Source organism: Schistocerca gregaria, chromosome 4 (genome assembly GCF_023897955.1).
Source record: "Schistocerca gregaria isolate iqSchGreg1 chromosome 4, iqSchGreg1.2, whole genome shotgun sequence".
Taxonomy (NCBI): domain Eukaryota; kingdom Metazoa; phylum Arthropoda; class Insecta; order Orthoptera; family Acrididae; genus Schistocerca; species Schistocerca gregaria.
In genome coordinates, this window is record NC_064923.1 from 481,287,959 (window position 1) to 481,432,137 (window position 144,179).

The 144,179-nt window shown below is 43.3% G+C and overlaps 1 non-coding gene across 1 annotated transcript; it reads left to right on the top strand.

Annotated features, from left to right (window-relative positions):
• The first annotated feature begins 111,470 nt into the window (after positions 1-111,470).
• Trnat-ugu (transfer RNA threonine (anticodon UGU)) lies at positions 111,471-111,545 on the top strand. Its single transcript has one exon. It is a non-coding gene; the product is annotated as a tRNA-Thr (tRNA).
• Positions 111,546-144,179: the final 32,634 nt, after the last annotated feature.

Sequence of the window (144,179 nt, forward strand, 5' to 3'; positions counted from 1 at the left end):
AATATGCGACACTCATCGCTGAAGATAAAGTGATGGCAATCCTGAGCTATCAATGTGGCATGTTGTTGGACCCATCTGTACCGCGCTGCATGGTGCCATGGTTGCAAAGATGGGGTTCGCCATGGACGTCGAGAGTGAAGTTGCGCCTCATGCAGCCTGTTGCGCACAGTTTGAGTCGTAACATGTCCCATGGCTGTACGAATAGTATTGTTCAACATGGTAGCGTTTCTGTCAGGGTTCCTCCGAGCCATAATCTGTACGTAATGGTCATCCACTGCAGCAGTAGGCCTCGGGCGGCCTCAACGAGGAATGCCATCGACAGTGCTTGACTCTCTGTCTCTATGCCAGAACAATATCGCTTTGGTTCAGTCCAAGACGCCCGGACGCTTCCCTTGTTGAGAGCCGTTCCTGGTGCAAAGTAACAATGCGGACGTGATCGAACCGCTGTATTACCGTCTAGGCGTTGTTGAAGTACAGAGTACACGAGCCGTGTACGTCCTGCCTGGTGGAATTACTGGAACTGATTGGCTGTTGGATCCCTCCATCTAATAGACGCTGCTCATGCATGGTTGTTTACATCTTTGATCGGACTTAGTAACATCTCTGAACAGTCAAAAGGACTGTGTTTGTGGTACAATATCCACAATCAACGCCTATCTTCAGGAGTTCTGGTAACCGGGGTGATGCAAAACTTTTTTAAATCTTGGAAGAGTTAGAGTTCAAATGGTTCATATGGCTCTGAGCACTATGGGACTTAACTAATGAGGTCATCAGTCCCCTAGAACTTAGAACTACTTAAAACTAGCTAACGTAAGGACATCACACACACCCAGGCCCGAGGCAGGATTCGAACCTGCGACAGTAAGCGGTCGCGCGGTTCCAGACTCTAGCGCCTAGAACCGCTCGGCCACAGTGACCGGCAGGAAAGGGTTGGAGATATTTATAGGAAGAAACGTGGACATGGGTAAGGTGGTTAGGTTGCATGACTCAGTAAGATGTGTAGGGAGAAACAAGGACAGGAGTAAGGTGTCACGAGACACCGACAAGACACAGTGGCGCAACCTCAGCCTGTCCTCCTCCGCGGCTGCCACTGCCTCGGCGGCGCGCGGCAAGTCTTTCCGGCTGACTGACACCATTAATTGGCGTCCCTTCTCATCTGCATAGCTGCGGGCTGACGCGAATTAGATCCGCGTGTCGCCAATTAGAAGCGCCGCGCCTCGTCACGCCGAGTCTGCCGTCGCGAGCAACACAGACTACTTGTGGCCGGGCCGCCTTATTAAATAAAACAAGTGAGGCGCCGCAACGCGCGACGCCACGCCGTGCCGCCTTACTACGACACAATTAACGTCGCTCCCGCACTTTGCGCCGGAGCAGCGGCGCAGCGCGCGCTGAAGAGGCGGAGGGAGCCGAGCTGGAGGCGGAGGCAGTCCCGACCCGCCTGTCTGGAAGACGTCTCGCGGCAGATGCGAGGTGGCGGCGGTGGAGCGCGAGTGACGGGCGCCCCCAGGAAAGCGGAAAATATGTCCCGCGCCGGCTTTGTCAGCAGTTTGTCAGAAACTGTGCCCGCCCGCGCGCTGAATGTCGCGCCGAATCACGGATTCCCTCTGCGTGCTCGCGCCGAATGACGGGAACGTGTGCCTCGCCGTGCCGGGCCGTCCTCCCCGCTCAGACAGCCTTCAGGCGCGGCTGTCGCTTCGCTCTGTGCCGGATTCTGGCGGCTGCCGTCTCTGGCACAGCTGCTGACAGACAGCCGGATAGCGGCGCGCGCTCCACGGCCCAGCCTGGCAGAGGTCCCACTGGAGACACACTATCTTCTGCGGCAATTGTTTGCTGCAACGTGGCAATCTACTTTCGTGCCACCTGGTCGCCAAGAGCACGATCTCCTCTCAAAAGCAAATGATTATCTAACACTCCCTCAAAAAAAATTTTTTTGTGCTTAAAATTACAAAACTCGCACATAAAATATACAGTTTATATGAGTAGCCCAGACGCAAAAGCAGCTAAATACATTTTTTGTCGATGTTAAGTTGAGCACATTACCGTACGGATTGTTTCAGCGCCTACGTGATGTAATAGGTTTCAGGGTGCAAAACTCGCTATGCTGTTGTCATTGTGGTCTTCAGTCCAGAGACTGCTTTGATGCAGCTCTCCATGCTACTTTATCCTGTGCAAGCTTCTTTATCTCCCAGTACCTACTGCAACCAACATCCTTCTGAATCTGTTTAGTGTATTCGTCTCTTGGTCTTCCTCTACGATTTTTAGCCTCCACGCTGCCGTCCAATGCTAAATTGGTGATCCCTTGGTGTCTCACAATTTGTCCTAGCAACCGGTTCCTTCTTCTAGTCAAGTTGTGCCACAAATTTCTCTTTTCCCCAATTCTAGTCGCAGGCCGGGGTGGCCGAGCGGTTCTAGGCTCTACAGTCCGGAACCGCGCGACCACCACGGTCGCAGGTTCGAATCCTGCCTGGGACATGGATCTGTGTGATGTCCTTAGGTTAGTTAGGTTTAAGTAGTTCTAAGTTCTAGGGGACTGATTGCCTCAGAAGTTAAGTCCCATAGTGCTTAGAGCCATTTGAACCATTTTGAACCCAATTCTATTTAATACATACATAGTTATGTGATCTTCCCATCGAATCTTCAGCATTCTTCTGTAGCACCACATTTCGTAAGCTTCTATTCTCTTCTTGTCTAAACTATTTATCGTTCACGTTTCACTTCCATACATGGCTACACTCCGTACAAATACTTTCAGAAATGACCTACTGACAAATCCATACTCAATGTTAGCAAATATCTCTTCTTCAGAAACGCTTTCCTTGCCATTTCCAGTCTACATTTTATATCCTCTCTACTTCGACCATCATCAGTTATTTTGCTCCCCAAATAGCGAAACTCATTTACTACTTTAAGTGTCTCATTTCCTAATCTAATTCCCTCAGCATCACACGATTTAATTCGACTACATTCCATTATCCTCATTTTCCTTTTGTTGATGTTCATCTTATATCCTCCTTTCAAGACACTATCCATTCCGTTCAGCTGCTCTTCCCGGTCCTTTGCTGTCTTTGACAGAATTACAATGTCATTGGTGAACCACAAAGTTTTTATTTCTTCTCCATGGATTTTAATTCCTACTCCGAATTTTTCTTTTGTTTCCTTTACTGCTTGCTCAAAATACACATTAAATAACATCGGGAATAGGCTACAACCCTGTCTCACTCCCTTCCCAACCACTGAAGCCCTTTCATGCCCCTCGACTCTTATAACTGCCATCTGGTTTCGGTACAAGTTGTAAATACCCTTTCGCTCCCTGTATTTTACTCCTGCCACCTTCAGAATTTGAAAAAGAGTACTCCTGTCAACTTTGTCAAAAGCATCCTATAAGTCTACAAATGCTAGAAACGCAGGGTTGCCTTTCCTAAATCTATCTTCTAAGAAAAGTCGTAGGTTATTGCCTTACGTGTTACAACATTTTTACGGAATCCAAACTGATCTTCCCCGAGGTCGGCTTCTACCAGTTTTTCCATTCGTCTTTAAAGAATTCGTGGTAGTATTTTGCAGCCGTGGCTTATTAATCTTATAGTTCGCTATTTTTCACATCTTTCAACACCTGCTTTCTTAGGGATTAAACCTTTGAAATTCGGTGTAGAAAATCGTGTTTGCTTGCAAAAGTCGCTCACAGCACGATGGCTTCGGGTGCAAAGCCTGCTAAATGTCCAACGTTTGCAAAACCCGCCAGCTTTAACAACCATGGCGGTCAGCGCATCATTTCTGGATGCAAAGCACGCCAACTGTCATCAGACTTGCCAATTTAAAGCTACCTTTCGGTTTTTTCCGATTAGAAGAGATACTTTTCTTATTCGGCGTAAGGTTGGCTGCGCTGTGGTGAACGCGTAAGCAGCAAAGAAGCTCTCGCTGCCGATGAAGTGTCGAAATATACGTCGGTGAGCAACAGTCCAGCTCATCAGCAGGATGTCTGTTGACGTATTTGCGGTAGTATCCGAAGAAAGTAAGTAATTTGGTGGGTGGTTTAAATGCAAAAGATGGTACAAATGCAGTGGGAGTAATTGAAATAGAATGAATTCAGCAAGAAATCGAACCCATCGTTGTGGTTGTAAATGAGCTGAACGAGACCGAGGGCAACGGCCCCTTCTAGGAAAGGAAGAGGGGTCGTGATCAGTGGAAATGTTTCCAAAACAGGAAGATGACATCATGAAAATTATTATTAAAGCAATATTATGCAATGGAAACTCTGTTGAGGCTATTTCTTATGATATACGTGGAATGATTAGTGATAATTCCTGGGAAATGGCATTTCAGCTGCAAAATGCAAAATGTCTTTACGAAAAGCAAAAACAAAAAGCTTTGTCTTGTTCGTTGAGAGCCCTTCTGCAACTCTGAAGCTGGAGAGAGGAAGAGCATCCTGAAGAAGCGAAAAAATTTCAGCAATGGAAACAGCCCAACACCAATCACAGCTGGTGTAGAAGTTTCAGAAGTCAAACTCGGAGACGAGGAAAGCTTTGGCAGGTCCACTTTGGTTGGTTCAAATGGTTCAAATGGCTCTGAGCACTATGGGACTTAACATCTGAGGTCATCAGTCCCCTAGAACTTAGAACTAATTAAACCTAACTAACCTAAGAACAGCACACACATCCGTGCCCGAGGCAGGATTCGAAACTGCGACCGTAGCGGTCGCGCGGTTCCAGACTGTAGCGCCTAGAACCGCTCGGCCACCCGGGCCGGCTTCCCTTTGGTGAAGACTGGGCGACGGCGACAAACTCAAATTCTACACTGAGGTGTTAGAGGAGCAGGAAGACACTCCTAGAGCCGCTCCTGCCGCTGGCAACCACCAGAAGAAGCCGGAAGCGCTTTTGAGTTCATGGGCAGAGTTGTGGTCGATGTCAGTTACAAGAAGCTTTCAGCTAATTTCATTTTATAGAATTTTTGTCGCTGTTTTAATTAAGATGCAAGATGAATTTTTGAGCTTTTTCTATTTTCTACAATATTTTGTGTTGTCAAAAACGCGATAACGAATTTTTTGAAAATATCTGAAGTTGCACATTCATATTTGTTTTCTTTTTGACGTTAAGTAAGTCAGTTTTCCTGGTTAAATAACGTCACATACGTCTTTATATGTCAATTTTGTATAACTTTCAGACTTATGTTTGAAATAAAACGTATTCTGTTTACATTCGAAATAGTTAAAATCTACCATTCTGTCATTCCTAACATGTCACCGAATAGCGGATTTTGCAACAGAATGTCTGCTTCGTAATTGGATCTATACGTTTGTAAGAACCGATAACTATCGGGTGCCAAAACCCCTAATTGAATATTTCACTTAAAATTTTATCGTATAAAACATAACCGCAGACTTCAGCCATTAATACCGATTGATTAATTATTTTTTGCCTATTTTCAGTAAAGAAATGAAGCCTTCAACTTTTATAGTTCGGATGAGACGAGTTTTCGCGATTATCTCAGTTTCGCTTATCATGCAGTTAGCGGCTTTTGCATGTGGGATAGTCGCATGAATGTGTGGTGTCTGTTATTTCAGACATACATGAAAGAACCGAGGGCATACATTCCTATAATGACTCTTCTCGATGGGCAAGGAATCTGCAAGCTTCAGTGCGGATGCACGTTAACATTCGACCTCCACTAGGACTCTAAAATTAGGGACCATGGGAGGTCATTGAAAGAGGACTCCAAGTAGGCGCCTCTAGGAGGGAGTTTGGGTCAGCCGGAGAGCATGCTGAGATAGTCCACGCATTGCGATGAGCACTGTGTCCAGGTGGCACAGTGGTGTAGTAAGCAGGAGATCCTGGGTTCGAGTCCCAGTCTGGCACATATTCTCAGTCGTCGCCGCTGATACCGCATACTCCCATTGAAGTTGATATCATTCATTCCTTTCCTTTCCTGTTAAGTTGACACAGGTGGTGGTTGCACAGAAATTAAGAAACACGGGTATGCGGATTTTGGTCTCATCCAGAGACTGCACTGTCTCAAAGTTGGCAGCGCATATCGATATCACGGACCTTAAAAGGTCTCGCTGTAATCCGCAACGATGAACGGAAGGCACTCTTGAAGACCACTCTTCTGTCTTTCAACACTGTAGAGCCCTCGCATGGAGGTCAATATCGAGCCGAGCGTGGAAACGCTGTGTCCATTTCGTGACGTCAGTTGGTGTAGTCGACATCATCGAGTAGGACTAAAGCGTTATTCAAGTTTCAGACGAAACTGTACTTTTGTAAATACTGAACATCGCACTTCAGCAGAACAGCTTGTTAATTAGAGCATCAAGTGATGCTTCGACAGTCAATTATAGTCGTAAGTTAAACAGCACTCCTCTGACAAAGGATTGTATCAACTTAAGTAAATCTTTTTATCCGTTCCTCTAATAAAGACGATTAATATTTCAGATATTGTATTTACAAAGATCCATCTCCCAGAGCAATCACAGAATTAGCAGTTGAAACCTGACAACTGTACTTTCGTCTGCTCGTAACAAGATGACACTATGATATCTGCAACAGACGAACATCAGCTGGAAACCATCATTATAAGGTGGGCCTAACTAAGCCGGTAATATGATTTGAAATCAGTATCGCAAGACCAAAGTGATGACTGTAGATCGCCCTAGTGATAAAACATCTGATATCAGAATGTCTGATGTCGATCGGTTCGAGTACTTAAGATGTGTTGTCACTGATACTGGAGACTGCGAGTCTTAGACCTGTACGCACATACCAACTGAAAGAAATACTACAACAAAACCGCGCGGACACCCCTCTTACTGCCGAGACAAAGCTCAACCTCATCAGAACTCACTATCGTGACCTATGCAGCAGAAACGTGGACGATGAAGACATCGGATCGTCGCAGGATTGCTTTCTGAATATGTTGTATCATAGAAGACTATTTAGAACTAATGAATAGATGCCGAGGCTGTTCGGTATCAGATCAAGAGAGTCGACTCTTGTCAACCAAAATCAGTTGAAGTTATTCGGTCAGATTGCCAGAAGGAAAGAGACAATGGAAGCAACAATCATAGAGGGAAAAGTCAAAGAGTGAAGACCTACAGACATACACCACATGGATGGACCGTATTAAGAGCCTGGCTTAATTTTAACATACACACACACACACTATATATATATATATATATATATATATATATATATATATATATATATATATATATATATATGTATGTATGTATGTGTGTGTGTGTGTCTGTGTGGTGTCACCGCCAGACACCACACTTGCTAGGTGGTAGCCTTTAAATCGGCCGCGGTCCGGTAGTATACGTCGGACCAGCGTGTCGCCACTATCAGTGATTGCTGACCGAGCGCCGCCACACGGCAGGTCTAGAGAGACTTCCTAGCACTCGCCCCAGTTGTACAGCCGACTTTGCTAGCGATGGTTCACTGACAAAATACGCTCTCATTTGCCGAGACGATAGTTAGTATAGCCTTCAGCTACGTTATTTGCTACGACCTAGCAAGGCGCCATTATCAGTTATTATTGATATTATGAATCATGTACTGTCACGAGCGATGTTAATCAATAATGGATTAAAGTTAAGTATTCCACCAGCTATGTCCGTTTTTCTGAAGTCTAATTTCCTTGTCCTGTTGCAGACATCACGCCAGCCTGCGTGAGCTAAAACGCTGCCTTTCGGCCTCCTCTAGTAACACGGTATTGGCTCTCCTACCAACCACAACATTGGCGACGAGGCAAAATCACGTTCGTATCGATATTGCCCTGATTTACTTGTGTAACGGCTTCGCCACAATCTCCAGATGTACTGTCCGAATTTTATCGCTTACAGAATAAGCAATAGCAGGCCTTACTGGATGCCCTTGGACAGCTGGTCCAGGGTCAACGTGCGATGCAAAACGATGCGGCAGCAGCCGCTTCACCGCTAACGCAGCCACAACACGCTGTTGCACCAACTTTTCGACCTTTTGATGCTGCAGTGGAAAGCTGGACGGAGTGGTCACGCCAATTTGGATTCCATCTCGCCGCCTACAGAATTCAAGGTAACGAACGGCAGCCTTTTCTCCTTTCATCCGTCGGGGTACAAACGTACCGTGTGATAGTCAAATTATTTCCCCGACACGACGTATCAACTCTGTCCTAAGAAGAAATTTTGTCTGCATTAGATGCATATCTCAAAGAATCAGTCAATGTAATTGCTAAAAGGTATACCTTCTTTTGTAGAAAACGTACGGCAGGTCAGATTAATCTGGAGTGGGCTGCAACTTTGCAAGGCCTTACTAGGGATTGTGCTTTTGAGTGTCAATGTGGGCTCCCTTATTCAGATACTATGGTACGTGATGCAATTGCACAGAACGTTTCTGATGTTCGTATAAAGGAACAGATTTTGAAACTAGTCAATCCCTCCCTTCAACAAGTGATGGACATATTGGATCGGCAGCACACACTTGACTTTGCTCGGGAATCATTTGAAACTTTGCCAGCAGTGTGTCAGGTTAACCGGCCCGCCGGGCGAGCTGCCCGGAGCAGTAAACAGCCCTCACGCCCGGCCGCGCCGCTGCCGCCAGGCTCTCAGCCACATGTGCCGAGACGGCAAGCAAATGCAGTGATCAAATCATGCCCGCGATGTGCTACTAAACATTCGCGTGACAATTGCCCGTCACGCCAAGATATTTGCTTTTATTGTAATAAAAAAGGACATGTTCAGAGTTTGCCACAAAAAGCTCAGATCGGAAGCTCAAAACCGTTCCAGGCCCTTTGCTTCGCGCCGGAATCGGAATCGGACCAAGGATATTCAGGCTCGCGAAACTTCGCCCATGGAAATTCATGTAGTTCATTCCACACCGCGCAGTGCCACTCTCTCTAACAGTGACTGTGTTCGTCCCAAAAATAGTGTGCGTCGACATCGTCGGAACTCCCGCCAAGTGATTATGTACTAGTGTCAGTTCACGTTGCATGAGACAGTCTCTCTTGTCGTCAGCAGGACAATAAACTTTTTGTAGACTTAGACATTAACGGCAAAGTGTTACCATTCCAGCTCGATACCGGAGCTGCAGTTTCACTGATCAATCAAGACACAAACTGCTGGGCACACCTCCGTTGCGTGCCACAAATGTTAAGTTAACTAGCTATTCAGGTCAAGACATCCCTGTGTTAGGACAGTGCAGCCTTCTTGCAACCTACAGAGGACAAACAAAACTTGTGTCATTTTACGTCCTTCGTTCTTCTTCTGCAGTGAACTTGTTTGATTTCGATTTATTTCAGTTGTTTAACTTGTCTATAGTAAATCAGGTCCTATCAGTGAACCAGACTGTGCCTTCAGACAGTGTTTCTCGTCTATGTGAAGAATTTCCAGACATTTTTGCACCGGGCCTCGGTTGCGCTAAGAACTATAAAGCACATTTGGAATTGAAAGTAAACGAGCAACCGAAAGTTTTCAGAGCTCGCAATGTTCCCCACGCATTGCGTGATGTGTTCGCAAAAACATTACACGATTTAGAATCACAAGGTGTAATTGAACGTATGCACGCTTCTCTCTGGGCATCAAACTTAGTAATTTTGCCAAAACCTTCCGGAAAGTTGAGACTTTGTGTGGACTTCAAGGCAACAGTGAATTTACAACTAGTGATTGCAACTTTTCCTTTACCCCGCCCGGAAGATCTTTTTGACCAACTGCGCCCGGGTAAATATTTTCCGAAGTTGGACCTCGCAGATGCGTACTTGCTAATACCGGTGGACAAGGAATCCCAACGCGTTTTGGTGGTTAACACGCATCTTGGTTTGTATCGATTCAAACGATTGCCATTCGGGTGTGCATCCGTCCCTGCATTGTTTCAGCAATATCTACAAACTGTTTGTGCATCGGTCCCTACTGCAGCAAATTATCTGGACGATATTATGATCTCCGGAAAGACGGAAGAAGAACATTTGGCCAATCTCCGAACATTATTTCAGGTCTTGCGACAAAATGGTCTTCGCTTGCGGAAGGACAAATGTGTGTTTCTTGCTCGGGACTTGCCATACTTGGGACATGTACTCAATGCCCAAGGCTTACATCCCAGTCCAACGCACCTCCGTGCCACACAAGACTTGCCTTCGCCGCAGAATTTGAAGCAGCTACAGAGTGTGCTGGGAAAAATCAATTACTACCACCGCTATATGCCGCATGCCTCTTCCATTTTAGCTCCGCTTCATCGCTTACGCCGTAAGGGTGTTCTGTTCGTCTGGACGACGGAATGCGAACGCGCCTTTCGCCAGTTGAAATCAGCGTTGCTTTCCAATACTTGACTTACGCCATTTGATCCCCAGAAGCCCCTTTTGTTGATGGTGGATGCATCGGATTTTGGGATCGGTGCTGTGCTTGCGCACAAAGATGGATCGCACGACCGCCCTATTGCCTTTGCGTCCAAACTGCTGTCGTATGTACAAAGAAATTATTCACAGATCGAGAAAGAAGCATTGATTCTTGTATTTGAGCTACAAAGTTTCATGATTTCTTGTATGGTCGTCACTTTACCATAATCACAGACCACAAATCTTTGACATCGCTTTTTCATCCGACCAAGCCTGTACCTCCACGTACAGCGCAGAAATTCATTCGCTGGTCTATTTTCCTCTCGCAGTACCGCTACGATATCTTGTATCGGTCCACTGCTAAGCACGGAAACGCCGATGCGTTGTCCCGCTTACCAGTTGCTGAGGATAGCGCATTCGATTCCTCCGAACTTGCTTGCTTGTTCATTGATGCGGAAACCGATGACGTAGTCGAATCGTTTCCGATTGATTTTCGTCATGTAGCTACAGCCACAGCTGCCGACCCTGTCCTTGCTCCCGTTCTGCGTTTTGTTGCTACGCAATGGCCCTTGTCCAAGTCACGGACCGGGGACCCGTTGGTTCGCCGATTGTTTGCTCATAAGGAGAGACTTTTTGTACGACGTGGTGTTTTGCTGTTGCGTTCTGATAATGATCAGTCCAGGGCCGTGGTACCACGTTCGTTACAGTCCTCTGTCTTACAGCTTCTCCACCAAGGACATTGGGGTATAGTGAGAAAGAAACAACTTGCTCGTCAGCACTGTACTTGGTTCGGAATCGATGCCGCGATTACGAATATGTGCTCTTCTTGCATGGTGTGTGCCGAACAACAATCAGCACCACCGCGGAAATTCTTTGTATGGCCAAAAGCCACTTCCCCTTGGCAACGCCTACACATCGATTTTGCTGGTCCATTCTGGAATGCTCGATGGTTGGTAGTGGTACATTCATTCAGCAATTTTCCTTTTGTTGTCCGGATGTCTTCCACGACGTCATCTGCCACCGTCCAAGCGTTATCCGCTATCTTTTGCATTGTAGGTCTTCCACAGACTATTGTTTCCGACAATGGCACACAATTCATGTCCGCAGCATTTCAGTCATTCTGCAAGGCCAATGGTATTCAACATCTGACGTCCGCGCCGTTTTCGCCACAGTCAAACGGTGCTGCTGAACGATTGGTCAGGATTTTCAAGCCACAGATGTTGAAGTTGGAAGAGTCGCATTCTCGGGAGGACGCGTTATTGCTCTTTTTGTCCTCGTATCGCTCTCAGCCCCGAGATAGTCGCTCGCCGGCTGAGTTGCTCCACGGTCGCCCTCATCGCACCTTCATGTCTTTGCTACACCCTCCGCATCAGGTTCCTGTGCAGCGGCAGACACCTGCTTTTGCTCCAGGCGACGTTGTCTACTATCGCCACTACCGAGGTTCACGTCGTTGGCTCGAAGGGCGCATTCTTCGCTGCCTCGGCAGCGCTATGTATCTGGTTTTGTGGGCCTCTGGTGAGGTGCGTCGGTATCTAAATAAGCTGTGCTTCTGTCGTCGCACGGGATCTGCCGCTCGCCGTCTGCTTTCAGCGACGGTGCCGTCCGATCAGTGCCCCGGAGACCGATCTACTGGCTCGCTTCAGCCCCATGTGTTGCCGACGCTACCTTCCATTTTGCCCCATGGCGATGCGCCGCCGCCGACGCCTGTTCTCCCGCCGGCGACGTCCGCAGTGGACGCGTCGCTGCAACCGCCTGGCGCCTCCCTGGGTCACGCGCCACCGATCGCTTCCCGTGACCAGTTGTCCTTCGACATGGAACTCTTGCCCGCTCCGGACCATATGTCGTCTTCGCCCGTCGGGTGCCCCGGCCCGATGGAGGTCGATCCTTCGGCCCCTCCTGTCTCTCTACGGGCGCATACACCGCATGTTGGCGTGCACCCCTGGAGCAGGTTTTCAGGCGTTTCCTAGGTCCCCGCGTTCCGAATGGCAGGGTGCGGGTGGCACAGCCTCGCCTGTTGTTAGGCTCCCCACCTCGTAGGATAGGTCAACATGGGGTCTTCCCCACTGCGAGCGGAAGCCTTATGCCACAACCGTACGCTGATTTGCGGGGGAGGAATGTGGTGTCACCGTCAGACACCACACTTGCTAGGTGGTAACCTTTAAATCGGCCGCGGTCCGGTAGTATACGTCGGACCTGCGTGTTGCCACTATCAGTGATGGCAGACCGAGCGCCGCCACACGGCAGGTCTAGAGAGACTTCCTAACACTCGCCCTAGTTGTACAGTCGACTTTGCTAGCTATGGTTCACTGACAAAATACGCTCTCATTTGCCTAGACGATAGTTAGCATAACCTTCAGCTACGTTATTTGCTACGACCTAGCAAGGCGCCATTATCAGTTATTATTGATATTATGAATCATGTACTGTCACGAGCGACGTTAATCATTAATGGATTAAAGTTAAGTATTCCACCAGCTACGTCCGTTGTTTCTAAATTCTAATTTCCTTGTCCTGTTGCAGACCTCACTCAGCCTGCGTGAGCTAAAACGCGTGCCTTTCGGCCCCCTCTATTAACACGGTGTTGACTCTCCTGCCAACCACAACAATATATATATATATATATATATATATATATATATATATATATATATATATATATATATATATATATATGGTCGGGAAAAACTGTGTCACGAAATTTTAACTCTGGATGGCTGATGCCAGTAGGAACCAAAACCACTAATGTTGTGTAATTCGACTACCGAAACTTGGCGCCACGCACTCAAATTGGCCGAGGGATCACGTTGGAGCAGTGGTGGGGCGAGGGACGTTTGTACGTGTGAACCGACAACCATAGCGGCCCGTCAGCCGACGAACGGCAACAGGGAAATTTCACGGCCAATCGGAGCGCGTATCGCCAAGTTTCTGTAGTTTAAAAATGGTGCGTTGTCGACCTAAATAACATTAGCAATTTTGATTCCTACCGGCATCAGCTATGCAGGGTTAAAATCTCGTGACTCAAATTTTCTTCACGCTGCGACCAGATGAAAATTACAAAATGTTTCAAGAAAATGTTCTTTAGCCGTCAGATGGACATCAATCAGCATGACTGCCTTCGTTGTAGCTTTGTTTTTTACATAGATATGGACAGCGGTATGACTCTTTGAAATGGCATCCTGTATTTTTTATTCGGTAATTCATTTCCTCTCCTAAAGACCTATTCAAAAATTTATCACAGTGTATCATTCACTGAAACACAACGTTATTAATTACTAACACAACATTGACTTTGATCCCGCTATCATAAACTCGTCCACTTGCTGGAGTTGTCAGAAACAAATGAAAACCAAGTAAAAGCAGTCTGTAAGCTTACGCACTACTTAACCTAAATTATCCTAAGGACAAACACACACAACCATGCCCGAGGGAGGACTCGAACCTCCACCGGGACCAGTCGCACAGTCCATGGCTGCAGCGCCTTAGTTGAGTGTGCATATGGTGCCCTTGATGAGGGCTATGTCTAAAACGTCGGGACTGAGCAGTTAGGTACGTGGGAACGTCCGGCCCAAGTATATTGTAGTTTCGGCTTAATGCATGTTTGAATAGTTTCTTGCTGTTGGAGGTACGTATTGGTGACTTCCAGTCGGGGAGTTTTGCGTTTAGATCTCCAGCGGCGATTACCCGCGGTGCTATGCTCAGAACTGTGCTGATATCGTTTGTTACCATTTTTTTATGAGGGTTGTGCAGCAATACCAGTGCGGTCTTGGCTCCGTTGACAGCCGTGGCCTCCAGTCTTTCAAGCGCAGGGAGCTCGATGTTCGTGTGTTGTACGTCCTTTTGTATGATGATGGCTGTGCCACCGCCCCTTCCTGCCGTCCGCTCGGTCGGTACGATAAACGCAATAACCTGGGATGTATAGCTGTTTGTGAGGCGTAAGCAGTGTTTCGTCCGTTAGGGCGATTCAGATACCCTTTCGCTCCATGAACGCAACCATTTCTGCTTTTTTTGTTTCCAATCCCCTTTGCATTCCAAAACAGAACCTGCGAGTTTGTGTTGGCGTTGCGGAGCTGGTGTGGCGTGTTATCCATGAATTGGTGTAAACAGTGGTGTATTCTAGTCCAGTGCAGTCCTGTCCAGCTCCTCGTATGCCACATATTTCTACAGTCGGAGCTAAGTCACTCTTGAGGTGGTGTAAAGAGTGACGTCACTAGACAGTAGAGGACTGCAAACGAGTGATTTGAGGAATCATGCCGTCTTTGTGTACGTCTTTCTTCTGCTCTTTATCCCATGTCTTCTTTCGGCTGGCACGTTAATTACTGTATTTAGTAACGTTAGTTGTAAGGGTGACCGAATGCACATCCTCTGGGTACCTGTTCCTCCAATTTGAGGAAGAATGATCGGACATTCCTTGACAGGCATTCAGACATCTTGATAAGTAATTGAAACTCTCAGCTGCCGACAGGTGTTGTTGATATACCACGATGGGGACAGCTGAAAATGTGTGCCCCGACCGGGACTCGAATTCGGGATTTCCTGCTTATATGTCAGACGCTCGATCCACATGAGCCACCGAGGACACACGTAGATGAGTGGATGGGCAAATATCTATTACGAACATTACGTATGTAGATCGTCGACAATTGAGAATGTGGGTCTCACGGGAAGCATGCAAGGGATAAGTTGCTGCAGTCGCGCTGTTCATCTGTGTCCTCGATGGCTCAGATGTACAGAGCGTCTGCCATGTAAGCAGGAGATCCCGAGTTCGAGTCCCAGCCGAAGCACACATTTTCAGCTGTCCCCATAGTGGTACATCAACAACACCTGTCGGCAGCTGAGAGTTTCAATTACTTATCATTTATTCTAGAGAAGCTCCACGGTCATCAATGGTATCTGTTCTTTCGAGAACAGTTACTGTCACTGAAGGTGTCCCAGCTGTGTTCAATCTGTCGTAAAGGCGAAAGGTGTGGAAACGTTTGATGTGGTTGTGTAGTGGGTAGAAAAATTTAACACGTTATACGAAAAAAAGGAAACTTATGACTCAACAACAGTCACTCAACGATTTGTTCGATGAACACCTCTATGACGCTCCCACTCTGGGTAAGAAAACCAGTGATAAACCGTACAGCAGAAGCGTTTAGGTTAACCACGGAAAATTTGTGTTAGACTGGCTGGACGAAAGTCAGACGATCTCTCCTCCCATATGGAAGACTCTGGCCACCAAGCTGGATCATTCCTTCCGTTTCTCGACTAAGTCACCATCGCCACTTTCTCCTGGAGGCGGCAAGTCGCTACAGCCGCGCCGGGCGCGAATGGAGACGGTGTGCGGGAGGCAGTGACTGCGGCATCGCAGCGGACCACCTCGTAGGGAACCCCGTAAACAAGCGGTGACAAACACGGCGCCGCCCTGGGAGCCTGAGCTGCTGGAGCCGGCTGAAGCTGGCTGGAGCGGCGCGCTCTCGCTTTTACTGTGGCTGCCGCCTGCTGACTGCGGCTTTCGGCGACTCGCAGCGCCCGGAATTTACGCGGAGCGGCGGTAATCCAGAGCGGGCTCGTTTTACTGCTGCCGGGATCCACTTTATTCCCAGCGCGGCCTCTACTGTGCCCCAGCCCCGCTCCTTCCCTCTGCCACGCCTACCTACTCGGACCGCGCACAGTCGACCAAACACGGACCGCCTTAAAAGCCGGGTGGAGAGTGTGTTTCTTGCTATTTGCTTATCGAGCAGAATTGCGTTAACGTGATTGCGGTTCCCGCAGTTTGCCCGGCTCGCTTCTCGGAAGATGGTTACCGTAGTCTCCGACGTTCCAGAGAATGAAACGCACGTAACAAAGTCGTTAACAAAGTTCGATGCCATTTGGGAGGAACTCGCTGTATGTTAGAGCTTTCAGTCCTACAAACACAGCCTGATAGCGCACAATATTAAGTAACAGGCACACTATCCGCTGTGAATCGTCACTGGATGTGATCACCCAGAATGAAAGACCAAAGTTTAGAAGAAAAGGTCCATTTATTACGTTTGAACTCCCCGTGATCTCATATAATGTATGCCGGCTCAGTGTACTATTAATTAGGTTAACGTACATTTAGGCTTCTCATGAGAAATCTGCATTGACGTAAGTTCACGGAATTACCAATAACGACGCAGTTAAAGATAAAGAAAAGTTTTATTGATTGGCGACTCCATGGGGTGTTGTGTGCACCACAACCAAATAGTGGATAGGATTGGAAGGAAAATCAGCAATGGCCGTATTTTGTTGCTTTATTGTCAGCAAAATCGATTTTCGGTCACTTAGTGACCATCCTCAGTTCTGTAATATGCAATTAAAATTGGTAGGCACTGGTATCAAGCTATAGCCACAAGCTTAGAGCTCTAAGCTGACATAAATCGTATAAGACGTATAACAGACTCCAGGCGTTCGCAAAGGGAGTGTTATAAGACCCATACCTTTCAGAATGAAAGACCTGAGTCGAAACAAGGCCCCCGCAGTAGACAACATTCCATTAGAACTACTGACGGCCTTGGGAGAGCCAGTCATGACAAAACTATACCATCTGGCAAGCAAGATATATGAGACTGGCGAAATGCCCTCAGACTTCAAGAAGAATATAGTAATTCCAATCCCAAAGAAAGCAGGTGTTGACAGATGTGAAAATTACCGAACTGTCAGTTTAATAAGTCACAGCTGCAAAATACTAACGCGAATTCTTTACAGACGAATGGAAAAACTGGTAGAAGCCGTCCTCGGGGATGATCAGTTTGGATTCCATAGAACTGTTTGAACACGTGAGGCAATAGTGACCTTACACCTTATCTTAGAAGAAAGATTAAGGAAAGGGAAATCTACTTTTCTAGCATTTCTGGACTTAGACAAAGCTTTTGACAATATTGACTGGAATACTCTCTTTCAAATTCTAAAGGTGGCAGGGGTAAAATACAAGGAGCAAAAGGCTATTTACAATTTGTACAGGAACCAGATGGCAGTTATAAGAGTCGAGGGGCATGAAAGGGAAGCAGTGATTGGGAAGGAAGTGAGACAGAGTTGTAGCCTCTCCCCGAAGTCATTCAATCTGTATATTGAGCAAGCGATAAAGGAAACAAAAGAAAAATTCGGAGTAGGTATTAAAATCCATGGAGAAAAATAAAATCTTCTAGGTTCGCCTATGACATTGTAATTCCGTCAGAAACAGCAAAGGACTTGGAAGAGCAGTTGAACGGAATGGACAGTGTCTTGAAAGGAGGATATAAGATGAACATCAACAAAAGCAAAACGAGGATAATGGAATGTAGTCAAATTAAGTCGGGTGATGTTGAGGGAATTAGAATAAGAAATGAGACGCTTAAAGTAGTAAATGAGTTTTGCTATTTGGGGAGCAAAATAACTGATGATGGTCGAAGTAGAGAGGATATAAAATGTAGACCGGCAACGGCAACGAAAGCGTTTCTGAAGAAGAGGAATTTGTTCACATCGAGTATAGATGTGTCAGGAACTCGTTTCTGCAAGTTTTTGTATGGAGTGTAGCCATGTATGGAAGTGAAACATGGACGATAAATAGTTTAGACAGGTAGAAAATAGAAGCTTACGAAATGTGGTGCTATAGAAGAATGCTGAAGATTAGATGGGTAGATCACGTAACTAATGAGGAGGTATTGAATAGAATAGGGGAGAAGAGGAGTTTGTGGCGCAATGTGACAAGAAGAAGGGACCGGTTGGTAGGGCATGTTCTGAGGCATCAAGGGATCACAAATTTAGCATTGGAGGGTAGCGTGGAGAATAAAAATAGTAGAGGGAGCCCAAGAGATGAATACATTAAGCAGATTCAGAAGGACGTAGGTTGCAGTAAGTACTGGGAGATGAAGAAGCTTGCACAGGATAGAGTAGCATGGAGAGCTGCATCAAACCAGTCTCAGGACTGAAGACCACAACAACAACAACAACGACCTTTCAGAATATATACAGGGCGGCAAGAAACTGTTTGAAAAGCTTGAAATTGTGTTGAACGGCAGATTTTGCTCAGAAATAATTGTTAACAAAAAAGTGTTCAATAGTACTGCAGTTAACCAGTCAGGTTGTTGCGCACCCAAATTCAAGTGGCCCGCGGGAGCTCGCTGACTTACTGCTGCTGGTGATGGATACAGTGGACACTCGAAGTCTGGAAACACTTTTCCATGCTATTCCACTCCAGCATGTCGGGAGCTGCATCTGAGAGCTTGTATGCGTGCTGATTTGATTTCTATTGCTTAAATATGTGCTTGACTTTTACTCCAAAGTGTTGGGAGCTGCACGAGGGAGTGTGTCTGCACACTGCTTGATCTTCTGCTGTCGCCGCACCTCAGACATATCAGACATTGCATCGTCTACGTTGTTGAATACAATAATATCCTAGACGATTTCAGTTTCATTTCTGTTTCGCGATCCGTTATCTCAATATCTGCCATATCGAAGTTCGTACGATTGAAAAGAGGGATAGTATTACGATATTACGCAATAAAACAATTTCGGAAGACCGAATTCTCTATTTCGTCCATCCCTATGTTATTTTCCGTTTTGGTACCAGTTTGGTCACTGAGTGATGATGACGGTGAACCATTTACTTATTTTACGTAACACTATGATCTGTTAGGCTTTTTAGTCAGATCGACTGACAAATTTTACTTTCCACTTCATTGAACGCTTCTCTCATTGCTCTCCTTGCGCTCATTTCGCTTCTTTCAGTTTTTGTTTGTCAGCTGGGTTTTGATTTTTCTTGAAGCTGTGAGGAAGCTGTCTTTGTTTACTTAGCATTTTCCTAACACAGCTATTAATCCACGGTGGGTCTTTCCAATCCCTTAAGATTTTACTCGTTACACACTCCTGTAAGGCATATTGAACGATGCTTTTGAAGTTTTTCCACGGTGGGTCTTTCCAGGCCCTTAAGATCTTACTCGTAACACACTCCTGTAAGGCATATTGAACGATGCTTTTGAAGTTTTTCCATTTGTTCTCCTTGTCTTCTTCCTCAGCAGTCTATACCTGATGTTAACCACGCACATACCCTGAAATTTGTTTTCTGTCACTCTCATTAAGCAAAAATATTTTACTACCTTTCGTGAAATTATAATTGCGTAGGCTTCCACTGCCAGAGTCAGTCGACATAAAAGTTTTCTGGTTATGGTATCGCGTCATATTGTTGTATACAATATCACGCGGTACCATACCCAGAAAACTTTTATGTAGACTTTCCTCATATTCATTGTAATACCTGTATTGATAATTGCTATCAGTGGCTTATGGTTACTGATACCTTTCTCTACGTTAACTGATTCCGTAAGTGATCTAAGACGTTACTTCACGACTTGGTTCTCTGATTATCTGCTCGGTGAAACTTCCGGACAAAACACTTACAATAATATGACACATATTCCTGTCTCGGGCAATAGTTTTCATCGCATGTTTCTTGGTTAAAAACGTTTCATTCTAGGGTACAAAATGGTGTAATACAGACGAAGAATGGCATAACAGTTCACATATTCCATAAATATTTTCCAAAACATATCTATTTTATGTTTTAAAAACATATACATTCTGTAACTTAAGAAGTAACAATGTCATCCAAATACCTTTCATATATTAAACAAGCCTTAAGCGTGTAGAAGTCAAAATATTTACAAATGCTGCACACAACAAAACCTCGTGTCTCAAAGAATGAAGTACCCTCGAGGACACATAATGCCTTCCTAGGTACACTGTCCTGGTTGTACAACACTCTGCCCTCCTTGACATATGACACTGACATGAAAAATTTGCTGCATATTGGAAAACTGTTGTGGTGATGTGGCAAGTAAATGTAAGACAGAAAGTTTCAATGGGTGTCGTTCAACTGTGTACGTCATTAAATATTTCTTTAGTGAGTTCCTTGACATCTAAAATGATAGCCAAATTAATTTACAATATAGATATGTCTGTTATTTATCTATGAAATTTACTAGTATATTTATGTAGTAACAGAATGTGATGCAAGTAAACACTCACTTTTTTGAAATGTTTATTTAACTGATAAAATAATTGCACGACATTACTGGTGTAGGCTGTCACACCATCAAACTACAGACCAAATTACCGTAAAGGTTGCATAGAGAGACTGTCCACGCTGCACCACCAGCAATAGAGGGTGAAGCTTTGGCAATGCCAGCCAGTCGTGCTGACAAAACCTCAGAAAACAAATGTCGTCCGATGAACCCGAGGCAGAGGCCACCAGTTTTTCAACAAGTGGCCATGAAACCTTTAATAGTTTTGTCGATCTGGCTTTGGTCCATAGGTAGTAGACGGTGATGGTATTCCTTTATTTCTTTAATCAAGTTTTGATTTCATATGGAACTGGTGTGCTCAACGAAAGTGTTTACTACAACTGAGAAATGTATAACAGTCAGTCGCTAATAATCTGTTGATTGCAGCAACAAAAGGATTTTTAGCGACAGATTGTTGCACATTTCCCAGTTCTACTGATCTTTTCTATAATTTATGGAACATGGAGCTCTTCTCTTGTCCCACTGTTCATTTTATGAACCAGCTTCTATCCTGCCGGAGGACTTAAAAGTCTGATTTTCGTCGCCTCAATTCCCCATAACAGTTTGGTCGATTAAGTTCATGCTTCGGATCCTCGGAGCAATAAAAGCAGAATCATAGTATTGCAACTGTGTCTTCCCTGGTTTTGTTGAGCAGTACTGACTTAATCGCACCTGCCACGTATAAGTACTCTTGCAGTTTGCACATCAGGTAATAGAATCTACGGACTTATTCCAGTATGTTGTTCTCGATTATGATTTACACTCTAAGATGTTGTTTTAACAAAAGGCCATAACTTTAGATTTCTTTGTGGATATGGCTAAATTATTATAGTTTTTTGTATTATGAATGAAACACACACAACAATGATGTAATATTCTACAATATTTATTACTTGTTTCGCGAACATGATTTCGGCTGTTACACCCATACAGATGATTGCAGGTGGTCTTCCGTAATCAGCAGTATAAGATAGTCACCTCAACACTTAATGCAGATGATCAGGTTATACTAACGCATACCGACGACAACACTTGTATCACATCTGTCTTACAGTCTTTCATATCAGCCACCCATGGAAAACTCTTGGTTTCTTCTCGACCCTGACGGTATTAAGTCCCGGTGGTCGAGGGTGTCTTCCATTTCCATTTTGTGGTCTTTACTAGGATATCTAAAGGTGGCAGTCACACAACCCAGCTGCCCCAAACTAAAGGTCGGTGACTTGAAACATATAAAAAATATCATTTACTTTTTATGACCAAGTAAATAAAAAAACCTACTGACAATAAGAAGACGACCAGGAGATTAGGTTAAACAGAACAGAAAACGACAGAAGTATTGCATAAGAAACGGAACTAGTCGCCGTCTGGTATATGTGATCTCGGTTGATGTCGTGGCAGGCGAGATTTTAACAAATCGACTGCCGGATATCAAGTTTTATTTACATTCAAACAGCCGTCCCTGTTTGTTATGTTTCCTGACTTCTTTATTTAGACAGACTCATTAATTATGCTGTTGGAGGAAGAGGGGGTTTGCGCTACAACTGGTCTCATCATATTTCATTTCGTCACTATATTCTAGGAGACAGCTCACTTGCTTGGTTGATTCTCTCGTGTGTGTCGCTTTGTGCATCTCTCCTCAACCATTTTGATAATCTTCCCCACTCAATACATGCCGCATTCGCAAGAAATGCAGCACACGCCTGGCTACATTATCATTAACATTACTCAGGGTACTTTTTATTTTAGTTCAGGGGAGCGAAATAGGCTGGATACCATGTTTTCGTATAAGGCTACAGATCTTTTGTATATTGGGCCAGCATTAGGTTGTTGTTGTTATTGTGGTCTTCAGTCCAGAGACTGGATTGATGCTGCTCTCCATGCGACTCTATCCTGTGTAAGCTTCTTCATTTCCAATTAACTACTCCACGCTACATCCTCCTGAATCTGATTAGTGTATTCATCTCTTGATCTACCTCCACGGTTTTTACCATCCACGCTGCCCTCCAGTTCTAAACTGGTGATCCCTTGAAGCCTCAGAACATGTCCTATCAACCGATCCCTTCTTCTAATTAAGTTGTGCCACAAATTTCTCTTCTTTTCAATCCTGTTCAGTACCTCCTCATTAGATGCATGATCTACCCATCTAATATTCAGCATTCTTCTGTAGCACCACATTTCGAAAGCTACTATTCTGTTCTTGTCAAAACTATTTATTGTCCATGTTTCACTTCCATACACGGCTACACATCACAGAAATACTTTCAGAAAAGACTTTCTGACACTTAAATCTATATTCGCTGTCAACTAGTTTCTCTTCTTCAGAAACGCTTTCCTTGCCATTGCCAGTCTACATTTTTACATTTTATATCGTCTCTACTTCGACCGTCATCAGTTATTTTGCTCCCAAATAGCAAAACTCATTTATTGCTTTAAGTGTCTCATTACCTAATCTAATTCCCTCAGCATCACCTGATTTAATTTGACTACATATCATCATCCTCGTTTTGCTTTTGCTCATGTTCATCATATATGCTCCTTTCAAGTCACTGTCCATTCAGTTCAACTGCTCTTTCAGGTCCCTTGCTGTCTCCGACAGAATTACAAAGCGATCAGCAAACGTCAAAGTTTTTATTTCTTCTCCGTGGATTTTAATTCCTACAAAAATGTTTCTTTTGTTTCCTTTAATGTTTGCTCAATATACAGAGTGAATAACATCGGGCATGGGCTACAACCCCGTCTCACCCCCTTCCCCACCACTGCCACCTTCATAATTTGAAAAAGAGTATTCCACTAAACATTGTCAAAAGCTTTCTCTAAGTCTACAAATGCTAGAAACGTGGGTTTAATCTATCCTTTGAGATAATTCGTAGCGTCGTGTTCCAACAATTCTATGGAATCCAAACTGCTCTTTCCCGAGGTCAGCTTCTACAAGTTTTTCCATTCGTCTGTAAAGAATTCGTGTTAGTATTTTGCAACCGTGAAAATTTCGGTAATTTTCACACCTGTAACATTTGCTTTTTTGGGACTGTAATCATTATATTCTTCTTGAAGTCTGAGGGTATTTCGCATGTTTCATTCATCTTGCACACCAGATGGTAGAGTTTTGTCAGGGCTGGCTCTCCCAAGGCTACCAGTAGCTCTAATGGAATGTTGTTCACTCCCGGAGCCTTGTTTCGACTTAAGTCTTTCAGAGCTCTGTCAAATTCTTCACGCAGTATCATATCTCCCATTTCATCTTCATCTACGTTCTCTTCCATTTCCATAATAATGCCCTCAAGTACATCGCTCTTGTTTTTTTTTTTTTTTTTTTTTTTTGTTTAACACTGTGGTCTGCGACCCTTTCTGCTGAAGAGACAATAATGACATTGTGGGTGGGGGAACTTCAGGCGACATTTTTTTATTATTTTTTTTTTTTTTTTTGTCTACTGACTGGTCTACTGACTGGTTTGATGCGGCCCGCCACGAATTCCTTTCCTGTGCTAACCTCTTCATCTCAGAGTAGCACTTGCAACCTACGTCCTCAATTATTTGCTTGACGTATTCCAATCTCTGTCTTCCTCTACAGTTTTTGCCCTCTACAGCTCCCTCTAGTACCATGGAAGTCATTCCCTCATATCTTAGCAGATGTCCTATCATCCTGTCCCTTCTCCTTATCAGTGTTTTCCACATATTCCTTTCCTCTCCGATTCTGCGTAGAACCTCCTCATACCTTACCTTATCAGTCCACCTAATTTTCAACATTCGTCTATAGCACCACATCTCAAATGCTTCGATTCTCTTCCTTTCCGGTTTTCCCACAGTCCATGTTTCACTACCATACAATGCTGTACTCCAGACGTACATCCTCAGAAATTTCTTCCTTAAATTAAGGCCGGTAGACTTCTCTTGGCCAGAAATGCCTTTTTTGCCATAGCGAGTCTGCTTTTGATGTCTTCCTTGCTCCGTCCGTCATTGGCTATTTTACTGTCTAGGTAACAGAATTCCTTAACTTCATTGACTTCGTGACAATCAATCCTGATGTTAAGTTTCTCGCTATTCTCATTTCTACTACTTCTCATTACCTTCGTCTTTCTCCGATTTACTCTCAAACCATACTGTGCACTCATTAGATTGTTCATTCCGTTCAGCAGATCATTTAATTCTACTTCACTTTCACTCAGGATAGCAATGTCGTCAGCTAATCATATAATTGATATCCTTTCACCTTTTATTTTAATTCCACTCCTGAACCTTTATTTTATTTCCATCATTGCTTCCTCGATGTACAGATTGAAGAGTAGGGGCGAAAGGCTACAGCCTTTTCTTACACCCTTCTTAATACGAGCACTTCGTTCTTGATCGTCCACTCTTATTATTCCCTCTTGGTTGTTGTACATATTGCATATGACCCGTCTCTCCCTATAGCTTACCCCTACTTTTTTCAGTATCTCTAACAGCTTGCACCATTTTATATTGTTGAACGCTTTTTCCAGGTCGACAAATCCTATGAATGTGTCTTGATCTTTCTTTAGCCTTGCTTCCATTATTAGCCGTAACGTCAGAATTGCCTCTCTCGTGCCTTTACTTTTGCTAAAGCCAAACTGATCGTCACCTAGCGCATTCTCAATTTTCTTTTCCATTCTTCTGTATATTATTCTTGAAAGCAGCTTCGATGCATGAGCTGTTAAGCTGATTGTGCGATAATTCTCACACTTGTCAGCTCTTGCCGTCTTTGTAATTGTGTGGATGATGCTTTTCCGTAAGTCAGATGGTATGTCGCAAGACTCCTATATTCTACACACCAACGTGAATAGTCGTTTTGTTGCCACTGGCCCTAAAGATTTCAGAAATTCTGACGGAATGTTATCTATCCCTTCTGCCTTATTTGACCGTAAGTCCTCCAAAGCTCTTTTAAATTCCGATTCTAATACTGGATCCCCTATCTCTCCTAAATCGACTCCTGTTTCTTCTTCTATCATATCAGACAAATCTTCACTCTCATAGAGGCTTTCAATGTATTCTTTCCGCCTATCTGCTCTCTCCTCTGCATTTAACAGTGGAATTCCCGTTGCACTCTTAATGTTACAGCCGTTGCTTTTTTTTAATGTCACCAAAGGTTGTGTTGACTTTGCTGTATGTTTAGTCTGTCCTTCCGACAATCATATCTTTTTCGATGTCTTCACATTTTTCCTGCAGCCATTTCGTCTTAGCGTCCCTGCACTTCCTATTTATTTCATTCCTCAGTGACTTGTATTTCTGTATTCCTGATTTTCCCGGAACATGTTTGTACTTCCTCCTTTCATCAATCAACTGAAGTATTTCCTCTGTTACCTATGGTTTCTTCGCAGCTACCTTCTTTGTACCTATGTTTTCCTTCCCAGCTTCTGTGATGGCCCTTTTTAGAGAGGTCCATTCCTCTTCAACTGTGTTGCCTACAGTGCTATTCCTTATTGCTGTATCTATAGAGTTAGAGAACTTCAAACGTATCTCGTCATTCCTTAGAACTTCCGTATCCCACTTCTTAGCGTATTGATTTTTCCTGACTAATGTCTTGAACTTCAGCCTACTCTTCATCACTATTATATTGTGATATGAGTCTATATCTGCTCCTGGGTACGCCTTACAATCCAGTATCTGATTTCGGAATCTCTGTCTGACCATGATGTAATCTAATTGAAATCCTCCCGTATCCCCCGGCCTTTTCCAAGTATACCTCCTCCTCTTGTGATTCTTGAACAGGGTATTCGCTATTACTAGCTGAAACTTGTTACAGAACTCAATTAGTCTTTCTCCCCTTTAATTCCTTGTCCTAAGCCCATATTCTCCTGTAACCTTTTCTTCTACTCCTTCCCCTACAACTGCATTCCAGTCGCCTATGACTATTAGATTTTTGTCCCCCTTTACATATTGCATTACCCTTTCAATATCCTCATACACTTTCTCTATCTGTTCATCTTCAGCTTGCGACGTCGGCATGTATACCTGAACTATCGTTGTCGGTGTTGGTTTGCTGTCGATTCTGATTAGAACAACCCGGTCACTGAACTGTTCACAGTAACACACCCTCTGCCCTACCTTCCTATTTATAACGAATCCTACACCTGTTACACCATTTTCTGCTGCTGTTGATATTACTCGATACTCATCTGACCAGAAATCCTTGTCTTCCTTCCACTTCACTTCACTGACTCCTACTATATCTAGATTGAGCCTTTGCATTTCCCTTTTCAGATTTTCTAGTTTCCCTACCACGTTCAAGCTTCTGACATTCCACGTCCCGACTCGTAGAACGTTATCCTTTCGTTGATTATTCAATCTTTTTCTCATGGTAACCTCCCCCTTGGCAGTCCCCTCCCGGAGATCCGAATGGGTGACTATTCCGGAATCTTTTGCCAATGGAGAGATCATCATGACACTTCTTCAACTACAGGCCCCATGTCCTGTGGATACACGTTACGTGTCTTTAATGCAGTGGTTTCTATTGCCTTCTGCATCCTCATGTCGTTGATCATTGCTGATTCTTCCTCCTTTAGGGGCAATTTCCCACCCCTAGGACAAGAGAGTGCCCTGAACCTCTATCCACTCCTCCGCGCTCTTTGACAAGGCCGTTGGAAGAATGAGGCTGACTTCTTATGCCGGAAGTCTTCGGCCGCCAATGCTGATTATTTATCAAAATTTAGGCAGTGGCGGGGATCGAACCCGGGACCGAAAACGTTTTGATTATGAATCAAAGACGCTATCCCTAGACCCCTGGACCCCTAGACCACGGGTACACATCGCTCTTGTATAGAACCTCTATATACTCCTTCCACCTTTCAGCTTTCCCTCCTTTGCTTAGAACTAGTTTTCCCTCTGAGCACTTCATATCCATACAAGTGGCCCTCCTTTCTCCAAAGATCTCTTTAATTTTCCTGTAGACAGTATCTATCTACCCGTAGTGACACACGCCTCTACATCCTTACATTTGTCGTTTAGCCATCCCTGCTTAGTCATTTTGCACTTCCTTTCGATCTCATTTTTCAGACGTTTGTATTCCTTTTGTCTGCTTACTTTACTGCATTTTTATATTCTTTTCTTTCATCAATTAAAATCATTATCTCTTCTGTTACCCAAGGATTTCTACCAGCCCTTGTCTTTTACTTACTGGATCCTCTGCTGCCTTCCTTATGTCATCTTTCACAGCCACCCGTTCTTCCTCCACTGTATTTCCTTCCCGCGTTTTTGCCAATCGTTCCCTAACGCCCTCTCTGAAACTCTCTACAACCTCCGGTGCTTTCTGTTTATCTAGGTCCCATCTCCTCAAATTCTCACCTTTAGGCAGTTTCCTCAGTTTTAATGTACAGTTTACAACCACTAAATTGTGGTCAGAGTCCACATCTGCCGCTGGAAATGTCTTACAATTTAAAATCTGATTCCTAAATCTCTGTCTTACCATTATACACTCCATCTGAAACCTTCAAGTGTCTCCAGGTCTCTTCCACGTATACAACCTCCTTTCATGAATCTTAAACCAAGTGTTAGCTATGATTCAGTTACTCTCTGTGCAGAATTTTATCAGGCGGCTTCCTCTTTCATTCCTTGTACCCATTCCGTATTCACCTACTATGTTTCATTCTCTTCCTTTTCCGACTGTCGAATTCCAGTCCCCCATCACTATTAAATTTTCGTCGCCCTTCAGTATCTGAATAATTTATTTTATCTCATCATACGTTTCTTCAATCTCTTCGTCATCTGCGGAGCTAGTTGGCATATATATATTTGTACTACTGTGGTAGGCGTGAGCTTCGTGTCTATCTTTGCTTCAGTAATGCGTTCTCTATGCTGTTTGTAGAAGCTTATCCGCGCTCCTATTTTTTTTATTCCTTATTACCCCTACTTTATTTTGTATTTGTATTCCTGTATTCACTTGACCAGAAGTCTTGTTTCCCCTGCCACTGCACTTCACTAATTCCCACTGTATCTAAGTTTAACCTATCCATTTCCCTTTTTAAATCTTCTAGTCAACTCACTCGATTAATGGATCTGACTTTTCACGATCCGTTCCGCAGAACGCCAGTTTTGTTTCTCCTGTTAACGACGTCCTCCTGAGTAGTCCCCGCCCGAAGATGCGAATGGGGGACTATTTTACCCCCGAAATATTTTTCCCAAGAGGACGCCATCATCCTTCAATCACACAGTAAAGCTGATTGGCCTCGGGAAAAATTACGGTTTTAGTTTCCTCTTGTTTTCAGCCGCTCGCAGTACCAGAACAGCGAGGCTGTTTTGATTAACGTTACAACGCCAGATCAGTCAGTCATCCAGACTTTTGCCCCAGAAACTACTGAAGAAGCTGTTTCCCGTCTTCAGGAACAACACGTTTGTCTTTCAGGAACAACACGTTTGTCTGGCCTCCCAACAACACCCCTCTGGCTATCTGTATCGCTGAGGCACACAAGCCTCCACAACGTGGTTCATGGGTTGGGGGGGGGGGGGGGGGGGGAGGGGAGTGGAACGTAAGGTTTAAATGTGATTTTTGGCTTCCTTCCTTGGTCTCAGTCTCAACATCTTTTCAGGCATTCTTGATTTGGACTGGAAAACCCGTTCAATTTGATGATCTGAGTACACACTCGTTTGTGACACAATGTTTAGGTGTTGTAGTTCTTCCGTGAGGCTCTCCTGGTCTGAAAGTGTTCGAGCACTGTGTACCAGCGTCTTCAACACCCAACTTCTGTATGACGGATGCTGATGGCTCAATGCGTGAAGGAAGAGGTCAGTGTGTATTGCTTTTATGTATGCTCGTACACATTCACCCAAGGATCTGTCTGTTCCTCACTTAAACACTGAATGTCAATGGTTTCTGCCTCAAACGTAACCACCGTTTAATTAATTTTGGTTTGAGGTATCGGTGCCTTTCGCATGAAACCTCCGATAATATTGCAAGGCAGAGATATTTAGTGGTACAATGGGGTACTTCTACGAATATAATGCATTGTGTAATTCACTTATAGCGTCAGATTGCGCAGCTTGATTGTAGGAGATTGTGACAAGAGTTTTTTATAGTAGTCATATTGAGGAGATCATTGACACTGAAATTAAGTATATCAAAAGTTACTGTAATGCAAATTTGAGTTTGTACTACGGATTATCTGAGTGGTTTCGAAATGCTGGTGCTGGGGCACTATGAGTTTTGATATGAATTTATTAATTTTAGCTCTTTTCTCTTGTTATTTATGACTACACTTTGTTTTAGGCATAATGAGTGCATGGATGTTTCGAGATGTGGAATTATATCTAGGATGAATGTGAAATTGCCTTCAAAGATGTCCCATGAAATGATGAGTGGCTGAAAAGTATGCGTCCAAGTGGTTCCAAAGTGAAATGACCTTCTTAATATAACAGTTTGTTTACATTTCGCCAACTTGTTCATGTATTAGTTGCTTACAACGATAACAGAGGTTACTTTTCCGAAAAGTTTTAGAGTCATATGTTTTTCATAGTGTCGGAACTTAAAGGGTTAACTAAGACGTCAGGAGACAGCCGTCTTGTACAAGCTGCGCAGAGAATTTTATATTACAATGGATGGATTTTAAATTTTCCACGAGCTCTTGACGCTTTTCCACTCCATGGACACAACTTGTCGTCTATGTGCCTAAGGAAACATTTTGGTTTAAACTTGGTGGATTATAGCCTATTTGATTCAGAATGTTCAATATATAGGTTTGCCACGACAGTGATAACGAACTTCCCATTGACACTCCATCGGTTTGTTCATAATATTTGCCGTCGAACAGGAAACAAGATGTTACAAATTGCCTAATAAGTTTTTTGATCAACTATCGAGTTTCTCACGATAATTTCCAAGAAACCAGAAAGAGGGCTTATTGTAAAGCGGAAGATAAAGTCGAAACTGACCATGACGTTGACTGAGGTGGTGTACAAAGTCAGAGGATTTGCGGATGCGGTGTTTTCTGGAGAACGCGTTTCAGGTATTTTGCCAGCTGGTGTGTAGGTGCGCAAGAAAAAAAAGAAAAAAAAGGCTCTGAGCTCTATAGGACTTAACATCTGAAGTCATCAGTCCCATAGACTTACAACTACTTAAACCTAACTAACCTAAGGACATCACACACATCCATGTCCGAGGGAGGATTCGAACCTGCGACCGTAGCAGCCGCATGGCTCCGGACTGACGCGCCTAGAACCTCTCGGTCACCGTGGCCGGCTATGTGCGCAAGTGTTGCAAATTATGGGCCTTAGAGGAATTCGCTCCTTATGTGTTTTAGGAAGGCAATATAGTCATGGTGACACTGCTGGACGTATTCACAGTCTAGTTGGAGTCCAGGCAGCGAATACAAAAAACAGCAAATCTTGGAGAAGCTGAAGAAGATCACTGGCTCGGTCTTCGCAATTTTGTGCACAAAACGGAAACAAAAACTTGGCAGAACAATCGGAAGGACACTATTAAACGTCTGATTGCATGGGAAAACTTCGATAGAAGATAAATCGGTGAACGACGTCTGAATTGAATGTGGATGCTACTTAAGTTCCGAACTGTTTTCGGATCCACTTTGTGTGACTTAAAATACGACAAAACGACACAGCGAGCATATGCCGAGCGATTCCGTGACGATGTTATAAATTTTCATGGATGTTGGACAATTTTGGCCATACATTTTAGGTAATGATCTCTGGTTCATAAACGACGTAGTAGAAAGTTATCAGTAAAAAATTTTCTGATACCTCTTACAGTGGAAATCTTCTACTGCGACCTATTTGCTATCCATATTTTGAGAGGTGGTAGGGTGGACCAAATCGAGAAATAAGGTCCTGTAAATATTTACTGAAGCGATAAACTTCATGTGATTTCTCCAACTATCAGGTAGGACCTCGTTTTGTCCGGCGTACTGTGGCATGAACAAAAGTTGTTGGGAGTCTTCTGCACAAACAATGAGCCATGCTGCATCTACAATTGTCCATAATTTCGAAAGTATTGCCTGTGCAGGATCTCGTGCGGGAACTGACCTCTTGATTATGTCATATAAATGTTCTATGGGATTCATGTAGGGTGGTTTGGGTGACCAGATCATTCGCTCGAATTACCTAGAATGTTCTTCTAACCAATCGCGAACCTTTTTGGCCCGGTGACATGGCGCATTGTCATCCACAAAAATTCCATCATTGTTTGGGAACATGAAGTTCATGAATGGCTTTAAAATGATCTGCAAGTAGCCAGACGTAACCATTTCCAGTCAATGATAGATTCGGTTGAACCAGAGGACCTAGTCCATTCTGTATGAACACAGACCGCACTATTACGGAGCCACCACCAGCTTCCACAGTGCCATGCTGACAATTTGGGTCGATGTTGTGCTGTTAGCAAAGGCATTCTCGTTGGTTGTCTGCCGCCATAGCTCTTTACCACCACATTTCGCCACGCTCTCCTACCGTGGTGCGTCACACACTGATTCCTGCGTTTATTTTACCCGATGTAGTTTTTTCTGTTAGCACTGACACCTCTACCCAAACGCTGCTGCTCTCGGTCATTAAGTGAAGGCCGTCTGCCACAGCTCTGTCCGTGGTGTGAGGGAATCCCTGATATTTGGTATTCTCGGCAAGCTCTTAACAATGTAGTTCTGGGAATACTGAAATCCCTAACGGCTTCCGAAAAGGAATGTCCCACGCTTCTAGCTACAACTATCATTTCGCGTTGAAAGTCTGTTAACAATCGTCGTGCGGCGATAATCATGTAGGAAACTTTTCACAACAGTCACCTGATTTGAAATAAGGGCTTTTCGAATGCACTGCCCTTTTATACCTTGTGTACGCGATACAACCGCCAGCTGGATATGTGCCAAATCGCTATCTCCTGTCTTTTGTCGCCTCAGCGTATGTGCATTAAGCGAACGACACCGGCAACGTACACTGAATGATTCCGCGGCGATGATACCAGTTTTTAAGACTGATAGACAGGTGTGAATATATTATTCTGAAACAAGGAAAGGTGGTCCGGAAACGACCAAGTAGAAAGTTAAAAGCAGAAATCTTTGTGATAGTCTGACAGTGGATCCCTTCTACTGCGAGCTATTTTTTTTCATATTTTGACAGGTGATAGTACGGGCCAAAATAAGAAAGAAATGCCATTTTAACAATTACTCTAAAGTGCATACATTAAGAGCTATAAGCACTTGCTCATATTCGCAAAATACATCTGCCTGAAACACATCTGTTGAAGTGGACAAATGCTCCTAGCTCTTGAGGTATGCATTTCAGAGCCCATGTTTACTGGGCATTTTTTTCTTATTTCGGTACACACTGCTGCTGTTGTTGTGGTCTTTAGTTCAAAGACCGGTTTTGATCCCCCACGGTTGCCTCTGGTATTCCCTCGAGGCGTCAGAATGTGTCCTGTCAACTTATCCCTCCTTCCGGGCGAGTCATGCCACAAACTTTTTATCTCCCCAGTTCCATTCCGTAACTCCTCGGTAGTTACGTGACATACCTATCCAATCTTCAGCATCCTTCTTTAGCATCCTATTAAACAGTTTTTACTGTCTACAAAACTGTTAAAGATTTCTTGGCCACTTGTTGATAGAGTGCCTGTTGGCGTCTATCTCGGGTTTCTCGGCCGACGTTCGTCTGATGATTTTGAAAGTTCTTTAAATAATAAAAATAATGGTTTGAAAGTTACCTAAATAAATAATAATATGACTGTAGTACTCTGTTTCTGATTGTAAGCTCTGAACTGTAATAATAAATGAAGTGTCGCATTGTGAAAGCAAACCTGCACTGTAATAATAATTAATTGTCGTAATGAAAAGGGAAGTATTTCATACTGCAAAAGTTATCAATCACACTCCAAGAATTTTGAACAGTATGCACCGCCTGAATAATTAATTTTGACATGAAACCCACAGTAATTGTTTTTGCAAAATTGATCACAAAAACTGTCTGTGAACAATTTAAGTTGGTCCCGACTGAACAAATAAAAAAAATCAAAAGATTTTCTCCTTACCTCTATTCTGCGCAAATGTGGATAATAAGCTGCAGTACTGCTCTGTCTGCATTTTATATCCTCCTTACTTCGGCCATCAGCAGTTATTTCACTACCAAAATAGGAAAACTTGAAATGTCCCCTTTGGAAAATTATAAATTACTGTGCTGGTAAACCCCTTACGTTATTTGATTTTCAAACACCTGAGTAAAACTGAACGTACTCAGACATTTCTCTCATTACTTATTCTGATCATCACTAAACTGACACAGAATAGTTTTAGCGCAACCAATTTGACTTTCAATAATCCCTACTAAAGAATGGCCGTGACGAATAATAACCTATACCTTTCATGAATCACTTACCTCACAAAAATCTTCGTTACTCGAACTACTGCCATACAGCGAGTGCCAATACTACCAGGTAAATAAAAGATTCGAACTACCGAAGGCACTAGCTACTGATAGGCACAGTTAGCAAATGAAAGATTTTGTTAGAAAAAAAACAATGTATTTACCTTAATAGTGTTCAAAAGTCATAATATAAATATCAGTTCATGACATCCAGCCTCACAAATTTCGTTTTTCTGACGGACACACGTCTAGATCGTCCACTCTCAAAACTGCGCAACGCTACGCGCTGTTCACATCCAACTGCCCAACACTAAAATAGCGAATATTCCAACAATGCCAATCAGCCACAGACTGCACACAGTACAGCCAGTGATTTTCATACAGAGCGCTACGTGGTGTTACCAACATAAAAAAGTAAACAGAATACTTACAAACTCGACTACTTCTTTAGATGTCTGGTTTCCTAATTTAATATCTTCAGCATCACCTGATGTAATTGGACTACTCTCCATTGTCCTTGTCTTGCTCCTGTTGATATTCATCTGATATCCTCCTTTGAAGACACTTTCCATTCCGCTCAACTGCTCTTCCAAGTCTTTTGTTGTATATGACAGAATTACAATGCCATCGGCAAGCCTCAAAGATTTTACTTATTCTTCCTGAACTTTAATTTCTACTCCACATTTTTCTCAGTGTTCCCTTACTGCTTGCTCAGTGTACAGATAACATGGGGAATAGGCTACATTCCTGCCTCACTCCCTTCGCAATGTAACACCCACGAGATAAATTTTAGCTACAGCGCGAGGAGAGAAAATTAAAATTATGCCTCTAAACATTATCTATTCGACATATGAAAAAGCAGTGTAAACCATGATAAATATTAATTATTTATATAACATTTTATGATGAAATTGGACATATCGATGTGTATCATCCAAAGACAATGATAACTGTAAAATCATATTATGATCTGCGTTTGTCTTCCTTTGTTTTTACCTTTTGTAGGTTGCGGCCGCAAGACGTATATCAAACTGAGGTCTGTTAAGAAATTGTAATTATTTGTTAATTATTACTTGAGAATAGAGCTTATTATTATTATAAATATGAGTGAATAATTATTTGTAACTTTAACTCCACTCTCAATAAGCATTATCTGTATTAATTATTTCTTTCCGCTGCAAAGAACACAGCCATTGATGATAGCGATTTGTATCGCGTTTTTATCTGTGTTTCAAAGGTTTGCTTGATGAAAACTTGCCTGAATAGTGCACAATATGAAAGTAAAGTTTAATAAGCTTTTCAAATACTAATCCTGTTAAATTTGCTCTAACAATAGAAGGTCTCTATCAATTGTCTGCCGCCATCTTAATAATTGTCTCAGCGGCAAATTCAAATTACGCAACTCTGCAGACATAAATGCCGAAGGTAACAAAATTGTGTAAAAATAAATGTGCAACGGTGGTGCCGAGCTCATTTTAATGAAAATAATTCGAATCAGATTGGTTCTTTAAAAACAGTGCTCATAGTACGATCCATACAACTTTCTTGCTGATGTATGGAGCCGAAATTAATAACGCACGACTTGCGAAGAATATTGTTTCAGGTAACAAACGTCAGTGTGAATTTTAAAATTTTCCCGGCGAATTGACTGTTCGAACAAATTTCGGGGCTTGCAGCCGGTCGTCGTTCAATACTTAGCACGATATTTCAACTGGGCACCTGCCAGTTATCTTCAGGTGAGCCGTCGCAGACTGGCGAAAACGTCCTTCGTTTCGCAATATATAGCGTACTGTAACCTTTCTGCGCATGCGTCAAAAACTTGATAGCTGAATCACACTGCCCGCCCGCTCTCGCTGGTGGAATAGCGGAAATCAGTCGCCCTCTGCGTTGCTGTTCGCCGCGGCCGCCGACGCACGCTGTCGGCTTCGATTAGAGCAAATCGTGGAGATGATAGGATTCCATGCACTGTCCAGCTGGTAGCCACTGTCACGGTTTAACAGATTTTCCTCTTTAATAATGGAGTCCCAGAAAGACGTTGCTGTGGACAAAATCATTGTTTTCTCATACTCCATTGAATGTCCAGTAGAAATACAACGTTCAGCAATAGCGGACTTGCTTGGCTGCAAAAGGCGGGTGTGATGTTCAGTGCAGCGTTCTTTCACGGTGCGTGTGGTTTGACCTATGTAAGCCATACCAGATTGGCACTGTATCTTGTAAATTCCGGCGTTTCGCAGTAACGGATTGTGCTTAACTGATCCCACAAGATCCGCAATCTTCGGTGGTGGGCGGAATTACCTGAAACTTTCAAAGGATTCTTCCCATTTTAAACGACGTGCTGCCAACGAAAGGAATAAAAGTTAAAGATTGTTCCGGCATGTTCTCTTTATTCGCTTCCTGCTTCTTGGTTTTAACAGTTAATGCCCTGTTAATCTGTCGGATGCAATACCCATTTTCGCTGATTACTGTCTTTAGATGGTCGAGTTTTTGAGGTAAGCTATCTAGGAACGGAGGATGTTTTCGCCAGTCTGCGACGGCTCACCTGAAGATGACTGGCAGGTGCCCAGTTGAAATATCGCGCGAAGTATTGAACGACGGCCGGCTGCAAGCCCGATATTCTTTTTAAACAACATACGTCAGTGTTGTGTTACGGCTGATATTCGGCGGTTTTAATGATCATTTTGTTGAAGACAAGTGTTTCCATCATAATCAATAGTTGTGTAGAATCTGTTGTATGAAGCGTGATTTAGTGACACTTAGACAAGTTACAGACAACACTTTAACACAACGTTACCTCGGAGTTCTTTAGCAAATTAACCAAATCTTTAGCTTGGAGAAAAATTATTTGGTAATTACTTAATGTAATAAAATAAGATTATCATCTTCATTTACAAATTAGTTAAATACCAAACCACTGAATAACACAGCGAACGCCACAGCAACCTCTGTCATTTCCCTCGACACTTACAACTGCGGCATGGTTTCTATCGACCCTAACTAGCATCTCTTAAAATATGGAAACCGCAGATTCATTCGGCACAGTTCAGAGAGTAAGAAGGCGTTCCCGGGAACAAACGTCCTCGCGGACAGCGGCCTGGCACACGGGCGACGGCTCTTGGTGTAGCGGCCGTCGCTGGGGAAGGGCGCGCCCGCGCTAAACGGCGATTACGGAAGAGGACGCGCCGTGTCGCGCCGCTGTACGTGCGCCCATTACCTCCGCCGGCCTCCTCCTCCGCCACAGATTGGACACGTTCTCCCAAGGTCTCCTCCAACCGTCACTTAGCCGAGGTTAAGAAACTTTGCTCTCTCGCTCCCAACGACCAGTTTGTTTATTACCAAATAGGCCCGCAGCCTCATTTAACAATTATCAATTTTACGCCGGGCCCGAGATTTATTTTTACGGCGATCGGCATTTCTACTCCTTTATTATTATCATTTAAGTTTCTTTTTTTTTTTACTTCTTCTTCTTTCCTTCTCCCCTCGCCGCCTGGTCCCCTCCACCCGATAATAGTTTATTGGTTCTGACAGGGCTAACGGCGCCTGGAGGGCCCCTAAACACGGGGTCCGGCGGCGGCCGACGAGTGTAATTTGGACGCGCGTTAACGCGGGGCCGGCGCGAATAACGGCGCCCTAAGTAAGACGGAGCGGCGACAAGCACGCTGATCGCCAGCCGTAATAGGGGCTGCTGGCCGGCCCTGCCCGGCTCTGGTTGGTGCACGGCGGTTTCCCGTACAGGTCTCCCCCCCCCCCCCCTCCCCCCATCCTACCGCGGAAGTCCCTTCGTGACTTGCACACTACTGAGGGGCAGCGTAAGGTACGCTTGGTCACCCCGCATGAATACACTGGTTCTGAGTTCACTGTAAGACAAAAAAATGCTTAACAAGCTGAAACAGTATGCTGCGATTACATGTTATGTTTCTTGTGGTCTGGAGGTTCTTACAGGTTCCTGATATCCACTGACGGAGAACAAAATCGCAGCACTAAAAAAAAAAAAAAATCACTCCGTCTTCAGGCCACCAGTGGCCTACCGGGACCATCCGACCGCCGTGTCATCCTAAGTTGAGGATGCGGATAGGAGGGGCGTGGGGTCAACACAGCGCTCTCCCGGTCGTTATGATGGTATTCTTGACCGAAGCCAGTACTATTCGGCCGAGTAGGTCCGCAATTGGCATCATGAGGCTGAGTGCACCCCGAAAAATGGCAACAGTGCACGGCGGCCTGGATGGTCACCCATCAAAGTGCCGACCACACCTGACAGCGCCTAAAGTCGGTGATCTCACGGGAACCGGTGTATCCACTGCGGCAAGGCCGTTGCCAGCACTAAAAAAGAAGATTAATAAAATTTCGGGAATAAATTTGTCTACGTAATACAAATCTGTGATTAACATTGCAAGATCACAACTTAAAGAAAGCGCGAGATAAGCCACTGCAAATGTGGAATGCTGGTACATTAATGACCGGTGTAACCGACAGAATGTTGAGTGTACAGATGGAAACGTGCACGGTTTGTGCTGTACAGGGCCGGATGTCTTTTTGTGGAATGGTGTTACATACCTGTTGCTCTTGGCCGGTCAATACAGGAGGGGCGGATAATGCTTGTGGATGACGTTGCAGTTGTCATCCTGTCATGCCTCATATGTGCTCGGCTGGAGACAGCATCAAAACCGATATAGGGATTAGTGAAAACAGGGTTGTCGTAGCGACACTGAAATCCTTGAAAAATAAGCGAAAAATATACCTATTCAGAAGAGCAGATAAAAATTCACTTGACGCCTTCCAAATTAATAATGTAAGTGTAGACCAGATGTGGCTTCAATTCCAAGAAATAGTATCGGCAGCAATTGAGAGCTTTATACCAAATAAACTAACAAATGACGGAGCTGATCCTCCTTGGTACACAAAACGACGAGTTAGAACACTGTTGCAGAAACAACGAAACAAACATGTCAAATTTAAACAGACGCAAAATCCCCAAGATTGGTGGACCTATACAGAAGCTAGAAATTTAGCGCGGAGTTCAATCCGAGGCGCCTATAAGAGTTTCCACAGTGAAACTTTGTCTCGAAACCTGGCAGAAAATCCAAATAGATTCTGGTCGTATGTCAAGTATGTTAGCGGCTAGAAACAATCCATGCCTTATCTGCGCGATAACAATGGAGATACTATCGAAGACAGTGCGGCCAAAGCAGATTTACTAAACACAGCCTTACGAAATGCCTTCACAAAAGAAGGCGAAGTAAATATTCCAGAATTCGAATCGAGAACAGCTGCCAACATGAGTAACGTAGAAGTAAATATCCTCCGAGTAGGGAAGCAACTCAAATCACTTAATAAAAGCAAGTCTTCTGGTCCAGACTGTATACCAATTAGGTTTCTTTCGGAGTATGCTGATGCATTAGCCCCATACTTAACAATCATATACAACAGTTCGCTCGACGGAAGATTCGTACCCAAAGACTGGAAAGTTGCACAGGTCACACCAGTATTCAAGGAAGGCAGTAGGAGTAATCACTAAATTACACGCTCATATCGTTAACGTCGTTATGCAGCAGGATTTTAGAACATATATTGTGTTCGAACATTATGACTTACCTCGAAGAAAACTGTCTCTTGACACACAGTCAACACGGGTTTAGAAAACATCGTTCCTGTGAAACACAACTAGCTCTTTATTCACATGAAGTGCTGAGTGCTATTGACAAGGGATTTCATATCGATTCCGTATTCCTGGATTTTCAGAACGCTTTTGCCACTGTACCACACAAGCGGCTCGTAGTAAAATTGCATGCTTATGGAATATCGTCTCAGTTATGAGACTGGATTTGCGATTTCCTGTCAGAGAGGTCACAGTTCGTAGTAATTGACAGAAATTCATCGAGTAAAACAGAAATGATTTCAGGCGTTCCCAAAGGTAGTGTTAAAAGCTTTTTGCTGTTCCTTATCTATATAAACGAATTTGGAGACAATCTGAGCAGCCGTCTTCGGTTGTTTGCAGATGACGCTGCCGATTGTAGAATAATAAAGTCATCAGAAGAACAAACAAACTGCAAAACGATTTAGAAAAGATGTCTGAATGGTACGACAAGTGAGGCAGTTGACCTTAAATAACGAAAAGTGTGAGGTCATCCACATGATTAATAAAAGGAACTCGTTAAACTTCGGTTTCACGATAAATCAGTCTAATCTAAAAGCCGTAAATTCAACTAAATACCTAGGTATTACAGTTACGAACAACTTAAATTGGAAAGAACACATAGAACATGTTTTGGGGAAGGCTAACCAAAGACTGCGTTTTATTGGCTGGACGCTTAGAAAATGTAACAGACCTATTAAGGAGACTGCCTACACTACGCTTGTACGTCCTCTTTTAGAATACTCCTGCGCGGTGTGGGATCCTTATCAGATAGGACTGACGGAGTACATCAAAAAAGTTCAAAGAAAGGCAGCACGTTTTGTATTACCGCGAAATATGGGAGAGAGTGTCACAGAAATGATACAGGATTTGGGTGGAAATCATTAAAAGAAAGGCGTTTTTCGTTGCGATGGAATCTTCTCACGAAATTCCTATCACCAACTTTCTTCTCCGAATGCGAAAATATTTTTTTGACACCGACCTACAAAGGATGGAACGATCACCAAGATAAAATAAGGGAAATCAGAGCTCGTACAGAAAGATATAGGTGTTCGAGATTGGAATTATAGAGAATTGTGAAGGTGGTTTGATGAACTCTCTGCCAGGCACTTAAGTGTGATTTGCAGAGTATTCACGTAGATGTAGATGGTGATCGAGCAAGCCAAGGAAAATATGTCTACACTCTGTAGAGGACGTTAGGTTACAAAAGCGATATGTGGGCGAGCGTTAACCTGCTGGAAAACGCCCTCTGGAATGATTTCCATGAATGCAGCACAACAGGTCGAATCACCAGACTTATGCAAAATTTTGCTTTCAGGGTGCGTGTAATCACCACGAGAGGGCTCCTGCTGCCATACGAAACAGCACCCCAGCCCATAACTCCAGCTGTAGGTGCAGTGCGTCCAGCACGCAGATAAGTTGGTTGCTGGTCCTGAACTGGCCCGCTCCTAACCAACATATGGCCATCACTGGCATCGAAGCACAACCAGCTTCCATCAGAAAACACAACAGACATGCGCCCTGCCCTTCGACTAGCTTTCACTTGACACCACTGTAGTTGAAAATGGCTGTTGTTTGGCAACATGGGAATGCACACTGCATGGCGTTTGGATCGGAGTTGTCCTTGAAGTAACCGGTTTGGAACAGTCCATTGTGTCATTCTAGTGTCCACTTATACTCAAACCGCTGTTGCAGATGCAGTAAGATGCACCACAACCATATTCCGAGCGCGATGCTCTTCGCTCCCTGTAGTTCCATGTGGCTGTCTGGAATCCGGACTCGTTGCGACCGTATTTTCTTGTGACCACCGCTGCCTGCAATCATGTGCAGTGGCTACATTTCTGCCAAGTCTTTCTGCAATATCGTCATCGCTGAAGGAATATCCAGTTTCTCGTAGCCCTATTATACGACCTCGTTCGCACTGAGCTGCTGATAACGTACTTTTTACGATATTGAAGTGCCTGTGTTATTCTGATTACGATTCAAAGTTCCTTTGGACATGCATTCATGTCCGAAGGAACAGGCACTGTGGCGACCACAGCCGTTACGAAACACATCAAATGAAGTCGCAATTGCGAATCAGGACTACCATCGTCTGTAGTATGGAATGACGACAATGAAGATTTGTGACGCGAAATGAGTCGAATCGTCTGACGACGTACTTGAAAGTCGCTTGCCCACTGTCGATAGGTCTGTACGTCTGATCCGTACGGGAATATACATAATGGATTGACAGATCATAGACGCTAGGTTGGTGACGTATGAAATTTTGGATCTGCCAGTGAGTCGTGCATGGATAACCAAATGGTAAGGCGAACGCTCGCAAAGAGCGGGAAATCCGGGTTCACGTCTCGGCCCGGCACAAATTTTCATTGTAGCCGTTCCATTCTACAGCCGATGGAAGTCCTGATTCGCAATTTCGAATTCATTTCAGTCTTAAGGGTAACTAGACGGTTACAGCGTGTGTTTAGGGCAAATCTAATTTGCATCCTTATAAGTGCACTGCTAGCGCCGCACACTAAATTTGGTTACATTGGTTAACAGTGTCACATAGAACGTGATTTACACGGAAATGTACATTCATTGAGGATTGATATTAGCAGTTCTCGACATCAATGTCACATGAACGTATGTCCTGTTCGTAACAGTTTCTGAGAACACTACTGAAAACAATGGAGAATAGGATATACGAAGGTGATAGTAGATGAAACGTTGTGATCGAATTATTTGTTTAATAGTGTACATTTCCTCACAAAAGACGTTAAAACTGTAATTCTTCTAGATACCTACTGTCTTGCTGATCTTGGCTCATTCGTACGGTTCTTTACTTGAGAAGTTCCTCCTTTATGTCCGATCTGCACTTATCGACTTCGCTCCCAAGCTAAGTCCATAAACAGAGATCCAATAGAGTAAGTCCGGGTAACCTCGGTGGCAAATAAATGACTGCAGGGTGACCGATCCAACGCCCAAGACACATTACTATGACATACCGTGTCACTGGCCGTACGAAATGTGCAGGAGCTCCATCGTACTGAAAATACGTACCACATTGAGTTGCCAAAGAAATGTCCTCCAAGTACTATGGTAAGACATTTAGCAGGAAATCAAGATGCCATACTCCAGTAAGACGGTTATCTAAAATAACTGGATGGATGAGGTGGTCACCAGTAACATTACACTACTGAAATGGTCAGTAAAGGAAAACAATATGTAGCCTAATTTGGCTTTGGTTGTATTCGCACATGAGTGCTGGTGAAGGGCATGCGACTGACATGCGTGATTTTCTAACAACAGTATGTTGGATATGATTAATAAAAGCGCCAATAAGTTAACATCTTTTGATCAAAATGTCTCTGAAGGTGCCACATAAGTCAGAAGCTAGTTCCCTTCTTTTGAATCCCTACCCCCGCCCAGGACTTATTCATCTTTTTTGTGCTACAATACAAGCATTTTTCAAGCTGGTTACCAAATTTAACACTACCGTAATTTTGGCAGTAGATCAGTGGTAGTCAAAGTGGGGTCTGATACATTTATTCACGTTTTCCGCAGTTCTTAGACGTATTATTTGTGTACCACAGCCAGCCGGTTGGAGCAATAGTTCACTTTAACTTGGTTTTGACACCGACTATGGGTGACTTCTTCAGGAAATTTGACTCCGAGAAAAACTAAGAATCGATGATATTACACGGAACAGATTTGTGAACATATTATACTCATATCTGGTATGAGATGAACAGATTTAAGAGCAAATGTTCAGGTCATATAAAATACTTCATAACAAGCTATATTTAAGCCACGTAAAATTACATACATTGGAACTGTCAGTAAAATTATAGTTACATTGCGTAGCACACTATACGCCGCTAATGGCATTAAGAGTAAACAGGCGCATATTACAACAAACTGCTTTTAGCAATTAACAGCCGAATTGTAAAAGGTCAGCTTGCGTTATGATCGTGCTAACAGTGTATTATTCATGCTTATTAAAAAACAGATATATTGGGTTGGTGCGTAAGTTCGTAGCGTTTCTCCATACGTTTATGAAACACAACAGATACTCATAACAGAGACTTTAGTCATCAATATTATTTTCTCCTTCACTACTTATAACAGTCTGCCAGCGCTGGAGTAACTTTTCGATTCAAAAACGGTTCAAATGCCTGAGAGCACTACGGGACTAAACATCTATGGTCATCAGTGCCCTAGAACTTAGAACTACTTAAACCTAACTAACCTAAGGACAGCACACAACACCCAGCCATCACGAGGCAGAGAAAATCCCTGACCCCGCCGGGAATCGAACCCGGGCACCCGGGCGTGGGAAGCGAGAACGCTACCGCACGACCACGAGATGATGGCTAAACTTTTCGATTCAGTGACTGTAGAATTGAAGTGGATTTGAGTTGAAGAACTCTCAGAGGAAACGTTCGGAACGCATTTTCAATCAAAAATTAAATTCTTTGAAGGATTTTTGATAGAGAGCGGAAAAGGTGATAATAGGAGGGCACAAGATCAAGTGAAAAAGTTGGGTGCGGCATGACTTCCCAACGCATCTCCTATATAGCGTTCTTTGTCAGTCTAGCGGAATAAGGCGGGCGATATCGTGGAGTAACATCACTTCAAGAGGTTTCCTGGTTATTGTTCTTCGATTACGTCTGCAGAACGTCACAGTTGTTGACAGTGAATGTCATCATTGATGATCTCACCTCAGGGAAGCAACTGATAGTAAACTACACCGTCGTTGTTCAACCAGATGCCTAATTATATTTCTGTTGGATGCACACATGTCTTTGAAGAAGAGTTGCTGCTTCGTTTGCGCTCAGCCATTTCTTTCTTTTCCCTACTTTAGCATAAAGACAGCATTTTTCGTTACCAGTGATGTTATAGGATAGAAATGGACCATGTTGTTCACGAGCCAATTGCTGACGAGGAAGCAGAGATGCATATATACCCGCTCCCTCACTGGTTTTTGTGACTCTGACTTAACAATGCATACGAATTCTAAACCTTTCCCATTGCATGCAAATGTCTTATGATCGTGGAATAATCATAGTTCATCACATTTGCCAGTTATCGACTACACCGACGTGGATCATGGTGGGTTAGTGCGTTTACACGATCTTCATCAAACCCTGAAGGTATTCCTGAACGTGGAGAGTCTCTAATGTCAAAACGACCCACTTTAAAACGAGAAAACCATTTTGTAGTCGTGTCATGTCCAACGGGATTATCCCCATACTCGGCGCAAATATTCCTGGCTGCGTCCGCTGCTGCTACCCCTCTACTGAACGCAAATAGAAGAATATTTCGGAAATGTAGCGATTTCTCCACTTGACACTCCGTTCTATACCCACCACAGCTCCACTCACTGCCTCCAGATAACAAAATGACAACAAATGGCTCTGAGCACTATGGGACTTAACATCTGAGGTCATCAGTCCCCAAAATGACAACATGTGGAATCAAATAGCAACAGTGAACTACAAATAACAAACGACAGTCGATCGATAGACCCATAGGAACCAGAATACTAACATGCGAAACAAAATCTCTACGAACTTATGCAACCACCTAATACTTACAGAGACATAAATATCTTCAGATGCTCTTTACTGCAATTACGGTTGTGAATTCACCATGAGCTATGTTAAGCGCTTACTTCAGGGTCATAAGGGGAAGTATGGTCATCGAGAGGTTAGAATATGCGAGGTAGGAAATGTTTTTCTGTCTGCTTCCAGTACTGGCAGCACACCGACATGCTTGATTAGCTTCAATCAGTAGCTTTGGTATTACGCATTAGTGAACGTGCGTTATAGAGATTGTCATCTTCAAATACGGTACATGTTTATAGTGAGGGATAAGAAATTAGGTTAAAGCTGTTTTAATACAACGCAGTGAGTAGAAGAAAAATGACATTCAAAATACTTAGAAAAAAATCTGTGATCCGTCTCCAGTTGCACTATGAATTTAAATATAAGTTAAATCTCTGTTATTCAAATATGGCTCTGAGCGCTATGGGACTGAACGTCTGAGGTCATCAGTCCTCTAGAACTTAACTACTTAAACCTAACTAACCTAATAACATAACACACATCCATGCCCGAGGCAGGAGTCGAACGTGCGACCACAGCGGCCGCTAGGTTCCAGACTTTAGCGCCTAGAACCGCTCGGCCACACTGTCCGGCTTCTGTTATTAATCAGTTAATTATTCGCTCACACAGACAAAACAAAAACACTTCGTCCGGCCATTACAGTGTCACATTTTTGGAGCCGTTGACGGTGGCAACAATCAGATACAGAGAATAGTCGAAGTGTTCCAAATGGTGCCAACATTCGAACATCGGTACTTGGGAGCCAGCGGCAAACTAATCGCGTCCTTGCTGTAGCTAGTCAGAAGCTCGTAGCATGCTAAATTATGTAGGTTAACAATTACTTATAGCCGCGCAGAGTGACCGCGCGTTTGGGGCACCATGTCATGGATTGCGTGGGCACTTTCGCCGAAGGTTCGAGTCCTCCTTCGAGCGTAGGTGTGTCTGTTGTTCTTATGATAAGTCCATTTAAGTAGTGTGTAGGTCTAGGGACCGATGACCTCAGCAGTTTTGGCCCTTAGGAATTCACACACATTCGGACATTTGAATGATTAATACACTGTTCTGTAAAACTTTGGGACGAGGGAGTTAAGGTAAGGTAACATACTAAAAACTCGGTAGAAATGAGTGAAAGCGCAACGGTGTGTGGCGGAGGGCACTTTACGTGCCAGTGTCATTTCTTCTATTTTCTGTTCCAGTCGCGTATGGTTCGCGGGAAGAACGACTGCCGGAAAGCCTCCGTGTGCGCTCGAATCTCTCTAATTTTACATTCGTGATCTCCTTGGGAGGTATAAGCAGGGGGAAGCAATACATTCCATACCTCATCCTCAAACACATTCTCTCGGAACCTGGACAGCAAGCTACACCGTGATGCAGAGCGCCTCTCTTGCATAGTCTGCCACTTGAATTTACTAAACATCTCCGTAACGCTATCACGCTTATCAAATAACCCTGTGACGAAACGTGCCGCTCTTCTTTGGATCTTTTCTATCTCCTCTGCCAACCCTACCTGGCACGGATCCCACACTGATGAACAATACTCAAGTATAGGTCGAATGAGTGTTTTGTAAGCCATCTCCTTTGTTGATGGACTACATTTTCTGAGGACTCTTCCAATGAATCTCAACCTGGCACCAGCTTACCAACAATTAATTTTATATGATCATTCCACCTCAAATCGTTCCGTACGGATACTCCCAGATATTTTACAGAAGTAACTGCTACCAGTGTTTGATCAGCTATCATATAACCATACAACAAAGCATCCTTCTTTCTATGTATTCGCATTACATTACATTTGTCTATGTTAAAGGTTAGTTCCCACTCCCTGCACCAAGTGCCTATTCGCTGCAGATCTTCCTGCATTTCGCTGTAATTTTCTATCAACTAGGTCATTTATATATATTGTGAAAAGCAATGGTCCCATAACACTCCCCTGTGGCACGTCAGAGGTTACTCCATTAAGAACAGCTTGCTATATTCTGTTTGATAAAAACCCTTCAATCCAGCCACACAGATGGTCTGATATTCCGTAGGCTCCTACTTTGTTTATCAAATGACAGTGTGGAACTGTATCGAACACCTAGCGCCAAATGAGGCTGGCCGCGCAACACGAGACAATTGTAGCAACGGGAAAAAGACAGTGTGTGACAGTCAGCGAGCATTTATGGTGTACCGCAGTTGTGTTCTTCATTACAAAATGGACTGGAGATCTCATCTGGACGACGTCATATGGGGTAGAATCACCGGGAGACCGGAATAACGGTGAAGTGTGAATAGTGTAGCGCACTAGCTCGGTACTGCTTACAGCATTGTTTCAAGTCCATTGGAGGCGTTCCGTACCAGAGGCGCACTACACGAAGTAGATGAAGTCGATGAAGTGGTCCACGACGGTGAACTACAGCTGCAAATGGCTGCTACATTGTGCAACAGGCAAAAGGAATCCAAGTCAGACAGCGAGTGCAATTGCAACCACTATTAACAAGACTGCACCCGGGTTCGATTCCCAGCGGGGTTGGGGATTTTCTCTGCCTTGTGATGGCTGGGTGGTATGTGATGCGCTTAGGTCAGTTAGATTTAAGTAGTTCTAAGTTGTATGGGAATGATGACTATCGATGTTAAGTCCCATAGTGCTCAGAGCCATTTGAACCACTTTGAACAAGACTGCAAAACATGCATTTTCGCACTTCACAGTGGCGCAGGGACTCTTTGTTCGACGACCAATGCGTTGCGTTTCGCTGATACCAGCATATCGGAGACACCGTTTGCGATGGACTGGAACAGTGAGGAGTGTGTTCGCGTGCTCTGCTGGTTTAGCAGATTCAGTCTGAGTTGCAAGGAGGGAAGTGGGAACACTTAATACACCTAGAAATGCTGTCTCACGTGATAGTTTCGATGGTCCAGGCGGTATGGTGTGTGTGTGTGTGGTGGTGGGAGGGGGGGGGGGGGGGAGAGGGGCGTAGTGTTGCATGGACGTATTGACCTAAAGATCTTTGACCACGGTGCACTTACGGTTCAACTTTAATAGGAAACTGTACTCCTTTACCGTGTTGGTCTTTTCACCAGTGCATTTGGTCCTTACTTCGTTGTTATGGATGACAATACGCCACTGCATCGAACAGAGCAGGTGGAGTAGCTCTTGGAACTAGACGAAACTGGACGAACTGGCTGCCCTGTTGTTTTCCCCTAACTTCAATCGTTCGAGCACGTGTGGAATGCGTTGTGGAGAGGTTCTGCAGCATGTCCATATGCACCAAGGACCATTCACCTGCTGTCAACCGCACTGGTGGTGGAACGGAGCGTCCTATGACAGTAACTCCTTACTCATTTTGTGGTCAGCTTGTAAGCACGTTGCAGAATACGCATTGCAATCCGTGACGATCGCACACCGCTTTTAGAACTATGTCCCAATTTTTGCAGTGTCCAAGGGACCATCATAAATCGTGGTGACTTCAGTGTAATTACTGTCTTTTTAGCGTCGTTTCTGTTCTCCACGCTGAATATTTATTTCAGTTACCTCCTGTACTGTTTTGTAGCAGTTCATGTTTCGCACCTATGGCCCTGGCTTGAACGACCAATGTTTCTTGGCAGAGACACATATGCGAAAGCTACTTTAGTCGTTAAGTTTCACACACGAAAGTAATATTGGTATGTATGTGGCCATGACGCCCATGGTCTAGGGGTAGCGTCTTTGAATCATAATCAAAACGTTTTCGTTCGCGGGTTCGATCCCCGCCACTGCCTAAATTTTGATAAGTAATTGGAACTGGCGGCCGAAGACTTCCGGCATAAGAAGTCAGCCTCATTCTGCCAACGGGCTAGTCAAAGAGGGCGGAGGAGTGGATAGAGGTTCAGGGCACTCTCTTGTCCTAGGGGTGGGCAATTGCCCCTTAAGGAGGAAGAATCAGCAATGATCAACGACATGAGGATGCAGAAGGCAATGGAAACCACTGCATTAAAGAGACGTAACGTGTATCCACAGGACATGAGGCCTGTAGTTGAAGAAGTGTCATGATGATCTCTCCATTGGCAAAAGATTCCGGAATAGTCCCCCATTCGGATCTCCGGGAGGGGACTGCCAAGGGGGAGGTTACCATGAGAAAAAGATTGAATAGTCAACGAAAGGATAATGTTCTACGAATCGGGACGTGGAATGTCAGAAGCTTGAACGTGGTAGGGAAACAAGAAAATCTGAAAAGGGAAACGCAGAGGCTCAATCTAGATATAGTATGGGTCAGTGAAGTGAAGTGAAAGGAAGACAAGGACGCTAAGACGAAATGGCTGCAGGAAAAATGTGAAGACATCGAAAAAGATATGATTGTCGGAAGGACAGACTAAGCATACAGCAAAGTCAACACAACCTTTGGTGACATTAAAAAAAGCAACAGTTGTAACATTAAGAGTGCAACGGGAATTCCACTGTTAAATGCAGAGGAGAGAGCAGATAGGCGGAAAGAATACATTGAAAGCCTCTATGAGGGTGAAGATTTGTCTGAGGTGATAGAAGAAGAAACAGGGGTCGATTTAGGAGAAATAGGGGATCCAGTTTTAGAATCGGAATTTAAAAGAGCTTTGGAGGACTTACGGTCAAATAAGGCAGAAGGGATAGATAACATTCCATCAGAATTTACGAAATCTTTAGGGCAAGTGGCAACAAAACGACTATTCACGTTGGTGTGTAGAATATATGAGTCTGGCGACATACCATCTGACTTTCGGAAAAGCATCATCCACACAATTCCGAAGACAGCAAGAGCTGACAAGTGCGAGAATAATCGCACAATCAGCTTAACAGCTCATGCATCGAAGCTGCTTACAAGAATTATATACAGAAGAATGGAAAAGAAAATTGAGAATGCGCTAGGTGACGATCAGTTTGGCTTTAGCAAAAGTAAAGGCACGTTATTCTGACGTTACGGCTAATAATGGAAGCAAGGCTAAAGAAAGATCAAGGAACATTCATAGGATTTGTCGACCTGGAAAAAGCGTTCGATAATATAAAATGGTGCAAGCTGTTCGAGATACTGAAAAAAGTAGGGGTAAGCTATAGGGAGAGACGGGTCATATGCAATATGTACAACAACCAAGAGGGAATAATAAGAGTGGACGATCAAGAACGAAGTGCTCGTATTAAGAAGGGTGTAAGAAATGGCTGTAGCCTTTCGCCCCTACTCTTCAATCTGTACATCGAGGAAGCAATGATGGAAATAAAAGAAAGGTTCAGGAGTGGAATTAAAATACAAGGTGAAAGGATATCAATGATACGATTCGCTGATGACATTGCTATCCTGAGTGAAAGTGAAGAAGAATTAAATTATCTGCTGAACGGAATGAACAGTCTAATGAGTACACAGTATGGTTTGAGAGTAAATCGGAGAAAGACGAAGGTAATGAGAAGTAGTAGAAATGAGAACAGCGAGAAACTTAAAATCAGGATTGATGGTCACGAAGTCAATGAAGTTAAGTTATTCTGATACCTAGGCAGTAAAATAGCCAATGACGGACGGAGCAAGGAGGACATCAAAAGCAAACTCGCTATGGCAAAAAAGGCATTTCTGGCCAAGAGAAGTCTACTAATATCAAATACCGGCCTTAATTTGAGGAAGAAATTTTTGAGGATGTACGTCTGGAGTGAAACATGGACTGTGGGAATACCGGAAAGGAAGAGAATCGAAGCATTTGAGATGTGGTGCTATAGACGAATGTTGAAAATTAGGTGGACTTATAAGGTAATTAATGAGGAGGTTCTACGCAGAATCGGAGAGGAAAGGAATATGTGGAAAACACTGATAAGGAGAAGGGACAGGATGATAGGACATCTGCTAAGACATGAGGGAATGACTTCCATGGTACTAGAGGGAGCTGTAGAGGGCAAAAACTGTATAGGAAGACAGAGATTGGAATACGTCAAGCAAATAATTGAGAACGTAGGTTGCTAGCGCTACTCTGAGATGAAGAGGTTAGCACAGGAAAGGAATTCGTGGCGGGCCGCATCAAACCACTCAGTAGACTGACGAAAAAAAAAAAAAAAAAGTGGCCTGAAGTGCCCCCACCCACAATGTCAGTATTGTCTCTTCAGAAGAAAGGGTCACAGACCACAGTGTTAAACCACTAGAACTTGTAAGTTGTGTAGATTTTTGTGGACTATCGTACGGCTGATCCGGTATAAGTTTTTTTTATTGTGTTTCGAAACATATTGCTTATATCGCTGCAATGGATAAAGCATTTACAAAACAACGGCAAGACCATGAATTACAGGTATTTGTCTTCATTTTTTCAAAATTTGAACCGACTCACACAAGTCTGAAACGTAGAAGTGGCGCGCGTAAATAAACTCACAAAACTTCTTTTTTTTTACGTAAAATCCGAATGAAGGTATATGTCAGAAAAAAAAGTTTTCAATTTTATCATAAGAATTCAATTTTTATTTATTTGATTCATTTTAAACCGTTGCCACCCATTCGATTCACGAAATATCGAATTCTACGTGCTGCATTTAGCTCGAATTTAAACCATCGTATCGCCAGAAAGATTATTCAATAAAAAGAATTTAGTTTTGACTTTATCCACGACTATTGGGGCAAAAATTTCGTTTTCACTTTATCTGTTACCTACCTTAGTGCTAAGTTTGATATATTTCGTATAAGTTTGAGATGTAGAACTGGCGCGCTCGAAAACGTCTCATATAAAAGTCATTTTTACACGTAAAATCCAAACGAAGCAAGATTTTTCAGACGGTTAAAACTTATCTTAGACTAAGATCCGATACACTGATGGACGAAATTTGAATCATCAGTCTCGCTCCACTCCGGAGATGTTTGGGGATGGCTTGTTTTGCACGTAAAATACGACCAGCGCACCTACAAATGGTGCTTTAATTTCAGTCCAATTAAAAGATTTTACAAAAGGAATTAATCTATTTGCAAAATTTGCCTGGGTGCCAGCTCCGGTTTGTCATTGAAACCTTCCTTAATGTACTGTAACATAACTTCAGCAAGAAAGATGTTCGAATGGCTATACAAATGGCCGCTGGTCCGAGCCAAACCAAAAACTTTTCATCCCATTTTCCTAGTTCAAGTAGGAATCGAGCTTCAAGAGACCCTCCCCACAAACTGCGATTCTGCGCACGGCCTTTTCCGAAATACATCCCATCATCATCTGCCATCTCCATAACTTGGTAATATGGTCTGTCTAAGTCGCCGTGCAGGTACCTCGATTTCTGTCTATCTTAAGCATCATGTCAACAATTCAATCCAACTGCCTTTCTTAAGTCTCCGTACCATTTGTCCGGTGATCGTCCTCTTTGCCATTTCCAATAAACTGGGCTCCAATCTTGTTCTTTTTTTAAATACCTACCATCCTTGTTTCGAGCGACATGAGAAGCCGACTACCATTTCATGTATTCACTCTTATCATTACGACATTGATCTTTGTTGTCCGTCGGATACCAACTGCTTTCTTTGTGTCTTTGTTTATGTTGCCAAACATTAATCTTTTTATACCTCTTCAGGCTATTATTAGTTTTCTAACGCTGTATAATTTAATGTCCTTTCTTACAGCCATAAGTTATTACTAGCAATGTTCAATGGTCAAAAACTGTTTTCTTTACCTCATTCGACATCGTAAGGATTAAAAACTGGAGATTATATCTTCCATATGGTTTCCAGCCTAATTTAATTCGTCGTGGTGTTTCTGGCTTTAGCTCTCCTTTCAGATTCACAATTTGATCCAGATAGATATATGCCACGATCCTTTGAAGATGTGTACTTCCAATAGATATACTTCCCTCCAGTGTCCATTCATTCATCATGATTATGGTCGTATCATGGATCATTTGTAGACCATCTTGAAGGCAGTTTAACACATGTTCCCTAACCAATATTTGAAGTTCTTCAATAGAATGGAAAAAAGAACAATATCATCAGCAATCCTCAGGTTATTTAATCTTTTTGCGGAATTTGGCTTCCGTCTGTTTTCCAGTCAAATTTAGATACTGTTTTTTTTTATGATAGCTGAAAATGGGTTTGAGGTAAGGTGACCTTATTTTACACCCTTTTTAAAGGGGAATTCATTGGTTTCTTCAATAACACTCAAAAACGTTGTGGTAGTTTAATATATGTTATATAAAATTGTAATATAGATCTGTTCTATTCCTTGTTCTGTAAGAGCCTCAAACATAGCTAGGTGAATGCGTTTTCAAAATCCTATGAAGGCAAGAGAAAGAGGTAGATGGTACTCATTTGTTGTACTAATTGAAGTGAGGATATGATCATTTGTTCTAAATAATGCGCAGAATGCAGCTTACTAAGAGGGTTCAGCCGTTTCAAGTTTAGTGGTCAAGCTGGTAGTCAAAATTCTGGTAACAACTTTGTACAATATGGACTGAACGCTGATGGGGATATATACACTGTGACAAAACTGATGAAATACCTCGTAATATCTTGCTGGACCTCCTTTTGCCCGGAAGAGTGCAGCATCTCGACATAGCATGCACTCAAAAAGTCGTTGGAAGTCCCCTGAAGAAATATTGAGCCATGCTGCCTCTACAGCCGTCACTAAATGCAAAAGTGCAGCCGGTGCAGGATTTTGTGCACGAACTGAACACCCGATTATGTCCCATAAATGTTCTATGGGATTCGCGTCATGCGATCTAGGTAGCCAGATCATTCGCTCGAATCATCCAGAATGTTCTTCAAACAAATCGCGAACAAATGTGGCCCAGTGTCATAACGCACTATCACCCATAAAAATTCCATCACTGTTTGGGAATATGAAGTGTATGAATGCCTGTAAATGGTCGCCAGGTAACCGAATGTAACTATTTTTAGCCAATGAGCGGTTCAGTTGGACCAGAGAACTGAGTCTATCCTATGTAAGCACAGCCCCCACCATCACGCACAGTGCCTAATTGACAACCTGGGTCCACGGCTTCGTGGGGTCTGCATCACATTCGAAGCCTACCCTCAGGTCTTACCCTCTGAAATTCGGACTCATCTGACAAGGTCACGGTTTTCCAGCCGTCTGGTGCCCAAACGATGTGGCCAAGCTGAGGAGAGGCTCTGTAGGCCATGTCGTGCTGTTAGCAAAGGTATTCGCGTGGTTCTTCTGTTGCCACAGCCCTTTAACAACAAAATTCGCCGCACTGTCCTCACGGATACGTTCGTGGTACGTTCCACATTGGTATCTGCGGTTATTTCACGCGGCGTTGATTGCCTGTTACCAGCGACAACTATACACAAACGTCGCTGCTCTCGGTCGTTAAGTGAAAGCCATCGGCTATACGTTGTCCGTGGTAAGAAGTAATGCCTGAAACTGTTGATATCGGAATATTGAATTACCTAACGATTTCCGAAATGGAATGACCCGTGCCGCTAGCTCCAACTATCAGTCCTCCATCAAAGTCTGTTAACCTTTTCACATGAATCACCTGAGTATAACTGACAGCTCCACCAATGCGCTGCCTTGTACACAATAATACCGCCATCTGTATATGTGCATATTGCTATCTCATGACTTTTGTCACCAAGTTGTGTATATGAGCAGTTGTCAACATTACGTTAACAGTTTAAACAAACACTTAACTACACTACATATATTAAAACTGATACACAAGTTCTTAAACGACGATTTCGCCACTATGGAAGAGGAGCTTTCATCTCCTCAGGTCTTCTAGAGGAGGACTCAGTCGCACTAGCCGTGCAAGCACTCACATATCTACATATTATGGAGTAAGCAAATACAATTTGTTTTATATGCAGGATAAAAAGTTAAGCTGATGTAAAACAGTACACAATAGTGCTTTACCTCATTAAAAACTTGTCAAGACTTATAATAACCATTTAAAAATTATCAATCAATTAAAAAAGTGTCACCATCCACGTGACAGACTTCCACCAGTGGAATGTAATCAGCTGACGCAGTTTGAAAGGTGGTGATGCTGCATCAGAGGACAGTGATGTATTTTGACGAATTTAGCTGGCTTCGACTAATCGCAGCAGGCATCATATCTATGCTGGTTGGGTGGTATAGCGTTGTTAAGTGATGCCAGCGTCAGCGACGTCTTTTGATGTTCCAGACGGTGAAGCTACACTGTGTGATCAAAAGTACCCCGACATCCCCAAGAACATATAATCCTCATATTAGGTGCTTTGTGCTGCCGCCTACTGGCAGGTACATCATATCAGCGACCTCAGTAGTAATTAGACATCGTGAGAGAGCAGAATGCGGCGCACCACGGAACTCACGGACTTCGAACGTTTATAGGTGGTTGGGTGTCACTTGTGACATACGTTTGTACGAGAGATTTCCACACTCCTAAACATCCCTAGGTCCACTGATTCCGATGTCATAGTGTAGTGGAAATGTGAAGAGACACGTACAGCACAAAAGCGTACAGGCCGACCTCAACTATTGACTGACAGAGACCGCCGACAGTTGAAGAGGGTCGTAATGTCTAATAGGCAGACATCTTTCCAGACCATCATACAGAAATTCCAAACTGCATCAGGATCCACTGCAAGTACTATGACAGTTAGGCGGGAAGTAAGAAAACTTGGATTTCATGGGCGGGCGGCTGCTGCCACACATCACGCCAGTAAATGCTAAACGACGCCTCGCTTGGTGTAAGGAGCGTAAACATTGGACAATTGAACAATGGTAAAACGTTGAGTGGGGTCACGAATCTCGGTACACAATGTGACGATCCGATGACAGGGTGTGGGTATGGCGAATACCCGGTGAACGTCATCCGCCACAGTGCTTAGTGCCAACAGTAAAACTCGGAGGCGGTGGTGTTATGGTGTGGCCGTGTTTTTCAAGGAGGGGGCTTGCACCCCAAGTTGTTTTGCTTCTCACTATCACAGCACAGGCCTACATTGATGTTTTAAGCACCTTCTTGTTTCCCACTGTTGAAAAGCAGTTCGAGGATGGCGATTGCATCTTTCGACACTATCGGGCACCTGTTCATAATGCACGGCCTGTGGCGGAGTGGTTGCACGACAATAACATCCCTGTAATGGACTGGCCTGCACAGAGTCCTGACCTGAATCCTCCAGAGCACCTTTGGGAAGTTTTAGAACGCCGACTTCGTGCCAGACCTCACCTACCGATACCTGTCGTCAGTGCGGCACTCCGTGAAGAATGGGCTGCCATTCCACAAGAAACCTTCCAGTATCTGACTGAACGAATGCCTGCGAGAGTGGAAGCTGCCATCAAGGCTAAGGGTGGGCCAACACAATACTGCATTCCAGCATTACCGTCGGAGGACGCCACGCACTTGTGTCATTTTCAGCCACATGTCCGGATACTTTTGATCACATAGTTTATGTTTCCTAGGGTCGCGCACCATAGTGTACCTTGAGATGAAAGACCCTCTATCATGGAACACGTGATATTGGCAAATGAACTGAGTTCCTTTAATATATCAAAAGTTTTTCCTGCCTTAAAAACGGAAACTTCTGTTAGCTGCCATTATCTTCTATTTCAAAACTTTTTCCCTTGCAACTGATTCTTGACAATACTTTTTCTTAATCATAGTACTGACTAATTTTCCTCGATTATAACAATTTTCAATTTGAGTAGAATGTATTTTCCTAAGAACATGATCATGTTTTACCTTGGAACTATTTTTCACTTTTGGAAATAAACTTTGCTAGAGGAGATTTTGTAAGTTCAGGAAAAGCTGGGAGCGCGTATAATGGGAATGCTATCATATCAAAACGGAATCAAAACTTACTTTAAACTTCTATTACACCGCTGGCTAGAGGAGTAAGTCCAAAAACCTCTCCACGGTACAACACTCTTCCCTGTGAGGGCGGTGTATTTACTATGAAGCAGAAAGCTGCTGCTTAATTATATGAAACGGGTTTTGGAAGATTTACCATATCACTTTGCCTTCAAGACAAGAGGGAGAACGCTGCTTTTATAATCGAACATATGTGTATGACATATATGAAACGGTTTTCCAAAAATCACTTAAGGTTCTTGGCCGATTTACTTCAGATTTCTACACATCTCCTAATGAAAAATATAAACAATACAAAGACGAAATGGTGTTACTAAAGATATCGGAAACTACTTGACCGATTTACTTCAAAATTCTTGGCCTGTTTACCTCAGATTTCTACATCCAGATGAAACAATGAAGAAAATTAATGAAACATTAAATCTCTACCAAACGAACTGTATTGTGGTAATTCCTTACGCGAGAATGAATTACACCGGCAATACCCATCTTGTATATAGCAGCAACAGCCGTCACTATATAGCAGCCGAGCTTTACTCAAGAATTTATAATTATAATTGGCACAGAAACATGATTTCAGACTTATTTAGTGATTAGCAGCGTTCTTATCTATGACACATACATTAGAAGATATTTTAGTTCGTGTCTCTCAGTTATTTTTGTTATTGAAATACACAGTGCCATACAAATGGAAAGACAGTTCGTGGGTATAGTACCACAAAACTCACTAGATCGCGGGCCGATCAAAAGCTCGAACACAATACGAGGTTTCACGAACTGACGTAAACTGTTCGAACCCTTCGACTCGTACTCAAACATGGGCCTAACTGAGTTGAAGCAATAGAAAACGAAATCTCCAGAAACTTAATGAGATACTGAAAGCAAAATATGATAACAGATGGCGAAACTAATTATATTTTCAGACAGGTGAAGACGAATACTTCATAAGTAGACTGTTTAGGTTTTTGTGTTGATAACTCCACGTAGCGCTTTATAAGAAAATCACTGACTGTGCTATGTGAAGTCTGTGGCTGGTTTGCATTGTTGGAATATTTGCTATTGTAGTGTTGGGCTGTTGGCTGTGAACAGTGCGTATCGTTGCGCAGTTGGAGGTGAGTCGCCAGCAGTGGTGTATGTGGGGAGAGAGATGGCAGAATTTTGAGAGCGGACGATCTGGACGTGTGTGCATCAGAAAGAGTAAATTTGTAATACTGTATATCATGATGATTTGAATATTATTAATGTAAAATACATTGTTTGTTCTCTATCAAAATCATTTGCTAAATATGCCTATCAGTAGTTAGTGCCTTCAGTAGTTAAAGTCTTTTATTAGTTGGCGTATAGGTTATTATTAGTCAGTGCCATTCTTTTGTAGGGATGATTGAAAGTCAGATTCCGTTGTGCTAAAAATATTGTGTGTCAGTTTAGTGTTGATCAGAATAAGTAAAGAGAGAAATGTCTGAGTACACTCTGTTCTGCTCAGCTGTTTGAAAATCAAACGACGTAAGAGGTTCAACAGCACTGTAATTCATAATTTTTTCGAAGGGGACGTTTCATATGGCGACCTTAGCCGAGAATACCTCACTGGAATCTTCAGATTTTTTTCTTGTAGTTTGTGTAATTAGTGTAGCTATTGTTTATTGCTAGCGCGTAATTGTAGAGATAATCTCCTTTGTAGTCGTAGTCTTTCACTATTGTACAGTAAAAAAGTTGTGGCATGCATGTAGATTTGCATCAAGTATTTCGCAGCTGCGCTTGCAATTAGATAGATATTATTTTCAGTGCTTTGTTCATGTGTTTTCTTATTTTACTCTTCAAATTTTGCTTTCATGTGTCATCGTGTGAAATATTGTGACAATTACGGCGCGTGAAAAACGTAACAATAGGCTCCAAAGTAAATTGAGGAATGATAGTGACGACGAGCGTAGCTTATCAGCACGACCGTGTAATGAATTAACAGACATTCAAAGTAGTAATTTGGTAATGGTGCATAGGGAAAAAAGAGGACTGTCAGCATTTGGACGTGTGTTAATAGTTCTACAAGGAACTAGTTAACTGCACTGCTGGTTCCAAGGACATTCCAAAAAGTTTGTGAGTGCACAAGTGGTGGTTTATGGACTTGCTATATTTTGTCAGCAAGACACTTTGATGGTGATTGTCCACCCACACAGTCGCAACAGATAGCTGCTGCCCATCTCTACAAGGACTACTGTGGGCCTGCACATTTGATGGCTCACCAATACCATTATCTCTACAAGGGCTGCAGTGGGTCTGCTCTGTGATAACGTACCTACCAATATTCTTCAAAACTTCGATTGTCTCTGTTGTGGCTTTGCTCTGTTGTGCCCATTACCTGTCTGCCTGTCAAAAGAAAGCACAGTCTTTCCGTTGGAAGGACATCACTACTTCTGCAAGACTGCATGGAAATCCACTACTTCCGTGTGCATTTTCTTTTACTGCTCAGACTTCGAGAAAAAAAGGAAAACTGTCATTACTATTGTGATGAATGATCAGGACTGTCATTATGAGAACAATTTTTGATTTCGAGCATCATTGCATCAATAAATACGTGCATTTGATGTGTTTGTTATTGTAATTATGAAAAACTGTATCAAATCATTATTGGCCGCTACCAAAAACAATTTGTAAAATTTTTTGTGTGGAGAATGGGGGCTATGTAAGTAGGCTGTTTAGGTTTTTATGTTGGTAACGCCACGTAGCGCTCTATATGAAAATCACTGACTGTGCTGTGTGAAGTCTGTGGCTGGTTTGCATTGTTGGAATATTTGCTATTGTAGCGTTGGGCAGTTGGATGTGAACAGTGCGTAGGGTTGTGCAGTTGGAGGTGAGGCGCCATCAGTAGTGGATGTGGGAAGAGAGATGGCAGAATTATGAGAGCGGACGGTCTGGACGTGTGTCCATCAGAAAGAGTAAATTTGTAAGAATGGATGTCATGAACCGCTATATATATATATTATGACTTTTGAACACAATTAAGGTAAATACATTGTTTACTCTATAAAAATCTTTCATTTGCTAACTATGCCTATCAGTAGTTAGTGCCTACAGTAGTTTGAATCTTTTATTTCGCTGGCAGTAGTGCGCTCGCTGTATTGCAGTAGTTCGAGTAACGAAGGTTTATGTGAGGTAAGTGATTCATGAAAGGGATAGGTTATTGTTAGTCAGAGCCATTGTTTTGTAGGGATTATTGAAAGTCAGATTCGGTTGCTCTAAAAATATTGTGTGTCAGTTTAGTGTTGATCAGAATAAGTAAACAGAGAAATGTCTGGGTACGTTCAGTTCTGCTCCGCTGTTTGAAAATCAAATAACATACGAGCTTTACCAGCACAGCCATTCACTAATTTTTCTAAGGGGACGTTTCAACATTAATCGCATTCCGTTGGCTCCCAGCGATTCAGATATGGCCTTCGGTCAATATTGTTTGGAGATTCCCATACCGCTTTCATTCGCTGTATCAACAACGCACAGGGTCATTAACTTTGTGTAGCAATATTAAATATCCTGGGCAACGGTGGGCGCTGCAGCTGATAGATAAAAGTCGTGCGTAACAGCCTTCTAAAACTATTTAATTTCACTTTATTGTTTCAGTGGGTCCTTAGAATGTGCCAAAACGGGAAGTAAGCCTCGCAAACAAGCAGTCGCCCTGAGCTCCTAAATTCCCTCACCAACCCAAGTACCCACGAGACATGCAGGACAGACATTCAGACGTAATAAACTGCTGTAGACGACGAGACAGGAGGTTAGTAGTGGAAACTACAGAACGTCGAAGCTATAGTACATGTCAGAATGTGTGTAAAAATTACACCTGCGAAATTTAGAGCACCAAGAATACAGCGCCTCTATTTTGCAAAATTTCTCCTTTGTTCAGTGTGTATATATCTTAGGCTTTAGTAAAGTGTCACTCCATTCATTCTCAAGAGCGAGAAAGAAAATTACGACCAGCTCATTATGGCGGAAGCACTGTTTCTCTCTTAGTGATTACCTTGTGATTTGTTGTCAGTTAACATACGAAGTATCTGAAATGTGCCGCTTTCAGAATAATTAACTCTTAAATGTTTATTAATCACGTGTTGGCGTCATTAGCTCAATAATATTGTGGCAGATCAGCTTTTTCATAAAAGGCGAATACTCGTAAGAGGGAATACGAGAAAGAGTGTGTTAAACAGGAGAAAAGCTGACTTTTAGTTACCGATAGAAGAAAATGAGTGTATTCATTTTATGTGGTAAGATATGAAACGACACATACAAAGCACCGCACGCATGGTTGTTAGACATAAACTTCTGTTAATAAAATAGTTTACTATCACTAAAGCTGCAACTATACTCCTTGTCAAGTACAGCACAAGGTGTCTGGTTGTTATTTTACTTGAGGAAAGTTGCAGTATTTTCTTCAAGGAAACAGTAACATAAAACGGTGGCTGTACAATTTGATGATAGTCTTATAAAGGCTTATTGGTTGTTATGGGAGAATATCTGTGTTAGTCTTAAGGACTTTTTTATGCGAAGCAGACTGGCAACTTTTTGGTACTTGCCAAGTACCAAAGAAATGTGGTCGAGTAGCGAAATATCGGGATTCTATCGTTCGGACTGTTGGGTTACTTTCAAAATATTTGAGAAAAACTGAAGTCTAAGCTTCCAGTTGTATGTACACGCATGTATGCAACTACATTTATGCAGTATATTCGTAACAAGGATACATAACGCACTCATACCAACATTGACAACGATTTATCAGTGGTGGATATCTTCCGCTCTACTCCAAGCGTCTGGGGGAGATGTCAGTATGCCCTTTCATACTGAGTCTTCTGATGTACCCCTCGCTTTAGTACTTACGTGTACCCGACAATGAAGAGATGTTATCTACCAATGAGGTTTTCAACTACCAGGTATGCTACAACCTAACTAAACGATATATATTACAATACGGAAACGCTATCGGCTTCACCAGTCACTCACCAGTATCATGAGCTATGAAAATCCCAGAATACGTATGATTCTGTAAAAAGAGTGCATAAGGGGTCTACGTTGATCTGACTACAATACAATATACTGAGCATTGTGTCTTGATGCTCCCGCGCGTCATTGTTATTCTGACTATAAATATAATGTCTAATAACGCGGCACTCGCCAAGTTCGCGAACTCTGGTAGCTAACTCAGTTGATTATATCGATATTTAAGCCTTTATAGGATTGAGGTCAAGTGATAGAGATACTCCACAAATCCTCCTAAAGTGTTCTGACGTAATATGGGAGCGATGGATTATGTATTGGTTTGCTGGAGGCAAATGTCGCTGGTAGAGTACAATAAGCGAACAAACGGGTATTGTGGCGGGAGAAAAGAGAAGTGACGATGGAGAGGCAGAAGGGACTACGGAAATAGAAGACAGAAAGAAGGAGGGATACAGATGACTGAGAATGGAAAAGGATGATGAGGGGTGGAGAAGGGCGGATGGAGATAGGGATGACGGTGATCAGAGGTTAGAGAGGGAACGTTAGTGGTGGGAGAAAGGAGATGGAGATGATGGAGGATGAAGATGGAAATGGATACTGTAAGACGTGCCTCTGACTCTTATTTGTAGCAGGCTAACGTCACCGTGTTGACCCTATGTTCCGTCGGCCTACATTGCCATGTTGCACAGGTGTTCAGTAAGTAACCTCAAAAAATCTCCATCTTGATCACTACAATGATTCCCTTGACGAAACCACCAATTTAAAATTATAATGGACATCATATATTAATTTATTCCTAAATATTTGATTTAAAATGGACAATTATATTAGTAATAAGGTGGATGATTAATGAAGACGTCCGTTGTAGCATACGCACAGCGAAGAAAGTATTAGAATAAGTTAAGTGAAAGAACAAATAATTCGAAAGACACTGTTTTTTTTTTTTTAAAGAGATTTTCTTCTAATCTCCTGATGTTGTATACTTGGACGATACGCAAAGTAGTGTCACGCAAAATGTAAATGAACACGGAGATTCTTCTGAGTAGAAGGACTCAGAGCATAAAATAGCGAGGAGGTGGTGAGTCGGAGTCCTCGGATGGCGAGGCAGTATTCCGGGCCTCGTACCCTGCCTGAGTGCTGCAGACGGTCGCGTCGGCGGCTATCTCTTTTTATCTTCCACCCACGCCCTCTCTCCAGAAATCACAGCCCCACCGTCGAGCGCAGAGAATCACTGCCATTCTCCCGGTGGGGCCGTTTTCCGGAATCAGAACTTGGGGCTTCCTGGCGGACCTCGGCTGTCGTCGGGGACCCACCTGAAGAAATAACAGCCCGGCTGTTGCGGCTGAGGTATTTTTTTTTTTTTTTAGATTGGATGCTTGGCTCTGTGCTGTGGCTTCGCTCTCTGTGGCCGTAACGGGTGACGATCCCGCTCCCCTATCGCCACCGCGAGGCGGCCACCTTCCGATTTATACGGGCAGCGAAAGCGATAGCCACCGTCTCTCTTAGAACGTGCGTTCTTCTTCTACGACGAGCCCGTCTCCCTCCTCTTCTGCTTCATTTACTTATTTCCATTCCACTCTATTATTCTGCCCAAACCACCTGCTATTTAATAAACAAATGCTGAAGGCACAAATAGTATCGTGTCCATCGTGAAAATAATCGAATCGACCTTCTGGTAAAGCCTATACACTTGTCTCTTGACCTGAGGAAAGAGGAGGATATCGCTGGGTGCAGTGTTAGGAATATAACTGGATAAGAAGAAAATTTGATAGCACAATAGTAGTAGGATCGTTCTGCAGTGGGTTGCAAATGCTGGTTCTCTAAGACTTTCTCCACAGTGTATCGAGAAAATAACTTGTCCTACACTCCTGACATTCCACTTTGAGTTCACTTAGCTTAGCATGTTCGTAGTACTGTCCTATTGATCGAACATACCGGTAACAAATTCTGCAGTGCACCTCTGAATCAATTCCGTGTTTTCCTATAATCCGATCTGGAAGGGATCCCAAATACTAGAAGAGTAATTAAGAATGGTTTGCAAAAGCATTCTGTACGCAATCTTCTTTATAGATGAGAAAGTGAACAAGTGGTTCAGCATATAGAAAAGTCAAAACAACCTTCACTGACCTTATGAGAGCAGTGTGTTCAACGCAGTGGAGAGAGCGGATGAGTAGAAGCAGTACACTGAATGCATCTATGAGGGGGAGGACATGTCCGATAACTTGACAGAAGAAAAAACGGATTGGTAAGTAAGATATATGGGATACAGTATTAGAGTGAATATTTAAAGAAGTTTTGCTACTAGCAGAAAGCCACATTTAGACACAACAAGTAAGGGCCAACTGCGGCATGCATATACTGTTCCAGTTTGCCGTGAAAAGCAGAAGCACTGAAGCTCATATAGTTATAGATACGGAAAGATGGCTAAAGCCGGAAATAAGTTCATCCGAATTTTTTTCAAACGACCTAACAGTGCTCAGAAAGGATAGATTGAACACAGTTGGTGGTGGAGTATTTATTGCTGTCAGAGGTAGTTAAACTTTTAGTGAAATTGAATAAGATAGTTCCTGCGAAATAGTTTGGGGACAGGTTATACATGAAAATCGGACTAAACTATTAATTGGATAGTTTTACCCTCACCCCGACTCAGAAGATCTAGTTGCCGACCAGTTCAAAGAAAACCTGAGTCTCATTTCAAATAGGTACCCAACTCATACAAATACAGTCGGTGGTGACTTCAATCTACCATCGATATGCTGCAAAAATTGTACGTTTAAAGCCTGCGGTACCCATAAAAAGTCATCCGAAATTGTATTAAACGCTTTCTCAGAAAATTATTTTGAACAATTACTTCACGAGCCCACTCGAAGCGTAAATGGTTGTGAAAGCATACTTGACCTCTTAGCAACAAATAATCCTGGACAAATAGCGAGCATCATGACGAACATAGGTATTAGTGACCACAAGGCACTTGTTACTAGGCTGAATACCGTAACATGCACAACCACCAAAAAGAAACGAAACATGCATCATTTAAAAAAGCTGATAAAAAAATGCTCTTAACGCCAATTTAAGAGACACTCCTTCAGATTTGATCACGTAAGCGTAGAGAAGAATTTGAAATGATTTCAAAAAGATAGTACTGACGGCAATTGAGATATATATATACCACATAATTTAATAAGTTATGCTAGTGATACCCCATGGTACACAAACGGGGTCAGATCGCTGTTGCAGAAGCAACGAAAAAAGCATGCCATATTTAAAGGAACGCAAAATTCTCAAGATTGGCAAATTTTTGCAGAAGTTCGAAATACAGCGCGTACTTCAATGCGATATGCTTTTAATAATTTCCACAGCGAAACTCTGTCTCGGAATCCGGCAGAAACCAGAAAAACATTCTGGTCACACATAAAGCACACCAGTGGCAAGACTCAACCAATACCTTCACTGCGCGATACCAACGGTGAAGTCGATTATGACAGTGCCACTGAACCTGAGTTATTAAGCACGGTTTTCCGAAACTCCTTCACGAAAGAAGGCGAAGTAAATATTCCTGAATTCCAATCATAAACAACTGCGAAGATGAGAAACATAGAAGTAGATATCCTCGGTGTAGCAAAGCAGCATAAATCACTTAATAAAAAAAATGGCTTTGAGCACTATGGGACTCAACATCTTGGTCATAAGTCCCCTAGAACTTAGAACTACTTAAACCTAACTGAACTAAGGACATCACACACACCCATGCCCGAGGCAGGATTCGAACCTGCGACCGTAGCAGTCCCGCGGTTCCGGACTGCAGCGCCAGAACCGCACGGCCACCGCGGCCGGCTCACTTAATAAAGGCAAAGCCTCCTGTCCAGATTGTATACCTTTCAGGTTCCTCTGAGTACATGCTGATGCGATAGCTCCACATTTAGCAATTATATACAACCGCTCGCTCACAGAAAGTTCCGTACGTGAAGATTGGAAAGTCAGACCAATACAAAAAGGGAAATAGGAGTAATCCGCTGAATTAGAGGCCCATGTCACTAATGTCGATTTGCAGTAGGGTTTTGGAAAATACACTGTATTCGAACATTGTGAAATACCTCGACGAAAACGATATATTGACAAATAGTCAGCACGGGTTCAGGAAACATCGTCCTTTTGAAACACAACTAGCCCTTTATACTCATGAAGTAATGAGTGCTATCGATAGGGGATGTCAAATTGATTCCATATTTTTAGATTTCCACAAGGCTTTCGACATCGTTCCTCACAAGCGTCTTCTAACCAAACTGCGTGGCTATGGATTATTAGCTCAGTTGTGTTACTGGATTCGTGATTTCCTGTCAGATAGGTCACAGTTCGTAGTAGTAGACGCGTCTTGTAAAGTTATCAAATGACCAAAACGAATTGCAAAATGATTTAAATAAGGTATCTCTGTGGTGCAAAAAGTTGCAAATGACCCTGAATAAAGAAATGTGTGAAGTTATTCAAATGAATACTAAGAGAAATAAGCGAGATTTCGATTACGTGATAAGTCACACAAATTTCAAGGCCGTAAATTCAACTAAATACTTGTTGTTGTTGTTGTGGACTTCAGTCCTGAGACTGGTTTGATGCAGCTCTCCATGCTACTCTATCCTGTGCAAGCTCCTTCATCTCCCAGTACCTACTGCAACCTACATCCTTCTGAATCTGCTTAGTGTATTCATCTCTTGGTCTCCCTCTACGATTTTTACCCTCCACGCTGCCCTCCAATACTAAATTGGTGATCCCTTGATGCCTCAGAACATGTCGAACCAACCGATCCTTTGTGCTGGCCAAGTTGTGCCACAAACTTCTCTTCTCCCCAATGCTATTCAATACTTCCTCATTAGTTATGTGATCTACCCATCTAATCTTCAGCATTCTTCTGTAGCACCACATTTCGATAGCTTCTATTCTCTTCTTGTCCAAACTATTTATCATGTTTCACTTCCATACATGGCTACACTCCATACAAATACTTTCAGAAATGACTTCCTGACACTTAAATCTATACTCGATGTTAACAATATTCTCTTCTTCAGAAACGCTTTCCTTGCCATTGCCAGTCAACATTTTATGTCCTCTCCACTTCGACCATCATCAGTTATTTTGCTCCCCAAATACTTAGGGATTACAATTATAAGTAAAATAAAGTGGAACGATCACATAAATAATGTTGTGGGTAGAGCAAATCAAAGACTGCGATTCATTGGTGGAACATTTAGAATGTGCAACAGATCTACAAAAAAGAGACTGCTTACATCACACTTGTCCGCCCTATTTTGGAGTACTGACGGATGCCATCGAAAAAGTTCAAATAAGGGCGGCTCGTTTATATTATCTCGAAATACAGGAATTAGTACCACAGACGTGATATTTGAATTGGAGTGGCAATCATTGAAACAAAGGCGTGTTTCGTTGCGACGGGATCTTCTTATAAAATTTCGATCACCAGTGTTCTCCTCCGATTCAGAAAACATTCTGTTGGCACCCACCTACATAGGGAGAAATGATCATCACGATAAAATAAGAGATATCAGGCTAGGACAGAGTGGAACAGCTTGAAGGTGGTTCATTGAAACCTCTGCCAGATACTTAATTGTGAATAGCAGGGTAATCACGTAAATGTAGATGTAAAGAGGAACTTATTTTGATGTTTGTGGGTTGTATAAATCTGTTCTTTTAAGAAATTGCTGATTAAAGTTGTCAGTTTGTGATTGATTAAATGCAAGAGACGTGGGAAAGTCCGGGTTTAATACTGATATGAGATTGGCTGTTCTGTTCCTCAGCCAGAGCACAGAACGTTGGCGCGTATTTCATGAGCTGAAGAGTTGCTTTGTAACGTCTACGCTCATAGCTCAGTGATCACGATGTTCGGATACGGGCGTAAGCAGCTGTAATAATTTTGCAGAATAATGAGTAAAACTTGACCGTGAAGTACCGCAAAGTTATTGAGAACGAATGAGACAGACGCACTCGTAAAATTCTGTTTTTTTTTTTTGTTGTTGTGCAAACTGTGATTTTTGAATTAGCTAAAATCCGCGTGGCATGTTGTGTAGGTCAGGCCCGAGAAAAGAGCGTTCAAAGGGACAGGATGTGGAGTATTTCAACATGTATTCTGTTCACAGACAGTCCGTTTTGTATACCTCCCGGTAATAGGGTTCGATAAATACCATCAACTGGCTGTTACCAGTGTCTGTGCTTGCGTGTGAGTGCAGAAACTGTGACTTAGGACTAGCACGATCTTGGTGGTGTTTTCGTAAAACCCCATTGGCAATAAATTGAAGTTTTACCTTACAAACTATGTCTTCTTTAACAGCTCAGTTAGTCTGAAACTAGAATAACTTGATTCACCCTTCGATACAGTTAATGCGACTAGTTCTACTAGAGCTCACCAGTCGAGAGACGATATCCGTTTTGTAACAGGGCAGACGTATACAGGGTGAAAAGTATTTAAACCGACAAACTCTGGGAGGTTGTAGGGGCCATCAAAACAAATATTTTTCCCCGATGTCTTTTTTTCCTACGAGGATTATATAAACCGTTGGAGGCCGTATTACGCTCCTCCGTTGATAGATGCCGTATTAGGACATTCAGTAGTTAGAGGGCGTATTACACTCTTCAGTTGTAGGCAACTGCTGTCCACCAGTGTAGTAGTGCATTGTCTCTGTTTACTAATGGAGCGATACACCTGGAGTGAGTACGCTGATATGGTTGGTGCGTACTACATAGCGTACCACAACGGACGAGCTGCACAGCGGGTTTATCAACAACAGTATCCTAATCGCCGTGTCCAGCATCATACGACATTTGATGCTGTGTACCAACGTCTGCGTGAGACCGGGTCATTTAGCAGTTTACCTGGACAGGGATGCCGTCGCACGGTAAGAACGCTGCAATTTGAGGAATCTGTCTTGCAGCACGTGGAGAGGGATCCTTCAATCAGCACTCGTGCAATTGCACGTCACATGGGGACGAATCAGACGACTGTAAGAACAGTCCTCCGAGAGAAATTGTTACGTCCATTTCACTTACAGCGCGTCCACAACCTGGAACCAGTTGATTATCCACCCAGAGCATAGTATTGGCAGTGGTACCTGGAACATTGTGAAATGCATCCTACATCTCCATCCTCTATGTTGTTTACCGATGAAGCAACGTTCGGGCCTGATGGAGTCTTCAACATGCACAATTCGCATGTTTGGAGTGAGTATAACCCACATGCCACATTTACTAGCGCTCATCAAGTGCGGTTCTTCGTTAATGTGTGGGTCGGTGTTGTTGGAGACTGTTTAATTGGGCCTTATCAGCTACCTAGTTGTTGTCTCTTGGTCATAAAAAAATGGAAAAGAGTCTGTTGGTTTAATTACGAGGGCTATCCACAAATTACATTACGTTTTGGAATTAAAAATAAATAAAGTACTGGAATTTTTTTATTATATACAGATGAAAGCCACACTTAAATACTACTTTTCTACATAGTTGCCATTTAAATTACGGCACTTATCGTAGCGATGGACGAGCTTGGGAATACCATCGTCGTAAAATTTGGCCGCCTGCGCCTACAACCACATGGTTACCTCCCAGAGTTTGTCGGTTTAAATACTTTCCACCCTGTGGATTGGACTGCAGAAGGTGAACGGACATTTCGGTAGCACGAACGCTATTTATTGCGTCATTGCAGGCCGTTATGGTTCTCAGCGCCTCAGTTACTGTGTGCTGGGATTCGATGTAGCTTGGGTGTCGTGAATATTTTATCGAGTCGAGCTGTAATTTATCTGCCTATCAAAAATGTAGACTTTCACGGTCGGAAATATCATGTCCATTATAATTATCCGGGCTGTTATGCCGTGGTAGGTTGATGAATTTTGTCTCAATTCCCATTAACGTTTCGTCTGCGACTACGGGATACATCTTCAAGGGGGTCCGTAGGTAGATGGCAGGTCCAACACACCCACTGGCTCGCTACTGACTGCCGCTAAATTCCGTGGCGGCGCGCTCCTGCGCCTCGGTGTAACGTCACGTGTTTTGAAAACGTCAGTGCAATTGGCCGCTGTCCGTCGCCGTCGATCGCCGTTGCCATCACCCAGTAGTGGACGGGTGGTACACATCTTCTTTAACACCGGCATCCATATACCGTTTAATTTCACGCCCTCCTCCTTTCGGTTGATATTATTGGGGTGTTTAGCAATTTCGATTGCCTCCTTGTGGAGCCTTTCGTAGTATCCGCTTGTGGCCGCTAGTACTTGCGTCTCCTCGAAACGAATATTGTGGTTCCCTGGCTGGAAAGCATGCTCCGCAACAGTTGATCGTTCCGTTTCTCCTTTTCTACAATTTCCCTTGTGCTCTTCCAAACGTTTAGAAACAGTTCTTTTAGTGGTACCCACATAAACATCACCACAGCTGCATGGGATCCTATACACTCCAGGTTTTTCCAAAGGTTTGCGAGCGTCCTTGGCAGGCTTAAGATATTCCTGTATCTTCCTGGTGGGCTTGTAAATTACGGTAATATTCCGCTTCGTCAAGATCCTCTCTATTCTTTCCGTTACATTTTTAACAAACGGCAGGAAAACCTTAGATTTTGCAGAAGCCTGTACGTCAGTGTGATTTCTGCGTGGCTGCCTCAACGCTCGCTTTATTTCGGCGGACGAATATCCGTTCTTCATTAGTGCATTGTGGAGATGTTCCATCTCAGCGTCGAGCAACTCAGGTTTACAAATATTTCTAGCTCTGTCCGCTAGCGTCTTGATAACACCCCGCTTCTGTTGTGGGTGGTGGTTCGAATACCGGTGCAAATAACGGTCCGTGTGCGTGGGTTTGTGGTATACTAGTGGCCCAAACTACCATTTTCGTTTCTAAAGACAAGCACATGGAGGAAATGTAATTTGCCGTCTACCTCCTCCTCCATTGTAAACTGAATTCTCGGGTTTACACTGTTCAGATGTTCGTGAAACCGGCTTAGTTCCTCCCTACCATGTCTCCACAGCACAAACGTGTCATCCACGTATCGGAACCACACATTTCGTTTTTTTGCTGGCAGTACCTAAGGCCTGTTCTTCGAATTTCTCCATAAAGAAGTTCAGACAAAATTCATCAACCGACCACGGCATAACAGCCTGGATAATTATAATGGACATGATCTGCCTATCGTCTCGGTTCTTGCAGCGAGCACGCATCGCTGAAGTGGGCCGCTACTTGTGACTGTCGCTCCGCGGCAGGAGACGGCCGGGTCGCAGGCGCGGTGTCTGCGGGCGAAAGTGCCTCCGCGCCAAGAGGAGCGCGGCGGCGGCGCCGGTGGCGGGGCCTGAGTACCGTAGTCTGGCCCTCGGCGCTGCGGTAACGAGACCAAGTGGCGGCCGGCGCGGCCACTTAACACGCGGGTTATCTGCTGATTTACGGCGCGGGCGGCCCCTTTGTGACGTCACGCGCCCGCTCCTTTGAAGAGCAGGCGGCCGGCGCGCCGCCGTCCTCGCCGCCAGCCTCTGGTCGGATGCTGCGCAGCGGTGAGGCTCCTGCAGGCGTCATTCGTTTCCTATTCCTGCCACGCTGCCGGTGGCGAATTCCACAAGTTTCAAATCGATTCGAAGCGCAGACGAGCGTATGGATTACCTTCGCAATGGACTCTCAACTAATGCAACTCAGTGTGTTAACCATGATTAAGGTTGCTTCCGTAAATTGTGATGATTAGAAACATTTTTCAAAATAAAAACCATGATTGATGACTTTAATAAGATTCGTGAAAATCAAAATTATGTGGCAGTATAGAATCTGTGCCTAATTCAAGAATAAGTCACACCGGCATCCTATATGTGGTCTCCTTTACAGGTGAATCGCTCTTTTCCAAAATTCTCCCAATTAACTGATGTCGGCCATTTGCCTTTTCCACCATAATTCTCACATGTTCATTCCGCTTCATATCACTTTGCAACATTACATCCAATAGAAGATCCGGGACTGTATGTAACAACTTTATACGCTCTAAGACACAAAAAACGACACACCACTACGAAATTATCCGAATGGGAAGGAAATCGGTATATGTGATGTGCGTGCAGAGGAAAATAAACGATTACAATTTCAGAAAAACCACTGATATGTTCAAGAGATTGAACTTCACAAGTCGAGAAAGTTAATAACGCGTCGGCCCACCTCTGACCTTTGTGCAACATGTTACTGTGCTTGGTACTGATTAATAGAGTTATTGGATGTCCTGCTGAAGGATACCTGCCTAATTCTAATTGGCGCCACAGGTCATCATAATCCCGAGATGGCTGGAGATGTTGATGTGGTCTTCAGTCCAAAGAATGGTTTCATGCAGCTCATCATGCTACTCTGTCCTGTGCAAGACTCTTCATTTCCTAGTTACTACTGCAACCTCAGTCCTCCTGAATCTGCTTACTGGATTCATCTCTTGGCCTCCCTCTACGATTTTTAACTTCCACGCCTTCCTCCAAAACTAAATTGGTGGTCCCTTGATGCCTCAGAATGTGTCTTACCAACCGATCCAGTCTTCTAGTCAAGTTGGCCACAAATCCCTCTTCTTGCCAATTCGATTCAGTACTTCCTCATTAGCTGCGTGATCTACCCATCGAATCTTTAGCCTTCTTCAGTAGCACCACATATCAAAAGCTTCTACTCTCTTCTTGTCTAAACTGTTTGTCGTCCCTGTTTCATTACCATACAAATGCTTCAGAAAATACTTCCTGACACTTAAACCTATACCCGATGTTAACAATTTCTCTTCTTCAGAAACGCTTTCCTTGTCATCGTCGGACTATATTTTATATCCCCTCTAATGCGACGGCCGGCCGCTGTGGCCGAGCGGTTCTAGTAGCTGCAGTCCGGAACTGCGTTGCTGCTACGGTCGCAGGTTCACATCCTGCCTCGAGCTTGGATGTGTGTGATGTCCTTAGTTTAGTTAGGTTTAAGGGGTTCTAAGTCTAGGGGATGATAACCTTACATGTTAAGTCTCATAGTGCTTCGAACCATTTGAATCATTTGAATCTACTTCGACCATCGTCGGTTGTTCTGCTGCCTAAATTGCAAAACTCATCTACTACTTTATGTGCCTCATTTCCTAATCTAATTCCGTCAGCATCATCTGATCCAATTCAGTTACATTCCATTCTCCTGTTTTTGCTTTTGTTGATGTTCATCTTATGTCCTCCTGGCTAGAGGATCCAGCCCATAATGCTCCAAACGTTCTCAACTGGGGATAGATGTGGCGGATTTTCTTGCCAAATTTAGCCCAAAAGCGAGGAGCAAAAACTCTCGCCTTGTGGAAGCGGGCATTATCGCGCTGAAGTGTAAGCTCAGGATGGCTTGCCACTAATGCCAACAAAATGGATCGTAGAATATCGTTTTCATACCACTGTGCTGTAAAGGTAAGTCGGATGACAACCAAAGGGGTCCTACTATAATATGTAACGGCATTACCAAATCATTATTCCTGGCTATCAGGCCGTATGGAAAGCGATAATTAGGTTGGCAACCTACCACTTTCCATGTTTGCTGATGGTAGGGGCTCAGTGTGAAGTAGGCCTCACCACTAAGGGCAATTCTACTCCAGTCACTGGAAGTTCCGGACGAAAACGTGTCTGAAGATGCTCTGGACATCGGTGAGATACCTACATCAGTGTCGCCCGCCATACGGCCTAGCAACCATGTGTGACGTTCTGAGCTACCATTTCATTTCACAGCAGTACCCCTTTGCTTGTCATCCGGTGGACCCTTACCACCAAATGTCACGCCGACGATATTCGATTCTCTGTTTTCTTGCTCTTCACGGCAAGGTATCCTGGGCTTACACTTCAGCAATGCAATTCCCGGTCTCACAAGGTGAGAGTTTTAATTCTTGCCTTATTGCCTGCCAAACTACACCTTGGTCAGCGGGGTCTGTGGATTTCTCTCCAATTGAGAAAGTTTGGTGCATTGTGGACGGGGTCTAACAACCAGCTCCGAATTTTGATGATCTAATACGCAGTTGGACAGAATGTTGCACGATATTCCACACGAGGACATCCTAGAAATCTATCAATCAGTGCCAAGCAGAATCAGTGCTAGCAAAACTGCCAGAAATGGACCAATGCGTTATTAACTTGCTCAATTTGTTGAGCTCATTCTCTTGAATAAATCATTCAGTTTTTCTTGAATTGCAATGTTTCGTCTGTACATGTGCTTTACATCTACCAATTTCAGTCCCATTAAATAAATCCTCCATGGTGCGTCTTTCTTTTTTTAAAATGTAGTACGTGGCTCATGCTTTTATAACAAAAACTATAACTTCGTGTTTCCATTCACCCACTGGTCTTTGGGCTTAATAGACACATGAGAAACTCTGTTTTGTACCTAGAAGAATACAAAACAAATTTTATCTCGTTCAGAAAGAGCTTTATTCGATATAACAACCAAAAATATTGAAAAAATGTATGTTTAATTACTTCAGTGTGACAGAGAAGTCGATGAACTTGGTTCGTTCATTAGTACATTAAGGCACTAACATCAGGTCTGAAAATGTCTTTAAATCTGCATCCGAACATCATCATCACTGATCTATGAGCGTAGACATCACAAAGCAATTCTTCAGCTCATCAAATACGCGCCAAGGTACTCTGCTCTGGCTGAGGAACATAAGAGCCAATTTTATATTGTAGGTAGGCTATTTAGGTTTCTTGCTGGTAACACCACGTAGCGCTCTGTATGAAAATCGCTAACTGTGCTGTGTGCAGTCGTAAAACATATCCTTCACTAAAAAGTGACTCGTAATCTGATAAAATAAATGTGTTTAATTGAGCTTCTTCTATGAAAAAAATCATTATTATCCTTACTTTCTAAGTAACTGATTTCAAATGCGTATAATCTAAATACTGCCTCTTTCTTCGATATACTAAAGTCTCATCATAATCTCCTGGCTTGAGAACAGTGCCAGGCAGTTACTTATTTCCATATTATTCTTGTTCTTCGTCTGAAAAAACAGCAATGATAACTGTTCTTATTCGCCTCTCAATTTCATAAACAATTTCTTACCACGAGCGTAAATTAAAACAACACAATTTAGATCTGTACTTACAAATTTAGCATCACATCCGATATTTATCATAGAGTGAGCAGAGCATCGATGGTGTCGCTGACTTTGAAATTCATGATCCCTCTTCGATTGGTTAAATACCAACCAATACGAACAATTATTTGAACGATATAGCCACCTAACCTCCGAAAAGATATCGTAGAACTGTTTTGGAATTTTCGTTTCTGTTGGTCTTACTGTTTTCATTCGCCCTATTTTATAGCATACGGTAAGAAATGTAATGTTGTTGCAGTCGATATTTTCATCTGAGAAGAAGCTTCTAGCGTAATTGATAGCTCACTATTCTCACTGCTTCTACTATAGACTTCGCTGTCTTCTCGTTTTTCACTTTCACCATCATTCACACATATTCTGCGATGTAATGTAAGCAAAGGGGGATGAAGTACATACCATTAGTGTTACTAATCTGTGGCCTAGTTGAGGGTTCTAGTACTGGATTCTCCAGACAATTAATATTTACACCTATTTGAACATAAAACTGTCTAGAACACTTCATATTTATGTCTCCTTATTTACAACGCTATTCCCGCTTCTACCAACATCAAATCTAAACTTAGAACTTGTAAGACAAGGATCAGCGTCATTATCAACAAAATTTATGCCTAATCTAGGGTTTAACTGTTACTGACACTTGTTTTACAAGTTCTAAGTTTTGACCTGGTAATGGCAGTAGCAGAAACGGTGTTATAAACGAAGACTCACGGTATATTAGTCTGTCTGGACGCGTTTATCCACAAAATATTCGCAGTGACTGTGGACTCACACAGGAAATATCTGTTGTTAATATGTTACTTCCGTTACTAGGAACCTGCTGGCTATATTCGTAGTTTTCTGTTCTCCGCAGAGCCACATCTCTCTACGAGTTTCTTGCTCACTTAACTTATGTGACACAGGCTGAATCCTGCGAAGAACTGAACTACATCTTGGCTGTATTTTACAGTGCCTATTCTTCACAGTTCCTTAATACTCGGGAATACTGAGAAAACATCTCGTCTCTATAGCCAATTCATTATAACTCTATTTGTTTCGTGCACATAATAAGCCGCTCAGTTTATAACAAGCTTTAGCCACAGTGAAATACATCTGCCGAATATTGGCTGACTCGTTTCATGGTTCTGAAGATTCACCTTGTCTAAAAGGGACAAAATTATGAAAAGTAATAGGAGTAAAAAATGGTTCAAATGGCTCTGAGCACTATGGGACTTAACTTCTGAGGTCATCAGTCCTCTACAACTTAGAACTACATAAACCTAACTAACCTAAGGACATCACACACATCCATGCCCGAGGCAGGATTCGAACCTGCAACCGTAGTGGTCGCGCGGTTCCAGACTGTAGCGCCTTGAACTGCTCGGCTACCTCGGCCGGCCTTAAGTAAGAGGCACAGTATCCACTGTGAATCGTAGGAGTAGCTGATATCTGCCGGTAGATAGCTCCTTCATCCCGCCCCTTTTTGTCGGTTTGAAATAGCAGAGGTTATGGCAGTCAGTAAACAACTTTCAAAAACTCTCTCATTTAGCACTGGCTAATGCCAGTGCTAAATGAGGACACGTGATATCTTTGGTTTCTGTGGTGGCAGAAAGATCACTGACCAGAGAGATCACGCCGTTTTTTTTCTAAAGAGCAGCGATTGGGTGGGTCACGTGTTTTTCCGTGAGAATTAAGAAATTTCCGTGTTGTGATGCGGGGTCCTGCTTGTTAGCAAAAGAACAGCCAGGGCTCTTCGGTCTTGGTCAAGGCAGGACCAAGTGTGTACGCTGCAGCTCTGCTGCGAACATCTGTCAAAGCAGAGAATGTTAGGATGTGAAGTTATTTAGGTGCTGTGAATGATTTCCTAGTTTTTTCCAGTTTTAATCAGTATTTTCGCGTCATTTTAGGGTATCCCGTGATTTTTATCTCTAGTATTTGTCAATGAGTCTTTGTGATTACAACAACATGTGTGAGGGGGAATTTTTTTTAGGTCTGATTGTTTCCAACACGTTTATTGAGTGCCTCACACCCCATATACTCATTTTACTACCGTCTGTGCAACATTTATGACATTATACGATCTACATTATTTGCATTTTAAGCAAGTTTTGTTTGCTCTATGATTGCAGGTGATGCTAACCAGAGTTTCGCGTAATTCAAGTGAGATACATCATATCAACGCGTTCCTCAATCCCATCCTCCGCACTCCCCACTTCCCTCCACCTCAGTTTCAATTTTTTCATAGGTGCTTTGTAAAATACGGTGCCTAGCGATCACCATACGTAAATCATTGGGATTAGACGTACATTCCTTGTGATGAGTTACACGTGGCACCAGACAGTATTTCAAATCCTTATGATACCATGTCGATCCCCCACCGTTTCTCTGCTTGCTTAAATTGACTGAAACCCATATCTAAAATTATCTCTAAATATCTTTTAGATTTGAGTCTTCAAGCTTTCCCGGCCGATGTGCTGTAAATAGTCTTCACGGGTTTGCCGCCGGATCACGTTATGCAAATTACACAATATTTCCTCGGAGCAACTGTCCGACATCTTGCGCGGTTCAACCTTGCTGGTGGCTAGGTACGACTTACGGTAGCCGCACGTCGTCTACCCGTTTCTAGAACACACCCGCGAAGAATGCGCAGACACGGAAATTGCGTAGTTATTTGCTGGTAGTGTAAGTAGGCTGTTTAGAGTTTTTTTTTATTGGTAACGCCACGTAGCGCTCTGTAGGAAAATCACTGGCCGTGCTGTGTGCAGTCTGTGGCTGGTTTGCATTGTTGTCTGCCATTGTAGTGTTGGGCAGCGGCAGCTGGATGTGAACACCGCGTAGCGTTGCGCAGTTGGAGGTGAGCCGCCAGCAGTGGTGGATGTGGGGAGAGAGATGGCGGAGTTTTGAAATTTGTAAGAATTGATGTCATGAACTGATATATATATTATGACTATTAAGGTAAATACATTGTTTGTTCTCTATTAAAATCTTTCATTTGCTAACTGTGCCTATCAGTAGTTAGTACCTTCCGTAGTTTGAATCTTTTATTTAGCTGCCAGTAGTGGTGCTCGTTGTATTGCAGTAGTTCGAGTAACGAAGATTTTTGTGAGGTAAGTGATTTGTGAAACGTATAGGTTAATGTTAGTCAGGGCCATTCTTTTGTAGGGATTATTGAAAGTCAGATTGCGTTACGCTAAAAATATTGTGTGTCAGTTTAAGCACAGTCATGTATAATTGTTCTAAGGGGAAGTTTCAAGTCTGACTTTTGCAAAGTGGTGAACTATGCTGTCACAAATATCTTTGGGTATTTGCCAAACAGCTTTAAAAGTGTGACACATAGCCAACAAACATTTGAAGCAAATTAAAAGAATTTCTAAATGAAATTCCTTCTACTGAATACATGAACTTTTAGATATGAGTTACTAACTGAAAAAAGGAGAAGATGAAGAAAATTGCATTGTGTAACGAAATCTGATGTTAAACTGACACGTTCCACATTATTATGAACTGTCGTATTCACGGTCTATGAAACGAGCATTAATGTAATGTGATGTGACAATAGGGACAAAGCAAGTTCGTAAGGAATGAGGTTATATCCATCAAAGTGAGAAAAAATTAGTTACTAATAGTAGGAATACAATATTTTCGTTTAGATATTCGTATATGTTATATTATAACATTAACAACGTAAAGTGTGTGATTGAATAGACATATAAGTAACAAAGCAAATATAAAAATTAATTACTCACCTGCGTAATGCAATTCCGCTTCTGTGTCTGTTCTACCCTGGCACCGAAACGGAAATTTAATTTTATAACAAACTTTAAAGTGGCACATTTTGGCTATATTTTAGCAGCCTGATTTCTATAACCATATACTGTATGTGTTGTAATACGTTAGACGGTGCAGACTCCATAATGAGTAAGTCCACTGAAATCGCTTCTGTTATGCTTCTCTTGGTTACTGTGTCTTCACAAAAGCGAAGAGAAAAGAAAGAGTTAAGAGGCATGGTATTGTAATCTTTAAGCAGAGTTCAGCAAAGATCCGCTAAAGAGCAAACAAATCACAGCAAAATACATTTACAAAACAGCTGCTAAGAGTGCGATAAACTTACTGGATAACTGTTAAAAGAGGTAAGCCTAATCCAGACAAGTTCCATTAACATGTATTCCTTCACGGCTTTCCCAGTTCAGGGATCCAAGAACTTGCTACAGACCAAATGAGGACAGTTTTGAGTCTTGTGATACGTAATCTCCTTGCGTGTCACCTCTGAAATTTTTCGTTAATCTTGTGAGGTGTAGCGGAAACTATAACAGTGACGTATGTATTACTTAAACGACCATAATTTGAAACAATACATTTTGCAGATTTTGTTGAAACTTAATGAATATGTGTTTCAGTAATGTATGAATCAGAGACAAAGTTTAAATTCCTATTCCGCTACTATGTAATGTCATTTATGTTCATGAATTTCAGATGGTACATTGCGACATATCCATTTCTGAAGCCAGATTTCCTTTGCATGTGCGAAGTTCAAAGTGTCTCATGGGATTGGTGTCAGTTTTAGTGAATATCTTGGACATCAAAGGATATGGTAACGTCTACAGTGTTTCATGTTCAATCTGTTTCCAATCTTGAGAAACGGAATAATTTATGCAATTTTTTCCGTTTTGGGATATGGTTTCACTCATAACATATTCTGCAATAATTTGACGCTTTACTGTAAAGTTAAATTTTCATTAGAGTTAAACTTTCCTCCTGGAACATAATCTCAGCCCGAATTATTTCTTTTCTTCATAGTTTAGCACACGTCATCTGGTATTACTTTCGCAGTCTTATTATTCTGAGTCTTGGCTGGGACCATTTAAAGATCTATTGAAACTTCCTGGCAGATTAAAACTGAGTGCCAGACCGAGACTCGAACTCGGGACCTTTGCCTTTCATGGGCAAGTGCCCTACCATCTGAGCTATCCAAGCACGACTCACTCCCCGTCCTCACAGCTTCACTTCTGCCAGTACCTCGTCTACAGAATTATTGGAATGTTTGTATAACTTACCTTCTGTTATTGGGTACGGTGCCGTTTGTTAACATACGGAACGTGGTATCCATCCTGCTACTTTCTTCAGACTCTTGCTGTATACCGCCATTTCTCTCATTAAACTTTCATAATAATTTCTCATATCAGCGTGGACCCATTTCCGAATGGTTTTGTTTAAGTTAGCATATTCTATCATGATTGTATCATTGTTGTTCGAAAATCTCACATTTTCGTTAGTAGCTGCCTCGTATTATTTGAGATATTACTTTCATTGGCTTCCTTTCTACCTGCATCATCTTTTGCTATTTGCATAAACAGCTACCTTAAGTAAATTCACCTTTCATATGTGTTGACAAACCTTCATTTTCCAAGGTGACGAACGTGTTGCTGAATTTAATCCGGCTTTTACTTTGTATCTTACATATGACTATTTGCAAGTCGAAAGTGGCTTAGCATCTTCATTTCAGAGCAATTTCATTATAATTACGTGGTAAAGTATTGTCAACTTCGTTTCTAATTTAGACGTTATACACATGGTAGCCAGTGCCACTAAGTGAATAGTATTCGATGTAGTACTGACAAGTAATGGCGCTCTTATAAATAATGAAATATAGAAGATACCCGCTCCACAAGAAACCGTCCGAGTATAGACGTTGTAAATTTATTTTTGAACAACGGTTTGAGCCGAAATACCACAGGCAGGATGAAACACTTTTTTACAAGCGAGCACACATTATGAATCAGCTCAAAACATTGTTTCGCGATACGCCATAAATTGGATCGACCGGGACTAAAATGAACATAGTGATACTGGGGTGGGGGATCGTATTGCCTACAGATCAGATTCTTAGGTACACATCACTCAATACTCGAAACTGGGAAAATATTCGATCATTATAAATTATTGGATGGCTGAAAAGAAGCGGCCTGATTGACGGCCAAATGTCATGGATAACCCCAAGTGAAAAAGCAGGAAAGCGCTCGTTTCTGTCGCTACAGCTCATGACAGGGTAATATTTTTCCACGAATCTCTGAGATTTTCCCCAGTCGGAAGTGAAGGCTCCGCGTGCTACAGCGGCGGCTGTCACTTGCCACTCATCTGGGCTGCTCAGGAAACAGTCGGCATCAATTACCGGCACGGACGGTGCCTGAGGCTGCCGAGAAGGCGTGAGAGAAGTGCCGTAGCTCTTCGTGAGACGTCGCTGGCCCTCCAAAAAAAATGTGCAAAGGGGTGTTACTGGAACCGCTTTCATTCCTAAATGAAAAGGGAGCTTTACGTATTTATGAGGTAAAAGCAACGTCTAATCCAGAGGAAAAGTTGCCCCTTCATTTTATTGTTAAATAGTATCGGCAGCAGTAGAGAGATTTACACCAAATTACAAACGACGGAGCTGATCCTTCCAGGTACCCAAAACAGGTTATAACACTGTTGCAGGAACAGAGAAAAAACGCGCCATATTTGAACGCACGCAAAATCTCCAGGATTGTCGATCTCTTGCAGTAGATCGAAGTTTAACCCGGACTTCAATGCGAGATGCTTATAATAATTTTCACAACGAAACTTTGTCTCGAAACCTGGCAAAAAATCCAAAGAGGTTTTGGTCGTATGTGAAGTATACTAGTGGCAACATACAGTCAGTGCCTTCTCTACGCGATAGTAATTGAAATACTATAGTCGACAGTGCTATCAAAGCAGGGTTAGGAACCAAAGCCTTCTGAAATTCCTTCACCAAAGAAGATGAAGTAAATATTCCAGAATTCGAATGAAGAACAGCTGCAAACATGAATGACATAAAAGCTGATATCGTTGAGGGCAGTGAAGCAACTTAAATCACTTAACAAAAGCAAGACTTCTGGTCCAGACTGTATACCAGCTAGGTTCCTCTGAGAGTATGCTGATACAGTAGCTCCATACTTAACAACCAAATACAACCGTTCGCTCGACAAAAGATCCGTACCCAAAGACAGAAAAGTTGCACAGGTCACATCAATATTCATGAAAGGTATTTAGAATAAACCACTAAGTTACAGCCTCGTATCATTGACGTAGATGTATGCAGTTCCTGTGAAGAGAAATGTCTTTTTGTGCTCCCTCATTTTTTTGGAAGTATATCACATTATTATTATATACTGGATCTGTAGACAGAAAATATTTACATTAGTACATCTATAAAACTTTATTTTCACCAATGCTGCAGTGCAGCTAGAAACTAGATATTAAACAAAATAGGCAAAGCAAGGCGTGAAACGTCATTCGCTAGCCATAAGGCATTTCATAATGCAGTAAACTATCTTCCAACTAGCAAGACAATAGACATGAAACGTTTCTCATCATTTCATTTCAGTAAATATCATAAATTAAGAACTCTACAGTGTAATCATGTTTCAAGTTTGAGGGTGTCGTATTTAAGCTGCTTTCTACAAAAGAAAGTCCATAGCGAGGATAATGACCTCTTTTTTTTCTCTCCACCTGTGCCTCTGACAGGCACACACTAATGGCTTTTTTTAAGGCGTCTGTCACGCAGCTGGGTGCCCACGACGCATTACGTGCAGGTGGTCACTTAACTTTATTACCGAAATATTTACGACACCAGTTTCCGCTACAGTGACAGTCTCATATAAAAATATTTCACAGGTCAAGAATTTGCGTTACAAATCTATAGAAACAAAATCCTTTAAATATAATAGTGTCCAAAAAATTTTCGTCGGCATTGTAATACATTCACGCATTTACATACATTTCATAACTCTTAAAGTACGATTCTTGGTTTCCAACAACCTTTTTCACAAACCAGAGTTCCTAACCACTACTCATTATTCCTTACCTTATTCGTCGACATTCTTCAATATTTCATCATTATAAATATGTAGCATAATCAAATTCCTCATATAGCATCAGTTTATTGATCATAAACATGCCTCAACAGCATAATACATATCGCCATCATAACATCATAAAACGTCAGCCAAATCTCAAAATCGTCGTAGCTTCCTCCAATAATTTCAAAACCTAAAAAAAAAATTCTCTGCTCATGTCAAAAGTGTCATCTGCCTCAAACGTACTTTAAAAATCATGATCCCATACCAAATACATCATTCAAACCTATCATAGTATCACAATGGTTCCGAAAAAATATGAACATTTCACAAAGTACAGACAAAATAGAATTTCATAAGTGTGAAGTTATCCACCTGCGTAATTGCTTAAACATGTGTCACTGACGTAGTAAAAAGATGTTTGTTTCTCTGTCAAATAATCAGATAGCTGTGTAATTCTGTGTTAGAGAAATATGGTACCGGTGTGTAAAGTTGTATAAGCAAATACCATATTAGCAAGGGCTCCTTGTGCTTGCCATACACGTGGTACACAAAGTAAGTGTGTACCCCCCTGAGGATTAATGTAATTATATCCTCAGGTGTTACAGATTACAGCAATGGAATGAAATGTATCACGGAAAACCTTTGTAATTCAACAATCTTGAAAAATAAGTGGTTTAAGTACCAAATTAATCACTCAAATACGTGCCCTGTAGTGCTAAATGTGCGTTTTGCTGTAAGATAATTCTGTGGAATTGTCGTAGCTATCATCCTCTGTAAGCAAAGTTCTGCTGAAGTCAGTGTACTTACCTCATGGTAAACGAAAGTGAAATGCTTTCCGTATAGATATCGTAGTTATTACGTACCTTACCGTGATCAAGAAAGTGCTATAATGTAACGTATTGTTGTGCTACGATAAAGGCTGTCTCATTGTAGCTATACCACAAAGTTACTACTAAAACATGTTTTCCTTTCAAGAAGAATTCAGAAAAACTGTGCAGATATAAAACAGATACACCGCAAAAGCAACAATGTAAATCGTGTCACATATTAGTAGCGTCGTGATATAATCGTGTAGCTATTATAGAAACCAAATGCTAAGTCATCTTTAATCTCACAGAAAGTACTTCAAATAAAGAATGTCTTTTCAACTAAACCAAAATGTTGCATTAAAATCTCATTAACATTATATGTTCTAAGTATGTAAGTCCTATAGTCGTTACGTAATCGTACAACTAACAAGCAAGAATGTACAAATAACAACACTGTCGTCTGTTCACTATAACAATGCATTAGTAATTTCTGTTTAAAAATGTTCCCTAGGTTCTAGACTGGATAGTTAACTTCAAATCATTGTTGCATGTTAACAGTTTCTCAGTGTGACAAAGCATACTAGTCACGTGAAATGAAAAATTTTATGGCAGAGACTAAGTTATAAAGCAGATTATCTTTCAATAAACGCTTTTACATGTGAAATGTGGTGCAATCTTTTACCCTTTATAGTACTCAAAGTTTCAACTTGAACGCAATTATCATGCGGTATACGTCGCTAAAGAGTACTAGAACTTTTCTCAAGGTTAGCGACTATGTTATTTTTCGCTAAGCCAGCCGGCGCACCTGGCTGCCTGCGGTGCGAGTCACTGTCTGCCTCTTTGTTGGCGTGCGTCGTTCGTTATTGGGATTAGGAGACCTAACTTCTACCAATTCACCTTGTCGAGAGGGCCCTGCTCTGTTTGAAACCCTCCGGTTCTGCTGCAATTCAGGTCTGTCGTTACGATCGTATCGTCTGTCGTCATGTCAGTAGATTCCATAGTCTCTTTCTTGTCGGTCACGTTGTGGAGAATGTCTCTTTGAATCCTAACTACGCGCTGGACCGTTGCGTCTTAAGTTATTCTGTCTCCCGTGATAATAGTAGTTCTGGTTGCTATATTGTCTGTTTAATGTTCATTACTACGGAAATGCGATCTTTCTCTGTAACTATTACTCTGCCAACGGTTGTCATACAGGTGGTGTCTGTTTTGGTCATGATCTGTATTGTGTGAATAGCCTTGTCGTGTCCAGTTATTAATTCTTTCATCGCAGAATTGTGACGGATGTAACCCGTAATTGTTGTGCTCCTGTTTTCGCGTTCCGCTATTGTCAATGTCAATTTCCAGTTCTTGTAACAATCCCTGAAAAGCTTCAATGTCGTCTTTGCAACGCCCTGCCAAAATAATATTCCTTAAATGTTCCGGCAATTTCATTAAGCAAATGCGGATGAGTTCTGAAGGGCTGCATGGGTTTGAAAGATATTGATTCTTATGCAACTTGTCTCCAAAATATTTGACAAGACTGGAAAATTCAGATTGTTCAAAGTGTTTCATCATCATGATGCTATGTTTTACTTGGTCTTGTGTGGCTTGAGACCAATATGCTGAGAGAAAGGCGTGGTAAAATTCTCCTTCACTGTGGCAATCGTGAATGACCGATCGGATTCTTACAGCTGGTTCATTCTCTAAGTAGCCACATATAAATTCTAATCTGTGCTCCAATGACCAGTTGGGGGGCAAACAATGAGAGAATTGATGAAGCCACGCTTGTTGAAGAATGCCGTTGCCAGAATTTTTAAATGTTTTGAATTTACGTGTAGTAATGAACAGCTTATAGTCAAAATCATCATGTCGGTGAGTCGCATGTCGGTCATTGTTACGTCGTTTCGGCGGTTCCATCTCAAAATTCGGTGTACTTTGCCAATTTCTTTCATAATCTCCAAAGTGCCCTGTGTTATTATTTTGTGACTGTTCCGTATTTCTATGTCCCTCATCCCGTATTGGAGTGCGAGTGTCCTCTGAAATACGTAATTCTTGTATTAACTGTGTCAGCTGATCTTGTACTTCCCGGATTTCTCTTTGGTGTTGCGTATTAATTTGATTCTGATTTTGTTTGAATTTCCTAATTTGTTCGAACTCTTCTGTGTCATTAAAGACTACCGGTTTTGTGTCATTCAGACTATCATCTACCTTCGTAGATAAATTATTTAGCTGATCCGAAAGTTCAACTTCTTTCTCTGATAATGAACTAATGTACTCCATGTGTCTTTATGAACCAATTTTCAGAGTATCTACTGTGTCCTTTAAGTTTTCTTGAGTTTTTGCAAGTTGCATAACCGAATCGGTAGATGCAACTGAGTCAGTTTTAGCTTGCAAGGTCTCATGATTTTCATGAACAGTCTCATGATTTTCATGAACAATAGTTTGCAGTTCTGTCATGGCTGCTTCGTGATTCTGTAATGCATTTTCATGCCGCGAAAAAATAGGTTGGAAATGCTCACGAATTTGTGTTTTACGTCATTACAGACTTTTTGACATTTCGATTCGATTTTATGTAATTCAGTAGTTAAATCTTCACGAGTTTGTTCAAGCGTATGTTCCACTGAGTCTAACTTTTGAAGCTTTTGCTCCATTGCGTCTAACTTTTGCTGTGTTTGTCTCTGATTTTGTTCCATTGTGTCTAACTTTTGAAGCTTTTGCTGTGTTTGTCTCTGATTTTGTTCCATTATGTCTAACTTTTGAAGATTTTGTTCCATTATGTCTAACTTTTGAAGCTATTACTGTGTTTGTCTCTGGTGTTGTTCCATAGTGTCTAACTTTTGAAGATTTTGTCCCATTTGTTTCTGATTTTGTTCCATTTGTTGCATTAATTGCAATAATAATGTATTAGTGTGTGGAATCTGTTTTTCTATGCTTTTTGGCAGTGCATTTTCACCGGCAACATTCACATTTTGACAGGTAGAAAATGTGTTTTGACTCATTTGAGAAAACGGTGAGGACCCAAAATCTAAGTCTACAGTATTTGCAATATTGTGTTCTGTCATTTCGGATTCCTGAGGCGAGCTGTTGCCGACTGATCGATCGATAATTGTTCCCTGTTCACTACTTGTTTCATTGTCTACACCATTATTTGCCGCCCGCTCCATTTCCCTATGTACAATTACCAAATTACTACTTCGAATGTCTGTTAATTCACTACACAGTGGTGCTGATAAGCTACGTTCATCGTCTCTATTATTTATCAGTTTACTATGGAGCCTAGTGTTACGTTTTTCACACGCCATTATTGTCACAATATGTCACACGGTAACACAGAAAAGCACAATTTGAAGAGCAAAAATAAGAGAACACATTAACATAGCACTGAAAATAATATCTAGTTAAATGGAAGTGCAACTGCGAAATACTTGGTGCAAATCTACATGCATGCCACAACTGTTTTACTGTACCACAATGAAAGACTGCAACTACAAAGGAGATTCTCTCTACAATTACGTGCTAGCAATAAACTATAGCTACACTAATTACACAAACTACAAGAAAAAAAAATCAGAAGATTCCATTGAGGTATCCTAGGTTAGGGTTGACATATGAAACGTCCCCTTAGAACAATTATACATAACTGTGCTTAAACTGACACACAATATTTTTAGCGTAACGCAATCTGACTTTCAATAATCCCTACAAAAGAATGGCCCTGACTAACATTAACCTATACGTTTCACAAATCACTTACCTCACAAAAATCTTCGTTACTCGAACTACAGCAATACAACGAACACCACTATTGGCAGCTAAATAAAAGATTCAAACTACGGAAGACACTAACTACTGATAGGCACAGTCAGCAAATGAAAGATTTTAATAGAGAACAAACAATGTATTTACCTTAATAGTCATAATATATATATCAGTTCATGACATCAATTCTTACAAATTTCAAAACTCCGCCATCTCTCTCCTCACATCCACCACTACTGGCGGCTCATCTCCAACTGCGCAACGCTACGCGCTGTTAACATCCAGCCGCCCAACACTACAATGGCAGACAACAATGCAAACCAGCCACAGATTGCACATGGCACAGCCAGTGATTTTCATACAGAGCGCCACGTGGCGGCGGCGTTACTAATAAAAAAAGCTAAACAGCCTACTTACAGACTTAACCAAGGATAGTGAAGATAAACCTTTCTTATAGTGTTATAGATATGCACTTCGCTATTGTTTTTGAATTGGGATGGGTTATAAAGAACAAATTTCATATGTGAAAATATGTATTGCGAAGGTACTGTGACGTAATTGTGATGTGTAGTATATAAATATTGTAAACAAAGTTCGCTAACCGTATAGGAATTGAATGGTTTTATAGTGGAACAGCATGATAAATAGATAAATTACATAGTTTTGTATTAAGATAGGATTTTAAGATTTATTCTTGTTTCAGCTACTATTTTTCCATCTTGCATGATGGACGAATTACTGAAAGTGATACTCTACTATTTTGCCAAACCTGCACATTATGCAGTTGCAGATAGAGTATGTTCTCTAATAAACTTTCAGTGGAAAGATGAGCGGAGTAAACTCATTTTTGAAAATGTGAAGGTATTGTTGATTATTGTGCAACATGAAAAACGGAGCATTTATTCAGTACTTTGACCGAATTATTAGAAAAATAATTTCCCAAAAAAGGTCAAGGGAAATGAATAATAAGTGAAATAAATCGAGTTATCTGAATTCCGACAGTATTTGAACATTAAAATACGATAACCATGTTCTGAACTACCTTCATTCTTCTGATGAAATTTTACAGTTTACTTCTACTGCTGATCGACTTTTGTGTCCAAGGGAAGTAATTAATACAGAAAGTTAGAAAATAGGCCTGAAAATCAATTACAATAATGCTAACATTATATACAATCAAACCTTAAAAAGGAAAATAGTACAAAGTGAGAATAAAGCAACAGAAGCAGGTTACCAGCCATGCTATTTACGTTAGTTGAACAACTGGATATCCAAGTGAGCAAATAAAAAGAATAGCAAACATCGTCCAGAGTTCTGTTAGTATTATACTTTCGACGTGTCTCAAAAGGAGAACTTGGCATCGACATCTATCAAGAATTTTCACTTATTTCAGTGAGATACAGACTTTTAACGCTATAACCACTTAAAACTTTCGACTGAGCAAACTACTAATGAAGAGACGTGGGTTGAAAATTAATAGAAAGAACAGGAAAACGTACAAATGGATTAGGCAACAGGTTGGAATGGGAGACATGATTATAACTGTAATGAAAATGAAAACAGTATGGGCGACAATTTAGCTACGACAGATGGATGAAGGAAGTTTCAAGAAACAAGAAAACGTTGATACCACTACATTATCTAAGGCGCTTAAACGACGCATCTGTACGCTTAGTTGACGACTGTAACAAATAGAATGGGCGTTCTCACCCCAGAGTGGTTGAGCAGTGGCTGACGCTTTGGACACACATTTCGTAAAATTTGTTAAATACTACTTTGCTTTGCTACCGTAGATTATGAAGTCATGAGCCGAAGGGAGCAACGATTTTTTTCCATTCAGAAGGTCTCTATAAATTGTTTTAGTGGAAAGGGATTTGAAACTTCTGTTGTGTCATAGCGCCATTTATCGCCGTATAGAAATGCCACGGTAGGTAGTAGCCACATCCATGTCATAGCTTCACTGTGAAAGACGGTACTACACTTAGTCAGCCGGCAGCCGAGAGGTGTCACCACCTTACGAGCGACGAAACATAAGCACATTCTTATAAATTCAGCAACACCTTTGCCACGCATTAAACAGAAAAGAACTCTGTACAATAGTTTCTTATGTGAGTAGCTGACAAAAGTGTTAACGTCAGCTTCATATATTTAGTAGTTTTAGAGATTTGCTTAAAACACAGAATGTTAACTTCCTTGAATCAGTAACTTCCTGACAAGTTCATAAGTAGCCCCATCAACTAACAGTTACTAAAGAAGTTTAACACTGCACCTCGCCGTATAATAACAAATCAGCTTTCTGTAAATTACTTCATTTTCACGCAGTAATCTTTTCATTGACATTATGTTTCACGTTAACGCCAGTTGCATTTAACTTAGTGGTTGAATGAATGAGAGAATAAATGTGATACGCATGCGACATGCGAATATTTGCGTTTGTGATTGTGTAACAGCGTTGTAGCATCGTGTGTATGAGTTAGGTACGTCGGGGAAAATACGGTTTTGTAAGATGCCAGGTTACGTTACTGGGAAAACAAGAAACCTTACTCAACAATTTAGTCATTTAAAGAGAGGATTAATTCGAGATCATTTGGGTTCCTGAAATATATTATTTATCAGAATTGATCTAAAGTAATGTAATTGGCGTAACTTAGGAGACGCGGCACTGAAAAGGTTAAAGTCAAAAGCTAACAGGCTGCATTTGGAGTAAGCCAATCATAAGCCAATGCTTTTACACGCTTTTATAGCACGAGAGAGATTGTTATCTGATGTCTGGGGTACTCGGTGCTTAGATGTCGTGTCGATCAGACGCTTGTAGTGAACTGCAAAAAATATTTTGAATAGTCCTCAATTATGGTAAACGACTTGCCTGTCAAATCCTCTTTGATCTCAGGATGGACAAAAGTAGTCCAGCAGAGTAAAGTCAGATGTGGAAGATAAATGGTTGTGGCCTGTCAAAGTTAGTTGTTTCTATGTGAAGAAATTCGTACAGGTAGTATCATGTATACAAGAGTATTTTCGTGACGCATGTGCTATGAGTTGTATTGGTTGTTCCACTTCTTCGAGCGTAACAGTTACAGCAAACAACAAAATCTTACACATATGATTTTATAGTGCTGCCCTTTAGATGACTAGTTGAGAATTTATAGTAGCAGACTAAGTATTAAGGCTTTTTTCGGACCGTTCAGGGATGCAGAAGGGGCACAAATCACTGTTTATCGTAATTATTTATCCATTTTGGCACGATTATGGCCTCTCTTACATCTAATCACATAGAAAGATAGATCCCTTATCATTTAGCTACAAATAGCAGGTCAGCAACTGGAAGCAGTTAATTCCATAAATTATCTGGGAGTACGCATTAGGAGTGATTTAAAATGGAATGATCATATAAAGTTGATCATCGGTAAAGCAGATACCAGACTGAGATTCATTGGAAGAATCCTAAGGAAATGCAACCCGAAAACGAAGGAAGTAGGTTACAGTACACTTGTTCGCCCACTGCTTGAATACTGCTCAACCGTGTGGGATCCGTACCAGATAGGGTTGATAGAAGAGATAGAGAAGATCCAACGGAGAGCAGCGCGCTTCGTTACAGGATCATTTAGTAATCGCGAAAGCGTTACGGAGATGATAGATAAACTCCAGTGGAAGACTCTGCAGGAGAGACGCTAAGTAACTCGGTACGGGCTTTTGTTAAAGTTTCGAGAACGTACGTTCACCGAAGACTCAAGCAGTAAGTATATTGCTCCCTCCCACGTATATCTCGTGAAGAGACCATGAGGATAAAATCAGAGAGATTAGAGCCCACACAGAAGCATACCGACAATCCTTCTTTCCACAAACAATACGAGACTGGAATAGAAGGGAGAACAGAGAGAGGTACTCAGGGTACCCTCCGCCACACACCGTCAGGTGCCTTGCGGAGTATGGATGTAGATGTAGATGTAGAAACAGACATTGTATGCATTTTACATGCAATACGACGCACGCATTATAAGAGTTTTTCCGTTTACTTTGGAATCCATCACTTGAAAATAACTATGACACAAATAGTGCAAACAACAGTAACTATTACAGAAGAAAACACAGTTCATATTCATTCATGAAAAGTAGAACTATAAAGACAAAGAAGGAATGGGAGAGGGAGAGCAAACAGAACGTGCGTTTACGAAGCGTTCACCAGCTAGGTGCTATTCTCTTTTGGAAACAGGAAAATAGTCCGACGGTAACAGGTCCGGCTTATAGCGAGGATGCACGATGTTCCACCGGAGTTTCTCACGCAACAAGATCTGTGTGTGCCGAGCAGTATGTGGGCGTGCAAAATTGTCGTACAACAAAACAAACCCACGCGACAGCTTGCTTTTCCGGCGTTTGTTGACAGCCCGACGAGTACTTTCAGGGGTAGTACAGTATTCATTACAATTGATCGTTGTATTGCGAGGCATTAAATCGACGGGTTGGACACTTTCACTGGCCCGTAATACAGAATCCATCTGTTTTTGAATACATGCAGTTCGTTTGAACTTGCGTGACTTCTGCGGCAACTAAGGATGACGCCACACCATGAACTGTCGCTTCATTTTGGGGGTGTTATACGAAATACTTGTTTCATTTCCTGTAACAATTTGGTCAACAAACGTGTTGCCATCCCTTTCGTAACTCTACAAGAACGCTAATGCACCGTCCGTTCTCGCAGCTTTCTGATCATCTTTGACCATGTGTAACATCCACCATGCCCAGATTTTTTGGTATCTTACGTTCTAAGTGACAGTTTCGTGCAAAATTGAATGAGACATATCCTGACACTGTTCGTGCACATGGCTGAGTGCGAATCGTCGTTGCTCTAGAACAATGTGATCCACCTTTTGTTTCTGACATGACGGAGGGTCACGCTGACTTTTTCAAATCCAAGCGTGGGACGTTTCGAAGACGTGGATGAGGACTATAAACACGTTACTCAGTGTGTCGGTTATTCTGAAACTAGGAAATAAACGTAGGCGACAAAAGAACTAATTTAATTTTAAAATAATATATCTAACGTAAATGACGTTCTATTTTTAATTCAAGATCTTTTTTACATATTCACAAAAATTTTCGCAAGCGCCTATATTAAATTTTTGAGTCCGGAAATTTTGGAAGGTTTATGCTTCAGACGGCCAACGTCAGTGTAGGACGTTTTGTGAGTGTGGATAGGAATTGAGGTTAAGTGACCATGTATCCTGAAGGTCGTAAAATTAGAAATGAAACATAATTACTTAATTTCTCATTTATTTTCAGAATCTTATTTCTGACATGAGTGACTTTTTTTTTTTTACTAAATCTTGGTTTGGATTCGGAATTTCATAACAATTTTCACAATTTCCCATACTGAATTTTACAATCAGCATTGCACATAGTGTTTTAACTTTAAGTGAAGTTTTGGCCAATGTCAACATAGTATTTATCAACTAAACTACTAGTTCTGGCGGTGCGTTCGTCCTCGGTAAGCCGAGAACATACTGGACGATGGCCAGGCAGTTTGTATGTGGCATGTTCTGTTCATTAAGTTTGTTGAATATCTCTAAGTACTGTTCCTCCTTGCTGCTCTGCACATTTTCCCATCTCTTCAGAACATCGTGACTGATGTAATCTGAAATGTAGTTTACCTTGTCAAACAATCAAACGACTGCTCCACATCAGCCCATTTCAAATTATTTTTAACTCAGTCAAGTCATATGCTTTAAATTCACTGTACTAATGGATATACTTCTGCAGGTACTTGATGCAGCTGTCGTATAAGTTACGTATATGCCCCACAAAATAATTGGCCGGCCGCGGTGGTCTCGTGGTTCTAGGCGCGCAGTCCGGAACCGTGCGACTGCTACGGTCGCAGGTTCGAATCCTGCCTCGGGCATGGATGTGTGTGATGTCCTTAGGTTAGTTAGGTTTAAGTAGTTCTAAGTTCTAGGGGACTAATGACCACAGCAGTTGAGTCCCATAGTGCTCAGAGCCATTTGAACCACAAAATAATTTTTTTCCCATTTTTCCGCTCTCAACAAGACCTTTTCACTCATTTTGTATGCTCAGAGGAATATAATCGTCCTCTAAGTGATTTGTGTTCTGGTTTTTGAGAACCATAAGCAAGTCTGAAACTTCCTTGAAGGAATTAATATCTCCTTCCATCGTTTTCACATTGTCATTAAAAAAGGCGGCTTTTACTTGTACAAATTTTAACCAAAGGTCCAAACATTCATTAGAAAATAATGCGTGTAGCGCAGTTGGAAATTATTATTGCGATAAAAAGTAAGATTTCAGTGGTACATACGCTAGCAGGACTCTACCTACTAAAATCATAACTGCAAGCCATCGTGGGTTACCGTATCCCAGGATCCTTTTGCATGACATTTCTGCTTCTTCGCAAAAATGTTTGATTCTGCACGCACTGTGTATATACAAAAGTACGAATAAATCTTCGTAACGATATATTCGACGTCCACAGATAACACACCTGCTGCTGTTTGTATAGCATTGTGTGCAATATGCTCTGTGAACCCCACGCTAACTATTTTTCTCCCTAAGCCCTCTTGAAGTTTGAAGAAAACATTACATTCTCCTTCACGCTGAACTCCGTAAAAATTTGTATTGGCATTATCTGCACATATTCTCATGACTTTCTCCTTAAGCCTTTGTTTTTCCAGAATGTCCGTCAAAGAATCGTACATAATAACTGCAGTATCACCAGGAAATTCAGGATATCTAATATTTTTACATTAATTCCAGTCCTTAGATGAAAGTGCCGCACTAGTATTGGAAAAATTTTGAGGTATTTGTGGTTTGAAACGTCTGTACAGATACAGTTATATTGGATATAGACATTCTATCTTTCATAGGTAATAAAGCCTGCTACAGGCAATGCATTACGTATATTTTATCTTTGACCGTAAATTCAACGGAAAAGTGTCAGACCTATTATCTTTATATATTTTCCATTAATAATTGTATATGTTTAACTGTATTCGTCTTTTATTTTATCACAATTGGTTTCTAGAATAGTTATCAAAATTTAAATGTCTGCTACATGTATTTTACCTAATGTGTTCGTATCAGATAATGGTTCTTACGTAAATGAAGAATACATATTAGCCCACAGTATTGAAGTCTATAAAGGATGCAGTCAAACGGATATCTGGTAGCTACTGCACTTCAGTAGGTTTTGTATAATAACGTCAGTTACAAAGTGACTGTGTGGACATTGTGGTCTATTTTACACCATATTTTAGATTTACGTGACGATGCTAAGCTTGTATATATATATTGGCTATGCAATTACGGCTTTATCACATTAGGACGTGGTGTAGAACAGGTACGCTTTACCATGTTTTTTTCCTACATTTCCCAGTTTGTATGATAGTAGACTGTGATATGAAATGCTGTATTTTGTTGAAAGATGAACTGCCCACTAGGTACATATATTTCTTTATATCGTAGTTCTGAAGATGGTCATTGCTGACTGAAACCGGTCATCGTCAAAGGAATTTATATTGTGAAACTTCCTGGCAGATTAAAACTGTGTGCCCGACCGAGACTCGAAATCGGGACCTTTGCCTTTCGCGGGCAAGTGCTCTACCATCTGAGCTACCGCAGCACGACTCACGTCCGGTACTCACAGCTTTACTTCTGGTCGTATCTCGTCTCCTACCTTCCAAACTTTACAGAAGCTCTTCTGCGAAACTACAGTTTTAATATGCCAGGAAGTTTCATATCAGCGCACACTCCGGTGCAGAGTGAAAATCTCATTCTGAATTTATATTGTGACCAAAGACTTTAATAAAAAAAACATTTGACAGATAAATGGAACGTCTTTAAGTTCTGCCTGTAGGTTATCTAAAGGAAAATGCGCATTCACATTCTTTATTATACGCAGAAGTAATACAAACTTCCCTTTATGGCATTTATAGATTTAAAGAACGTTTATGAAAATGCTCACTAAGATACACTCTTAGAAATTCTGAAGAGAGCATAGATAAAACCGAAAGAAGCGTTAGAGAGTTGCAGCACATCCCTGATATTATTCTATCTGCACTTTCAGTAGACAGTAAAGGAAACAACGAACGAGAAGAAAACAACGCAGGAGAAAACTGGAAACAGAATGGAGGTTCATGGAGAAGAAATAAAAATATTAAGATTTGCTCATGACATTGCAGCTCTGTTGGAGAAAGCAAAGGATTCGGGACATCGTATGCATGGCTTTAATGTGACAAAGACACACCACTGAGTTTGATAGAGGTCGTGTAACAGGGCTACAATGAGCTGGATGTTCCTTCTGCAACACTGCAGAGAGACTTGGCAGGAATGTAGCCACTGTACATGGTTGCTGGCAGCGGTTGTTACGACAATATGTGGTCGCAGGAAGACCTCAGGATCCGGACGGTAACGTCTCACTACCGGGAAGGAAGACCATCGTGTTCCGCGTATGCCTCTGGCGCATTGAAGTGCATCTGCAGCAGCAGTTTGAACAGTAGGTGGCACCACAGTAACACAACGAACTGTAACAAATTGGTTGCTTTAAGGACAGCTCCAAGACAGATGACGTGCAGCGTGGATCCATTGACCTCAAAGCACCGCCATTTGCGACTTCAGTGGTGTCAACCTAGGACCATTGGAGGGGAGGGTGGAGGTCTGATGCGTTTTCTGATGGACTTGACTACTGCCTCGGTGTCACTAATGGTCGTGTGTCGTTTAGAAGAAAGCCAGTTGAGTAGCTGCAGCCAATTTGTCTGCGTGTTAGACACATTGAATCTACACCTGGAGTTGTAGTCTGGAATGCGATTTCGTAAGACGCCAGGGTAATCTCGTGGTTATCCCACTCACCTTGACCACAAATCTACAAGTGAATCTGGTGATTCGACCTGTTGTGCTGCCGTTGATAATAATAGCATTCTACGCGGTGTTTTTCAACAAGATAACGCTCGCCCACATGTTGCTGTTGTAACCGAACATACTCTAGAGAGCGTCGATATGTTGCCTTGGACTGCTCCATTACCACATCCATCTCCAACCAAACACGTACTTGACATCATCGAACAACAGCTCCAGCGTCATTCATAAACAGCGTTAACCGTCTCTATATTGACCGGCCAAGTGCTACAGGCATGAACGTCCTTCTCACAAATAGACATCCGGCACCTGTATAACAGAATGAATGTTGACACTCAACATTCGGGCGGTTACGCCGGCTATTAATGTACAACCATTTCATATATGCAATGACTTATCTCGTACTTACATTAACCTGTGTCTTGCAATGTTACTCACTCAAACATGTTACCTAGACAAAGGTGTTCCTGGAGTTTCATTACTCTAAATTAATTATTGTTTGCTGTTGCTTTTTTTTTTCGTCAGCGTATGTATTTAATAGTTTACTGTGAACTGTCCTTCGGTAAGAAGTTTTAGAATGTGGGTGTGGAACAGCTGCAACAAGCTCATTATCCACTAGTGAGAGAAATAACAACTGGCTCCTGCCACTTTAGTAAGGGTGAGTAATGGAACTGTGTCTAGTCATTAAGGATCAGATCAGAATTCTTTAGTGTTTATTAATGGCCAGAATTTCAGATAATGTTAGTTTTCTACTTTTAGTCACTCTATGGAGAACTTAATATTTCGTTTCATACGAGTAACATACAGTGTACAGCAAAGGTGGAATCTTTCTTTTTAAGTATCCAACTCTGTCATGCTGTCAGTATAGTAGTTAAAGCTCTTCCTGATTGACCTATATGTAATTTGCTTCACAGACTGCAGGATATAAAAGTCAGGGATAAAAAATGTAAGTGTAGACCAAGATTCGACTACAGAAAGCAGGTTCCAAGGGCTATATGCTGCAGTGGTTATGCAGAGGTGAAGAGGCTTGCACATGATAGAATAGCGTGCAGAACTGCGTGAAACCAGTGTTCGGACTGAAGACCACAACGAGACTCTCCTGAAATGTGGTACAGTAGCTGACTATTAACGCGTTTCCCTCAAGTTTGGAAGTATAACTAAGCCGATGAAGCCAAGAGAAAGCGTCGGCGAAATACACTCTAAAAAAATAAAATTAAAATTAAAAACTAATCAAGAGGAGTAGCTTCACAAATTGAGTAAGACAATGGCGCATTGGTCCACCTCTGTCACTTGAGGAAGCAGTTATTCGGATTCAAATTGGATGTCGGGTGTCATCGTGAGGAATACCGTGCCAGATTCTGTCCAACCGGCGTGTTAGATCATAAAAATTCGGAGACGGTTGGAGAGCTCTGCCCATAATGCTGCAGGTATTCTCAATTGAAGAAACTTCTGGCGACCTTTCTCGACAAGGTGGAGCTTTGCAAGCACGAATGTAAGCAATAGGAACGCTCTCCGTGTGTGGGCAGGCATTATCTTGCTGGAATGTAAACTCAGGATGACTTGCTACGAAACGCAACGGTACGGGGCGTAGAATATCGTCGACACACCGCTGTGCTCTAAGGAAACGATGATGACAACGAAAAGCCTCTGCTATGAATTGAAATGGCACGCCAGACCATCACTCCTGGTTTTCAGGCTGTACGGCAGGTTGGTATTCCACAGCTCTCCGACACACCTTCGCTGGTCGTCGGGCCTAGATTCTCGTTGACTGGAGTAGAATTGTCTTCATTGATGGATCCCGCTTCGGACTAAGCCCCGATGACCAGTGAAGACGTGTCTGGAGATGACCCAAAAAAGCAGTGGGGTACCAACCTTACTGTCAGCTGCCATATGGCATGAGAACCAATAGTGACCGTCTGGGGTGTCATTTCATTTCGTAGTAGGGCCCCTATAGTTGTCATCCGCAGCACACTTACGGAATTTCTGTAAGTCAACGTTATTCTACGCTCTGCTTTCTTGCTTTCATCACAAGTCACCCTGAACTAACATTTTAGCAATAAAATGCCCACCCGCACGTCATAAGGTTTTCTGCTCCTTGTCTTCCTGCTTGTCAAACCGTACCTTGGCCAGCAAGATCAAATGGCTCTGAGCACTATGGGACTTAACATCTGAGGACATCAGTCCCCTAGAACTTAGAACTACTTAAAACTAAGGGACATCACACACATCCATGCCCGAGGCGGGATTCGAACCTGCGACCGTAGCGGTCGCGCGGTTCCACACTGTAGCGCCTAGAACCGCTCAGCCACACCGGCGGCACTACTTCATCTAACTGAAACTAATTTACGCTAAGGACAACACACAGAACACACGAGGACTTGAACCTCCGATGGGACAGCAGCGCGAACCGTGACAACGCGTAGACAGCGCTTCTATCCCGCGCGGCAATTGGACAGAATTTGATACGTTATCCTCAAGAGGACAACCAACAGCTCTGTCAATCAATACCAAGGCGAATAACTGCTTGCATAAGGACCAGAAGTGAACCGACGCGCCGGCCGGTGTGCCCGTGCGGTTCTAGGTGCTTCAGTCTAGAACCGCGTGACCACTATGGTCGGAGGTTCGAATCCTGCCTCGGGCATGGATGTGTGTGATGTCCTTAGGTTGGTTAGGTTTTAGTAGTTCTACGTTCTAGGGGACTGATGACCACAGATGTTAAGTCCCATAGTGCTCAGACCCATTTGAATCATTTTTGAACCGACGCATTATTGATTTGCTCTATTTGTGAAGCTCTTTCTCTCGAATAAATCACACAATTTTTCTGAAATTTTAGTAATCTATTTGTCTGTAGATGTACATGGCGTGTACAATATTTCCGTCTCATTCGAATAATTCCTTCATGGTGCGCTTTTCTTTTTCGTGCACTGTAACTAATGTTCCGCTGAACAGACCCTTGCTTCCGTATAGAAGGTTCGGCTGGGAGGAGGCGAAATTTTTGCACTGTCCAATCACGCTTAATTGTATGCAGAAGGAAGCGCTGTCGAGTCGGGGAGGAAATTATCTACTGCGGCGGTATTTATGCGGCGCGAAGAGCAGTTCATTCCGGCATTAGACAAAGCCGGCCGACAGGCGGACGCTGTCGATTCGGCAGAAATAAACGGCGGCCGGTAAACTGGGATAGGCCGACTGGCCAGGCCGTCACGGCGAGCGCCGTAGCTCAGGGGGGTTTAAGCGCCGCGCCGCGGGCTCCGCCCCTGTTTCCCAATACGTCCGCGCTCCCTTATCCCCGTAATATACGGCGCAATTCATCTGCGCGGAACCTTTTAAAAACACAAATAATCTGGTTAAGAATTTCCAAAATTTGGGCACCGCTGTCGCCGGCGGGACATATATCAGGATTAGATACATATATATATATTTTTTTCCCACCTCTGGCGGCGGCCCGCGGGTGAGCCCCCGGCAGTAAATCGTGGTCGGCGCGGCCCCGCGGCGCGTCCCGCCTTGGCCAGCCGTTAATAGCGCGGCTTTCAGGCTAATTGCTGCAAGTGATTACATCCGGTGGAGTGCCGCGCCGTCCTCTCGCCTCCCACATACCTCCCACCTAGCCCGCTTCGGCGCCGGCGTCTCCGCATCTACATCTACGACCACAGAATCTCAGTAAGGATCGATCCAGGGGAGACTGTTTAATGTATCATGTACAGCGACCTAAGTGGGGAGTGTTACACCATGAAGCACATGCCAATATTTACCAAGGTCAACACACAAAGAGTATTACATCTACATCGACATCTACATGATTACTCTGCAATTCACATTTAAGTACTTGGCAGACGGTTCATCGAACCACAATCATATTCTCTCTCTACCACTCCACTCCCGAATGGCGCGCGGGGAAAACGAACACCTAAACCTTTCTGTTCGAGCTCTTATCTCTCTTATTTTGTTTTGATGATCATTCCTACCTATGTAGGTTGGGCTCAACAAAATATTTTCGCATTCGGAAGAGAAAGTTGGTGACTGAAATTTCGTAAATACATCTCGCCGCGACGGAAAACGTCTTTGCTTTAATGACATCCATCCCAACTCGCGTATCATATCTGCCACACTCTCTTCCCTATTACGTCATAATACAAAACGAGCTGCCCTTTTTTGCGCCCTTTCGATGTCCTCCGTCAATCCCACCTGGCAAGGATCCCACACCGCGCAGCAACATTCTAACAGAGGACGAACGAGTGTAGAGCAAGCTGTCTCTTTAGTGGACTTGTTGCATCTTCTAAGTGTCCTGCCAATGAAACGCAACTTTTTGCTCGCCTTCCTCACAATATTATCTATGTGGTCTTTCCAACAGAAGTTGTTCGTAATTTTAACACCCACGTTCTTAGTTGAATTGACAGCCTTAAGAATTGTACTATCTATCGAGTAATCGAATTGCAACGGATTTCTTTTGGAACTCGTGTGGATCACGTCACACTTTTCGTTATTTAGTGTCAACCATAGAGCAATCTTTCTAAATCGCTTTGCAACTGATACTGGTATTCGGATGACCTTACTAGACGGTAAATTACAGCATCATCTGCGAACAACCTAAGAGAACTACACAGATTGTCACCCAGGTCATTTATGTACATCAAGAACAGCAGAGGTCCCAGGACGCTTCCCTGGGGAACACCTGATATCACTTCAGTTTTACTCGATGATTTGCCGTCTCTTACTACGAACTGCGACCTTCCTGATAGGAAATCACGAAACCAGTCGCACAACTGAGACGATACCCCATAGGCCCGCAGCTTGATTAGAAGTCGCTTGTGAGGAACGGTGTCAAAAGCTTTCCGGAAATCTAGAAATACGGAATCAACTTGAGATCCCCTGTCGATAGCGGCCATTAAATTTTCTTTCCATTCGGAACTGATATCCGTCATCATCTTTACTGAGACCATTCAGAGAAGAATACTCTCGTATCTTCATTCTGCCACGGATATTCTGCGGAATTTTGGAACATACACTGCGTTTTAACGTCATTAATTACCCTGAAGAAAACAATCTATTGATACAAAGTCAGTATGGACTGAGAAATTAAGTTTTTATGCTACACAACTAGTCCTCAACTTGAAATGCGAAAATTTTAGATTAGAGTTTACCACGACCGTTATTGATACTGAATGAAACAATAAGTTTATTGTTACCAGTCACTGTGTATTTATACCCACAAATCATTTCGAAGGTTTAAACGTCCACCGTCAGGTCGATTTATATGTGTTAGTATGACATACGTGTCTGTTGTATTTCGATTTTGGGGTAACTTGTGGTATTGTCTGGTGGAGAAACAGAAACACTATTTCAGAACATTGTTTTGGGGACGTTTTTGGCTAAAAATTAAAAGTCTGACTAATGGTGAAAATAAACCAGTAAAAAAAGGATGAAACTTCCTCGCAGATTAAAACTGTGTGCCAGACCGAGACTCGAACTCGGGACCTTTGACCTTTGGCTTGGTAGAGCACTTGCCCGCGAAAGGCAAATGTCTAGAGTTCTAGTCTCGGTCTGGGACACAGTTTCAATCTGCCAAGAAGTTTCATATCGGCGCACACTCCACTGCAGAGTAAAAATCTCATTCTGGAAAAAAAGGATGCCTCCAGTGGTCACAGGCTCCTTTCTCTTTCGTACCACGTCACACGTACACTGTCATATTTTGTAAACAAAGATGCTGTCTGGAACTGCTAGGTGCAAAGAACATATAGCAAAACAGAAACATTATCTCAAAGTGCAAAGAATCTATACAATAACAACAATATTATTTTAGAATAAGTTTTAAAGGATTGCAGAGATCTTTGTTTAAGATGCTGAATGTAAGTGTTGGAATAAATATTTGAAGCTGTATACAAATCCTCTTCTGTCAATCTTATGTAGCTCGAGTATAAAACAAGTATGAAATTCAAGAGTACTGATGTAGTTGTAGATGTGGATGTTAGTAATTTTCTTACCCTGCCTGGAACACATGCAACATCAGTGCATCAGATCACTGAACAGAGACTTACCAAAAAAGTGTACGTCATCCCTGGCATCCCAGACATGCTCAGTAGGTGACAAATAAAGTGGCTGGTGTAAAGAACCTTGCGTCTTCGGAGCTTCCGCTTGTTAACCGAACTGTTCGATTCCGTTTACATTATTCCCAGATCTGGGTTAATTTTCTTACTTAAATAATATATTTTTTACCTGAAAGTATCTCTGAAAGTATTTGATTGCCAAAAACTATTTCTCTGTTAATATATTTTTATTATTCACATCGATCCATTTCGTAACACGATCTTGTACCATGAGATTTAGTAATCACAGGTTTCAACTTAAATTATGTAAAAAAAAATTGCAGTAAATGTAATACTGTTGTGTTTCAGTTCCCATGTAAACAAAATTCTATCTTCATTCTTTTTTTTTTAAATTTACTATCGACAGTGAACTCGCTTCTCAAAACCAATAGGAAACTTCTCTTTTTCATATTGTCAAAATCTGCAATTCTTGTTGGTAATCGTTAGGCCCATACAGCTTCACTTAAATAATTATTTTCAGAAAATAATGTATCATGTAAATCTGAAAAACAATTTGAATTGAAGCAGTCATGTTATTGCTAATTTAGAGTGTATCATGTTCTAGCAGGTACAGGAAGCTAGAATATATAACCTATTTTTGGCGACCAGCGCATCGCTTTCGGACAGATAATGAGAAAGTGGGTAGTATCTACAGAGTTTGGCATACGTTACTTTCTGATCGATTATCTTCTTTGTATGTCGCGAGTAAGATGAATAATGTATATTTGCAAAGTGTGAAATATGTGGTGGTAAATTGTGTTTTAAGAACATGCAAATAAAATAAGAAAATTGATAAAAGCAACAAAGGGTTCGAGGGAGTAGTCATTTAAACGCCCCCGGACAAATCTTTTCATTAGGTTATATAGTAACAAGCCCCCTCCATGAACCATGGACCTTGCCGTTGGTGGGAGGCTTGCGTGCCTCAGCGATACAGATGGCCGTACCGTAGGTGCAACCACAACGGAGGAGTATCTGTTGAGAGGCCAGACAAACGTGTGGTTCCTGAAGAGGGGCAGCAGCCTTTTCAGTAGTTGCAGGGGCAACAGTCTGGATGACTGACTGATCTGGCGTTGCAACATTAACCAAAACGGCCTTGCTGTGCTGATACTGCGAACGGCTGAAAGCAAGGGGAAACTACAGCCGTAATTTTTCCCGAGGACATGCAGCTTTACTGTATGATTAAATGATGATGACGTCCTCTTGGGTAAAATATTCCGGAGGTAAAATAGTCCCCCATTCGGATCTCCGGGCGGAGACTACTCAAGAGGATGTCGTTATCAGGAGAAAGAAAACTGGCGTTCTACGGATCGGAGCGTGGAATGTCAGATCCCTTAAACGGGCAGGTAGGTTAGAAAATTTAAAAAGGGAAATGGATAGGTAAAAGTTAGATATAGTGGGAATTAGTGAAGTTCGATGGCAGGAGGAACAAGACTTCTGGTGAGGTGACTACAGGGTTACAAACACAAAATGAAATAGGGGTAATGCAGGAGTAGGTTTAATAATGAATAGGAAAATAGGAATGCGGGTAAGCTACTACAAACAGCATAGTGAACGCATTGTTGTGGCCAAGATAGATACGAAGCCCACACCTACTACAGTAGTACAAGTTTATATGCCAACTAGCTCTGCAGATGACGAAGAAATTGAAGAAATGTACGATGAAATAAAAGAAATTATTCAGATAGTGAAGGGAGACGAAAATTTAATAGTAATGGAAGACTGGAATTCGAATGTAGGAAAAGGGAGAGAAGGAAAGATAGTAGGTGAATATGGATTGGGGCTAAGAAATGAAAGAGGAAGCCGCCTAGTAGAATTTTGCACAGAGCACAACTTAAACATAGCTAACACTTGGTTTAAGAACCATGAAAGAAGGTTGTATACATGGAAGAACCCTGGAGATACTAAAAGGTATCAGATAGATTATATAATGGTAAGACAGAGATTTAGGAATCAGGTTTTAAGTTGTAAGACATTTCCAGGGGCTGGTGTGGACTCTGACCACAATCTATTGGTTATGACCTGTTGATTAAAACAGAAGAAACTGCAAAAATGTGGGAAATTAAGGATATGGGACCTGGATAAACTGAAAGAACCAGAGGTTGTACAGAGTTTCAGAGAGAGCATAAGGGAACAATTGACAGGAATAGGGGAAGGAAGTACAGTAGAAGAAGAATGGGTAGCTCTGAGGGATGAAGTAGTGAAGGCAACAGAGGATAAAGTAGGTAAAAAGACGAGGGCTGCTAGAAATCCTTGGGTAACAGATGAAATATTGAATTTAATTGATGAAAGGAGAAAATATAAAAATGCAGTAAATGAAGCAGGCAAAAAAGGAATACAAACTTCTCAAAAATGAGATCGATAGGAAGTGCAAAATGGCTAAGCATGGATGGCTAGAGGACAAATGTAAGGATGTAGAAGCTTATCTCACTAGGGGTAAGATAGATACTGCCTACAGAAAAATTAAAGAGACCTTTGGAGAGAAGAGAACCACGTGTATGAATATCAAGAGAGATGACAACCCAGTTCTAAGGAAAGAACGGAAGGCAGAAAGGTCGAAGGAGTATATAGAAGGTTTATACAAGGGCGATGTACTTGAGGACAATATTATGGAAATCTAAGACGACGTAGATGAAGACGAAATGGGAGATACGATACTGCGTGAAGAGTTTGACAGAGCACTGGAAGACCTGAGTCGAAACAAGGCCCCCGGAGTAGACAACATTCCATTAGAACTACTGACGGCCTTGGGAGAGCCAGTCATGACAAAAGTCTACCAGCTGGTGAGCAAGATGTATGAGACAGGCGAAATACCCTCAGACTTCAAGAAGAATATAATAATTCCAATCCCAAAGAAAGCAGGTGCTGACAGATGTGAAAATTACCGAACTATCAGTTTAATAAGTCACAGCTGCAAAGTACTAACGCGAATTCTTTACAGACGAATGGAAAAACTGGTAGATGCGATCCTCGGGGAGGATCAGTTTGGATTCCGTCGAAATGTTGGAACACGTGAGGCAATACTGACCTTACGACTTATCTTAGAAGAAAGATTAAGAAAAGGCAAACCTACGTTTCTAGCATTTGTAGACTTAGAGAAAGCTTTTGACAATGTTGACTGGAATACTCTTTTTCAAATTCTAAAGGTGGCAGGGGTAAAATACAGGGAGCGAAAGGCTATTTACAATTTATACAGAAACCAGATGGCAGTCATAAGAGTCGAGGGGCATGAAAGGAAAGCACTGGTTGGGAAAGGAGTGAGACAGGGTTGTAGCCTCTCCCCGATGTTATTCAATCTGTATATTGAGCAAGCAGTAAAGGAAACAAAAGAAAAATTTGAAGTAGGTATTAAAATTCATGGAGACGAAGTAAAAACTTTGAGGTTCGCCGATGACATTGTAATTCTGTCAGAGACGGCAAAGGACTTGGAAGAGCAGTTGAACGGAATGGACAGTGTCTTGAAAGGAGGATATAAGATGAACATTAACAAAAGCAAAACGAGGATAATGGAATGTAGTCAAATTCAATCGGGTGATGCTGAGGGAATTAGATTAGGAAATGAGACACTTAAAGTAGTAAAGGAGTTTTGCTATTTAGGAATTAAAATAACTGATGATGGTCGAAGTAGAAAGGATATAAAATGTAGACTGGCAATGGCGAGGAAAGCGTTTCTGAAGAAGAGAAATTTGTTAACATCGAATATAGATTTATGTATCAGGAAGTCGTTTATGAAAGTATTTGTTTGGAGTGTAGCCATGTATGGAAGTGAAACATGGACGATAACTAGTTTGGACAAGAAGAGAATAGAAGCTTTCTAAATGTGGTGCTACAGAAGAATACTGAAGATAAGGTGGATAGATCATGTAACTAATGAGGAGGTATTGAATAGGATTGGGGAGAAGAGAAGTTTGTGGCACAACTTGACTAGAAGAAGGGATCGGTTGGTAGGACATGTTTTGAGGCATCAAGGGATCACAAATTTAGCATTGGAGGGCAGCGTGGAGGGTAAAAATCGTAGAGGGAGACCGAGAGATGAGTACACTAAGCAGATTCAGAAGGATGTAGGTTGCAGTAGGTACTGGGAGATGAAGAAGCTTACACAGGATAGAGTAGCATGGAGAGCTGCATCAAACCAGTCTCAGGACTGAAGACAACAACAACAACAACATATAGTAACAAATGAACCAGCTTTGCCACTGAGACTAATTTTGCAAGATAAGTACTACTTATCTGCAAATATAATTCATTTGCCCTCACTGTAGGTTTTAATGTTGTTTAAACTATGATATAGTTACAAACACGTAATAAGTGTGCTTTATATGGTTTATAAGTAATGGGAGTGAATTATACAGGACAGGTCAGTCACGGGTCTGTAGTATGTTCTTCAAAGTTTGAACTATGGTGCGGTGTCTTGCATTCTGTGGCTGGACACCCTAGTCATGATGGGGGTGACAATAGTTTTACCGAGTTTGTGATAATTGCACGGAACGACAGTTGTGTGGAAAGGGAATGTGTTGACATTTTTATGGAACCCAGGACACTGTAGGAAGAGGACAGGGTGTTCCAGAAGTATGGTACATCGGCCCCTTCCGCGACTACCTGCGACGTATTCTGGAGAAGGCCAAAGCCCATTCCCTGCACAAAATTCCTTGTCCCACACCAGTTCATAGTCTGCGTGGCCTTCACCCAGAGGTCAATAATACAGTTGACCTCTGATTGGCAAGAAGTGTTACGTGCATTAGTGCTAACTGATTTACAACTGACATCAGTATATAGTGGACTATACAAACAAACAAGCAATGGCTTACTGGTATTGTATAAACTTTAAATATAATAAATGCAAAGGAAGACTATTTACAAAAAATAACATAGTTTTAGGAGAAGGTAGCCATGTTTATAGTCCATATGAAGCCACAAGGGGTTTCCGTTGAAGAAGTAGGGCAGCGGTTCGATCGAGGCTGCAGATTAGTAATATAGTTACCATCAAACAGAAATGTAAAACAGTTGTTACATTGCAATAGAAGGACATGTATGGGAACTACGCAAAATCCCACCGATTCTGGAGGAATATTCTTCCAAGAAAGTAACACGGTGTGTCAGACCCACCATACTTGCTCCGGAAACTGCGAGAGGGCTGTACAAGCAATGATCACACTCACGGCACAGCGGACACACCAGGAACCGCGGTGTTGGCCGTCGAATGGCTACTGTCCCGCACACCGTTAGGCCGTCTTCCGCTCACGCCCCAACATCGTGCAGCCCGCCTCCAGTGGTGTCGCGACAGGCGTGAATGGAGGGACGAATGGAGACGTGTCGTCTTCAGCGAAGAGAGTCGCTTCTGCCTTGGTGCCAATGATGGTCGTATGCGTGTTTGGCGCCGTGCAGGTGAGCGCCACAATCAGGACTGCATACGACCGAGGCACACAGGGCCAACACCCGGCATCATGGTGTGGGGAGCGATCTCCTACACTGGCCGTACACCTCTGGTGATCGTCGAGGGGACACTGAATAGTGCACGGTACATCCAAACCGTCATCGAACCCATCGTTCTACCATTCCTAGACCGGCAAGGGAACTTGCTGTTGCAACAGGACAATGCACGTCCGCATGTATCCCGTGCCACCCAACGTGCTCTAGAAGGTGTAAGTCAACTACCCTGGCCAGCAAGATCTCCGGATCTGTCCCCCATTGAGCATGTTTGGGACTGGATGAAGCGTCGTCTCACGCGGTCTGCACGTCCAGCTCGAACGCTGGTCCAACTGAGGCGCCAGGTGGAAATGGCATGGCAAGCCGTTCCACAGGACTACATCCAGCATCTCTACGATCGTCTCCATGGGAGAATAGCAGCCTGCATTGCTGCGAAAGGTGGCTATACACTGTACTAGTGCCGACATTGTGCATGCTCAGTTGCCTGTGTCTATGTGCCTGTGGTTCTGTCAGTGTGATCATGTGATGTATCTGACCCCAGGAATGTGTCAATAAAGTTTCCCCTTCCTGGTACAATGAATTCACGGTATTCTTATTTCAATTTCCAGGAGTGTATTTCTTGGGAGGAAAGAAACAACTTTCAAGTTATTTACACTTTGTTGCCAAATGAAAAGTGAGGAACATATGAATGTTTTTGTAAAGCTATTAAAACCAACGTGTCTGAATGGAACTGTGCATCTCTGATGAGGGACTTCGGAACTGCCATCGTTCAAGCAGCTAGCAGTTTCGTTCCTGGAAGAGGAATTACTTGTTGCAGTTATCATTTTAATCAGTGTGTCTGGAAACAAGTTCCGTGATACGGCTTCGTTCCAGCCTATGAGGCAAACAGGGAAATACGAAGTCACTTAAGAATGTATTCTGCTCTAACACATCTTCCCTAGGAAGGTTGGGTGATGGATGGCCGTGTATTCAAGAGAGCACGACTGAAAACCAAAAGCTTCAGCACTGCGTTCTGGAACAGTGGCTAGACAACAGCCAAGAGAGATGTGGAACTGCAGTGGAAGGTGCCATTGCACTAATAACGTATCAGAAGTATGGACCCGAACAGTAAATACATTAATATCAGAAGTTCATCCGAATGTTCACTCATTAGTGAAAAATCTTGAAGAAGATGCAGAGCACCACAGCGACCAGACTGACCGACTAATTTCTAGCTTGGATGGGAGCGGAAGAAAAAAGTCAGCAATGAAGACTGACGAAACAGTTACAAAGGATTTGAAGAAACTCCAAACCGGGGGGAACTTAAAATTACATATGGCTTGTGTGGCTGCCACACAGTACTTTTTCAGGCACTTCGGATGCGATTTCAACATTGAAACTTTGGGAACTTATTGTCCATGAGTTGTACTAACAAATAAAAAATAAATCGAAAGTTGACATTTTTGGTCAATTTCATGATTATTCCCCCTTAAGTTAAAACATTTTTTATAAAGAAGTTTCAATTTCTTTGGAGTACTCTGGAAATACTCCAGACATGTGTTGATTTTGTACCGTTAAGAGCGACGTGTTGGGCTCTGTCCGCAAGGAAATCTTGAATCAAGTAACAAATCCGGTATAACACTGAATAGATTTCTGTAACCGGCAGTGCGGGACGTGTCATATTGCTTCCTGAAGTCAAGGAACACAGTGCTATGGATGTCATAGGAGGAACAGAGCGAGCTGGGTTTCGTACTACCTCTGCTTACGGTATCCATGTTGATTTTCATAGATATCACGGAAATATTCCGTGGTACGATACTGCAGCGCCTGGGTTGTTCCGAATTACGATGCAGTTTTCCTTCGCACAGACAATATTAATCCGCCAACACCGGGAAAGCGACTTTAAATTAAAATGTGTCTCCTGTACGCGGGCAACGGCCTTGCCGCAATGGATACACCGGTTCCCGTGAGATTACCGAAGTTTCTCGCTGTCGGGCGTGGTCGGCACTTGGATAGGTGACCATCCAGGCCGCCATGCGCTGTTGCCATTTTCCAGGGTGCACTCAGCCTCGTGATGCCAACTGAAGAGCTACTCGATCGAATTGTAGCGGCTTCGGTCAAGAATAGCATCATAACGACCGGGAGAGCGGTGTGCTGACCCCATGCCCCTCCTATCCGCATCCTCCACTGAGGATGACACGGCGGTCAGATGGTTCCAATAGGCCACTAGTGGCCTGACGCCAGAGTGCTTAAAAAAAAAAAAAAGAGTGCTCCTGTACGCGAATGCAGATAACGAATGTACGTTAGAAGGTTGTAGATACGTGGTTGACGATATATGGAAGTTTGGGTCTCGTCATGAGACGTGCTCGGATAGCCTAGCGGTAAGCCGGCCGCTCTCAATAAGCGGGAAATCCGGGTTCGAGTCCCGGTCCGGCACAAATTTTGTTTACAGTCATTCCATTAAACAGCTGATGGTCGTCCTTATTCACAGCTGCGAATATACTGTATTTCTTGAACTTTCGTGACACCAGAAGAAGCTGTAGATGGTAAATGCTATAGGGTGAGACAGAGACAGAATTATATTCATCGAATAACTGAAGGGTTGGGTTCAAGCGCTACCGTAAGATGAAGTGTTTGGCCCAGAAAAGGTAGTTATGGTGGACAGTGTCAGACTAGTGATAGGATTCAAAAATGGTTCAAATGGCTCTGAGCACTATGGGACTCAACATCAGAGGTCATCAGTCCTCTAGAACTTAGAACTACTTAAACCTAACTAACTTAAGGACATCACACACAGCCATGCCCGAGACAGGATTCCTGCGACCGTAGCAGTCGCGCAGTTGCGGACTGAAGGGCCTCGAACCGATCGGCCACCGAGACCGGCAGTGATAAGATCATATGTTTACTGAGATGGTATCTGTTCTTCCGGACATGTCCGAAAGAACAGATACCATCGGTGACCAAGCAGGTCGTTAGAATAAAATTACAATGAAATGAACACCCTTAGCTGCTTACAGGCTTTGGCATACGTCAACGGGGACAGATGAAAATGTGTGCCCCGAACGGAACTCGAACCTGGGATCTCCTGCTTACATGACAAACGCTCTGTCCACCTGAGCCACCGAGGTCACAGAGGAGAGCGCGACTGCCGGGATTTATCTCTGGCACGCCTCCAGCGAAACACACATTCTCAACGTATTGTCCCGCACTACATTCGTAGTGCCCCCGCCCATTATACTCATTATTCGCGGCGCGTTGCCGATTCCCGTAAGAGTTCGGGCACTGTTTGTGCGTTCGCTGGAGGCGTGTCAGAGATAAATCCCTGCAGTCGTGCTATCCTCTGTTTTCTCGGTGGCTCAGGTGGATAGTGCGTCTGTCATGTAAGCAGGAGATCGCGGGTTCGAGTCCTGGTCGGGGCACACATTTTCAACTGTCCCCGTTGACGTATGTCTTCGCCTGCAAGCGGCGAAGGGTGTCCATTTTACTGTAAGTGATAAGATTGTTAGCGGGTGAAAAGACATCTGCCGGGAATCTCTTTCTCTCCCCGTGCCATCTACGAAAGGAATAGAAAATGGGAGAATGATATCTATACATGACGATAGTATCTGTTCCCGAAAGAACTGTTACCGTAGATGACCATGCAGCTTTGCTAGAAATGAAATGATAATTAAATGGACACCCTAGCTGCAAACAGGCGTTGATGTACTTCATTAGGGACATGTTGAAAATGTGTGACCCGACCGGGACTCGAACCCGGGATCTCCTGCTTACATGGCAGACGTTCTATCCATCTGAGCCATCGAGGGCACAGAGGATAGCGCGCCTGCAGGGACGTATACCTTGCACGCTCCCCGTGAGACCCACATTCCCAAAATGTCCACACCACTACATTTGAGTGCGCCTAAGAGATGTTTGCCCATCATACTCATTACTCGTGGCAGATTAATCTACCAAGTCCCGTACGAGTTCGGGCATAGGGTTTGCGTTCGCACAAGAAGCTCAATGGCCGGGAAGCCATGTTTTAACTATACATGACGATAGTATCTGTTCCCGAAAGAACTGTTACCGTAGATGACCATGCAGCTTTGCCCTCGGTGGCTCAGATGGATAGAGCGTCTGCCATGTAAGCAGGAGATCCCGGGTTCGAGTCCCGGTCGGGGCACACATTTTCAACATGTCCCTAATTAAGTACATCAACGCCTGTTTTGCAGCTAGGGTGTCCATTTAATTATCATTTCAGAATGATATCCGCCGCCATAGGCCATTCAGTGGCAGACGGAGCACAAATGTAGAAGCACTTCCTTGCCACCAGCTCCCAAGGGCCTTAACTCTACTAAGCGTCAGTGGGAAGTCATCGATTGTCCTGACGACAGTAGGGATGATTTTTCAGTCGTACGTCGACGGTTATGGAGGTACTACAGCAAATGCTACACCACGTACCAGGTACCTATCATCGCCAGACTAACTTGCAGCCAATTTTCGTGTTGTGTTGGAAATAGCAGCTACTCCTGACGCCTGCAGCTGGTGGTATTACAGGGTGTGCCAGCTCCCTCTTCCTCTTACTCGCGCGGCGCCTGCCATAAACACGTAACGAGCTCCCAAAGGTGGCGGCAGGCCGAGGTGTGCGCGCAGCTTCGCGCGGTTTCCGATTAGCAGACCACTGTGTGTCGCCCCGGGCTGCCGCGGCCCGCCGCAGCGGCACGACAGCCAGAGCCGGCCGCCCCTTCCAGACAATGGCCGCCGTCGCTTTACATAAACGGCAGTGTTTTACGCCTGTAATTACGAGCGCGGCTGCTTGTGTAATTGCGAGTAATAAGCGACGTCGCGCCGGAAGTTGTAAATAAAACCGCGCTGTCCATCAGCTGCAAATAACACAGGCGGCCCCGCAGAGACAATGGCCCGCGTTTTTACGCGTTTCCTGGGCCGCCCGCACCACACAGTCCCTTGTAGTTGGCCGTGCCGCTAGGTGCCTTTCTCCCCCCCCCCCCCCCCTCCTGCCGCTTTCTTTCTTTCTTTCTTTCCTTCCTTCCTTCGCCTCGTGTTGTTCACCATTCTCGCTGTACGGTTCCTTTCTGCAACGCTGGAATTAGCGGCCAGCCTGTCCCGCAGATAGTGGCACTTACTCCGTTCCTCGTTTGCCGACACGCGAGTGTGAAGAAGTCTCCTTATCGGCCACGGGAGCTTCACCTTGGCTTTCAGATGGGCGCACTTCTGTCCTGTTATATCAGACGTCTATCTCTACGACGCAATTGTACCAACTCAGCGAGTGAGCTGAAGAAGCAGAGGAAAAGGCCGAAGTAGACAACAGGCCCACAGCGAAACAACTGGTATAAACTCGACAATAGATTGTTATGGTAAGGAGGGGAAAAAAGGAAATTAAACAGGTCACAACGCTACAAAATTATAGCGAAATATATGAGAAGGGACTGATCATCGGCAATTGTTACGGAGAATTTAGATTAATTAGCTTCACATTTCCTTCCATGGACCCAAAAATGAGAGGATACTCGTAAGTGTCGAACATGTCAGAGACCATAATAGAACAGACACATCCAGAATAGTTTATTGTAATATTCATTTATGAATTTAAAACAAATGAGTCTTATTACACACTTTTGCAACTATAAATTCTCGTGCTTTGTGGAGTTACGCCGGCCGTATTGGCCGAGTGGTTCTAGGCGCTACACTCTGGAACCGCGCGACCGCTACGGACGCAGGTTCGAATTCTGCCTCGGGCATGGATGTGTGTGAGGTCCTTAGGTTAGTTAGGTTTCAATAGTTCTAAGTTCTAGGGGACTGGTGACCACAGCAGTTAAGTCCCATAGTGCTCACAGCCATTTGAACATTTTTTTTTTTTGAGTTACCTCAAAATATGATATTGTGTAACACAATAAAGTAGTAGTAAGAAAATAACCCACTACAACGAGAAAACAGCCAAAGCTGCAATTTTCATTTTTGTTTACTTGATGACTAGCTTCCGATCGGAAGCAACTTTCAGAGGATCCAGTTAGACGGTAGTTCGCTTCCCAAAACACAAAAACAATGTCAAGAAAACAGGCATACGCAAATGAACAGTTATATTTGTATGTTTGTTATTTTGACATTCTTCTTGTATTTCTGGAAACACCATTAAGACTACCTAGATACTTTGAAAATGGGTCCCGAGCTGAAACTAGTCTTCAAATAAATAAAAGTGAAATTTGCAGCTGTGGTTGTTTTTCCTATGTATGGATTAATAAAAGTAGCTGCCCTGCAGTTAAACAACATGCTGAAAATTCGCAAAATTTGCCAGTTTTTTATATTTACGTCTCCGTTGTCAGCAATTCCAAGAAAATTCTGCAACTGAATCTTACTGCGACTAAATCTCCCATAAACCATCCAGAAAATCATGGTCAAATGTTGGTCATCGCCCTATTTAAAACGGAGCTACCACATAAAACTAATCACCAGTAAGTTAGATGCCAGACTGAAATATACTAAAAGAATCCTTAAAGTGTACACTCCAACTGCCAAATACTCTCTCCTCTCGCACAAACCATGAAGGCCCAAAGGTACCGACTGGCCGCCGTGTCATCCTCAGCCCGCAGGGTTCACTGGATGCGGATATGGAGGAGCATGTGGTCAGCACACCGCTCTCCCGGCCGTATGTCAGCTTCCGAGACCGGAGCCGCTCCTCAGTTTACCTCACGAGGGTTGAATGCATCCCGCTTGCCAACAGCGCTCGGCAGACCGGATGGTCACCCACCCAGGTGCTAGCCCAACCCAACAACGCTTAACTTCGGTGATCTGAATGGAACTTGTGTTACCACTGCGACAAGGCTGTTGGCCCAACCACCAGATATGGAGCTTACAAATCTCTCTTTCACTTAAACTTAAAATATTGCTCGTCAGTTCAGGTCCCGTGTCAACAGGGTTAATACACTCCTGGAAATTGAAATAAGAACACCGTGAATTCATTGTCCTAGGAAGGGGAAACTTTATTCACACATTCCTGGGGTCAGATACATCACATGATCACACTGATAGAACCACAGGCACATAGACACAGGCAACAGAGCATGCACAATGTCGGCACTAGTACAGTGTATATCCACGTTTCGCAGCAATGCAGGCTGCTATTCTCCCATGGAGACGATCGTAGAGATGCTGGATGTAGTCCTGTGGAACGGCTTGCCATGCCATTTCCACCTGGCCCCTCAGTTGGATCAGCGTTCGAGCTGGACGTGAAGACCGCGTGAGACGACGCTTCATCCAGTCCCAAACATGCTCAATGGGGGACAGATCCGGAGATCTTGCTGGCCAGGGTAGTTGACTTACACCTTCTAGAGCACGTTGGGTGGCACGGGACACATGCGGACGTGCATTGTCCTATTGGAACAGCAAATTCCCTTGCCGGTCTAGGAATGGTAGAACGATGGGTTCGATGACGATTTGGATGTACCGTGCACTATTCAGTGTCCCCTCGATGATTACCAGAGGTGTACGGCCAGTGTAGGAGATCGCTCCCCACACCATGATGCCGGGTGTTGGCCCTGTGTGCCTCGGTCGTATGCAGTCCGGATTGTGGCGCTCACCTGCACGGCGCCAAACACGCATACGACCATTATTGGCACCAAGGCAGAAGCGACTCTCATCACTGAAGACGACACGTCTCCATTCGTCCCTCCATTCACACCTGTCGCGACACCACTGGAGGCGGGCTGCACGATGTTGGGGCGTGAGCGGAAGACGGCCTAACGGTGTGCGGGACCGTAGCCCAGCTTCATGGAGACGGTTGCGAATGGTCCTCGCCGATACCCCAGGAGCAACAGTGTCCCTAATTTGCTGGGAAGTGGCGGTGCGGTCCCCTACGGCACTGCGTAGGATCCTACGGTCTTGGCGTGCATCCGTGCGTCGCTGCGGTCCGGTTCCAGGTCGACGGGCACGTGCACCTTCCGCCGACCACTGGCGACAACATCAATGTACTGTGGAGACCTCACGCCCCACGTGTTGAGCAATTCGGAGGTACGTCCACCCGGCCTCCCGCATGCCCACTATACGCCATCGCTCAAAGTCCGTCAACTGCACATACGGTTCACGTCCACGCTGTCGCGGGATGCTACCAGTGTTAAAGACTGCGATGGAGCTCCGTATGCCACGGCAAACTGGCTGACACTGACGGCGGCGGTGCACAAATGCTGCGCAGCTAGCGCCATTCGACGGCCAACACCGCGGTTCCTGGTGTGTCCGCTGTGCCGTGCGTGTGATCATTGCTTGTACAGCCCTCTCGCAGTGTCCGGAGCAAGTATGGTGGGTCTGACACACCGGTGTCAATGTGTTCTTTTTTCCATTTCCAGGAGTGTAGAAGAAACTGAGACGATACGAAAAAGCACCGAATTTCGAGACAGGTTCCCTTAGGGAGCGAGCCACCGTTTTGGAGATGCTCATCCAACTACAGCGGCAGACGCAACAAGAGAGGCGTTGTGCATCACAGTGTGGTGTAACCTTAAAATTTCGAGGTTGCTCCTGTTCAGAACAGTCAATATTGCTTCCTTCTATGTATATATCACGACTGGGGGAGGGGGCGGGAGGTTGAGGGGGCGTGCAGAGATTACCCTTCTCCACCACATACTAAAAAAGTAGCTTCCGGAGCTCGAGTGAGGGCAGTCACCTTCGTAACCGAAGTTGATAATGCGCACTAATGGACCAGGGCAGAGCTGAGAGTTAGCTGCTTCGAATCCTTGTAAGAGGGTTTGACAGTTAAAAGAAACAGAGCTGGTGGCGGTCACTTCCAGCTCATCAGACCCCAGACCAATGTTCTGCGTTAAATTCCAAGCCGCGACAGAGTGTTTCACCGGCAGCGGCCACGCGATTCAGATGAAACTGACGGCCGTTCAGAAGGAAGCGCTACGCTCGGCAGCAGCCTAGATGCGTGGTTTACTTGCCGGCTCCGGATTTCAGGCTCCTCCTTTCTCTACCGCTGACATCAATACAACACAACACTACACAAGCTATTCTCAAAGTCGCGTGCAGAAGCACCGAAGCACCGAAGAGATGGCAAGCGATTAAGTTATCAGTAGGTTCAGAATCACACTTCACTTCGATACAGCAAAGAAAGAAAAGAAGTTAGCTTCAGTCACGTTTTTAGATTAGGTATTTTGCAATTGCGGAACACTTAACCACCACTAACAAACTCAAAAATCTGAAATCTCCATGTTCTGATCAGATAAAGGAAGAGCGAATAAAATATACTCCATAATACCCGCATAAAATAATACTAAAACTTTTTTATTATATGCTGCTAATCTGGAGGCATATTAGGATACCGGAAGAGGCTGTAGTCGCATTCGTACGTTCTGAATTACTAATTTTTTTAGGCCGGCCTCTGTGGCCGAGCGGTTCTAGGACCTTCAGTCTAGAACCGCGCTACTGCTACGGTCGCAGGTTCGAATCCTGCCACTGGCATGGATGTGTGTGATTTCCTTAGGTTAGTTAGGTTTAAGTAATTTTAAGTCTAGGGTACTGATAACCTCAGATGTTAAATCCCATAGTGCTTAGAGCCATTTGAACTAATTTATTTATCATTTCCGTGACGCAGTTTAGCCATGAAGAGGTAAATTTATTACCGCGCCTATATTTGCATACGGATTTCAAAATAAACCTTTCTCTCTTCTTATAGAAAAGCACAGTAAATGTCTCGGCAATTATGAACAGAAAACCACGGGCTTGTATTCGGGCGCAGTGCCATCCTGTGCTAAACGGCAGCATGCAGGTATGTTATGGAGGGACGGTGGCAGCACTCATCTCGTAGCGGCTAGTTTCTGCTCGGGTAGCTCCTCAGCAGATCTCACGAGGCAGAGCGCACGCTGCTCCTGTGCTGCCACGAGGGTAAAATCCCTGGCTTGACGAAGAACTGAACCCTGGTACTCCGCACGACAGTCAAAAGTGCTGGCCCTCACCTATACAGTTCGTTCACAACGTCGTGAACGAGGAATCTGGATAGGCTGAGGCTGGTAGATATTGGCCTACTTATGGTCACGAGAGTTTCGTATATATGTAAACTGAAGATGGAGAAGCGAAAAAAGAAAAGAAAATGGTAGGGGTCAGTGCTGTCAGCTGCAATGGGACATCACGCGGAATCGGCGGCGACGAGTGAAAATGTGTACCGTACCGGGATTCAAACCCGGTATCATCTGCTTGCTAGACAGGTGCGGTAACCACTTTCTTTTGCATTTTGTTCGTTATATTTGGTCGGAGCGGCCGTCAAATGACATCCATTGATGTTCGTTGTTTTGTTAATTCGTTCTCTTGGTTTTTTTTTTTTTTTTTTTTTTTTTTTTTTATTACACTGAGCAGGCAGCTCCCTGGCCGAAAACGGTGAGCTACCGTGCCGCGTATGCCGCTTCACCCTCCCATTGAGTGCCACCTCTCCGCTGTTCCTGTCCACTTACTCCATATTCGCTCTTCCGAGATTCCCACAGGAGGTCGGACGTATTTGTGCATCCGCACTGAAGAAGGTGGATACGTTGCCTACATAAGCCAATCAAATTATATGAATGATATACGAAACTAATTAAAACTACAGCACGTGGCTCTCCGCTCGTCGACGCCAAGTTACAATTGTATAAAAGATCTAATCGAATAAACTGAATACTAATGAAATTATTACCTTTCCTTGACTGAAGTAGTTGTTGCCGCATGATTATCAGTGCCACACATCACAGTGACTACCGGAAAGCCAAACAATGCTAACTTTTACATATTTCAACTTAACAACTAGAATGTCCTTACTAGGGAAGAGTGAAACCAACCTGCCCGGTCGCCGAGGTCTACACAGTAACCCGGAAGGGCTAAGAGAGCGTAACCGGTTTATACCTGCACCAATCTTATAATGGACATTGACCAATGGCCACTAATGCCCCTCCGCTCCAATGCAGCAGCATTCAAAGCTCTACATAAAGGTTGGCTAAACTACCCTTAACGTTCAAGGAAACCTGCTGGCACCTAAGGAAACCTGAAGTTCCAGCTACAGGCAAACCACACATTTATACCAGCAGATGACAGTGGGAATAGGAAAGATATGATATGAATACATGACCATGCACTTCACAGATACACACAGAACATAGTTATGAATTTGAAATTTAAAAAGACATTCTCTTTCGGCGTTGAAATGTCACTATAACGTCACTCACTCACGTCCATCTTTCTCTTCATGCATGGTCATATCGAACATTTGAGTAATTAAGAACAGTAACAGACCGAAGGTTGCTTTGCAAATCAATGGAAGGCCTCACATAGAGACGTTTCAGCGTGCATCACCTGAGTACAAACGAGAGCTCTGCCGATGCACTGCCCTTTTACACCTCATGTACTGGATGCTACCGCCATGTGCTCATACGCACATCGTTATCAAATGCCTTTTCTCACCTCACTGTAGAACATGTCAGAGATTATTTGTAGCCACAACAAACAAAGAGAAAAATAAATGAAACCTGAAAGTGTGAATTAATTGATCAGCAATTCGTAAGGAATCTATTCAATTTTTACTTCGACGACGACGTAAAGAAATGGCAGATAGTTTTAGTGAAGAAGAAAATTTACAGGCGATCAGGTGAACTTGGCCTCTTTAGAAGATAATCTCTGGGATGCCGTCTTAGAAATTACCAATATCGTAGCGGAATACTACGTATTAACGTCAGTGGACGAAATAAATATTATGACTAGTCACTGACAACATTAATGCGAGATACGAATGTTTTATGGGACTATACTATGGAAGAGATGGAAGACTTTAAGTCGATCGGAATCAACATAAGCTACAAGAGAAACAATGATAAATTACTGACTTTGCAAATTTTTATGTAACACCTTGAGTACAAAACAAACTAGGAAAGTAAGGAAGGAAAAAGTCTTGAAATTGTATAAAGTAGTAGCTGTGATTGCAGTTTTATGCGGTTAAGATACACAGACCTGTATCAGCCGATGATGAACAATTTAAAGACACTCGAAAAGAGATTGTTGCATTGGTTACAGACTCACATTACCGGGTAATAAGCGTAACGAAGACATGTTACCAATTCAGTGGAAAAGAAATTAAAACAGTAACGAAAAATGTGACTTGAAAATAGGGACAGCCTTGGAGGATTCTAAATTAGTAGCCTTCTAGCAATGTACTCTCCCGCACATCGACCTCTGGCATACCTTGTAAACCTGTACGACTGATGCTGGTTTTCCAGTTTAAGTTCAGTGTACATACCATACTGCCAGCATCTTATTACGTAAGTGATGTAAAGTGAGTGTCGTATAATGTGTCGAAATGTACCCTCTAGATGCTGCGCACAGCACGATTGAAGACACGTAGTCGGAGCTTTATAGACAAATGCGTGATGAACATCGCAACACGTGAAGATGTAACCGGCGTGGAAAGATGGGCGGCGAATGGTATCGTCGTATGAAGATCAAGTATCCACTATCTGTCGCCCTGCGCTGCCCACCTACTGTTGGGACGAGCAGTTAGATGCTACAGGCTTCACGGACGCAGCAGGAGAAACTGGTTTTGTGTTCGATTTCCGTAACGATGATTCATTCCGCAATTTACACTACTGGCCATTAAAATTGCTACACCACGAAGATGACGCGCTACAGATGCAAAATTTAACCGACCAAGAACATGCTGTGATATGCAAATGATAAGTTTTTCAGAGCATTCACACAAGGTTGGCGCCGGTGACGACACCTATAACGTGCTGACAGGAAAGTTTCCAACCGCTTTCTCGTACACAAACAGCAGTTGACCGGAGTTGCCTGGTGAAACGTTGTTGTGATGCATCGTGTAAGGAGGAGAAATGCGTACCATCACGTTTCCGACTTTGATAAAGGTCGGATTGTAGCCGATCGCGATTGCGGTTTGTCTTATCGCGACATTGCTGCTCGCCTTGGTCGAGATCCAATGACTGTAAGCAGAATATGGAATCGGTGGGTTTAGGAGGGTAATACGCAACGCAGTGGTGGAACCCAACGGCCTCGTATCGCTAGCAGTCGAGATGACAGGCATCTTATCCGCATGGCTGTAACGGATCATGCAGCCACGTCTCGATCCCTGAGTCTTCAGATGGGGACGTTTGCAAGACATCAACCATCTCCACGAACACTTCGACGACGTTTGCAGTAGCATGTATTATCATCTCGGAGACTATGGCTACGGTTACCCTTCACGCTGCATCACAGACAGGAGCGCCTGCGATGGTGTACGACGAACTTGGGTGCACGAATGGCAAAACGTCATTTTTTCGAATGAATCCAGGTTCTGTTTAGAGCATCATGATGGTCGCATCTGTGTTTGGCGACATAGCGGAGAACGCAGTTTTGAAGCGCGTGTTCGTCATCGCCATACTGGCGTATCACCCGGCGTGATGGTATGGGGTGCCATTTGTTACACGTCTCGGTCACCTCTTGATCGCATTGACGGCGCTTTGAATAGTGGACGTTAAATTTCAGATGTGTTACGACCGGTTGCTCTACCCTTCATTCGATCCCTGCGAAACCCTACATTTCAGCAGGATAATGCACGACCGCATGTTGCAGGTCTTGCACGGGCCTTTCTGGTTAGAGAAAATGTTCGACTGCTGCCCTGGCCAGCACATTCTCCAGATCTCTCACCAATTGAAAACCTCTGGTCAATGGTGGCCGAGCAACTGGCTCGTCACAATACGCCAGTCACTACTCTTGACGAACTGTGGTATCGTGTTGAAACTGCATTAGCAGCTGTACCTGTACACGCTATCCAAGGTCTGTTTGACTCAATACCTAGGCATATCAATGCAGTTATTAAGGCCAGAGGTGCTTGTTCTGCGTACTGATTTGTCAGGATCTATGCACCCATATTGTTTGAAAATGTAATCATATGTCAGTTCCAGTATAATATATTTGTCAATGAATACCCGTTTATCATCTGCATTTCTTCTTGGTGTAGCAATTTTAATGGCCAGTAGTGTATTGTTAGCAGAGAAGATCCCTAAACTGCGGTTGTTAGTAGGTGCACTTTTGCCAAGGATGGATTTTCTGAGCTTTCCCGTTTTCTTACGAAACAAACTGAATCCATCTGGCAGCAGGTGAATCAAATGAATACAGTTTGTTTAAAAAAAGAAGCACCCGAAAGACATGGTCAGACTTTAATGGGTATTTGTGTTATTAGACGTGAAATTCTCGTTGACAGGCATGACGGCCACTGGGGTGCTTTTGTGTTGTTAGTGTTTAGTGTTGTTATGAGGTGTGGTAGGATATTTATCATGTTTCGTCAGAACTTTGTTCGTCCACAAAAGCTACTTGTCTCAATGAACAGCCTGCGGGATTCAGAGGTAGTCCTGTGGCCAACAAGATCCTCAGCTGCGTCCTTGATACGACAATTGTGGTACCATCTTGGACGTCAACTCCGTCCCAGTACCGGTATCCAAAATATCAAAGGCCCCTTACAGCAGTTGTGGGCCATTTGGTTGCAGCAGAGGATAAGAAGAAGTACACTACTGGCCATTAAAATTGTTATACCAAGAAGAAACGCAGATTATTAACCTCTGTAAGATCTAACCTTTAAATGGTTGTGCAAAGTTAAACGGATAACACGAAAATTACGACACTAGGCATAGCTCTTAAAATGGGGAAATTAGAAAACAAATATCTCAGTCTGACCACCGCTATCGGACTGAAGTAATGTGTTGCTTATGGTTTTTTATGTGGCTGCTAATCTCTTCCTGGACACAGATTAATATCCTACAAAGTAAAGTAAGCGATGGAGTCGAGCAGAGACAACGATTAATTCAATACTCCAATTTACTCATGAACACAATTACGGGATCAACGTAGGAAATTAATAGTTAGATCCAAATTTTCTGGAACATTTAATGGAAAACCCTGTCAGTCTCCTATCAGTTAAATTACTCTATTAAGAATTTATTCTGTCTCAACGTTCGCGGTAACTGAAAACTGTTTAATCCTGCAATTTTCGATCGGAACAGTGACAGAAAATTTGTGACTAAAACCCACAAGGAAACATATTCATTACCAGAGCAAAAGGAAATGAGACAGGAGATCGTCCTGGATTCTTGCAGTAGGAAATGAAACTGAACTACTCTACTGGTGATGCGAATTATACTCACCGTAAGTATGGTTGGGCTGCGCTGAGCTGCACACTGCAATCACGTTGGCCCCTTCGTGAAGACGGAGTCGTTAGCATCTTCGTCGGACTCCAAGATATCGCAGGATCTATCGCGCTGCTACGACAAGCCGATCGTGACACCAATCGCAGTGTAGTATAATAAATATGTAATGTACTGAATCGACTGTGAGAAAGCTTAGTGGCAAAGACGTTATCTGAGAGACTCTATGATAATTATATCGTTGACTCGGAATATTACTTTCTCTGTGGTTTACTCGTAACTGAGGGCAACTGGAGTTTTCTGTTCCCTTCTTTTGATGTTATGTGGAGAACTATACAAGAGACACAATTAACTGTTATTATTTCATGAGAACAAAGGTGAGCTTCACGACCTTTATTAGTATTTTTGGAAGTATTGAAATAGCAGAAATGTTTCACATTGAATGCTACGTGTACGGGAAGAGAAGTGGACAACAGCACTCGAACCTGCAATCTCATGTATGAATAGTTGCCAAAAATATCCAGCCGTCTCTCCCAAGACTCTACATACGCGCAACAAACAGTAATTCTTTTAACAGCACTATCAGAGAGAATTTTATTACGTTGTTACGACCTTGTACCGCGAGCATAATACATCGACAACAGAAAAACACATAAAAGAACCTACCACAGCAGAATCACGAACCACTGCGGTCCAATCACAAGGATTCCCTCCAGCTGAGAATCCCGTCAAAGACAGCGCCTCTTTTTCGGACTTCAGTGATAACATGAAACTCCTCCCTACTAACAAAACGCATTCATTTCAGCGCTGAGATATGACGCCACACATCTTGATGCGTTCTCCCGCCTCACAAGTGGGTGTCAAGAAATTCAGAGAGGACAGCTATAAAGCTATAGTGTGTTACCTATGGCCCTCACTTTCTACAAGAAGCAGATGCTGATCTTCGAAAGAAGCCAGAAAACGTGGATAGTCGCCCGCAACTGCCTTTCACGGAGCCCTACTGTCCTCCTACTTAGACATTAGCCTCAAGGACGCTTGCGGGAGGACAACGCTTACAGCCCACTACGAGTTCAGAGCGGACCTCACACCCAAGAATTTTACGCCACCCAGGCGCCGATGACCGACATCCTTGGCCAAAGCGTTTGCTGTTGCTTCGTCTGAAGTACAATGCACTGCATACTCACACACACACACCCCATAATTTTTTATTTTCTTTTAGGTTTTTTTTTTTCTTTTAGTCTTCTGACTGGGTTGATGCGGCCTGAAACGAATTCCCCTCCTGTGTCAACCTCTTCGTCTCAGAGCAGCACTTGGAGCCTACCAACTACCAATCTACGTCCTCAATCATATGCTGGATGTATTTCAATCTCTGCCTTCCCTTACAGATTTTGCCTTCAGCAGCTCCCTCTGGTACCATGGAAGTCATTCCCTGATGTCTTAACAGATGTCCTATCATCCTGTCCCTTCTCCTCATCAGTGTTTCCCCATTTCCTTTCGTCTCCGATTCTGAGCAGAACCTCCTCGTACCTTATTTTATCAGTCCACCTAATTTTGAAAATTCGTCTGTAACACCACATCTCAAATGCTTCTGTTCTCTTCTGTTCCAGTTTTCTCACAGTCCACGTTTCACTTCTGCACAGTGCTTTGATCCAAGCGTACATTCTCAGAAATTTCTTCCTCAAATTAAGGCCCATATTTGATACTAGCTGGCGTCTCTTGCTCAAGAATGCCCTTTCTGACATAGCTAGTCTACTTTTGATGTTCTCCTTGCTTGTTCGTCATTGGTTATTTTGCTGCCTAGGTGGCAGAATCCCTAAACTTCGTTTACTTCGTGATCATCAATCACGATGTTAAGTTTCTCGCTGTTCTCATTTCTGCTACTTCTAATGCCTTACATCCTTCTTCCTTTTACTCTCAATCCATATTCTGTCATCTTTATCCTGTTGATTCCATTCAGCAAATAATGTAATTCTTCTTCACTTTCACTCATAAGACGAATATCATTGGCGAATCGTACACTGATATCCTCCCAGTTTGAATTTTGATCCTACTCTGACCCTTCCTTTTATTTCCATCGTTACTTCTTCGATGTACAGATTCAACAGTGGGGGCGAAAGACTACATCCCTGGCATACACCCTTTTTAATTCGACCACTTCGTTATTGGCCATCCACCTTGGTACATAATACCAATAACATTTTCCATACCGATTTTCGCGGTTGTCAGACTCAGAATGAAACACACACACACCAAAAAATGTTTTTCATCACCACAATTCCGAGAGTTCCGGAATATGTACAGAAAATTGGAATAGAGATCAACATAAATATCATTTCAACCCTTTTTACTGCTCATGGAAACCATACATTGCATGTTGTACCACCATACAGCGAGACTTGTACTGAGGCATGCCCGTATTCGTCGTGAGTAGTATGCTAGTCACTAGTTCATCAAGGCCCAGTTGGTCCAGATTGTCCCACTTCTCAACGGCGATTCGGCGTAGATCCCTCAGAGTGGTTCGAGGGTCACGTAGTCCATAAACAACCCTTTTCAGTCTATGCTAGAATATTCGATAGGCTCCATGTGGGCAGAACGTGCTAGCCACTCTATTCGAGCGATGTCTTTATCCTGAACGAAGTCCTTCACAAGATGTGCACAATGGGGGAGCGAATTTTCGTCCATGAAGACGAATGCCTCGCCAATAAGCTGTCGATATAGTTGGCCTATGGGTCAGAGGATGGGATTCATGTAGCGTACAGCCGTTACGGCGCCTTCCATGACCATCACCGGCGTACGTCAGCCCCACATAATACCATCCCAAAACAGCAGGGAACCTCCACCTTGCTGCACTCGCTGGACTATGTGTCTAAGGCGTTCAGCCTGACCGGGGTGCCTCCAAACACGCCTCCAACGATTGTCTGGTTGAAGGCATATGCGAAGAGAACGTGATGGCAATCTTGAGCGGCCCATTTGTCATGTTGTTGTGCTCATCTGCACCGTGCTGCATGGTTTCGTGGTTGCAAAGATGGACCTCGCCATGGACGCCGGGAGTAAAATGGTTCAAATGGCTCTGAACACGATGGGACTTAATTTCTGAGGTCATCAGTCCCCTAGAACTTAGAACTACTTAAACCTAACTAACCTAAGGGCATCACACACATTCATGCCCGAGGCAGGATTAGAAACTTCGACCGTAGCGGTAGCGCGGTTCCACACTGTAGCGCCTAGAAAAAAAAATGGCTCTGAGCACTATGGGACTTAACATCTGTGGTCATCAGTCCCCTAGAGCTTAGAACTACTTAAACCTAACTAACCTAAGGACATCACACACATCCATGCCCGAGGCAGGATTCGAACCCGCGACCGTAGCGGTCTTGCGGTTCCAGACTGAAGCGCCTAGAACCACACGGCCACTCGCCAGGAGTAAAGTTGCTCATCATGCAGCCTATTTCACACAGTTTGAATCGTAACACGACGTCGTGTGGCTGCACGAAAAGCGTTATTCAACATGGCTTCGTTGCTGTCAGGGTTCCTCCGAGCCATAATCCGTAGGTAGCGGTCATTCGCTGCAGTAGCCCTTGGGTGGCCTGAGGGTGGCATGTCACTGACAGTTCCTCTCTCTCTGTATGTCCTCCATGTCCAAACAACGTCGATTTGGTTCACTCGGTGACGCCTGGACACTTCCCTTGATGAGAGTCCTTCAAATGGTTAAAATGGCTCTGAGCACTATGGGACTTAACATCTGAGGTCATCAGTCCCCTAGAACTTAGAACTCCTTAAACCTAACCAACCTAAGAACATCACACACATCCATGCCCGAGGCAGGATTCGAACCTGCGACCGTAGCGGTCGCATGGTTCCAGACTGAAGCGCCTAGAACCGCCCTGCCACTCCGGCCGGCGTTGGGAGCCCTTCCTGGCAGAAAGTAACAATGCGGACTCGATCTAAACGCGGTATTGACCGTATAGGCATGGTTGAACTACAGACGAGTCGTATACCTCCTTCCTGGTGGAATGACAGGAACTGATCGGCTGTCGGACCCCCGCCGTCTAATAGGCATTGCTCATGCATAGTTGTTTACTTCTTTGGGCGGATTTAATGACATCTCTGAAAAGTCAAAAAGACTCTGTCTGTGATACAATATCCCAAGTCAACGTCGATCTTCAAGGAATTCTGGGAACCGAGCTGATGCAAAAAAGTTTTGATGTGTGTATATTCCAATTTTTGATGAAACTCAAATACAAAATGCTTGTCGCGTTCAGTGGCACATCTTCCAATAGGATAACTCATTCCGTGACTTTTGGCCTCTTACTATACATCAATTACGTTATAAGATGGTACGCAGACCAAAGTTAAATTAAAAAAAATAACGTTGAAATTGGAATGACTAGCAACTGGAAAAAGGGTTGTTACGGCGATTTTCATCTACTAAACGTTCCACACAAAATTATTATTCGGCTCCATTGGGTAGAAGTATAGAACTATTCATTTACATAATATGTAATGGAAACCTGATTTAAATCTTGGCAATGTAATTTAGAACTAAAATTCACCCTCATGGCAGACGTCACGTGAAGGCAGCCGAGACCATGCAACTTCCACGACGATCGTCCATTATCTTCTGGTGCCATCACGGAGATTACTACACAGCCTGTTCGTGTACACGACCACCGCCACCGACGCATGTGAGTAGAAAAGTACGGAGAGAGATTTAACAAGAAAAGTACCGCTATATTGTTTTGCCTTAACGATCAGGTCTGTGCCGCAGAGAGACGCCAAGCAGACGGTATCCAATCGTCCCCGGAGCTCGTTTACAACGGTCAGTAACTGCGGTGCAGCGGCACAGTAGCCGCCGTAAAAGATGGCGTGTTCTTGCAGCACCGTGTCATGTCGCGCGGACGAATTTCAATTAAGTCCACTTTAGCGCCGGCCGCCGGCTTTACTATCTGTCGTTAAGCGCTCCGAGGGACAGCTTTAGAGGCATTTACGGCTGCGCTGCCCCTTATGCACGCCGACCGCCTTATGTTTCGGCCGGGGAGAACGCCACCCACCGGCCGCGAGCGTAATGACGGACGTCGCTGCGCGGAAATGGGAGTCTCGCCGTCGAGGTGCCTCTGGCAGGGTCTCGACATCGCCAGCACTCGCCCCTAATTACACGTTGCGGGCGGCAGTATGCTGCACAGGCGGACTTCTTTTCCGTTCCGCTACTTTCATTTCTCTTACACGTGTCTCGTAACGTGGAGTTGGACGACGGACACCTGTGGTTGAAATCCTCACCCTTGCGCTTTAAAATGGGCCAGGAACGTTACTCTGAACTGATCTTACCAACGCTGCGCAAGTGCTGAAGGTGTTTCAAGTCTGTCTTTGTATCTTGTAAAAAATACAAATTTATGTTAGCTACGCATGTCGTTTTATTTAAAGCGTAGTCAGACATAGCTAGTGTTGCGAAACTACCGTAGGCGACCGAAGACTGTCATACACTATGTGATCAAATCCATCCGGACGTCTGGCTGAAAATGACTTACAAGTTCGTGGTGCCCTCCACAAGTAATTCTGGAATTTAGTATGGTGTTGCCCACCCCCCCCCCCCCCCCCCCCCCCTTAGTCTTGACGACAGCTTCCACTCTTGCAGGCAATCGTTCAATGAGGTGTTGGAAGATTTCCTGGGGAATGGCAACCCATTCTTCACGGAGTGCTGCTCTGAGAAGTCTCTAAGTCGGTTGGTCAGGCCTGGCACGAAGTCGGCGTTCCAAACATCCCAGAGGTGTTCTATAGGATTCAGGTCAGTACTCTGGGCAGGCCAGTCCGTTATAGGGATGTTATTGTCGTGTAACCACTCCGCCACAGGCCGTGGATTATGAACAGGTGCTCGATCGTGTTGAAAGATGCAATCACCATCCCCCAATTGCTCTACAACAGTAGGAAAGAAGAAGGTGCTTAAAACATCAATGGTGGCCTGTTATGTTGTGCTTTACATATCCCTGCACGCTTCAACTTCACTATTACATCGGAAAGAGTGGACCTAGGGATGTGTAGGTGTGTGGAAATCTTGGGCACTGACGTATGACACAAGTGACATCCAATCTCCTGACCACGTTCTAAGTCCGTGAGTTCCTCGGAACGCCCCATTCTGATCTCTCACAATGTCTATTGGTTACTGAGGTCGCTGATATGGAGTATCTGGTAGTAGGTGGGAGCACGACGCACCTAATATGAAAAACGTGTTTTGGGTGGTGTCCGGATACTCTTTTCGCCACAAAAATAAAGGTCCGGATTTAATCCTCAACGAGCAAAGCGAATTCAGTCATAACGCCTATTTTAGCATTTATGACGACCTACTAAGATGACAACTGTTGCGTGTGGAGATCCAGGCCGAGAGATGAGAGATGGTGCGCGGTGGAGAAGCCGGAAGACGCGTGCAGTGCCTGGCGTCGTTGACGGGGCCCTCCTGTGCGGCCCTCTTGCCCGCGGCGATGGACATCGTACGACTGAGCGGACCGCGGCACAACACCGAAATGGCGGGAAATACGGAAGCAGACCGTAGAGGAAAACAAGTTCACACCATCACCATAGATATATAAATTGCCCTATGTTTTTTAGATTGTATAAAAATGATAATTTTACTGTTTTTTTATTAATGCTGACAAGTACAGATTTTAACCTTGACATCTACATATTTTAATTAAGTATTTTTAATTAAAAAAAGATATACTGAATACAGTATGTGTAAATGGAATGTAACAAATGTACCAGACGCCACCTGTCGGTAATAGTGTTATAATTAATATAAATGACTTGCACTCTGCCAACCAATTGTATGTGACGTAGCATGTGAAAATTGCTGGATTTGGACGGGTTACTCCTGTAACTGAAATATCAGGTACGCTCTGGTACATTTCATGTTGATTAGATAGGATGAAAAAGATTTGCTTCCGTGAAATAGTAAATTAATATCATTATTTTTACAGATCTAAAGATGGTTCTGAATGAAATGAAACCGGTCATATGAATAAAAAAAAAATTTGCAATCAAGACGGTTTTTAAGTAACATGATACAGATAAGCTGACAAACTGAAGTGGTAGATAAAATACAATATTCATGAATTAAGATACTTAAAATGATACGTAGCCTGTTACTTGCTATGAGAGATCAATCTACACACAATTAATAATCTGGCACGAAAATGCCTTGCTATAGGTCAAAATAAAACAATAAAGTATCACTGAACCCAGGAATGAAACATAAATAGCTCGTCCTGATCCTTTAACAGCGTGTGCTAAGAGAAAATCATGGTTGAAGTTGAGAAATTTAAATCGAAAGCGAATGATCAATAGCCATTGTACTGCGTTCGAATAGAAGCCCAGACACAACAGCACATGTCGCTTACCGAGTCAGCTCGGAAAATGTCTCCGTGACTCTCTACCGAGTTGCAAATGGTACTATCATTTGTAAAATATCGACCGAAATTACCAGGAGCGTACTATTCAGAAACTGTAGCGCTATAGCGAACTGCTTGGTCCAAGGTTACTACCAAGTAACGGAAGCAGCCTCATAGATATCGAAATTGTGGTCACACGCGCTCTACACCTACCACGAAGTAACTTCAACCAAGGACTGGGGCGAAATGGAACCCTAATAGCAGCAGACACTTTGTAAGTAGGCTGTTTAGGTTTTCTTATTGGTAACGCCACGTAGCGCTCTGTATGAAAAATCACTGGCTGTGCCGTGTGCAGTCTGTGGCTGGTTTGCATTGTTGTCTGTCATTGTAGTATTGGGCAGCGGCAGCTGGATGCAACAGCGCGTAGCGTTGCGCAGTTGGAGGTGAGCCGCCAGCAGTGGTGGACGTGGGGAGAGAGATGGCGGAATTTTGAAATTTGTAAGAATTGATGTCATGAACTGATATATATACTAAGACTATTAAGGTAAATTCATTGTTTGTTCTCTATTAAAATCTTTCATTTGCTAACTGTGCCTATCAGTAGTTAGTGCCTTCCGTAGTTTGAATCTTTTATTTAGCTGCCAGTAGTGGTGCTCGCTGTATTGCAGTAGTTCGAGTAACGAAGATTTTTGGTGAGGTAAGTGATTTGTGAAAGGTATACGTTAATGTTAGTCAGGGACATTTTTTTGTAGGGATTTTTTAAAGTCAGATTGCGTTTCGCTTGTACAATTTTTCTAAGGGGCGTTTCAACTTGTGTCAATTCAGATACCCCACTACTGGAGGCTTCCGCTGGCAGAAAGAAACCTGAAACTTCCTGGCAGATTAAAACTGTGTGCCGGACCGAGATTAGAACTCGGGACTCGCTAGCAAGTCCTGTACCATCCGAGCTACCCAAGCACGACCCACGACCGGCCCTCACAGCTTAACTTCCGCCAGTACCTTGTCTCCTACCTTCCAAACTTCAGAGAAGCTCTCCTGCGAACTTTGGTGAACTAGCACTCCTGGAAGAATGGGTTTTGCGGAGATACGGCTTAGCCACAGCCTGGGGGATGTTTCCAGAATGAGATTTTCACTCTGCAGTGGAGTGTGGGCTGATATGAAACTTCATGGCATACTAAAACTGTGTCCCGGACTGAGACTCGAACTTGAGACCTTTCCAAAGTTTTGATCTGCCAGGAAGTTTCATATCAGCGCACGCTCCAATGCAGAGTGAAAATCTCATTCTAGAACGAAACCTATTTAACAGAGCTTGATCGTTACAATCTGTTAATCTGATAATGGCTCAGCCTCCGAGTCTAGGAGTTTGGGTGATTCATCTGGTGCCAGTTCCTCTAAAGCTGGCAATCCTTGTGCCTTTACACCTTTTAGTAGCCATGACTTGAAATTTAAACTAACGACTAGGAACGCCTGCAATTTTCGGCATCGTCTCCACAATTAACAATAGTTAATCTGTGGTACTGAATACTTCTCCGCCTTCCACGAGTCGATAGTTTCCAATTCAGGATGGCCAAGAATGGTCTCAGATTGCCGGGATAGCTGATTTAACGCCATTTATTCACTACTTAATTTCATTAACTCTCGAATTAACTATCGATTAGTCGATTAGACCGTGACTCATGTTATTTGATTTGCAATTTCACAAGCGATCCGGATCTCTGACCCGAAATGTAAATTTAATTAAATTATAAATTCTTTCTTCGTCAGGAGAGTGGGCAGGACAGCAGTTGTGGCTTCTCTGTGCCTTAGGTGTGCCACAGGAAAGTCTAGAGTTACAAAGTCAACTCCATTCGCTGATTACACATGTTCGTGAACAATAATGTAAATGTTGTGTAACATATCTGCTGCACTCAAAATCACTACAATCAGCTCGTCCTCCAACTGTACAGTGGTCTCAACAGCAAGAGACAGGACATTATTTTTCAATGAAGAAGACCCCGAATAGCGGAATTCGGAACGTAATAGTGAGAAATCGTTAACAATAACAGAGTTATCAGACCATGTGTAGAGAGCATACAAAAGAGGGTCATCGCTGAAAAAATCGCGTTCGAGAGGCAGTCTTTTGTACCTTGGATTACGCACCCACAAAGTCCAAATAGGAGGGCCAGTATGCTCGCAGGCTACTACTCTACTGGTCGACGGCGGAGACAACGTCTTGCTGCAACCTCACCATTATCCAAGCACTGCTTCCCATTGAGTGCATCGTTCATTGTGCCAAAGAGATGGAAGTCGGAATGGGCGACATACTTGGATGGATCAGGAACAACAGTCCAATGAAGTTTTATGAGCTTCTCTCGGGTGCGCAGATTGTGTGAGCCCTTGCGTTGTCATAGAAAACGAGAAATTTGTTTGCAGTTTTGTGGAGATAAAAATGGTTCAAATGGCTCTGAGCACTATGGGGCTTAATTGCTGAGGTCATCAGTCCCCTAGAACTTAGAGCTAATTAAACCCAACTAACCTAAGGACACCACACACACATCCATGCCCGAGGCAGGATTCGAAACTGCGACCGTAGCGGTCACGCATTTCCAGACTGAAGCGCCTAGAACCGCTCGGCCACCTCGGCCGGCTTTTGTGGAGACAAACACGCTGAATTCGTTTCTTCAATTTCCCGTTGGAATCGCAAAACGCTTCAGAGTTGATCGTTGCATCGTGAGGGAAGAAATCAAAAATAATAACTCTGTCAGATGAACACGACAGTGACATTACCGGCTGAAGCAGCGGATTCGACCTTTCCTTTAGGCGGAGAGGTGGTGTGGCGCCACTCCATCCATTACTGTTTTGTCCATGGTTTGAAGCGAAGAACCCATGCTTCATGGTATGTGACGATGTCCGGCAAAAATCTGTTCGGATCAGCTTCGTAATTCCGCACAGACGATCTTCCGTTGCTCCTTATGATCTTCTCAGACGGCGAGGAACCCAGAGGGCACACACCTTTAAGTAACCCAACTGGTCGATGAGTGTGTCAGCACTGCCAACAGAGACATCAACACTACTAGCCATTAAAATTGCTGCACCACTAAGATGAAGTGCTACAGACGCTAAATTTAACCGACAGGAAGAACATGCTGTGCTATGCACATGATTAGCTTTTCAGAGCATTCACACATTGCGGTGGCGACACCTACAACGTGCTGACATGAGGAAAGTTTCCAACCAATTTCTCATACACAAACAGCAGTTGACCGGAGTTGCATGGTGAAACGTTGTTGTGATACCTCGTGTAAGGAGGAGAAATGCGTACCATCACGTTTCCGACTTTGATAAAGGTCGGATTGTAGCCCATCGCCATTGAAGTTTATCGTATCGCGACATTGCTGCTCACGCTGGTCGAGGTCCAATGACTGTTAGCACACTATGGAATCGGTGGGTTCAGGAGGGTAATACGGAACACCGTGCTGGATCCCAACGGACTCGAATCACTAGCAGTCGAGATGACAGGCATCTTGCCCGCTTGGCTGTAACGGATCGTGCAGCCACATCTCGATACCTGAGTCAACAGATGGGGACGTTTGCAGGACAACAACCATCTGTATGAACAGTTCGACGACGTTTGCAGCAGCATGGACTATCAGCTCTGAGCCCATGGCTGCGGTTACCCTTGACGCTGCACCACAGACAGGAGCACCTGCGATGATGTACTCAAGGACGAACCTGGATGCACGATTGACAAAACCTCATTTTTTCGGATGAATCCAGGTTCTGTTTATAGTATCATGATAGTCGCATCCGTGTTTGCCGACATCGTGGTGAAGGCACAGTGGAAGCGTGTATTCGTCATCGCCGTACTGGCGTATCACCCGGCGTGATGGTATGGGGTGCCATTGGTTTCAGGTCTCGGTCGCCTCTTGTTCGTACTGACGGCACTTTGAACAGCGGACGTTACATTTCAGATGTGTTACGACCCATGGCTCTACCCTTCATTCGATCCCTGATGAACCCTTGATTCAGCAGGATAATGTACGACCGCATGTTGCAGGTCCTGTACGGGCCTTTCTGGATACAGAAAATGTTCGAATGCTGCCCTGGCCATCACATTCTCCAGATCTCTCACCAACTGAAAACCTCTGGTGAATGGTGGCCGTGCAACTGGCCCGTCACAATACGCCAGTCACTACTCTTGATGAACTGTGGTATCGTGTTGAAGGTGCATGGGCATCTGTACCTGTACACGCCACCCAAGCTCTGTTTGAATCAATGCCTTGGCGTATCAAGGCCGTTATTACGGCCGGAGGTTGTTGTTCTGGGTACTGATTTGTCGGGATCTATGCACCCAAATTGCGTGAAAATGTAATCACATGTCAGCTCAAGTATTATATATTTGTCCAATGAATACCCGTTTATCATCTGCGTTTCTTCTTGGTGTAGCAATTTTAATGGCCAGTAGAGTAGTTGTGCAGCGAGATGTTTGGTTGTGAGTCATCGGTCGCTACGAATGAGAGTGTCCGCACGTTCCAACATTGTGGGACTCACAGATATGTACTGCCGGCAGGCACGTTGGGGTTCCGATAGCCTTGCGCAACCTTGTTGCGATGCTGACAGATGCCTCGCCCAACGACTCACCATGCTTTTGTTAATTGCCAGATCTCCGTAGACATGGTGCAAGCGTCTATGAATATCTTCGATGTTTTTATTTCCCGCTAAAAGACAGCAGTCTGCTTGCAACGCATCTCCATTACGTACACAATTTGGTATTCGACGTAAAGCGTTGCCACCTATACCAACCTCATGAAACTATAGGGGCTGGAGGGGGAATATTCCACGACTTCCTACAACACAACCAAAACTGGCCAAGAAAAAATATGTTGTTTACTTAATCAACGTTCCTCGCAGGACTGATTCATATGGGCTTCGTAATTTTTTTCTTTTTTTGATATTTTCAATCATGATGCTTTGTGTATATCTGTGTTTTACCAATTGGTTTGCGCTCGTCTAGAGTTTGCACACAGTGGCCGCAGAATTAATCGGCACACTAACGCCCAAGGGGGCAATGGACACGGCGACGCCACCCTCAGCCGCGGCCAGTGGGGCTCGCGTGGCTTCGGCCGTAGAGGCGGCACGCCGCTGGGAGGCTGTCCAGTACATCAGGCCGCCCCCGGCCCAGCCTTCCGGCGCTGACGCACCACGGGCCAGTGTGTGGCCGAGAGCGCGTTTGGCCCTTGCGAGGCCCTGGCCGTGCCGCCTCCTCGGCGACCATTTCATTCCGCGCATCCGGCGGGCGCGCCGCTGTCGCGCCAGACAAAACAAACCGAGATTTACAGGCGGCTCGCTTACCCGGCCGGCCAGCCAGCGCCGTGTCCGCTCACCTGCATTACCGGCCCCTTTTGTCATTACGCCGGCCCGGCGCGCATTGTACCGTCGCATAATGCTGAGTGAAATACGTGTAGCGCCAGCTAACTGCGGCCACGTGTAGGTGCTGCGCGCGTTCTGTGTTTTGAACTTACGGGGTCAAAGGCGGGTCGCAGTATTCCTCCTCGTTCGTACTTCTCCGTGTCACATCAATGACTGCTCCATATTGAGTAACGAGGAGACCCTACGGGCTGGCTGTAGTCGATTTCTTTCGCACTTTTAGTATGTGAACGTCAGCACGTCGTCATCAGTCTCCTAAAGCAGCACGAAGCATTTTTTTGAGAAAAAGGAAGAAAGCGGGAAGAATTCCGAGTACTGATAACTAAGAGGAAATGTTTGGCAGCCGAATCTGTTACATATTGGTCTAACAATCAAAACTCGCTGCTAGTAAGTGTCCTTACTTCCACTGAAACTCTGTATTCACTATCACTTACGAATGTCACCTAACGAATATTCTATTGTATTTAATATTTTCAGCATTTCGCGGCCCTGTCAGCACATGTATAAATATTAATTTTAATAATAAGCAGCCTCAGTTGCACCGTTTACCTAGAATTTACTTAGGTTTCAGTCGGAATAATCCAACTTTCTTCAGAATAACAGTACCTACGGTTTGTCCATAATAGGCATCGTCAAGCTAACTACAAATCCATAAATTATCGTCAAACTGTAAAACTTATCTGGTACTACCTCGGATCCAGGCAGTGCCAGATAAGTTTTACACTTAATCACAATGGACTGTTGGATGCTTAAAATTGCTCCAAGGAGAAGACTGTAATTGGGAAACGTATATACTGGAGAATTAAAATTTTCTCTTGATTTTTTTCTGTAGAGGAATCTGGTGCGCTACAAAAGGCAGTTGCTTAGAGAACACTCGTGTGACCCACTTTAGAATATGACTCATAGGAAATTGGACTAACTCATGTTACACGTGTAGAAAGAACGGCAACATGAATGGTCACTGGTTTGCTTGAGAGTGTCACGAAAATACTGAGAAACTAGAATGTCATGAACTTAAAAAGCGAATTCACCTATCACGGAGAGCCTACTTACGAAATATGAAGGACTATCATTAGGTGAAGTTCATAGAAATGTGTGGAAGCAAGAACTTGGAACAAAAAAGATGGATAAACATAAAATCAAGTAGTGTGATATGGGAGATTGGGTAAAAAGTTGGTTCAGATGGTTCTGAGCACTATGGGACTTGACATCTGAGGTCCCCTAGACTTAGAAATACTTAAACCTAACTAACCTGAGGACATCACACACATACATTCCCGAGGCAGGATTCGAACCTGCGACCGTAGCAGCAGCGCGGTTCCAGACTTAATTGCCTAATCCGCTCGGCCACACGGCCAGCGGGGAAAAATTTACCAACACGAATACCATTTTGGAAGCCGTCATCTTTTACGTATCTCTAAATTATCAAATGGAAAATGTATAATGTTACATATCAAACAGAGAATTCCAACAGGTAAGTAATAGTGCCTTTCAAATGTGTCTAGCCTTATCCATTCTGGAGCTATGACTGATATGTTTTCCTTACAGCTGATGTGAAAGCTGATGATCCTAAAACAAGCCGAACACACTGAGATCGACCTGATATCAAGAAAGAGGTACATTAATGTTATTGCAGAGAACTTTAGATAACGGCACCCAGACAGACAACCCATCACACTCAGTGGTGAAACTGGCGCTGTCGCACACAAATCAGAAGTTGAACCATCAGAAACAGGTACGATTGCAGCAGCATCAACGGCTGTTCTGCCATCACCCTGTAAGACTACAGAGCGTGGCACTCTCTGCAGGAAACTTAGGTCAGTTTTACGTCAACAACATCTAATTTCCCCGGAGACGAACAAGATGTAGAGGTCAGGTGGAGTACCCACCATGTTCCACAGGTTAAAATCTATTATATAATGTTAGTAGGGACGTGTGAAGGTCACAGTGTATGTGGTGAAGATGAGAAACACTGTACAACCCAGGGGCGTTCTGCTGATCTAATGGCTAAAATCCCAAACAAATTGGCGAAACGAGCAACGATAATCTTAAAACGTGTTGGGCCAGCCGTGTAGCACATCCGGTAGCCTTTATGTGTTGCCACCAGCTTTTCCCTTGTTCTGTACAAAATGCAACGTATATCGTGAATGAACAGCTATGCTCAATTGGAAATACCATTGTCTTGATTGGATAATGTTCTGTCTTTCAAATCATAGGAACAACTTTCCATTTGCAAATTATAGGTTGCATCCAAGATTGTAGATTAAAGCAGTAAATGAGTTTTGCTATTTGGGGAGCAAAATAGAGAGGATATAAAATGTAGACTGGCAATGGCAAGGGAAGCGTTTCTGAAGAAGAGAAATTTGTTAACATCGAGTATAGATTTAAGTGACAGGAAGTCGTTTCTGAAAGTATTTGTATGGAGTGTAGCCATGTATGGAAGTGAAACGTGGACGATAATTAGTTTAGACAAGAAGAGAGTAGAAGCTTTAGAAATGTGGTGCTACAGAAGAATGCTGAAGATTAGATGGGTGGATCACATAACCAAAGAGGAGATATTGAATAGAATTGGAGAGAAGAGAAATTTGTGGCACAATTTGACTAGAAGAAGGGATCGGTTGGTAGGGCATATTCTGAGCCATCAAGGGATCACCAATTTGGTACTGGAGGGCAGCGTGGGGGGGGGGGGGGGTACAAAATCGTAGAGGGAGACCGAGAATGAATACACTAAACAGATTCAGAAGGATGTAGGATGCATTAGGTACTACAGATGAAGAAGCTTGGACAGGATAGAGTAGCATGGAGAGCTGCATCAAACCAGTCTCTGTACTGAAGACCACAACAACATCTGTGTTTCTTTGGATTGATGCTTACACATCTATGAACCACCCTTTAGATTTAATTGTGTAACAGCCAATGAAACCACTTTATGCTTGAAAAGTAGTGCCCTCTGCGCGATTTCCCCGAAACTCGAAGTACTTCATAACTGCTAAGGCCAGAGCTCTGTCTGACTGAGACCAGAGTTCTTCTGCAGTCACGTCGTCTTTCCACAGCTTGTACTGTGAGTCTCCGTATCACCTGGTCCTAGCCTTTAGGAACTATGCTGAGACAGCTTAACTAAGTGCTACAGACACTACAAGGACCAATAAAAGAGTGCTGGTTAGTCTTGATGCTCCCTAGTTGCAGCAATCAGGTGATCCATAATTAAGGTTGCAACTGGTAATTACGATCGAATCCAGATCCAGAGTCTCCATGCCGCCTCTGATGTCATATGGTACATTCTACTGCCACGTGTCGTCATTTTGTGTCCTCTGATTAATGTGTGTGAAACTTCCTGGCAGATTAAAACTGGGTGCCGGACCGAAACTCGAACTCGAGACTGCCTTTTGCGGGCAACTGCTCTACCATCTGAGCTACGCAAGCACGACTCACAGTTTTACTTCTGCCAGTACCCCGTCTCCTACCTTCCAAACTTTACAGAAGCTCTCCTGCGAACCTTACAGAACTAGCACTCCTGAAAGAAAGGATATTGCGGAGACATGGCTGGGGAATGTCTCCAGAATGAGATTTTCACTCTGCAGCGGAGTGTGCGCTGATATGAAACTTCCTGGAAGAAGGTAGGAGACGAGGTACTGCCAGAAGTAAAGAGATGGTGGAGCACTTGCCCTCGAAAGGCAAAGGTCCCGACTTCGAGTCTCGATCCGGCACACAGTTTTAATCTGCCAGGAAGTTTCATATCAGCGCACACTCCGCTGCAGAGTGAAAATCTCACTCTGGAGACATATGTGTGTGGTTTTTCTTTGTTGTCCGAAAGTTGTCCACTGGTTCAGTAATAACTTCCCTGTATCCGGACACGTATGCCACCAGTTCCAATGACTTTTCAGCGTGAGCAATCAGATAGTTTAATTGTTAATATGTTTGTGGATATTATGAAAAATATACACATTTAACTGAGTCTATAGTCGACTCTCATTTAAGTGAAGTTGTGCTATCCCCTTCCGTTCCAAATAAATATACTATGATTGTGAAAAGAAGATCGATTCGTGCTTACAGTAGGTGATTATTTCCATAATTTTGGCGGCATAGCGTTTATTTCAGGAAGGCGGTGCTCCACAACTCGTTAACATTTGAAGAATGTTATGATTACCGCTACAAGGAGCTGATAAAATTTCTGTGCTTAGCAGCCAGTTTCGGTTCGCAGACAATTATCAAGTGCATAAAAGTATTTACAAAATCGTATTACGAGTTATAAAACTATTAACGACGGATAATGAAATCTATGTATTCGTCATTGTTATTATGTAGATAACGTCTCTCGTTATGTATCTGAATATCTCTCTGTTTTACGTAACCTCAATACTGAGAACGAGGGAGAGCTGTAAGCTTACTAAAAATATAATCTGATAAATAATCTTTAATACTTTTTTTATTTTTTGAGAATATTTGAATATCTTTTCTCCATTATTTTGGCAATATATTTGCAGTGAAATATTCATTTTTAATAACGTTATGAAGCAGACTAGGCCAGACTCATTATTTGAGCATAGCTGCACTTGGAACTGAGATCTCGAAGTATTTTTCGATTAAGAATCTGCTAATTATTAATTAAGATCATATTACTTATCATCTTTTCGGCTCGTCACTTAGAGAAAATAAGATCGCGCAGTTAATAGCGTATTGTTGCACTTCCCAATACGCTACCAGAGATACTAATTCCGAAATGGCAAAAATTAAACTTTTATTTAAATTTGTTTAAGTATTTGACATGGAAGATTTCTTATGTTACTTCCAGAATAATAATAAAAAAAGACATTTAATACATATATTTTAAATTAATGCATCTACAAACTTTCCTACACAAACATTCATCGACTGGCTCGGAACAATACCAAAGTCAGAATCGAAGTATTACATCTTAAAAAATGAAGAGGACAAAGCTTTATTCTACTGTCATTTGTCTATGACAAGTGATTCTTCTTTGCACAAAAAATGTCTTTTCACATTAGTATAATATTAACTGAAGTTTTTCCTCTTAATTTAATGTAAATGCTTTTGTGAACCTGATAATGGTCTGTGGTCGGAATCTGGCACCACGCGCCGCGGAATATGAATCCCCACCAGACGTCATAAACGTCGAAGACCCCTAGAGGTCTCTGCACCATCGCGCCCCAAGCTGTGGCGGCGCGCGCCTCCTGGCCCGCTTTTAGTGCGAGGGCGCCACAGTGGAACACGTGGTTCCAGCGGCCAATAGCGGCGCCCCCAATAGAGTACTCAAGCGCCTGCCTCTCGCCCAGCCAGCACCTCACTCATCTCCTTTCCGACCAGCTTAATTCCCGTCGCTCCGGTATCTTCCTCTCTCTGGACCTCGAACGAGCTTATGACCGCGTATGTCATTTCGGTCTCCTCTTCAAGCTCCAAACCTTCGTCGTTCCCATTAACTACGTCCGTCTGATCGGCTCCTTTCTCTCCCACCGTCCTTCCTACGTCACCATCCATAACACGGTTTCCTACACCTTTCTTCCCTCCGCCGGTATGCCCCATGGCTCCGTCCTCTCCCCCCTTCTGTACCTTTTGTATACGGCGGACATACCGCCGCCGTCACCCCACCCCCGTCCACCTTCTCCAGTTTGCCGATGACAGTGCCTTCCTTGCCCTTGCCCCCACCCTGCAGCGCTCCCAACACCTTCTCCAATCCCATCTTGACCGGTTCACTGCTTGGTGCAACCAGTGGTTGCTCGAGGTCAATCCCTCCAAAACCCAGGCGAACATTGTAGGCAAAACCACCAGTTCCTTCCGCCTCCTTGATTTCTATCTCACCGTCTATGGCCGTCCTATCGCCCTCACTCCCACGTTCAAGTACCTTGGCGTCACCCTCGACCGTCGCCTCTCCTGGACCCCCATCTCCGGACAATCCAAGCCAAGGCACACTCCCGACTTCGTCTCCTCAAGCTCCTTTCGGGCCTTATGTGGGGTCTGGACCCCTCCACCATCCTCCACACCTATAAATCCCTCATCCGGCCTATCCTCTGCTATGCCCATCCAGCCTGGATCTCCGCCCCCCTACCCTTTATAAATCCCTTCAAATCCTTGAACCCCATGCTCTCTGCCTCACCTATTGCATCTGTCTTCCCTCCCCCACGTGGATCCTGTACGATCTCATTCCTTTCCCCCACCTTCTCTTTTTCCTTGAAAGGATACAGATCCCGTACACCTCACGCAAATTCGACCCTCCTCACCCGCTTGTCTCGCCCATCCTCTCCCACCCCCGCCCGCTGCCGCACCTGTATACCCACATCCCGCCCGGTCTCCATCTCTCCACCCTCCTTACCCTCTCCCAAGGTGGCTTCCGCCAGCTCCCCCTCCCTGATGATGTCCTCATCCCCTCCATCTACCCCTCCCATCAACTTTGATCCTCCCCACCCCACTTCCCGTGTCCTCTCCTCTTGGCACCCTCCCTCCCTTCTCTTTCCTTTTAACCCGTCCCCTTCCTCCACCCCTCTTCCCCCGGGCTTTCCCCTTTTTTCCTTCCCTCTCCCAATCTCCCTTGCCCATGGCATCTGCCCTCCCCTCTCCCTGTCCCACTCCCCTTCCTCCTCCCTCTCCCTTGGCAGGTCCCCGGACTCGCACACGCTCAGTGAACATTCGCGCGCCGGAGATCGTCCCATCAGTGTCTCGTGTGTGTACCGTCGATGTGTTTAGTGTTCTGTCGCCGTCACGCCACCACTGTTCACGTGTACCAACGCCGTCATCCGTGTTATGTGCACCGTGTCGACTAGTGTTCGTGATGTTTCTCGTCCAGCGTGAACGGTTCCATGTTTTTTGTTTTTTAGAGTCTTCATTTTTTTCCCGCCGTTGTGATGTCTCGAGGCTGAAGAGCGGCCTACTCTGCTGCTGACAGCCCGCCTTGTATTAGGTGATAAAAATAACAATAAAGAAAAAAAAAGCCCAGCCAGCTAAGCCAAGGCCTACATCGCACAGTACAGGTACAAGAACAGAGGTCGCAAACGAACGCTCGCCCACTGGACAGGCAGCGTCCAAGCTACAGCTGCGTAATTAAAGGTATTGACCACAAAATAAGCGATGAGGAGGTCATAGAAGTGCTCAAGGCGCAAAATTTCTACATTACAACGGCGCGACGCATCATAGATAGGGCAAGAAAAGCGCCCACCATGAAATTCAGGGTAATCACACACTGCACTGAAACACTAGATAAACTGCTCTCCAGGGGGGGTGCATCTATAATAAGTGGCACTGAACCGAACCATCGAACCCCCCGCGCCCGCAAGCAATACAATGCAGGAAGCGCCTAATACTTGGGCATACGACCGAGAGCTGCGGGGAGAAAACAGCAAAATGCGCAAATGCAGTGAAAATCACGACAAGAAAAACTACAAAAGTGACACCGTTGTCGTTGTTGTTGTCATCAGTCCTGAGACTGGTTGATGCAGCTCTCCATGCTACTCTATCCTGTGCAAGCTGCTTCATCTCCCAGTACCTACTGCAACCTACATCCTTCTGAATCTGCTTAGTGTACTCATCTCTCGGTCTCGCTCTACGATTTTTACCCTCCACGCTGCCCTCCAATGCTAAATTTGTGATCCCTTGATGCCTCAAAACATGTCCTACCAACCGATCCCTTCTTCTAGTCAAGTTGTGCCACAAACTTCTCTTCTCCCCAATCCTATTCAATACCTCCTCATTAGTTACGTGATCTATCCACCTTATCTTCAGTATTCTTCTGTAGCACCACATTTCGAAAGCTTCTATTCTCTTCTTGTCCAAACTAGTTATCGTCCATGTTTCACTTCCATACATGGCTACACTCCAAACAAATACTTTCAGAAACGACTTCCTGATACATAAATCTATATTCGATGTTAACAAATTTCTCTTCTTCAGAAACGCTTTCCTTGCCATTGCCAGTCTACATTTTATATCCTCTCTACTTCGACCATCATCAGTTATTTTACTTCCTAAATAGCAAAACTCCTTTACTACTTTAAGTGTCTCATTTCCTAATCTAATTCCCTCAGCATCACCCGATTTAATTTGACTACATTCCATTATCCTCGTTTTGCTTTTGTTAATGTTCATCTTATATCCTCCTTTCAAGACACTGTCCATTCCGTTCAACTGCTCTTCCAAGTCCTTTGCCGTCTCTGACAGAATTACAATGTCATCGGCGAACCTCAAAGTTTTTACTTCGTCTCCATGAATTTTAATACCTACTCCAAATTTTTCTTTTGTTTCCTTTACTGCTTGCTCAATATACAGATTGAATAACATCGGGGAGAGGCTACAACCCTGTCTCACTCCTTTCCCAACCACTGCTTCCCTTTCATGCCCCTCGACTCTTATTACTGCCATCTGGTTTCTGTACAAGTTATAAATAGCCTTTCGCTCCCTGTATTTTACCCCTGCCACCTTTAGAATTTGAAAAAGAGTATTCCAGTCAACATTGTCAAAAGCTTTCTCTAAGTCTACAAATGCTAGAAACGTAGGTTTGCCTTTTCTTAATCTGTCTTCTAAGATAAGTCGTAAGGTCAGTATTGCCTCACGTGTTCCAACATTTCGACAGAATCCAAACTGATCCTCCCCGAGGTCTGCATCTACCAGTTTTTCCATTCGTCTGTAAAGAATTCGCGTTAGTATTTTGCAGCCGTGGCTTATTAAACTGATTGTTCGGTAATTTTCACATCTGTCAGCACCTGCTTTCTTTGGGATTGGAATTATTATATTCTTCTTGAAGTCTGAGGGTATTTCGCCTGTCTCATACATCTTGCTCACCAGCTGGTAGAGTTTTGTCATGACTGGCTCTCCCAAGGCCGTCTGTAGTTCTAATGGAATGTTGTCTACTCCGGGGGCCTTGTTTCGACT